The 142,748-nt window shown below is 45.8% G+C and overlaps 6 protein-coding genes, 1 long non-coding RNA gene and 2 other non-coding genes across 17 annotated transcripts; 7 read left to right on the plus strand and 2 right to left on the minus strand.

The window, feature by feature from the left end:
- Positions 1–8,049: 8,049 nt before the first annotated feature.
- On the minus strand, positions 8,050–21,107 carry sap30bp (SAP30 binding protein). Of its 2 annotated transcripts, none has more exons than XM_056430027.1 (10): positions 20,998–21,107; positions 20,163–20,272; positions 19,082–19,126; positions 14,711–14,750; positions 11,905–11,993; positions 10,294–10,385; positions 10,057–10,169; positions 9,907–9,965; positions 9,298–9,388; positions 8,050–8,524 (listed from the first exon to the last, which is right to left on the minus strand). In XM_056430027.1, exons 1-10 carry the CDS (start codon positions 21,089–21,091, stop codon positions 8,346–8,348), a joined length of 912 nt encoding a protein of 303 aa, XP_056286002.1. In that variant the 5' UTR covers positions 21,092–21,107; the 3' UTR covers positions 8,050–8,345. The 2 variants fall into 2 exon arrangements, with proteins under 2 accessions (XP_056286002.1, XP_056286001.1); XM_056430026.1 differs by having other exon boundaries at positions 8,050–8,527; positions 20,998–21,106.
- Positions 21,108–25,588: 4,481 nt separating this feature from the next.
- Positions 25,589–27,779, plus strand: LOC130204128 (uncharacterized). Its single transcript, XR_008833556.1, has 2 exons — positions 25,589–27,083; positions 27,328–27,779. It is a non-coding gene; the product is annotated as an uncharacterized LOC130204128 (long non-coding RNA).
- A 5,589-nt stretch (positions 27,780–33,368) lies between these two features.
- LOC130203629 (cerebellar degeneration-related protein 2-like) lies at positions 33,369–41,238 on the plus strand. The gene is made up of 6 exons (XM_056429967.1): positions 33,369–33,625; positions 38,410–38,522; positions 39,449–39,597; positions 39,670–39,834; positions 39,937–40,144; positions 40,460–41,238. Exons 1-6 carry the CDS (start codon positions 33,547–33,549, stop codon positions 41,231–41,233), a joined length of 1,488 nt encoding a protein of 495 aa, XP_056285942.1. The 5' UTR covers positions 33,369–33,546; the 3' UTR covers positions 41,234–41,238.
- A 3,944-nt stretch (positions 41,239–45,182) lies between these two features.
- trnar-ucg (transfer RNA arginine (anticodon UCG)) lies at positions 45,183–45,255 on the plus strand. The gene has a single exon. It is a non-coding gene; the product is annotated as a tRNA-Arg (tRNA).
- Positions 45,256–45,576: 321 nt separating this feature from the next.
- On the plus strand, positions 45,577–45,648 carry trnam-cau (transfer RNA methionine (anticodon CAU)). The gene has a single exon. It is a non-coding gene; the product is annotated as a tRNA-Met (tRNA).
- A 1,002-nt stretch (positions 45,649–46,650) lies between these two features.
- On the minus strand, positions 46,651–48,848 carry mrpl58 (mitochondrial ribosomal protein L58). The gene is made up of 6 exons (XM_056430268.1): positions 48,597–48,848; positions 48,036–48,060; positions 47,884–47,943; positions 47,345–47,427; positions 47,088–47,257; positions 46,651–47,010 (listed from the first exon to the last, which is right to left on the minus strand). The coding sequence occupies exons 1-6, from the start codon at positions 48,756–48,758 to the stop codon at positions 46,926–46,928; spliced, it is 585 nt and encodes a 194-aa protein (XP_056286243.1). The 5' UTR covers positions 48,759–48,848; the 3' UTR covers positions 46,651–46,925.
- Positions 48,849–49,042: 194 nt separating this feature from the next.
- daglb (diacylglycerol lipase, beta) lies at positions 49,043–60,965 on the plus strand. Its single transcript, XM_056430267.1, has 15 exons — positions 49,043–49,601; positions 49,688–49,839; positions 50,266–50,440; positions 50,543–50,810; positions 50,927–51,049; positions 51,171–51,298; positions 57,351–57,477; positions 57,580–57,663; positions 58,019–58,096; positions 58,207–58,287; positions 58,505–58,632; positions 58,807–58,875; positions 59,306–59,378; positions 59,460–59,713; positions 60,011–60,965. The coding sequence occupies exons 1-15, from the start codon at positions 49,507–49,509 to the stop codon at positions 60,204–60,206; spliced, it is 2,031 nt and encodes a 676-aa protein (XP_056286242.1). The 5' UTR covers positions 49,043–49,506; the 3' UTR covers positions 60,207–60,965.
- A 627-nt stretch (positions 60,966–61,592) lies between these two features.
- spag9b (sperm associated antigen 9b) lies at positions 61,593–92,898 on the plus strand. Of its 8 annotated transcripts, none has more exons than XM_056429332.1 (31): positions 61,593–62,417; positions 67,767–67,887; positions 69,855–69,925; positions 70,412–70,509; positions 75,131–75,278; positions 77,242–77,304; positions 78,348–78,786; positions 78,887–78,980; positions 79,689–79,813; positions 79,929–79,940; positions 80,305–80,362; positions 81,590–81,742; positions 81,826–81,883; positions 82,779–82,909; positions 83,835–83,891; positions 84,864–85,043; positions 85,335–85,464; positions 85,558–85,647; positions 86,034–86,195; positions 86,316–86,487; positions 86,583–86,792; positions 87,487–87,652; positions 88,594–88,722; positions 88,808–88,888; positions 88,975–89,042; positions 89,134–89,282; positions 89,367–89,538; positions 89,629–89,742; positions 90,085–90,280; positions 90,390–90,506; positions 90,597–92,898. In XM_056429332.1, the coding sequence occupies exons 1-31, from the start codon at positions 62,118–62,120 to the stop codon at positions 90,661–90,663; spliced, it is 4,131 nt and encodes a 1,376-aa protein (XP_056285307.1). In that variant the 5' UTR covers positions 61,593–62,117; the 3' UTR covers positions 90,664–92,898. The 8 variants fall into 8 exon arrangements, with proteins under 8 accessions (XP_056285307.1, XP_056285310.1, XP_056285305.1 ...); XM_056429330.1 differs by having other exon boundaries at positions 61,594–62,417; positions 83,835–83,892; positions 84,868–85,043; positions 90,098–90,280; XM_056429329.1 differs by having other exon boundaries at positions 61,594–62,417; positions 90,098–90,280.
- A 39,890-nt stretch (positions 92,899–132,788) lies between these two features.
- tob1b (transducer of ERBB2, 1b) lies at positions 132,789–136,180 on the plus strand. Its single transcript, XM_056429581.1, has 2 exons — positions 132,789–133,015; positions 134,075–136,180. Exon 2 carries the CDS (start codon positions 134,231–134,233, stop codon positions 135,224–135,226), a length of 996 nt encoding a protein of 331 aa, XP_056285556.1. The 5' UTR covers positions 132,789–133,015; positions 134,075–134,230; the 3' UTR covers positions 135,227–136,180.
- Positions 136,181–142,748: the final 6,568 nt, after the last annotated feature.

Consider the following 142,748-nt stretch of genomic DNA (forward strand, 5'->3'; position numbering starts at 1 on the left):
CACAGCTCCACCTCTATGCAGACGACACACAGCTCCACCTCTATGCAGACGACACACAGCTCCACCTCTATGCAGACGACACACGGCTCCACCTCTATGCAGACGACACACGGCTCCTCCTCTCTGCAGACGACACACAGCTCCACCTCTATGCAGACGGCACACATCTCCACCTCTATGCAGATGACACACAGCTCCACCTCTATGCAGACGACACACGGCTCCACCTCTATGCAGACGACACACAGCTCCACCTCTATGCAGACGACACAGCTCCACCTCTATGCAACGTGTGGATGATGCAACATCATTATCCAGCTCACATTATCCCTTAATTAATTTGCATTTTATCAACTTAGCACAGGCTTCTTTACCCACTGAGCACATGTTTTATTTGTGGTCTTTATTCGGGGGTTATGGTAAGAATCCACATAAATGACCCAACCAACCTAAAACCCAAATTCTTGTTGTTTCCTTACGGTAATCGCCTACTTTTAAATCCATCCTTTTCCTGGAACCAACACCGTTATCTATTTTGGTTGTTGGATAATTTATTTGTGTTGCAACCTCGGGTTAGAAGCAGTAGGAGTTCCAGATACAGGGCAAGTGTGTTTCTCACGCATTGGGTATTAAAAGGTTGCTCTTACACCCCACCGCTCACACAGTGGTAAACATACATATGACATTAATCTGGGATTCGAGGAGTTAACGTGACCCGGAGGAGAAAACAACCTCTTTCCCTCTGCACTGTACATACCACACTGGGCAAGCTCCTAGCAACCAGATCTGGTTTGACACAATGGCTGACTTCTCTCTCGAAGAGGGGGGGGGGGGGGGGACAACCTCTAAAGAGGCAACTCCCCCTCCCTCTCCTCCTCCTGCTTTCTTGGCTGACACTTCGGCCGTGATGCCAGTCTAAACAGCCCTTTCACTTGTTGAAGGAGGAGCCGGCGGGAGCGGCCCACCTACTTTATTGTGTTTCTAGTCCAGAGGGGATCCTGCACTGTTCAGGCTGGATCGGAGCTTTCAGTAAACACAATGACTCCCAGGAGTTAGTACGAGCAACACGGGACACATATTCTAAATGTCTATAGTCTATTGTAAATGTGGAAAAAAAGAATGAAATACGTACCTGTAGCTTATAATAATACAAAATGCATCCTCACACCCCAGGTGTTTCTACCCCCAATGAGCAGTCTATTATAGTCAGGCCGAAATATTACAACCTGTCACTATTTTACACTTAAAAAGTTACGCTCTGTAATTCCGTCTATAAAGACGGTTCTTGGTGTCTCGTGTGAAAAGCAAAAGTCGGTGTTAACTTATTTCCCCCCTCTTGTGTAGCATAATAAACACACCTCTCTGTGAACCTCTGGACCTCTGTTGCCTAAACAACAGCTTCGCGCTGCGCGGCCTTCTGATGCACGTTCAAAACAAGGGAAATAACTTTTCGTGAAGATATTACTTGAACCGTTGTATGATGACGACGCCACGCTGTACGTTGACATCGATGCACGACCTTGACACCAAATTGAAAGAGCTTATGTTTAACCATGACACCGAATCAATACTAATGTCTGTTTCCCAGTCCTCAATTGACAATATTGATGACATGTTTCAATGGTGGATATTGCTTCAAGTAAAAAGTTAATTGTAATTGGTTATTGAGCACTTGACACTCAGCTGTGGGATTACTTCACTTACTGTGGACACGGTGCTGCTGTGGGGAACCGGACCTCTCAGCACTGATGAAGGCTGTTGGCAAACCATAAATATACAAATTAAAAAAGTTAAATCCCGAAAAGAAAGTCTCCCCTTCTCACTTTCAGCCACAGTCCAGTCCGTGTCCGACTCCTCGTCCATCTACATGACAAAAAGTGCACTCTTTTTTTGGATCAGGGAGTTCATTCACTGGAGTCTCCCCCTTTTTTTGGTGCCCTTTCCCCCCTCCAATAAAGCTGTCCCAGTGTAGAGACAAAGTACCAAGAAACACCAGCGACGTTCAGGCTGAAAAGATTTTTTTTTTTTAAATGGTGAGTTTGACAATAAAACAAAAAAATAAGTCGGTATTTTACACGGAAAAATAATAATGTGCCATCTGAAGCCTTATATGAAAGAAAAGTGTTGGTGGGGACTGTGTATGAGAATGCCAGAGTAGCATAATGTGGCTAATAAGGCCTAAATGATATGAATATGTAAAGAAATATGTTTTTTTAATTAACCCATAAGGACCTACAGTGACACAGGTGTCACACAGCCTTTAAATATTCTATAACAGCTTTATCCTTGATTTTAACTGAGGAAGTTCCTAAGTGACACCTGGTGGGTCATGTGACAGGTCATGTGATTTTGTATTTCCTATAACAGCATTTCCAAGATGTCTGTCGTGGCGGCAACCCAAGAGGGTGGACAGGGGGGGAGCCGTGGAGCTGAAGGAGGAGGCCTACCGGGCCAGGCTGGCTCAGGGGTCTCAGGCCAGAGGGGCTGCAGGGGGTCCCGGATGATACAACTCGGGCATGGGAGGAGTTCGGGAATGGAGAACGCCACTAGAAGGAGAAATGGGTGCAGGTTCTTATGTTAACTTGACTTACCGAGTTACCGTCAGTTAAAAAATACAACCCCACATTTTGGATAAGTCTTGTGTAACACTGAGTCATCTCTGACGTCAGCAGATGGATGAGGAGCTCAGAGGGGAAGGTTTCAACCTGTTCAGTACAAGTTGTACATTTGGGAGTGTCTCGTGGGCTCACCTGCACAGGTGCGCACGCACACAGGAACTTAAACTTAAACACACACACAACCTTGCAGATTTTATAACGGTGAATCATCCCGATGGCGTTCCTTTGTCGGACATCCTGTGTACCCGCGTTGCGTTTACGCTCCATGTCATGGGGTTTAATATATGTCTACTGGTTCTGATCCATCTGATATCGTTTGCTTTTCATTTATGTATCTGGTTGATGAACATGTGACACACAGGGTTACTTTTTTTGTATTTTTATGGTTTGTGAGAATTTAACACGTGTGCTTTGTGATTGACCTTCAATAACTGAGACGCTCTGACCCGCGTTGTATTTTCTCAAATCAATCCATCTTGGAGGGAAATCCTTAATCTCCCGATGCGGACGCCAGCCGAGCCTCTCGGAGAGGCGCTGCAGAAACATGTCAAGGAACAACAACACAGGCATTTTGTTCACCTGCTGCACCGAACCCACGGCGGCCTCGCGGCTCAGCGCCTCAGTACTCGGCGATGCCACAGTCTGTTCCATAACCCTCCGTCAACCCGGAGGGAGGCACCCCCCAGATCTCACAAGTCATCCTTGCGTATTTATTTCTGTGTTCAGTCAAAGGCTGCACCCACATTCCGATCAGACGATGTGAAAGGGCCATGAAAGAAATATTTGCGGCAACAGTAAAACAAGTGGGTCAAGCTCGGTTTGGAGAGAACACAGCGGGAACGTGGGACTCCTCCACTGTGGACCAGTGGCGCTCAGAAGAACACCGACTTCTTGCAGCCTCCTCCTCCTCCGATAGAAGTCAGATGTGGAGACTGGAGAGGTGAGGAAGAGACCTGAGCCAAAACTCCACCTGGTGCACACATGCATTCCTAAGATAAAAGACAAACCGTCTTCATTTACAGCTTCTCTAAACCAGCGCCAGCGTTGTTGGTCTCACCTGAAGAGGAACGCAGAAACAACAACCCGACTGAAAGACATCGGATCCATTTATTTCCTAAATCATCAATACATATGTACAAGTGTAAAAAACCTCCAATGATGGGAACAAATAAAACATGGAGCCTAGAATACATGAATACTCACTAAAACTATGGATGGAAAAATATATACAAGTTTTCAGATATCATCTACCAGCTCCGCGAGGGACTCTTGTTCCTTTATGCAAACATTGTTCTCTTCAACACTAACGGCTGTTGCCAACAAATATATATTTAAAAGAAAATAAAGTAATAGATGTTCTATAAACATGAGATCTGCAGGTACCACTTTCAGTTAAAAAAAAAGGATCCATTTAGTTTTTCACAAAACTGCAAATTTGGCTTCATGAGGCGATAATAGTGCAGATGTAATAATCCAAGAGATAAGAGCCGTGAAGTCTTTAGGCAGTCCAGCATGTATGAGGGGGGACTCTAGGCCAGTCCATGTGTGTGGAGAGTTCTTTAGGCCAGTCCATGTGTAGCAGAGGGGGTGGATTCTTTAGGCCAGTCCATGTGTAGCAGAGGGGGGATCTTCAGGCCAGTCCATGTGTAGCAGAGGGGGAGGGTATTCTTTAGGCCAGTCCATGTGTAGCAGAGGGGGTTTCTAAGTCAGTTCTAAGAGTCAGAGGTTAATGTGTGCTCCCTCTCTTGCTCTGCTTCCTTCAACACACATATATATATATATATAGCCAGTCTGAGGCCTGGGTGCAGGTGCAGTCAGTTCATGTGATAAATAGGATTTAAACCAAATTAGTGCCGTGCCTGAAATGCCAATCGACTGCTCCAGTCTCTGTAACAGGATGTCATGGTCAATGGTGTCGAATGCAGCACTAAGGTCTAACAAGACCAGGACAGAGAGGAGTCCTTTATCTGCTGCCATTAAGAGGTCATTTGTAATTTTCACCAGTGCCGCTCTGTGGGTGTTTTCTAAATCCTGATTGAAATTTCTCAAATAAACTATTATGATGTAGAAAGTCGTGCACAACTGATTTGACTCACTTTCTCAAGGATCTTGGAGAGGAAGGGAGGTTAGAGATCGGTCTGTAGTTAGCCAATACCTCTGGATCCAGAGTGGGCTTCTTCAGGAGAGGTTTAATAACAGCCACCTTGAAGGAGGTGGCACGTGGCCTGTTAGCAGAGACACATTGATAATATCTAATAGAGAGCCGCTTAATTAAAGGCAAAACGCCTTTAAGCAGCCTCCGGGATGGGGTCCAAGAGTCAGGTAGACGTGTTCGAATTAGAAACCGTTGATAATAATTGGTCACGGTTGATAGGAGAGAATCCTCCAAATATACACCAGGGCATACAGCGGTTTCCAAGGCCATTCCACTTGAGAACAGATTGGCACTGGTTATGGGCAAGAGATTATTAATCTTGTCCCTAATAGTTAAAATCTTTTCATTAAAGAAGTTCATAAAGTCATGACCACTAAGGTTTATAGAAATGCTCGTTCCACAGAGCTGTGACTCTGTCAGCCTGGCTACAGTGCTGAAGAGAAACCTGGGGTTGTTTTTATTTTTTTCTATTATTGATGAGTAATAGGCTGCTCTGGCATTGAGGGCCTTCTTATATGTTTTAAGACTATCTCGCCAAACTAAGCGGGATTCTTCGAGATTAGTTGAACGCCATATGCTGAAGCTGACGCTTGCTTCAGTTTGCGGGTCTGAGGGTTATACCAGGGAGCAAACCTCCTTCCTCACTGTCTTCTTCTTCAGAGGGCTATCGAGTCCAGTGTCATTCTCAGAGAGCCTATGGCACTGTCAACAAGATGATCAATCTGGGACGGACTAAACCAGGAGTCCTCTGTTATATTGAGACGTGGTATCGAATCAAATACAGAAGGAATCGCTTCTTTAAATTTAGCTACAGCACTATCAGTTAGACATCTAGTGTAAAACTTTTGACTAACGGAGTACACTGTAGTATAAATTCAAAAGTTATGAGGTTGTGGTCTGACAGAAGAGGATTCTGTGGGAAGACGTTCAAATGCTCAATGTCAACGCCATAAGTAAGAACAAGATCAAGCGTGGCCAAAGCTGTGAGTGGGTTTCTGTACTCTCTGACAGAAGCCAATCGAGTCCAACAAGGAGATGAATGCAGCACTAAGGCAATCATTATCAACATCCACATGGATATTAAAATCTCCAACAATAATAACTTTATCGGTTTTAAGAACCAAACTTGATATAAATTCTGAGAATTCAGATATAAACTCTGAATATGGACCTGAATATGGACAAATCGAATTGGCTGTAGTGTTTTCCAGGTTGGATGTGAAAGACTAAGAACAAGGCTTTCAAATGAGGTGTAGTGTAATTTTGGTTGAGGATTAATTAATAGGCTCGATTCAAAGATGGTTACTCCACCTCCTCGACCCGGTGCCCCGAGGAATGTGAGTATTAATATGACTTGGAGGAGTCGATTCATTCAGGCAGACATATTCTTCATGGCTCAGCCAGGTTTCAGTTAGGCAACATAAATCAATGTGATTATCTGATATTAAATCATTTAGTAACACAGCTTTAGATGACAGATCGAATATTTAGGAGACCACATTTAATAGACCTATTTTGTTGCACTGCTGAAATAATGGTGTTAACTTGTATAAGGTTATTGTGTACGACACCTCTTCTGCTTACTTTTGATTTATTTAATTGAAGTGGCCGTGGGACAGACACAGTCTCTACTCTAAAGTCATGGGTGGGTAACTGCTCGAATGGAAGAGCAGAGAAGGGTGTTAAACTACAACTCTGCTCCCGGTTCCTGATCTGAACCCTGGGTTGTCATAGATTAAGTCCGTGATCAACTTGGTCATATTCGCAGAAATGAGACGCGCCGTCCAACGGGATGGATGCCGCCTCCTCATCAGATCAGGTTTTCCCAGAAAGTCTTCCAGTTGTCTACGAGCCTACATTATTCGCTGGACACCACCACGACAGCCAGCGGTTGAAAGACGACATTCGGCTATACAATTCGTCTGTCTGCAAATTTGGGAGAGGGCCAGAGAAAATTACGGTGTCCGACAACTTCTTGGCATAAGCACACACCGATTCCACATTAATTTTAGTGATTTCCGACCGACGGGCTCGGGCGTCATTACCACCGGCGTGTATTACAATCTGACTGTATCTCCGCTTATCCTTAGCCAGCAGCTTCAAACAAGACTCCACATCTTGGAGGGAAATCCTTAATCTCCCGATGCGGACGCCAGCCGAGCCTCTCGGAGAGGCGCTGCAGAAACATGTCAAGGAACAACAACACAGGCATTTTGTTCACCTGCTGCACCGAACCCACGGCGGCCTCGCGGCTCAGTCAAGTACTCGAGGCGATGCCACAGTCTGTTCCCTTAACCCTCCGTCAACCCCGGAGGGGGCAGTGCCACCCCAGATCTCACAAGTCATCCTTGCGTATTTATTTCTGTGTTCAGTCAAAAGGCTGCACCCACATTCCCGATCAGACGATGTGAAAGGGCCATGAAAGAAATATTTGCGGCTTGCAACAGTAAAACAAGTGGGCCAAGCTCTCTGTTTGGAGAGAACACAGCGGGGAACGTGGGCCTCCTCCACTGTGGACCAGTGGCGCTCCAGAAGAACACCGACTTCTTACCGCCCTCCTCCTCCTCCGATAGAAGTCAGATGTGGAGACTGGAGAGGTGAGGAAGAGCACGAGCCAAAACTCCACCTGGTGCACACATGCATTCCCTAAGATAAAAGACAAACACGTCTTCATTTCGTGTACAGCTTCTCTAAACCAGCGCCCAGCAGCGTTGTTGGTCTCACCTGAAGAGGAACGCAGAAACAACAAGCCGACTGAAAAGACATCGGATCCATTTATTTCCCTCGTCATCAATACATATGTACAAGTGTAAAAAAAAACCTCCAATGATGGGAACAAATAAAACATGTCGACCTAGAATACATGAATACTCACTAAAACTATGGATGGAAAAATATATACAAGTTTTCAGATATCATCTACCAGCTCCGCGAGGGACTCTTGTTCCTTTATGCAAACATTGTTCTCTTCAACACTAACGGCTGTTGCCAACAAATATATATATTTAAAAGAAAATAAAGTAATGAATGTTCTATAAACATGAGATCTGCAGGTACCACACTTTCAGTTAAAAAAAAAAAGGATCCATTTAGTTTTTCACAAAACTGCAAATTTGGCTTCATGAGGCGATAATAGTGCAGATGTAATAATCCAAGAGATAAGAGGCCGTGAAGTCTTTAGGCCAGTCCATGTGTAGCAGAGGGGGGTGGGGGACTCTAGGCCAGTCCATGTGTAGCAGAGGGGGATTCTTTAGGCCAGTCCATGTGTAGCAGAGGGGGGGGGGGGTGGATTCTTTAGGCCAGTCCATGTGTAGCAGAGGGGGGGGGGATTCTTTAGGCCAGTCCATGTGTAGCAGAGGGGGGAGGGGGGTATTCTTTAGGCCAGTCCATGTGTAGCAGAGGGGGGGTTTCTAAGTCAGTTCTAAGAGTCCAGAGGTTAATGTGTGCTCTCCCTCTCTCGCTCTGCTTCCTTCAACACACACATATATATATATATATATATGTATAAATATATAAAATGAGCCGAGGACAGCACAGGCCTTCCAGCTGCGTCGGTCGCCAGCGCAGACGGGTCACTGCTTCGCCTTCTTCAGGATGGTGCCCACCGCGGAGATGACGGTGGTCTTGGTGCCGCTGGCGGTGGTCGTCACGGAGACGACGGCCGGCAAGGAGGCCGTGGTGGTGATGAGGGCGGGCTGGGCCAGGGTCACGGGGATGGCCGAGTCCCACTTGCTTTTCCTCTTCTGGGCCTCTGCTGAGGAGAGAAAACAGGGCGACATTGAGCCGCCGGTTAGAGGCCGACAGCAGAGGCGTGGCCACGTGAGACCACTGGGGGCGCTGCGGAGCATTTGTGCGTTTAGTTTTTGCCGCTGCCGCGCACATTAGCGCAGGCATGTGTTGAGCCAGCCTCGACGTCGGGCCTCCGCGCCGTTCCGCCGCAATTGATCCTTCGCTTAGTCCCGCCCCCTCGAACGCAGGTTGCCCAATCATAGCGTAGCATCAAGCAAGCTCAAAAACCAGCGTCCGACAACTACCCAGCTCCGCCCCACAGGCGCCACGCAACGGGTTTTTAGATCGTCTGCATCGGCGGGCGGATGTTGTGGAGCCGCTCGCGAGGGGAGACGTTGCGTAACGGCGTGTGAGCTGACGGAGAGTTTGGCTTAGCGAAGGGTCAACTGGGGTCAGAGGTCGCGGTGCACCAACAAGGCAACGTTCATAAAGAATGCTCACTAACAAATGTGCAATTATAATTATTCATTGTTAATGTGCGTTACGGTGAAATTAGTTCAAATGAATTCAAGTTTGAGGAATAAATCTGGTCCCTAAATGTTGCATAAAGACTATTTACTCATGCAATGAGCGAGAGATGTTTATCTAGACAACAACAAGAAGACCAGATAGCCTTCGCAATGAAGGGGAGTAGAATGTCTTTATGTATGAACTCATACTAAGAGGACTCCGCTCCGTCATCCTCGCTTGTGATCCACTAGAAGTGCCGGCCCCCCGCCCGGGGCGGACGTTTACCTGTGGCCGTGGTGCTGGCGGTGCTGCTGGTGGTGGCGGTGGCTGCGCTGGAGGGGATGGCGCCCTTCTTAGTCCCTGTGACAAACTCAATCTGTGAAAACGCACAGAACGTTAGACGGTTTTTACCGACGCCGCTGGATGTTCGACCGTCTTTAAAAACCCCAACAACCCCGAGGGGGGGGGGGGGCACATCGTCGGTGACAGTATTAGCAAACGAAGGGGTGGGTTGCGGGGGGGGGGGGGGGTGACTCGCTGCCTCCGTCTCCGTGGGAATAACCACGCAGCTCCTGTACGTGTTCATTCAAGTCCCGTTTCTGAACTAGGGCGCAGCTGCTGGAGCGCTGCTGCTGATGGAAGCAGCACGTCTCCCCCGGAGTGATTATTCAGCATAACCACCAGAAGCAAAAATAGCAAAGAAAGACACACTCGGGTGTTTTTTCTTCTCTTTTTTTAAAAAAGCGCACTCCTACGGAAAAACAGTGAGCAACACGGCTGCACACAGCTTGGTGTCTGCAGAGGACTTGGCAATGCAGTTGTTTTCGCCGCGTGTCAGGAGGAGGAGGAGGAGGAGGAGGAGAAGAGAAGCTGGTGTTGACGTGTCAGACTCACCTTGGTGCGCTCCCTCTTGGCCTTCTCCAGTTTGTCCATCTCCACTTTCTGGGATTTGGCTGGAAGGATAAAACACACACACACACACACGTTTGTCGAGTTGTATTCCTAACGAGCAGCGAGGGGGCGGTCAACGTGAGAGCAGCTTACCCAGAGCTTCGTAGTAGGAGTCCTCTGACCAGCCGTGAGGGTCGAACATATCCTTCGGGTAGTTGGTCCCCAGTTCATCGATGCTGCAGAACTGAATGAGCTTCTCGTAAATGCTATTAAAAAAAAGGAGGAAAAGAGGAAAGAAAAAGCTAATAAGACAGGCGGATATAATGAAGGAGCATGCGCAGCACTCTGTGTGTGTTGGATTGTGTGCGTACTTTCAGCTGAGCTGCGTACCTCGGATTTCTAAACTCTTTCTTTTTCTGGATGTGGTTGTTTGTGTCAAAGTCTCCTTGGAGCTTCCTCTCGAACAGCTTGTGGATCTTGTCCTGTTGCAATAAATAAATAAGTAAATGAATAAATAAGTCAGCGGAGAAACGGAGCGACACGCGATGCCAGGGTCAGCGTGAATGGCGCTATTGTGTCCGACGTTTGTTTTTTCTGATACCTTCGGGAAATATTTGACAAGCAGGTTCAGCTGAGCCACAAGGAGCTGGCCGCTGAGGGCCGCGAGCGACGGCCAACACGGAACCAGAGGGCAGACGGAATGTGGCTCGTAGGAGAGAACAACGCGGCTGTCGACCAGGTGACAACGTTAAAAGAAGCGCGACAGGGTGCTTGTTTTTAAACCGGACACCCCTGTGATTGTAATTGGGTTTAGGACATCTTCTTTGGGGGAAATAGTCCACCTCTTTTTCTTTACGAGTCAATAACAGAAACAGATCTCAAGTCTGGTGTAGAGAGAGAAACTGTTCTCTTTCCTCTCCTCTTGGAGCAGGTTGTGTCGGGAGGAGAGACGATGACTCGCGGCCGCCGTCTCCTCACGTCGTGCTTCCCCTCGCTGTGTAATGAGAGACGAGGCCTTCGAGGATTACAAGCTCATGGAAACAAAAAAACAGCGACAAAAAGGTTTTTGGTGGGTAGTGACCACGCTTTGTTGACGAGCTACCTAAACCCGAGCGTGTCACTTCTCCTGCGGTTTTCTGTTCGGGGCGCGGTGGTTTACGCTCGTGCAGGGAAATCAACCTGCGAGAAACCCATGCGAAGCACACGTGCAGCTCCTCCCAGCCCCGAGGGGCAGGATATCCAGGCTGCTCAGGTGAACCGTGAGCGGCTCAGGCCAGCTGTGTGTCCTGACCGGCCTCTGCCGTGAGAGGGGGCAGCGCCGCGTCACGCTTCATCGACAGAAGATGACAGTGTGCTGCTTTAATGACAGAGGAGACACTCAGAATGCAGGGATAACCCCTTGGCGGTCACACAGAGGGCGAGGGGGGGGGGGGTGATGCCGACTACAAAAAGGGAGAGAGAAAGGGAGAGAGAGAGCGAGCTTATGAAACCCTTTGGCTATAAAAGTGCACTAACTGGCAACTGTTTCACCAGCGCACAAAACACGCCTACAGACATGTTAAAACAACGCTGGGCACCCGGCGCCATTCCAGCAAGCTTGAAGAAAAACCCACTCCCCCTCTTCCCCCTCTGGTCTGATGAGCAGACCAGGACCAGACCAGACCAGGACCCCCACATAGACCCACACAACTGCCCCTCTTAGGCACACACACACACACACACACACACACACACACACACACACTTACTGTAAATATTGTGTTGTTTTTTATTTGTAAATAGTGTGTACTTGTTGCCCTTGCACATTCCTGCTGAGCATTGCCACTTTCATTTCACTGCACACCCTGTGTGTGTATGTGACAAATAAAACATCTTGAATCTTGAATCGCTGTGCCCTTTTAATGGCGACGTGAAAAGCGCCCGCATGAGACCGACGGTGTGACGTTTGAGATGATGTGGCAGGTGAAAGTGCGCGAGTACAGTGGGCGGAGGCGTGTTCACCTGCAGTTGGCTGGAGCAGCGTCCGGGGGGCTCGGGGGGGATCCTGATCTTGTCGGGCGACATGTTCCTCACCTTCTCCGAGAACAGAGCTGGCGGAGGGAGACAGCGACACAGAGTGAGCATGTGTGTGTTTCACCTCATTTTGAGCGTCTGAATCGACGGCGGGATGAGGCTATGCACTGGAGAGCTAAATCAGTTCATCAGACCAGGGGCTTCAACATTGCATGAGCATCCTTGTTGTTCATCACGATGCACCGTGTATGGCAGCGGTTTGAAGTTTGCAGAGCGGTAGAGGGCGTGCACGGTCGCAGGCCAGGGAGAGGCAGTTGTTTGGGCTTGTGAGGAGAAGGGAGGTTCCTCTCCTCCTCTCCTCCTCCCTTCAAACCCCATGTTTTCCTCTTCCTGCTTGACTAGACCCACTCTGCAGCCTCAGTGTTACCCAACATCCCAATCAGACAGTGTTTACAGTCATTCAGCAGCCGTCAATCACACTCTGAATAAGTGCTGCATGCTCGGTGTGTGCGTGTGTGTGTGTGTGTGTGTGTGTGTGTGTGGGAGCTCGGCCCTGCTGGTGAAGATTGTCGACAAGTCAAAACTTGACGGGCTGCGAGAAGATAATTTTCTGTCTTTTAGCCTTGATGAATTCCATCTTAGAAAACAAGAGGAACATTCCAGGCAGGTCCTCCTACCCTGTGCAGGATCTGTGTGTGTGTGTGTGTGTGTGTGTGTGTGTGTGTGTGTGTGTGTGTGGCCAGGAGGGGTTTTGGATGAAACAGTATTTTTTAAATTTTTTTACTGTAAAATGTGACCTTTTATAAGCGCTGGTTTAGTGGAGTGACAGCTCACAGCCGTACGCCGCGCGCCCTTTCGGTCGTGTCAGTCAACAGGGATCCTATTAAACTACACATTGTACACAAAGCTCACTATTAATAAGTTTACCCCGTATAGATCTCGCTCACGCTAACACGCGGATGCCCAGAAGTTAGCTGAGGCTGGCGGGAACGTTGTGAGTTCTGCAGCCACGGCTACAACAATAAACAGACTTCCTGAATGACCTCAAACCTATCTTATCAAATCTTTTGGTACTTATTAGGCAACACATATGCAGATATGACACATCTGTGCGGGTAACTCCCCCACCCATTTACTTCATGGCTGATGTGGCTACGGGCGTCGTCTTTGTTGGCGAGACTCATTAAGTCATGCCATGCATCCATGCATGGATGCAGGTTTGCACACATTTTTGGTCATTAAAAAATAAATGTCAAATGAGATGAATGGTTCCACGCATTCAAGTCGTCTAAACGACCCATATTTTAAAAACACAGCCTCCAACTATGAAAAGCTTGACAAGGCAAGTCGGGTGAGTCATCGGCGTGAGGTGTGAGCTTTTTATTTCAACAAACTCTTTCCCAGAACAGACAATTACCCGCTGTGGCTGCAACACGCCGGCTAATCTACGCCAGACATCGGGAGACTTAGATGATAATCTACGAGCCGCGTTGGACAAATTCTCACTTTAAAAACACCTAAATAAAGTCTGCAGCCTCCGCAGTAGCAGGAGGAAGTGCGATGAATCTCCCTGTGTCTAATTTCAGACCAGTGCTCTGGGAGCGATTAAACTGACAAGAGAAAAGATTATGTCCCCTCAACAGAATTAGCATCTGTGCTGGAGGGGAAACAGACAGTCACAGCCGGTGCCCCGCAGGGCGCTTCACGGACAGACGGGCAGTGTCTTCGGCGAGCGGACAAAGGGCCGTCTTCAGCCACTGTGACATTTACCGACGGGCGCCACAGAGGAGCCGAGCCCCGCTGGCGTGATGCCAAAGGGACCGGGCCGATGAGTCACAACCAATGGGGGATGATTTTTTTACAAAACTAGAAATATTGCTCTGGGGCATTTCCTACGAGACTTCTCTCTTTATTTTTCATGGCCGCAAGAGAGGAAGTGGTGATGGTCCGTGGGCCGAGGCTGCCAAGTGCACTCGGCTGCCGCTCTCCCTCCAAAAGGAAGGCTTCTTCCTTAAGGATACTTGTGGAACGCACGCGAGAAAACAAGAAGCCGAGACAGTTTTCCCCTTCATGCCGTTTTAGAACAAGCCGGAGTAGAGCAGCTGAAGCCGGTGGCAGCCAGTGTGTCGTCATTCCCTTTGAAAATAAAAACATTTCTCTGTGCAGATTATTCCCCCCCCCGCATCACTGCAATGTCTGCTCCCCCCTCCATCGCTCATATCCTGTCGGATGTGACGCCCGCTCACACACCTGTGCAGGTCGGGTCTTACTCACCAGCCGCTGGGTCATAACCCGCACGCCAGCCAGTGGACAAAGGCTTTTATAGCTCACCGTGGTCTAGTTCGTGAGTCATGTGTTCACCAACGCCCAACAGACACAATCAAATGCAAAGCGTCTGATACCCAAACTGTTCTTAATTTTGCTTTACTTTTTAACTAGTCAGCAGGAAATGTTTATGGTTAAAAACATTTATTTAAAAACACTGTAAATAATGTACTTTACATATCCATGTAGAGACTTTATTATTCATGTGTACGGATCCAGAAGCGCGTGTCATTCTGATATACCTCAACTGTACGATTAGCTGGTTGTGATGTAATATATATATACTTAATACCTTCTGAGGCTGTTTTAAAGGAGACCTGCCGATAGCAGTGAAACACATTTAGTGCTCTAGTGATTTATGTGGGACCGACTCAAAGTAATCTTCAGTGGCCATGTTCATTTTGATGATGTCTGCCAGTGTGTGTGTGTGTGTGTGTGTGTGTGTGTGTGTGTGTGTGTGTGAACTCACCAACTAACTCATTGGGGTCCTTTCTTTCTAATTCTGGGATCTGTATAAAGAAAAAAGGAGAAGAAGAGAGAAACAGAGACACAGGTGTGATCATTAAATCTTCGTTGGACAGGACAATGTGATCATGAACACCACCAGTGGACATCTTATCACACCACGCTCCCAGCTGGGACATAGTGGGTCACAAGTGGGTCGGTGGGGTGAACTGGCTGTTCTTGAGGAAGATGTGGAGCTGGAAACAAAAGCCCCATTCCACAAGTACATGAAGGCTACAAATCCCAGATGCTAAATGCAATAAACTGGAATGGACGCCAACGGGAGAATAGGAACCAGATCGTAGATCTAGGAGGCTTCCAGTGAATGCCTGAGCCCGGTGGGAGGAGTCTTCGACAGCCCCTGAAATATGCCCCTGTTGTGCCAGCTCTGTGGGCAAAACACAGGTTGACAAAGGAACAGCGCTGGTATTCACCCCTGTCGTCACTTAGCAACTGCACGGGCACATCAAAGAATCGTCCTGAAGTTGGAGGAAGAGGAGAAGGAGGGTAGAACAGAGAGAGAGCAGAGCCTTCTGTTTGAGAACCAGCCAATAAGATACACTCCAGCTCACTGATCCACAGCTGAAGCTTTCTTTCCCATTTGGCCGCCCTTCAGAGGGTCAGGCTATAAAAACTGCAGCACTGAACCCGAGATGATTCACTATTGTTTTCCTCTTCTGAATAAAGTATTTAAACTCAACCGCCAAGTTCAAACCAAAGCCTCAACCAACACCAATCCATGCCGGGAAGACGTTGAGAGCAGCGTTATTAGGGTCAACTTGCTTCCCTGTAAACGGCTCATTTTAAAAAGACGCAACATTGAGCTGTTCTGCAGTGCCGAATTGTTGCCATCGAAATTTCTAATTGTTTTATTAAATCCGAATCCTTCATTAGCGATTTGGTCATATTACTCCAACAAAAAAAAGTCTACACTGGAGATGAAACCACACCGCATAACCAACACTAATCACGGTTAAAATCCATTTTATTGTAATCACGATAAGCTTGACTCGCACAAACAGTATCCCGATAAACATGCTCTGACACCAAATGATCATTTACTTCCTAATTACTATAAGAGCATCCAAGTCTTAGTCAGCCATGCTACATGAAGGGTAGATCGACGTGGCCTCAGGACCTCATACATGTTTCCATTTATCTGGAGCAGATTTATCAGCAATCAATCTCCGAGTCGACAAGATATTTCACTCGAAATCACAAATGTAAAACTGCTCGAGGTGCCGGAGGAAAAGTCGGTCATCAGAATTAAACGTCTATGTTCAATTGAAACATCATGCCAATCCGCTCAGAAGATATTTCACTCTGGATTAAAGCTCTGGACCGAGGACTGACACCACCCTCCATGAAGGAGATTGCTTGGCAATTTGGACCCAGAACCCTGATACTCAGCTTAAAAGGAAGACATCCATAGTGCTCACTAGGATGCCGACTACAATACAACGGCAACTGTATAAACAGGACAACCCTTCACAAAGAGCCCTGAGAACAGACCACTATCCAGCAGAGAACTCCCTCAACATAAATGTTTTAACAAACAAAAACTCCTCCAAACACCCCCGTAAATAATAAATGAGCAACAAAGCTCTCTCTCGAAGCAGAAACACAGAAATATATCGAAGATTTCCGAAGAATCCATTCACTGCGGTCCAAGAAGAGCCAAGTATTGTGTGATGAACCTTTCCTCGATAACTTTTACGCTACTCATTGTACGATATATAGACATAATGACTGTGACCATTTTTACGTTATCTACTTATTGTACGATATATGGAGATAATGACCTGGATAATTTTTACATTAGCTACTAATCGTACGATATATAGACACGATTACCTCAATCATCCTTACGTTGGCTACTCATTGTATGATATATGGACATGATGACCATGATCGTCTTTACGTTATCTCATTGTACGATATATGGACATGACGACCTCGATACATTTTACGTTAGCTACTCATTGTGCGATATATGGACATGATGACCTCGATAATTTTTATGTTATCGTAAAATTAGATATATGAACATGATGACCTAGATTATTTGTACGTTAGCTACTCATTCTACGATATATGGACATGAAGACCATGATCATTTTTAAGTTATCTTATTGTACGATATATGGACATAATGACCTTGATACATTTGACGTTTGCTACTCATTGTACAATATATGGACATGATGACGTTGATTATTTTTACGATATCTACTTATTGTACGATATATGCATGATGACCGCGATAATTTTTACGTTGGCTACTCATTGGACGATATATGGACATGATGACCTCAATAATTTTTTTATATAATCTACTTATTGTTCAATAGGACCTTGAACATTGTGTTGACATAAGAATGTCACAAACACTTTTGCCTGATGCCAGAACAAACAGCAGGTTTCCTCCCCTCAAGACTGGGCAATGCAGACATTGGGCAACTGAATATTCTTACATATTCCACTGCTCTTTGGGTATTACACTTGCATTATTATGCTATTATATCACCAGTATCAGACAGGCCAGAACCGTGATCCACAATCATGTCTCAATTAAAATGACAAGCATCTGATTATTTCACACTAACGGTCTTTATTAAATGAGAAGACATGCTATATCAGGACTATGTCTAGATAGGGAGATGTTTGCCATATCAGCATGCCCTACAATAAGTAGGGATGGGTATCGTTTGGGTTTTTCCCGATACCGGTGCTAAACCGGTACTTTTAAAACGATACCGGCGCCTAAACGGTGCCTGAACCGATATTTTTTTTTTTTTAAACGCACAATGAGGACATTAAAAACCTCTTGGGCCATATTCCCTGTAGAAGCCGTTATCATGGAGCACTGACAAACAACGGATATCAGACTGTTAACATACACAATATATGTTCTCCATTATATGATGTGATATGTATTGTCATGTGCAGACTTTATAGGGTTAATCCTATCACTGTTTTGATGGGCAAAGAGAACAACCAATCAGAGGTACTGAAGATGACACGTGACAAATAAAGTTTTGCTTCTGACAGCGAGTTACACTGAAACAAAGTGACGCCCCACGGTCTTTATTCCTCCGTCATTATATTCCCGGTAACACCGGGTAAACAGCCGGGATCGCTGGACATCAACACATCTGCTAGCAGACTGTCACGCTCGTAGCTCGTAGCTAGCGCTAGCTACGAGCTAGCTTAAGCATGGTTATAATGGCTCATTTATTATTTCTTGACCTACTTTTATGAATGCAATACTTGCAATCAACGTTCCGGTACTAATCTGAGTTCAGGCTGCTCGTCATCATCGGTCTCGACGTGTTCAGGGGGACCGGTGACGGTCTCCCCATCGCGCCCAGCCTGACGCTGGTGTGCTCCACACGGCTCACGTCGTCACACACGGCGCAGCCTCCGCTGTCAGAGTTAAATATGAGAGGCTCGTAACCTGCTGACAGGGCGGAGTCACCAGAGAAGTTCACAACAATAGTTTTTTTCAATTTCAATCGGCTCAGGCACCGGAAAGAAGCACCGAAATGTGTGTTGCATTTCGGTCCGGGTAATACCGGTTGTATTGGAACCGGTTTCCGGTACCCAACCCTACTCACAAGTGTCAGTCAGTTAAATGACAATTTAGTAAACAGATTAATTGTTGAATATTATGTCTTCAAATTAAACCACATTGTTTCCATCACCTCTCTTGAAATGTTGTTTCTCTTTCATGAGAATAGAGCTCCACATGTGCGATCACGTATTATTGGGAAACCACATGACACACGCCGTCACGATTTCAATACCCATAAACCCATTCACTGCCTGCACTGTTACCTCTGCTTCACACCACGGCATATTGAGCAGACAAAACTCTCCCAAAACCACAGTTTATCAGATTATGATCAAAGACAGGTGGTACAGCGGAGCCTCAGACATCGTCAGATGTGTATTGTATTGGCTTGTTGGGTTTGTGACTCAGTCTCACTGACCTGTGAGGAACAGTGCTTGCAGGAAGCCGGCCTGTTGTCCAGCTCACGTGCACAAACAGGGTGTTCGTATGGTGTGCATGCTCAAGCCCTTCACTTCAGAAGAGGTTTAACACTCAGATTAGGAACATGACCTGGTTTTACTTAATATGCGAGCTGGTTACACTTATTTGATATTGGAGCAGTTCATCTGCCTTACATAAACCCACAGCGCCACCTGGTGAGCATGCTGCTTCATAGCACGAGAGGACAGCGTTAAACGTGCCGTCCCTTTAAGGTTAGTCACAAAACAAATAGGACCCTTCCCCAAATCCAATCCATCCCACACAAGGTGGGCATTCAAATACCTCAACATCTTCTGCGTCCCTCAACTCGTCGGAGTCTTCCAGTTCCTGTAAAAAACAAAAATGCAGACGGTTAACAAAGTAAAGGATCAAAAGGAGATCAGAGGAAGGAGGTAGGGGGGACCAGTGGTGGTATTTAGGAGACTCGAAGGCCTAATAAAAGATGCAGGTGATGAGTTGCATTAAGGGGTACGGTAGGAGTCTGTGCTTTTGGAGCTTGACCCATACTTGGGACTAAAGGTTGGTTTTATAACACTTTATATATGTAAATGCCAAGGACTAAATCTAAAAACATCTAGCGATATAATACAGTAGAATACAAAAAAGTGAGAGTTACGATCAACAAGTATATATCATATGAAATGTAGGTCCTCGGCCAGAACAGTCACTGCCTGTGTAATTTCCAAGATGATATCCTTAAAGCCTGTATTGTTTTCACTGACCAACAATCCAGAAGATATACACATTACAATTATATAAACACAAAAAAAGCAGACAATCCTCACATGTGTTTTAGCCAGAACTAAATGATTGTACATGTCTTGGGATTAATGGAGTTCATAAAAAAAACAAGAATTAGACCTCTAGTTCGGTAACCCCTTTGTTTACATTTGGATCACTGATTATATAGGAAACTGTGGTTGCATTACAAAGTAGTAGTTAGAAAGGAATTGGTGTCCAAGATTAATTAAACTGTCGGGATATTTGTGTCTAGAGCTTAATCAAACAAAGTACAGCCCTTTGTAATTACAAATGATTACAATTATGACGTACAAACTCATTTATTTTCTAAATAATATATAGCACTACTACTTGCTATGTTTAACGTCAACGATGATCACACATTCTTTGTAAAAGCACACCCGATCTCAAAACAGGACGTAGCTAATAACAAAACCAAACGGGCATCGGTGCGGTCCTCTCAAGTATTTCATTCCTCCCAGAGTTCAGTGAAGACTCAAGTGTGTAGCATTAGATTCCCCTCATAATGAACATGTCAAAGGGCCTCGTAATCTCCACCACCACACACCCAGTGCTCCGCTTGTTCTTCAACAACAATAATATGTGAAACTCAAGTACTGACCGAGTGGCTCTCTCTGCTTTCTTCATCTCCAGACACTATTATTTCTGTATTCTCGGTCCGGTTTAGCTCATCGTCCCCGTAGCTGTACACCAGGCCACTTACATGCGCCCCTGGTGACGGATAGGGAGACAAAGGGTCACCACACACAAAATATGTCAAATAACTACAAAAAAGCATTAGGAAGATACCACGAAGGATACTCCGGTGATCTGGCAGTAAGATATATTCTGTACACATGACATATATTATTCTGTCCATCCTGGAGAGGGATCCTCCTCTGTTGCTCTCCTGAAGGATTCTTCCCCTTTCCTCCCTGAAAGGGTTGTCAATTTCTTGGGATTTTTCCTGATCCGATGTGAGGTCAAAGGTCACGGATGTCGTATGTGTAGATTGTAAAACCCAAATTCGTAATTTGTGATATTGGGCTATGTCAAATAAACTGATACATATAATATCAATAAATTCTGACATTAAACTCATTTTTGTGGAGAAAGTACTGTAACGGGGAAACAAAAATAACTCTGTTGTTCAGAGCTTTACGTTTTTTAAAGATATTATTATATGCCAGGTAGCTAGTATCAAAAATACCAAAACAAAACCAACAAGACCCAGATGAAACAACTTTGTATTGTTGGACTTCGTAAGTTAATATTTGTTTGTTTTTCACAAACACATCTTGAATGTATTGGACACTTGGTCGCCAAATTAGCTCAGTTAGCTCCAGGCTAACGTTAGCTCCCACATGAATATCCGGGGTACGTCTCGCGCAGCAACACAACACAGCGTTCCGTCGCCACATAGGACCAACGAGACTACTACAAATGTTATAACATACCCGTCTCCTCCGACTCGGACCCCGAGTCGGGCTCTGAATCGTCTCCATAATCTGCCAAAGAGGAAAGCAGAGCACTCTTTTTACCGCTCGCCATTGCTGCGTCGCCGTGTGCGTCGCAGAGTGAACGCGTCATAGATATCGCTCCGCGTAGGGGACGGCGCGGCGCTGGGAGATGTAGTCCTCTAGTGTATTTGGCGACGCTGTGTGTAAACCTACTCGTGGCTTCGCGAGGTGAAGTGTTAAGTTTGACACTTCAATATTTTTTAAATGTTAATATTGTTGATACATCTACAACATTTAAGTATTCAACCAAAGCACGACAGTTAGCTTCCACAAACAACATATTAAAATGCTTTGTGTGTGTTTATAAAACACACATGAAGCATTTTAATATGTTTTTTTATGCAGGTGTCAACAGTACATTTTGAAAGTAGTTGGCATGCTGTCCACCAGACATCCGCTTTTATGATAGCCATTCTTGAGCAATTAAAATGTTAAATTATGTCAGCTTAATAATGAAAATGTAATATACGTGTCATGTGGATGGAATCTAAATGATTTGCAGTATATCTCTCCACTCAGCTCAAAGCTGCCCGGGACTCATACTCATCCCAAGACTTCACACGTGACATGTCCTTCTTGTTTTTCTCTCAGGATGGCCTGGCTCTTTGTCAGTCGATCTTATTCCCGTATGTGTATATATATATAATATATATTAGATTACATTAGATTAGATATTCCTTTATTTATTTATATTTATTTATTATTTCTGAAGTGGAGTATATATTATGTAGGCAAATCAAAAGAAAATGAAACAATCACTGATATTTTACAAGTGTTTGACTGAGAATAAGTCAATTAATTTCAAGTCAAACAGTGAATTATATTTTAAAAGGCCCACAGTAAAAAGACATTTTACAATAATATTATTTCAAACTCAAATCTGGAGCTTGTTGATATATCATTTCTTCCCATCTTTGAGAGCTATTACATAATTCTTCAGTATATGGTGACTGAAGAACTCATGAATGTGAAATTAAATGATAACAAGGCTTCATCACAGTCTAGTCCCACTCTCTTTATAGTGTCACCCGGCACAAATACAGAAATGGAAAAAAAAAACAGCAAATAAATCGGTCCCATCACCTCATAGAAAATAAAATAAAAACGAAAAAAATGGACAAGGTACATTTGGGCCAAACGTCCATCAAAGCGTCTAGATCACCCCACCCTTCTTCTTATTCCTCCTCCTCTTCGTCTGTCTCTCGGGGCCGCAGCAGCATCCGTACAGCAGGGCGAAGACCACCAGAGACAGAGTCCCCAGCACGAATATCCCGATGACCACCACGCCGCCCAGGGCCCACGGCTCCTGCTGCACCCGGTGCAGGAACCACTCCGCCCAGGCCTCGGGCCACGCTGCGGGGCTCCGCTGCTCTGGAACACTGCGCGGAGGAGCCACAAATAAGAGCTCCAATGGAGAATAATGTGTTTAGAGAACCCTCATCACACGCTGTTGAATAAATGGCGGAGCTCCAAAGTTCTTTCATAAGCTGACATGTTTTTATTGGGGTTTTTTCTTTGCGGAAGTTAATCACCGTTTGTCACCCGACACGTTGCGGTCCGTGAACTCACCTCTCCGCGGCCATGTCCCGCTGAGTGGGCCTGTCACGGCTCGGTGGCCCCTAGCAGCGCCTGAGTGCACTGTGTGTGACAGCAGGTGGTTTCCGCCACAGTTTCTTCCTCTCAGAGCCCCGGAACCGTCCCGGACGTCACAGTTTACCACCGCGGAGGTCTTCCGTAAAAAACTCCAGTGGCTCCAGCTTTGTCGACACTTCAGAGCCGTTGTGTGGGCAGGGCCGAGTAAAGGCCCCGGTCAATGTTTACGGCAACACACTGATAAGGGATACGTGATAGTGCAGAGTTTTACTGCTGGGATCTAGATCAACGTTCGGCTTGCATCAAAGTTGATGCTTTGGCAGATAGTTTGATCGTGTAATAAGAAACAAGTCTGTCTTACATTTGTTTTATATATTTAAAAAAAATTACATTTAAATTACATCAAAAAATGCAAAAATGCAATGCATCAGGAACAAAACAACAACAAAGACAAATCAACAGTAATGATACAAGAATACATCTATAACGGTTGTATGTGAAATAATGAACAGCCCATACCCCTCCCCCCTCCCCTCCACCACCACAAAGAAAAAATAAGTTCTTCTTTTGGCCAGCAGAGGGCGCTCTGTCTTTTCTACACTGGCACGTTGCTATATATATATACACAAGTTGGAATGTCTGCACATGTTTCCATGTTTTCCTTCACGTTCCCTTTGAATATTACCAGGAGCGGTGCATTTGTAATAACTCAGCCATATTCAGACTCAATTGTTGTTGTGAAAAGGCCGCCACGCAGCATTTAATTGCCCTGCTCTGAGATGAACGTTGCTGACTTTTAAGGATGCCATGGCAAGGCTCTCTGGATGATGATCCAAGAGTCTGCTCTCTGTGTCATCCTCAGATGGGCTGTACTCTGGAGACCTGGTATTTTGTCTTTCCACAGCAGCAGCAGTGGACGCAGGTCAACACGATCAAGAACAGGAACATGGCTGAGAGGGGAGACAGGAGGGGGGTACAGGGGGGTCAACTGCTAAATTAATGTGAAACAAACCCACAGAGAAATATCAAATGATCCCGCAGTCCACCCTTTTAAAAATCGTGTAGCTTCTTTCATTGAACATTCGCAAAATGCATCTTCGGTAAACACTTTTTGCTGGTTAGACAAAAAACTCACCGACAAACAGGATGATCACCAAGAAGCCCCCCAGCTCCAGGGAATGGGCCTGTGGGAGGCCCTGCAGTTTGATCCACACCTTCTGAAGAATATTCAACACCTCTTCTTTCACCTCCATGCTGAATCCCCGGGGATATGACAAAGGGCCTCTGGTCTTTCACGGAACTCGCGCAGCCGGACCTGAAAGACACAGCGGGGCTCGCTTGCTTGAGAAAATACGTTCAGAATGTGGAAGCTAAGACTTATTTTCATTCTTCAGCTCCTCCCTTTCGCTCCTGCAATTTTATCCTTCCACCCAGCAATTACCCCTCAAGCCTGGCGAGCATATATGCCCTTCATCCCCAAATACACCATGTGCTATGTGAGTACTCATTATACAGCAGCACCCCTCATTAGCCTGCTGATTAAGCCAGGTTGTTCCGGATACACCGCGTGTCTACGTGTGATTCCTTGATCCGGCCCGCTGACATTTGTGTCCGGACACGGGGGAACCACCGTCCTGCATGTTCAGCATAATTATAAACAAGGTAGGCTATTTCAGGCCTGGCATTTCGAGATCCAGGCCTGTCACCATCACTGGAGCCAGCAGCTGTGTGTGGGTGAGAAGGGGCCGTGAAGTGGCAACGGGGACAGGAGGACATTGACGACCTCCAGCAACCAGATGATCAACGGGGTCAAGTGCACTGTGACTGATCCTGGATCAGTCCTCGTCTTACCAACTAAGTGGTACGCTGCTGGCCTAAAAGTGTGAGAGCAGCAATAAAGACGCAGTAAAGTTGGTAAAAGTTTTTTCAAGTTTGCACACAGAAAAATTCAGGTGCCATCTAGAACAATTTCTGGTTCCACAAAGAACCTTTCAAACCAGGGTTCTTCAATGAAACATTCCCTTAAGTAGTTCTTCAAAGAACCGATGAAGGTGTCTCAAATAAACTTCAAAAATAGTACTTCAAATTGGTCGAAAACCAGGAAAAGATTTGATTAAAATAAAAATAGTACTTTAAGACACTATTTCTGGTTCCACAAAGAACTTTTCAAACCAGGGTTCTTTCAAGAACCATTTCCTTAAAGAGTTCTTCAAAGAACCTATGAAGGTGCCTCAAACAAGAAAATGGTTCTTCAGTAGTTGGTGGTTCTTCGTAGAACCACACAGCTTTTTAAAGAACCTTTTAAGAACTATTACTTTTCTGTGGCCCGGAAAAAACAGCATAACATGCAAAGAGCAAACAATGCCCCAATTGTAGGCCTTTTATGCTGATTGTTTTACCAACAGCTGGTTTGACAATATAAACTATATCGCGATTATTCACAGTCCGTAGTTCATATTTCAGTTTATCTGTGTTTTACTCAGAGCATGTCGATCCACTCAATCAATACATAAAGTCAATACAATAGTGACCATGTATCTCAAAGGCATCCGAGACATAACCAGCCGCTGCCGCGGAGTCTGTTCCCGTGGTTTATGCTAACTAGCTGACGTCACTGCCTCGTTTCACCGGCGTTATGCCGTAGGAGTAGTTAAACTACCGAACACACGTTTTGAGTTACATAATGAGTCAATGCGGTGTGAGCGCGGGGGCTCGTCTCCCGTCTCACCTGTCAACTGATCTCACGTTAAAGTTAACGTTACGTGACGTGTCGCTCGCCCCGAAGTCGGACGGGGTCGTTAATAATATACCGCTGGACACATAACGTCATTAATTTATTTTTATTTTTTAAATAAAATAATATATATATATATAAATATATATATGTCAGTTGTTCGTTTAATTGCCCCCAAATAGCTCATTTAATGTTTTTAAATCTCAGGAAATAAAACTTAACGTTACTTACTGTCTTACTGTATACCTCAGAATTCCTGGCGTTGCTATAGCAACAGTTGAATAGGAAGGAGTGCAACAAGGCTTAGCTAGTTTAGCATCGGCTAATGTAGCCTGAATGTAGTAATGTTATACTATATAATATACTATAACGTACTATAGGCTACGTTTTTTGTTTGTTTCTTATTGTTATGTATTTTCTCTTGTGTACATTGTTATTGCTTATATTGATTCTATTTTTACAGTGTAACGTGCTTTTAAATAACAATAAATATAAAAGTTAAATGTGTTATTAATTTCTCACTAAATGAGCAGGACAGTAATAGTAGCCTCACATAAACCAATATACCAACTGTAGACATATACAACCTTGTTAATCTACATGGTTTACATCAGCCATTCCCACTGGTGGGCCGCGAAGGTACTGCAGGTGGGCCGCGAGAGGTCATTTACAATAAATAAATAAAATGTTTTTAATGTTGTCTGTATTTTACTTAAAACGATTGATAATTTATAAGATACAAAACGTACATATTTTTCTTAGTTTAAGTATTATTTGAACAATTCTAGCGGCACATTAGTTATGTGAAACATTAATTGATGAAGCACAAACAATTTAAATGAACAGATTAATAAAACAATAAGGCTCTCGCTCGAAACGGCTGCTCTTGTCCGCCTGTCGTTATTCAACAAAAGGCGCCGCCAAACAAAACAATGTCCAATGGGGCGCCCTCTTGTAGTATTAAAGTAAATATATATGAGCTCCGGAGAAAATGGTATACAAAACATACATTGTCGGTGAATACATTTTTAATCGGTTAAATTCTGAAGGTCATTTAATCATCCCTAGTTTATGTTTTGATCAGAGTTGTGATCAGCGCCGCCGCTCCCATAACGCGCACTACGCGCTGCGCGTAGGGCACCGAGTCCTGAGGGCAGGCCCGGGGTGGGTAATCGGGAGAATCGGGAGAGTTCCCGGTGGGCCGCTTCACTTCTGGGCCGGTCGAGAATTTTATTTGTTGACATTTGTCACGTTAGTCCATCTTCTTTTAAAGTGGGCTACACACGTTCCGCATTCTGACAGCGCAGCCTCTGCATGGGTTGTACCATGCGAGGAAGTTCACCCCTCCCAAATATTAGAGTTGGTTCAGTCCATTATGGAACCAACCAACTCATTTTGGGAGAGGTGAACTTCCACGCATGGTAGGCTACAGCCGGTGTACCATGCGAGGAAGTTCACCCCTCCAAAATAGAGTTGGTTCGGTCCTTAGCGGTCTTTTCCAAAAAGTTTTCTCAGCTACCTATAGCTGGGCCGGCCCGACCGCAACGATACGCGTCAGGGAGGATGGACGGGAGGAAGAGGGCAGGAGGGGCTGAAAAAGCCAGGTTGAAAAAAAGAAAGGCATTGGAGGAGGATGCTGCCAAATGTGCCAAGCTTCCCGATTTATTTTCAAGAAGACAAACACAAGTGGCAACAGGTAAAGAGAGACAAAGGCCTAATGATTAGCAACATAACTATTAGGCTAACGTTGTAGCCTTGGTTAATATCATTGTAGCGTTGTCAACCTATTCCCAAGCAAAATATTAAATTGAATTAAAATATTAGCCTTTTTATATCACCCAAAATATGGTGATCCATAGACTTTGCAAATAGTATGCAAATATTGATATATACTATTGATATTGAAGTATGCAGTAATATGACTTAATTTTTCTTTGTAGCTTCGGAGCAGCAGATAAGAGTCTCCTGCTGAAAATGATGAGCCCGACATTTGCAATGAGGAGGCCGTGACTACAGGGACATGTAGAGAGGATAACAGAGGAAACTATATGAATTAAAGTTATATATTCTAAGAAAGAGCAGTACAGTACTTGATGAACCAATATGCATTGTTTGCTCAGAAGTGGGTGTAGTAAAGGAGTAAATCACCACTATATAATACTCATGCAGAAAAATGATAATGACCATGACAATGACGGCCCCCATGAGGTCTCACTCCAACAAATCTGGCCTACTGCCTAATCTGAGTCTGACACCCCTGCTACGCCCTTCTGCCTTTTTTTATGTTGTGCATATTTGTTGTTAACTTCTCATCTTAAGTGGATTATTATTGTTGTATTTAACCGTTACATTATTTGTTGGACCATGGTATGAATAAAAGAACTACAGGATAGTAAGAGCTGAACTGTTGCTTCATTTATCCAATTTCCACGATACCATGAAAAAAGTGGGCTGGTCTTGAGCCTGAAATTCCCGGGCTGAACAGTGGCCCCACTCCGGCCCTGCCTGAGGGGGCACCACAAAATAGGCAACTAAAAAAATCCTCATAGTTATAATAATTATAATGCCGATATTATTTCAGTCAAGAAATATTAGGCACCTTTTAGGCATGTATATCACAAAACAGGCAGAACAAGAGTTATATTTAATCGCTCAGCACCCCCGTTAACACTTCTCGGGTCGCATCGCTCTGCGGTGATGCGCGCCGACACATCCGCGCGCGTAGGTGAGCACACTCTCACTAGCACCCCCGCCCCCCCCACCTCCTCGCCGACAATGCTCGCCGTGGGGGCCGCAGAAGATTTTCAGATTTCAAATTGGGCCGCAGCATTCTTGAGTTTGGGAACCGCTGGTGTACATGCTATGTACTTTGAATATATTTAAATATATATATATATATTTTTTAAAACACTGTTATTATACATTATTTTAATTAATTGAATAGAACCTCGATGTTATCAATTGGTTCAGGAAGTGTCGGCTGTGTGCGTTAGCAGACACAAGTCTGGTTTCCTCGTGTTGATTTCAGAGTTGTTGTTTTTGTCGTTGTTATTTCTTGTGGTTGGCATGCTGTCACAATTTCTGCCGATGAAAGACTCTGCAGCTCTTGCAGAAAGAACCCAAAATCATGACGGAGTGCAGAAATACTGAGTGCACTGAGTTTAATTTCCAGCCCACACAACCAAATGTTTCCTCAAAAGAGCATTAAAATAGCTCTATATGCATGTACGTAAGAATGTGTGTATTCTTGTTTTTCTGGACTCTCTGTTCAGAGTTGACCTCTGCTGCTGACCCTCACTGCTCGGTGACCTCCTCCCAGTCTTTGTACAAAACATGCTGAAGAACTCTCACTGTGATGAAGAAGGCAACGACTTCTTTGTGCAGTCTTGAACTTGAAAGTGGTGTAAATAAACGGGTAATAAGCTTCTTTAGATTGAAATACACCTTTTTATATGATTTATTCTACTTGCTGAAAATGACAATTGCCTTTGTATGCAAATAATAATAATAATTCAGACTCTTTATTGACAAGCAACATGTCAGTAAAATAAAACAGCCTCTTACCTCTGGAGTGAATGTGGTTCCTTTTAGAGCGTTACTGTTTCCACTGTTTGCCAACTCCTCCGTTCATGGTGAACCAAACTCAGCTCTATACATAAAACCGTCCCCACGATGTTTCAGACACTTCTTTTCTCTCACCCCCTCCCCCTCTTCTCACTTTTTTTTGTTTTTCTCTCTCTTCTGAAGTTTCTTTTGCCTGCCGGTCTCTTCCTCCTCCTCCTCATCTAATTAGCCCGGATCCAGTTCAGAATGAGAAGACCAGCGCTGGCTGCTCGGAGGTAACCTGACCCTCTCTGCAAAGCGGCTGGCGTTCATGTACGACTGAGAACTGCTGTGTTCACTTTCTCCCACTTCCTAACTCCTGTTCTCAGGGAGTTTGTGTACCTCCTCCTAACCTCTCCTCCTCTTTCTCCTCCTCCTTTCTTCCTCCCTCTCTCTCCTCCCAGCCTCCTTCCAAACAACTTCCCAAACACACCCGATCACTGCTGCATGTGCCGTCCCCCACTCCCCCCCTCTGTCCAGTCTGCACATCTGAACACTCACTCACTGTTTTCTCCTCCTCCTCCTCCCCTTTCTCTCTCTCTCTCTTGCTCTCTCTCTCTCTCTGGTTTGCTGAAGACCAGCTGTGCCAGCAGGGCCCCTTTTTTGTCTTCAGTCACCGGGGAGACGAGGCTCCTTCTAAAAGGAGTGTGTGTCTGGGGAGGGGGGGTGGGGGCATCCATCTGGTGTCCCGCCAGCTGACTATTTCTCGTTTGCATTTGCCCCCCCTCGCCTGTTGTTTCCCCCTCAGTTGTGCACACATTGGAGGTTGGACAACAGACACGTTCATTAATGGAGAGACTACTGTTAAAACCATAGGAGGCTAATCTCCCCCCCCCCCCCCCCCTCCGCAGCTCTCTTCATCTAAACCCAAGGTGGGGTCTCCTTCGCAACGGAAAGGGTCTCACAAAGAATGAGGGAAAGAACAATGAGGCGGTTCCTTTCTCTTCGGCGCTTGTTTTCTGGCTTTGATGAAAGTCAATTGTACGGGGGTCCACATGCACTGGAGGATATTTGGACTTTCCAAGCTGATCCCACGCATCCACAAATGGCTATTAGTCATTTCCCCTCAAATTCACAAAAACTCTACGAAGAGTTTCTGTAGGGGAAGTGAATTGAAGCGGAAGCCGTTGAAATGGGAAGTTAAGACGACAGGTGATGCGCCTCTTGTCTTGCAGAGTGTCGTCGATCAATTTAGTTCATGTGCGGCCTTTTTGGGTCTCAGGAGAAGAACCTATAATAACAAATAAAAAACACCTCAAAATGTCCCTTTTCACCCCTGAGTAGATCTATATTTACAGATAGGTATGTTAGCAGTCGATGGATTAACCACATCAGTGTTTATCATATCATCTTTTAGCTAGTTTTTTTTTTACTACTGAGGGAATTATGTGTCTCTCTGGCCTCTCAATGCGTCAGAGTTGGGTGATGGTTCTCGAGGTACTGCTCATTGACTTCACATCTCATCTCCATTGTAAATGCAGGAGAAGAACAGACTGACTTGTTGAGGGGATGTCGTTGCCATTGATGGAAAGGGTCAATGGTTTATGAGTAAGCGGGGAGTCCAGCGCATAACAATAGGATGATTTGCATCAGACGCCTGTGTGATGTGAGGGCAGAGCAGGCCAGTTGAGTCAGGCTTTGTTTTAGGCAGAATCAGAGGGTCACATGATAGCACTTTAACCCTGTGACCTTTACACCCTTCACAACCTCTTATCTGTAGCCTCATTGAGCCTTGTACACGTAACGTTGTCTTTGTTTCATCCCAACTCACACAACGTGCTGACATTGTATTTCCATGGTGATGACCATGGAGGGATGGCCTAACGGGCCCAGTGGTACAGGCCCAGGGGCCCCAAGCGTTCACTCATAGAAACTCAAAATGCAGGCCCGAAGACGTCCCGCTTCAGTCCTCACTACAACAGCTGGTATTGATAAGGAAACTATTTCAGTATTTCAAGTTATTCAGCCGCAATTCTGAGAGGGGCTCGGTCGGCTCACAGATAACAACTCCTGTGATGCAGCCATGTTTAAATAAAAAGAGAAAGAAAAGAGTAAAAACACCTCTTCTCTTCGAACTGGACTGGATCTCTTCCGACGGCCATCTGCAGCTCCATGGTCTCATGGTCTCAACGTCTCAACGTCTCATGGTCTCAACGTCTCAATGTCTCATTGTCTCATGGTCTCAACGTCTCATTGTCTCAACGTCTCATGGTCTCAACATCTCATTGTCTCATGGTCTCAACATCTCATGGTCTCATTGTCTCATGGTCTCAACATCTCATTGTCTCATGGTCTCATGGTCTCAACGTCTCATGGTCTCAACGTCTCATGGTCTCAACATCTCATGGTCTCAACGTCTCATGGTCTCATGGTCTCAACATCTCATGGTCTCATGGTCTCAACGTCTCATGGTCTCATGGTCTCAACATCTCATTGTCTCATGGTCTCAGCATCTCATGGTCTCAACGTCTCATGGTCTCAACATCTCATGGTCTCAACGTCTTATGGTCTCAACGTCTCATGGTCTCAACGTCTCATGGTCTCAACATCTCATGGTCTCAACATCTCATTGTCTCATGGTCTCAACATCTCATTGTCTCAACGTCTCATGGTCTCAGCATCTCATTGTCTCAACGTCTCATTGTCTCAACGTCTCATGGTCTCAACATCTCATTGTCTCATGGTCTCAACGTCTCATGGTCTCAGCATCTCATTGTCTCAACGTCTCATGGTCTCAACGTCTCATGGTCTCAATGTCTCATGGTCTCAACGTATCATGGTCTCAGCATCTCATTGTCTCAACGTCTCATGGTCTCAACATCTCATTGTCTCATGGTCTCAACATCTCATTGTCTCATGGTCTCAACGTCTCATGGTCTCATGGTCTCAACGTATCATGGTCTCAGCATCTCATTGTCTCAACGACTCACGGTCTCATGGCCTCATCATCTCACCACCTCATGTTCTCAAGGTGTAATGGTCTCATGGTCTCATCCTGTTTTTTTTATGAGTTGACTTGCTACAGAACATTTAATTACTCACCGTTCATAGAAAAGGGCACACACATGTCTTTCATTGGGGGATATAATCCAGTGTTTTGCCTCTGTGTCATTTACATGGATTTAAATGTCATGAAGACAGAGTTAAGTCCTGTGGTACGTCAAAGGAGAAATGCTTGAAGTATAACTTGTTCCTCCAGAGAGCCTCTCGTGTGTCGTGGCAGACTGGAGCGCGCCCTCTAGTGGAGTAAATGACGTACAGCAAGCAGCTTCCTGCTGGGCACGGCATGGTCACATCTGTACACGACTCACCTTGATTAAAAAGATTCTCTAGGCTGTAACACATCCACCCATCACCACCACCACCACCACCACCAGCACCACCATTATGGGCCTACCCATATACTAGGTATCTTGTAAACAACCTGTGCACATATATTTTATTAGACTGTGGACAGACACCAAAGTAAAAGTAATTGTATTTAATGGCGCAGGAACAAATTTGTTTTTGTTATAATTACAATTATATGGTTTCATGAACACATTTTTAAAGTTGTAATTCCTACTTTATGGCTTCATGATGGATTAAGCATATAGTTAGAGAACCCAAATTGTGTACATCCGTCACAATTGTGCAGGCCTTCCTCCATCCCGGCTGTAAGCAGTGGTAGTAAATGTATACATTTACTCTGGGACAATTATGAAAAAAGACAAAAGGACAATTTTGCATGATTTTTCTGGTACCATTTCATTCTTTATACTTCTTATGCACAACAGATTTAAATTACTGCGATCAACTAAAACATTGTGACATATTATAATGGATTAGGCCATCCAGCAGCAACGAGCTCCACCTTTATTAGCTGAGACACAGAAGTAAGGAACACATGAATGCATCAATAATTATAATCCAATAAAATGCATGAATCTGAAATTCTGCACAGTCCGTACTTTTACTTTTGGTCGTAGTATTATATTTTGAGAAATACTTTTGCACTTTTACTTGAGAAAGATGGTGTCATACTTCAGTCCTGCTAGTTTTACTTCATAAGAGTACTTGTTATGGCTCCAGGCAGTATGAGGTAATGTAACGTTTAAATGCAATACGATATTTCAGACTTTTTAATATAATATTGGGTTAGATGTGTGTGTGTGTTTATAATTAATATGTTTTAATTAATGACGTCATACCGCCTTTACGTGGACGACTCCAGCTCGCGCGCGTGACAGAACGCGAACAGAACGGCGAAACAACTCCAACTCGCGAGCGGCGCGTGAAGGCATCGCGAGCGCTGCTGATAACGCCGAGGAGAGGAAGTGCGGTTTCGACATCGCTGCCACGTCTTTATGGACCCTCTGCAGCTGCGACGGATGTGAGGACCAGGATGAGAGAGAGAGAGAGACAACACCACCCTCTTCTGACCGAGTGAATAGGCTCGTGTGCAGCTCGTGAAGGGAGCGACCCCTGGTAGGAGCCGGAGCTCTTTTGTTGCAGCCGGAGCGGCACGGTCCTGCGGGTTTCCCCGGGTCCAGGAGGAGGTGTGTGGGGGTCACCCGATGCTAAACTCAGGGGCAATGGAGGAATTCGTGATCGAAGAGGAAGAGCCGTGGTACGACCAGCATGACCTGGAGCAGGGTAAGACGGAGACACCTCCCTGTGCCCGGCAGCATCATCTGCGTCGGCTAGCCGGCATCCAGCTAACAGAGGCTCTCTGAGATGTCTTTTTACCAGTATCCCTACACGTAGAGTAGTCTATATGAGGAGACAACAATGCATTGACAGCATGCCAAACGAGGGCCTGCTCCAGTGTTGGACCCTCAATGACAACGTTATCAGGCTGCAGCTAATGGAGGGGCACACATTACTACATTATACCCACAAAAGGAGGGTTTTTTGTTGGTATATCATAAATTCATTGTTTATATAGTAACTGCAGCCTTTTATCTGTGTAATTGAATATGTTCTGTTCGGCTTGGGCTCATTTGCCCTGATATTTTCGTATGAAATGTCACAAAGCCATAATACACAGCCTATTTATTACTAAAAGACTCTGTCATGTATTCATTTTTCCATAATGTTTATGCTGACGTATAAATCCTGAATGGACAAGATGAGCAATAATAGTAAAGCGGTGTAAGATAAGGATTTGTTTTTGATGTTTTCTTTAAAAATAAAGAATAAACCTTTAGAAGCAGTTCTGTTGTGTAAAAAAACATTGATTTAGGGTCTAATTGGTGTCATGAGCCAATCAGCACAAAGACGCTGAATCAGCATCTTTTTATATCATTTGATAAAGTGCTGCAGCCAACTATTGTTTTCATTATTGATCAACCCGCCCTCCACTAGATTACTATTGAGGTCATTTCATGGATTTTATGTTACATTTACTCTAATGTTAAGAAAGAAGAACCCACTGAGAGTCTTTGTCTAATTAACCTAATTCAGATTCAGATAATTAACCGGCTGGATCTCTCCATCAGGCGCCCTGCTGTGTGGTCACAGAGAGATGACTGAATCCAAATCACATGTGATCATGTTTACGTTGCTGCAGGTGGACTGAGTGCCACATCCACAAGGACTGTTCACGCCCCACGTGGGGAACTAGTAACACGACTGGGAAGTACCTTTTGGATGAGGCCACAGTTAGTCTCTCGTATGTTGAGACATGCGTCAGCCAATTTAGCCCCCTCCCCCCCCCTCCCCACACACACACACATACAGGCATATAAGAACCTGCAATCATGACATAATGTATGTGTTAGACAAACTTCTTTGTTTGAAATCTACCCGAGGATTAAAAAAAAAAAAAAAGGATATTCGCTCGTCTTTATTTTACCGAGGAGGAACGAGTGAAAAGAGAGATGGCAGCAGACGGGAAAACACTTTCATAAAGGTTAAAATGGCCGGAATGAGAAAAAAGAAGAAAAAGAAAGACAAAAGAAAAGCATCCGTCCACACAGAGCGCTCTGTGTCCGACGGGTCAGAGTCAGAGCTGTCGGAGCAGAGCTCTTGTTTGGTTGTTGTGTGATGTTTCAGGATGCCTCGAGTCCTTCAGAGAGAGAGAGAGAGACAAACGGCTTCATGTATATGAAGGACATGTGGAAGAATCAAGACAGTTGCACCTTTTTTTAGATTTAAAATACTCCGGAGCAGAAAGTCGATGAATTGAAAGTCTTTTGAGGGCGTCCTCAACCAAAGAAAACTCAAGTCGACTAACACTCACACGGCTTTGTCGACCAATCGATTACTGGATCCGACCAACAGCTTCTCCACGAAGACCAAAGCACCACTTTGAGGCATGAATCTTACATATGTCTGAAAAAAACATAAAAAACAGTCGATTAGGACCAAAACAACCTCACATATTTCCTTTTTTTCTCCTACCATTTACAATTTGAATATCTCCAAGTTTGATGACACTTGAAGAGGCCATCTTGGACTCGTCTTGCATGTCGTGCGAGGCATTCCTTCTCAATTTACCAAAACCGAGGCATTTTAATTGGATTACTGAGGAGGTGGACCATGAGCCTGGCTCTGTCTGAAGGTAACGCCTCCAGAGCTCTCCTATCGAAGCCTCACATCTTCATAACGTTGTCACAGCTTCATGTCCCAACATGTTCCACTCTTGAAGTCATTTGGTAACGAAGGGCAGATGTCAAACTTGGAAAGCACGAGCCCTTCCAACAAAGAGAGCGGAAGATGTCGAAAAATGTATGTGTTCCTACACAGATGTGTGATTTCATCTGCTTTTGTGGTGGCGTCATCCCTGGATAATAAGTTTAAATCCACCGACTCATGTGTAGCCCGGATGAGACGACAGCTGAGATGCAGTCAGAAAACAGGAGATGTTTTTATGCGTCTCATGGTCTCATGGTCTTATAGTTTTATCATCTCATGGTCTCATGGTCTTATGGTTTTATCATCTCATGGTCTTATGGTCTCATGGTCTTATCGTCTCATGGTCTTATGGTCTCATGGTTTTATCATCTCATGGTCTCATGGTCTTATGGTTTTATCGTCTCATGGTCTTATGGTCTCATGGTTTTATCATCTCATGGTCTCATGGTTTTATCGTCTCATGGTCTCATGGTCTTATGGTTTTATTATCTCATGGTCTTATGGTCTCATGGTCTTATCGTCTCATGGTCTTATGGTTTTATCATCTCATGGTCTCATGGTCTTATCGTCTCATGGTCTCATGGTCTTATGGTCTCATGATGTGTGTGGATCTTAAGGGTGTTTCTCGAATCTGCTGCTTTGACAAACAACATGTTCCTCGAGAGAGAAGTAGTCCGCCATCGCACTGAATAATTCATTTCTTAGCCACTGGATGTTTCTGGCACCTCCTTTTTTTTAAAGCCGGGTCTGCAACACGAGAAAGAGAAGTCCTATTTTCCACATTCCGATACATCTCACGGCAGACCACTGCCTGTGGAAGAGATCGCCGTGGCAAAGCCCGTGGTGCTCAGGGGAGCTGGTTGCATCGGAAAAACATTTAAACAATGTTCTAGAAAATTGGCCGACGCGTTCAGGAGTGCAACCGATGCACAGACGCACTGCAATCCGGATCTGGGAAAACGTCTTGATGCGATTATGAGCGCCCGGCCTCTTGGTCTGTGTGGAGCAAGCAGACCGAGTGGCATCGATCGGCTCCACCACCTCCGTGTTCTCCGGTCATTCTCATGTCACTGAGCTTCCTCTCTGCCTGCTGGATGTGGGCGGGGACACGGGGGTCTGGGGGTCTGGGGGTCTGGTTGTCTTGCTTTTCTTTTGCTTTGAGTCAGACTTTGCCTCTCGGCTGGATCGTAATGGAAGAGCCTGTCTCTCTTTTCTCCTGCCAGACTGATGTTACACCCACCATGACGTCCACTGAGCTATTTTCAGAATACAGTAGTGTCCTTTATGTCAGATACCGGTCTATTGTCATGTAGGTTTTTTTTACATACAAGGAAATGCCGACATTCTTTCCCAGCGTATTGCAAAACAAATCACTCCCTGTTCCGGTAAAATGAATACCATCAAGTCCAAGTTGGAGGTTCAGCAGCTTGTGTCTTCCTCTATCTCGCTGGGTACGACAACCTCATCAATCTTTGGGGGAGGGGTCATCATAATGCTGTTAAAGATACTCGGGTTCACAGGGTGACATCGAGGCATGAACTCTCTCTGGGGAAGAAGACTGTGAGACTAGTTATTAGAAACAATCTCGCTTTAAGGCTCTACTTAAAAAGCTAGTCGCAAACCTGCATTCGCATGTATTTTTTGCCACTTTAAACACAATACTTGTTGCATTGTTACGCCCGGCCTAGGGGAGTCCCACCTCCCGAATTAGAACCAATGCTGCAGTTTACAATGAACAATGGTTGTTTATTGTGTCATACATCTTTAGGGTGAGTCAGGCCCAAAATAACAAACAAGTCACCAAACTTCCCTCGACCACAAAAAAAAGTACAGATGTCTTACCTCCCTATCAGAAAACAGGAGAAAACAGGGTTAAACTAAATGGCTCCTCACCCCGACCGACAACCTTTCTAATCCACCACCCACGAATCTGTGCTGTGCTGCATGGCCCGGTTGGAAGCTGGAGAGAGAGAGAGCCGGACCCACAGGTTCCCTCCTGAGTAGCCGTCCAATTACCTGCAACGAAAGAAGAAGTACAGGGCAAAAACATATCACAGCACCCCCTCAGGCAGGGAGGTGAACAACAGTAAAGTTGGTCTTTTTCCCCAGACGCTCTGGGTCAGAACCGCTTAGAGTTATTTAAACATCGGATGGTTAAAATAAGCTCGGGGAGGTTAGCAGTCGCTAAGGAGTCAGAATGAAGCAGTGCCTCATGGTACCTATAACGCTCTGCGAGCTCTAATACAAACTCTACAGGCTGGAGTTGAACATGTTTTTTAAAATTTTTGTTTTTTAGATCAAGCTCAACAGCGCATGATTATTACTATATATGTCAATTGGACGGACCTGCAGGCAAAGTCTCTTTTCAGGCTATTTCTGTCCCAGTCTCAGCGGAGAGGGGGTCGCTCTCTAATTAATCATGGCTGCGTCCTTCATAGTCCGTCAGCAGAGGACCTGCGCGGAGGCTCTCCGGATCTGAGACAATGTGATGGACCAGTTTAATCACTGTGTCCAGACCCGGTTATAACCTCGTCTGAAACGCACCGTCGCTCCATCTCAATCTGTGCGGCTGCAGGCGACCTTCTTCTGGGAGATTAGATTCCCCGTTCTTTTTCCTCTCAGTTCTCCGTTTGTTTCTTCTTCCTCTTTCACCATTTTCCTATCACACACTTGGAATTGACCCCGGTGTCCTTGTCCCCCCCTCCCCATCCCCCGGCTTTCTTTTCCCCAATCCTCAACTTTCACTCCTTGTCTCCGTCTTGCTCAGTCCTCGTCTCACTCTTATTTGATCACTCTTCTAGACCTCCACTTGGCGGCGGAGCTGGGAAAGACTCTTCTGGAGAGGAACAAGGAGCTGGAGGATTCCCTGCAGCAGATGTACATCACAAATGAAGAGCAGGTGCAAGAGATCGAGGTATGGAAGAAAGATTCAGGCGGGAACTCGTTCATCACTCGTTCATCACTCACTCATCAATCATTCATCACTCGTGAGCCATGAATTTAATTCATAAATATAGTTCAGTTAAAGGGTGGGTCCATTATTATTAATACATTTATTTTAATGCTGTAGTTTTCCAGTGATCTCCTTTACACATTTAAATTTTTAAAAATCAGTTATTAATGATGGCGTTCACATTATTCATAACCTTATTTTTGGGCTACTTTGGTAACATAACGTCACAAAGGCAGCGAGTGAGTTACCGTAGCGTCTTCCTCTCTTTACAATACATCCATCTTAATATTCTTCATAATAGTCCCTATTTATCATAACTTTCTGTATGTATTAATTTCAAACACAAGAGAATAAGAGTTTCTTATTTACATGTGCGAGTATCCATGAAATCCACTCTACAGTATCTATCGTCATATGTTTTATTTATTTTAATGACATTGCAAGACAAGCTGATTTAGGTTTAATTTTATTATATTAAGAGAAGTTACAACTTTGACGACATTGAGGTTATAAATTGTCCGACGAATGGAAAAAAAGTGTTAATAGTTCAATTTAATAACAATAAATAACCACGAAGAAATAAGAATACAATTGAATATAATTGTCTGATTTATGTTTTTTGTTCAAAAAATTAAAGAAAACACTTATAATCTGTAGACTACTGCTTAATAGTCTTATTATTCCCATTTCTATGACAATTGCTCATATGCTGTAAAGCCTAAATAAGTATAATTATTGTTGTTGAACAAAGGTTAAATGTTATTTCACAAATTTCATATGCCCCTGGAGTCAGTCAAATGCCCCTAAATAATATGTCGAGGGAGGCTTTCATACACATCTAGTCGATGAGTAGATGGAATGGTAAAGTCCACCTGTCCGTCCCGCAGTACCTGTCCAAGCAGCTCGAGGTCCTGCGGGACATGAACGAGCAGCACGCCAAGGTGTACGAGCAGCTGGACGGGACGGCCCGCGAGCTGGAGCGCACCAACCGCTCGCTGGTGACGGACAGCCGCGGCTCGCAGCGCAAGATAGAGACGTGAGTAGGACCCGGAGGAGGTGTTTCCCTTCGGCCGCCTCCGTTTTCTCACACCTCCTCCCATGGCAACAGGTTGACCGGCTCCATCGACATCCTGCAGAACCAGGTGGACTCTCTGTCGGGGCAGGTGGAGCAGCTCCGCTCCATGGAGCAGCTCCGAGTGAGGAGGGAGAAGAGGGAGCGGCGCAAAACCATCCACTCCTTCCCTTGCCTGAGGGAGCTGTGCACAGCACCCAGGTGCTTGTCAAACCCCCCCCCCCCACACACACACACACACGTGAGCAGGTAGCAAGTCATCTTTATAACGTTACACCGCCGCCTGTGATGTTTTGCTGTCAGGTATGAGGACGAGTTCGTGGTGGGCCGGGCCGAGAGCTTCGCGGTGGACGTGAAGCGCCCGCCGTTCGAGGAGGAGAACCAGCACCTGAGGGAGGCGGTGTCGGCGCTGCGAGCGGCCGCCCGCACCGAGAGGGGCCGCAGGGAGGGGGTGGAGCGCGAGTGCAACCTCCTCCTCGGAGACTTCTCCCGCCTGCAGACCAGGGTGCAGGTGGGCACGCCGCTTAGCAAACAATCTAAGAAAACACTTTGAATCTGTAGACTGCTGCCTAAAAGTCTTTATTATTCCTAATTTTTTTATGACAATTGCTCATATACTGTAAGCCTAAATAACTATATTTATTATGTTTGAATAAAGGTCAAATGTTATGTTATAAGTTTAAAAAAGTGCCCCCAATTTATTTTTAAATGATCCTGGGTTTCAGTCAGTGGGGTAAACATTGCCCCCTAAATAATATGTAGATTTCCTCCCCTGCGCCTGAAGAATATTCAGATTTGTCTTTGGTCTAACGGTCTCTGCTCGTAGGACGCTGAGAGCTGCCAGGCGAGGGTCCGGGAGCTGGAGGCGGAGCTCCAGGAGCTGCAGCAGCTGCGCCGGGCTCGGACCTACCTGCTGAGCAGCGAGGACGACGGCGCGGCGCTCGCCCAGACGGTGCTCAACAGCACGCCGGAGACCGACACCTTCCTGGAGGTCGAGGTCGGCGAGACGGGAGGCGGAGTGAGGGAGGCGGCCGAGGGCGGGGGGGCGGGCGTCGGAGGGGAGGCGCTTCCCGAGTCCAGCCCGGTGAGGAAGAGCTGCAGCGACACGGCGCTCAACGCCATCATGGCCTGCGACGCCTCCGGCCACCGGCGGGGCAGCTACGCCCTGCACGCCAACAGCGTGCGCAAGAGGGGCATGTCCATCCTGCGGGAGGTGGACGAGCAGTACCACGCGCTGCTGGAGAAGTACGAGGAGCTGCTGGGGAAGTGCCGGCGCCACGAGGAGAGCCTGTGCCACGACGCCGGCGTCCAGACGTCCAGGCCCGTGTCCCGAGACCCGTCCATGAAAGACTGCGCCGTGGGCCCCACGCCGGCGCCGCCGCCCACCCCGATACCGTCGCCCTCCACTCCCGAGGCCATCGAGTCCATCAGCAAGCAGGTGGAGGCGGTGGACAAGCGGCTGGGCCAGAACACGCCGGAGTACAAAGCGCTTTTCAAAGAGATCTTCTCCCGGATCCAGAAGACCAAGATGGACATCAAAGCTACCAAAGCCGCCAAGGCCGGCAAGCCGGGCAAATCCGGCAAGTCCAGTAAACAATAAACGGAAGGACGATATATTTATAAATATATAATATATATATATATAAATATATGTATATTTATTTATATATATATATATATAAATATATATATATTTATTTATATATATTTATGTATATATATATATATATATATATATATATTTATTTATTTATATATATATGTATATATATATTTATTTATATATATATTTATATATATACAGGACTGTCTCAGAAAATTAGAATATTGTGATGAAGTTCTTTATTTTCTGCAATGCAATTAAAAAAACAAAATGTCATGCATTCTGGATTCATTACAAATCAACTGAAATATTGCAAGCCTTTTATTCTTTTAATATTGCTGATTATGGCTTACAGCTTAAGAAAACTCTAAAATCCTATCTCATAAAATTTTAATATTTCCTCAGACCAAGTAAAAAAAAAGATTTATAACAGCTGAGTGTTTGTCAAGGCTCAGGAAACCCTTGCAGGTGTTTCGAGTTAATTAGACAATTCAAGTGATTTGTTTAATACCCTACTAGTATACTTTTTCATGATATTCTAATATTTAGAGATAGGATATTTGAGTTTTCTTAAGCTGTAAACCATAATCAGCAATATTAAAAGAATAAAAGGCTTGCAATATTTCAGTTGATTTGTAATGAATCCAGAATGCATGACATTTTTGTTTTTTTAATTGCATTGCAGAAAATAAAGAACTTCATCACAATATTCTAATTTTCTGAGACAGTCCTGTATGTATCGTGGCAAATTTCATATTACGAAACTTGAACAAATTTAGTTAAGCACTAGATTGAGTTCAGCCCTCGTATTCTCCTCAGTGTTCCTCCTACATAAACTGGCTTCACTGCTTGACCTCTAGGCATCTACCACGATAACACAATAACACAATAACACAATCAACGCTTCACACGATAACGCAAAAAAATTGCATCTGATGAAAACAAAGAGGGAAATCTAAATATGACACTAACATGAATCTGTATCTATTATAACGGGATCTACTAACTACAGTTAGAAAGACAATGATCTGAACAGAGGGGGGGGGGGGGGTCCTCAGGTCGGTCTCTATAGAGCTCCTCTCACGTCGTGCACAGCGCGTTAAGCAGACCTCGCTACCGGATATCCGCTGTGTGCCTCAGCCCGTTTATCTTGAGGTTTTTGGAGGCGGAGCTCTCTTTCTGTTGCCGCCATCTTGTCCGTACGGTAAATTAAATAATTACAACCTGGTTGTCCTAGCTTAGCATAAAGACTGGAAACAGGGCGGAGCTTACCGGCCTCTTTTGACCATGACCAGCAGCGGTTTTTGCTTAGCTACGGGCCAGACTATTTCCTGGTCTTACTGATATCAGGACTCTCTAGAGGCTAATGCTTTGAGCTTTGAGCGTAGCCAGGCTAGCTGTGTATCCCCGTTTCTCTGTCTTTCGCTAAGCTTCCTGATGCTAGCTTAGCTGAGGCTACCTGATGCTAGCTGAGGCTACCTGATTTTACCTGATGCTAGCTTATGCTATCTGATGCTAGCTGATGCTACCTGATGCAAGCTGATGTTTCATGTGGCGCAAAACAAAAAAAGAAAACATTAAAGGGCATTTCCCAAAGTGTTCAACTCAGTTGAGCTCGCGTTGAGGCCGGTCACGTAGGTCACGTAGGACAATATATTTTCAACGTAAGGATTACAATAAACGATATTATCGCATTTTTCCAGTGATATAAAATGCAAGTACACCATTTCAATCAATAATTAACTTTAAATTGGAATGTGAAAATAAATAAATGCATACTGGATAAAAAACCACACAACCAAAACAATTAAATAAAATGTACTTTCATCATTCACAAAAAATGTGCGATGCGTGCATATTGACCGAGTCTTAAGCACAACGGTCAATATCTGAAGCTTCGTCCACATGTCGGACAATAAGCTGATTGCGTGATAAATACTGGACGCTGTGTCCGTGCATCCTACGATAAGTCAATAATGTAATTCCTACTTTTAACACCTGTGCTCACATCTATACACAACATTTAAATATCTTCCCCATCTATGAAGTCACTGAAGCTTTGGACTGGACGTTGTCCGCCCACCGGGGCAACACCACCATAGCTCTATGAAATACACGTTATTAATAATAGTGAGGCATATGCAGTAGAGGCGATAGTTTAGAACCAATTGTACCGGTTATTCTCGGGTTCATGATTCCCCTAAAAACTAAAACGCTGCTGCTGTCTTGCAAAAGACAATCTGCAGATTGTTATTGTCATACAACATGTAAAAATACTCAAGTCGAGATGTTTAATAAGGTTTTTTGGATCATATGCAGTTTAAGCATTTTTCTTATTTGGGGGAGGGGCTTTTTAAAGAAACTGGTCCTGTGGTGCAAACTGATATTAGAATTCTAAGGAGCTTTTCTTATATTTCTATAGAAGTCTTTTCCCTTTAATTATAGACGGACTCACTGTAGAGCTGCAGCCAGTAGAGGCTTCAAACGAGGACGCTGGTACCTGCTGCACCTTTTCTCACGACATACAGTGCATATGCCTTTAATTCTGGGAAACCTCCCACGTGGAAACCTTTTTGTTTTATCGAATGTTATTACAGCTCGCTGAAATCGTTCACCCGAGGGTGTCAACGCCTATGTTTTTAAGAAGGATTCAATCTCACGGAAGGAGTACTGTGTGTTAGCGTAAACAAGGCCACACCAGAGGCCAGGCGTCCTCACTGTAAAGTCTTACCCATTGCACTTGAACATGTTTGACGCCTCTTCTTTTATATATTTAGGATGGCTATTATGAAATTGTACCTGTGTATTTATTTGCATTTGAATGATTTTTCTTAATTATTTTTACTTTTTTCAGTGCCTATACATGAATGTCACTAACAAATTGTCAGAATAAAACCTATTTAATATGTTCTACTTCTATTATCCAGTTCAAATTCTGTGTATTTATTATTTAAGTTATTGCCATTAAAGTTTAGCCTCCCCTGGTATGAGTTCAGGTCATTACTGAACTAAGACGTACCCTGATAATAAAGCATAAAGTGCATCCTGTGTTGTCGTATATATTGTTTATATATAATTATCCTGAGTGAGGGGAAGGAAGAAATACACCAGGGTGGTGGTGGTGATGGGGGGGGGGGGTCATCTTTAAAAACCATCGTCTTTTCCTTCAACATAGGTCTCCACTAAATCCACCTTCAGCTGTGACAGCATGCTCCTACACACACGTCGTCCATTCTGACTTTTACTGTAAATGATATTGGAATTGGCAAAAAAATCTAAATATAGCTACAAATTTACTGAATTGTTTTTTATGAAAATAAAAGTATTCAATACCATATGGTCACCAATCCTGATCCAGCTATTCGAGTCAGTATCTGATATCAGATGGGTCTTTACAGCCCTCAACTGTAATTTTAATTGTAATTAATGCATTTCCTTGCCATACATGTTTTGGGGTATTTAATTGAACTATTTTCTTTTGAAAGACCCACATGTATCTTCAGACAAAATATATTACATTAAGAACCGGCTAATTTACATTCCAGACAATTTATTTTTTGAGCCGGAAGAGCCCCAACATTTGGATGCATCTCATACATTCACAGTGCAGGTAATCTGTATTTGAGGACTTTATCAATAATATTTGTTTCCTTGAGAAATACTTAGAATACTGCAAACTACCAAACATGACACATGTAACACTGAACAGCTTCAGGTCAAATGTCTGAAGGTCCTGAGACCAAGTTATTGTTTCTACAGTCAACACGTAAGAAAACTGTTACCACGACTAATACACGGACGATATGTATATATATGTATGTATAAATATATATATATAAATATATACATACATATATTGGAATTTAACTCACAATATATCTTCCACAGTTACAGGTAGGCTGATTGTAAGACTTTCTACGGATCACGGAATGTTTGCTGTCATCCTGACCACGTGGCCTAATGGACAAGGCGTCTGACTTCGGATCAGAAGATTGAGGGTTCGAGTCCCTTCGTGGTCGTCTTTTACACTGTTCAGCAGAAACTTTTTGGTATTCCGGTTTTAGTCTATGGTTGTATGTCCTTTAAAACCCAGAGGGTAAACCACGTTTTGAGGCGTGTACATTGTATCCTGCACGCGCGGTATGTTTCATGTAGTTACCAATAACTCCGTGAGAACGTGCTGTTATTATTATTAACACAAACGTCATCGACGAGGTGTAAATACACTAACACTCCTTGTTATTTTACGTTATAGTCACATAAACTAATCTCGGGGCAGCAGCAGTGTATAGGCAGTCTATACGGTATGTAATGTTATCTGCGACGCAGCTTTGTCATCGAGCAGAGTGGCGCAGCGGAAGCGTGCTGGGCCCATAACCCAGAGGTCGATGGATCGAAACCATCCTCTGCTATCTGTTTTCCTCTGCGACTGAAACTCCCCACTTTCTACTTCAAGTCCTGTTAAATGATCTACTTAATATACTTTCATGTGCACTACCAAGATTTTTTTTTAGAATACCCCCATTATTCCAGTTTATATTGACATTTAAGCAGTTCAGGTCCAGTGAATAACCTGAACTGGTACAACAATGCCAGAGGTTAGACAACAAAGTTTAGGTTACAAATTATTTTAAATAATGTACATTTCAGAGTTATAGAAAAAGGCCTTTTTCAGGGAACAAGTAATGGGTTCCCAACTTGCAGCTGTTCTGCAAGTCCTAGAAGTAAATGAAGCCGTGAAAGTTGAGCTAACATGTCCTCCAGGTGTCTCAACTTTAGTTGATTACTGTCTGTATAAAGCAGTGTAGCCACAGACTGTTACTGTACCATCTGAACCTTTATTTGGACAGTATTGTACTGCAGGAAGTTGTATATTGCTCTTTAATGGAAAGAAAAAGGCGATTAACAAAAGAAGGCAGACAGGCCTTTTAGTGTAGGTCTTTCTTTTAGAGAAATTGAGGTGTTCTCAAACTTTTGACCCGTAGTATGTTAATGCATTCACTTTTAAATCCTATATTTATTTATTTATTCATGTATTTTCAGTAAATATTTTAGTATTTTTTTATTCATGTGTTCACATTCATTGAGCAATTATTTATTTATTCCTGTTTTATTATTATTATATATTTAAGTAATGTTTCTATCTTCCATAAAAAATTACCAAAAAACTAAATCCAAATATTATCCACAGACAGACCTATAGACTTTAAGTTTCTGCTATCGCGGCTATCTTTTCCCCTCCAATATCTAAATATAGAAGCTCACAATCTTTAGTTGAGAGATATTTAAAAAGGCGGCTCTAGAATATAAGCAAGTCAACAGTTAACAGTCAACACAGTATCTTATCAAAAACAATTATTACTGGTTTTGTATATTTCTGGTATTTAATAGGAGAGAAAAAAACACATTTCTACTTAATTTTTGTACGCTTAAACTTTTATTATTTTATTCAAGTCAATCCCATTGAGATTAAAAATCTATTTTCGAGGGTGACCTGGACTAAACAGGCAGCAACATAAGACGAGTTAAAAAAAACAAAAAGTTTACAGACAGTGACATAACAGACTTAAATTAAGAAACATTGACATTTATTCTATTGTACAGGAAATTAAAGACAAAATAATCAACGCGGGATGTACAGAGATATGTAAATGTGATAGTATGGGAGGTAGAAACGTGAACAGTCAAATCACTCAAATTCCACTCGTCTGCTCCTCTTGGTCGCTGCGTTGATCTTCTTCTGTTTGAGGCGCTCTGCGTTCCCCTTCTTTAACCTGCACAGAAATCACAGTTCACATCAAAAGACACACAGCTCACCGTCCAGGTGGCTCCACCGCCGCCCAGGGAATACCTGGCATCCCTGAGAGCCACGTCCTCTGCCGTGGGGTCGCGAGGCCTCTCGCTGGCCTCGGCCAGGATGGCAGCAATCTTCTGGACGCAGTCGGAAAGGTTCCTCTGCTGACTCCGGCTCAGCTCGGAGGTCACCAGCAGCTCCCCGGCCTTGTTGATGCGGTTTTTGTTCTGCAAGGTAGAAAAATGTGCACTTAACGGTCGCATAGAAGAACAATACATAATCACTTTTTATTTGGGAAGGACACTTAAAAAAACCTTTTCAAAGATAGCCTGTCGAACATCTTCTGGGATCCAGTCGGCGGTCTGCACGTGGAAACGAACCTCTGCTTTCGTGCTGACTGCGGATTACATAACATTACATTAAAGTCATTTAGCAGACGGTTTTATCCAAAGCGACTTACAATAAGTGCATCAACCAAGAGTACAAACTCAAAACAACAAGAATCAAGAAAGTAACATTTCTTCAAGAAAGTCAAACTACAAAAGTACCATAAGTAATACCATGAGTAAGACCATGAGTAATACCGTGAGTAATACCGTGAGTAATACCGTGAGTAATACCAAAAGTAAGTGCCATTTAAGTGCCAATGAAGTGCTAATCTGTTTTTTAAATCCAGAAATAGACGGAAGAGATGTGTTTTTAGTTTCCGGCAGAAGAAGTAGAGACTTTCTGCTGTCCTGATGTCAGTGGGGATTGAGTTGTTACTACAAAAATATGAAAAGGGCACTGAAACAGAATTAGGATTCAAAATTGGTGAATATGTGTGCGACAGTGAATTTCAACTTTCGAGCACCTTTATTGACATTCTGACCACCGGGCCCACTGCTTCTGCTGTACGATACCGTCAGGCGGTCTGAGAACCGAAAGAGAACAAATGTGTCATTGTTGAACAAATATTGAAAACAAAGTCTGTTATGATTGAAAAAAAATGTTGTGCATATTTACCCACTGGAATGTGCACTTGGGCATCCTGTAAAACGTAGGAAATAAGCACATTTATTGCAGTGCATTGTGACAGTAAGTCCATTGTGCTGTCAAAGACGTCATCACAGTACTGCACACTGTCATATCAGCTCAGGTTGGGGACATGGGTTGGTTTAAGTTCAGGTAGAGAGGAACACATATTGACTAGGATACAATTTTCGACGAAACACCTTCCGGTGTTACAGTTTAAGAAGCGACCGTGTTAACTGGCGACTTTGAACCTAACGCGTAAGTTGTTGTCGTAGTTAGACAGGTGTTGAAAATAGGAAGAAAACACGTAGCTATACCCCCGTGAATGCCGTATTGTTTAATTGGTATAGTATATATTATTATGTATAGGGCGTGACACAACATTAAACCAAGCGGCATTCACGAGGACAGCTATACGTGTTCTCTATGCTATTTTTCTAACGGCCGTCGTAACCACGACAACAACGGAGGTATTCGGCTGAAAAGTCGCCAGTTAACAGGGTCGCCTGTTAAACCGTAACACCGGTTTGAGCCATGAGCATGTGGACTTACCTGCGTGGTGTCTGTCCGTCGTGTCCCGTAACCAGTAGTCTGCTGCAAAGCGTTGTTAGCGCCTCTAATTACTACATCCCTCACGTGTTCGTGCGGTGAAATCACATGTTCTCCGGCACGACGGCATAGTAAATAACACCGCCGTGCTATGAGGGCCGCCATGTTGGACTGACGTCAGTGTGACTGTTTAGTTGACTAACGTGATCCGAAGCTTGACAGCTCAGCGACGGTTGCGGTTGACGAGTAACTTAACGTGCGCGCTGCTGGGATACAGACCATATCCTTGTGGAGGAGGGTAAACACACTTAAAAACACATAAAGACAGGTTCCACCGAGATTTGAACTCGGATCGCTGGATTCAGAGTCCAGAGTGCTAACCATTACACCATGGAACCTTGAAATGACGCTTTAAACCGATGTGAATATGGGATGGGGGGGGAGAAAAAAGCGGAACTGTTGTACGGTGGTCTGTGTTGCAACAGGACACCACTAGCGGACACACCCTGCTTGTTGTCCTTTTCAAAACAAAAAACAGCTTCCTAGACTTAGCTTCGTTTTATGTTTCCTACACGTTCGAGAGTAACTCTTGACATGAACTATAACGCGTTACGTTGATATATCGCCCGCTAAAGAGCGCGTAGCTATCTCTCACCCGTCAGACCCCCAGATCTCTTGGAGAACTAGCTTATTAAAGCAACGCGAGGAACACGAAGGTGACGTAAGAATGTGACCACAACTGGCACAAAGTCCGCCTCCAGCCGGTGTGAGAGATCAACCGCCGCTTTCCCCAGTGAGGGCATGCGTCCCTGGACGTGTCCATTGCGCGAGAGAATCCTCTCCGCTCCGCGGCGGTGAACCGGTGAGTCACAAACACCAGAGGGGACACCCGGGATACTCGTTCGCCTGCAAGATGCCCGGAATCGTGGTGTTTGGTCGGCGGTGGGGGATCGCCAGCGACGACCTGGTTTTCCCCGGCTTCTTTGAACTCTTCGTCCGTGTACTCTGGTATGTCGTCCACCCCCCACGGATGTCTGTGGTTCTCTCGAGGATGGCTTTGCCAACAACTGACGGTCTTCTTATCTCCTCCTCAGGTGGATCGGCACCATGATCCTGTTCAACTACCATAAGGGCCAGTTCGATTGCAATGGCAGAGGTTTCCTCCACAGCTACCTGGTCGGACTGCTGGTTGTTCTGGCGCTCATCATCCTGTCACTGTGTGCGATTGTCTACGTCAGTGCCCAAGGTAAAAGCAGCTCCTACCTTTTTTAATTAAATCGGCAGCGAAATATAAAAGGAACAGAACGACCATTTGTTGGGGGAGGAATCGACAGGATCACAATGCTTTCGCTTAACTGCCCTCTCCAACTACAACGTCAAAATCCAGGTTATTCTATACAACATTTGGAAGTGTAAATCTTTGTCCACAAGTGCCATGCTTCTGACCTAAAACGTGCGTAAAGGCAACCCAACTGGACAAAGGAAGGAAGGAGGGAGGGAGAAACCTCCCTGCCTCATGCACTCTGTAATAACAGTGATTTAAAAAAACATAAATTCCAACCATCACTTTTTTCCATCACCCGTTGCAACATCGCAATCTTCTTCTGTGTTGCATCTCATGGAGCATCCCCTTTAAACGGGTACATTTCCTATTTGCCGGTGTGTTTCTCAGGCACCATCACAAACCCCGGCCCGCGGCGCTCCGTTCCGGCGCTGGTGTACCTGCGAGCCCTCCTGTACGTCCCCGAGCTGGTGTGGGCCTGCATGGGAGCCGTCTGGGTGTCCGATGACAGCAAAGGGTGCGATCCCGCCATGGTGGGTGCCGTCATCGCCGCGGTGGTTGCCAGGTGGGTTTTCTTTGGGGTCTTCGAGTCCGCCACTTTCCTCTTGTCATAATATGTCAATTTGCTTTTTTGGATTCAGCATCTTTTTTTTCTTTCTCACAACAGCTGGATCATCCTGCTGTTCACTGGGTTGGGCGTGGTGTTTGTGTTCGACCCGCTTGGCGACCCCCGCGCGCCGCACGCCGCCGCGGAGCCGCTGGGAGTGCGAGACCTGCAGAGCAACGAGGGCGCCCAGTTCCTCTCCACGGCGCGCGCGCTCGCCGTCAAGGTGTGGGAGAGCCGGCTGCGCCTGCTGTGCTGCTGCCTGCCGCAGGACGAAGGCCACCGAGCGGCGTTCTCCAGCATCGCGCAGCTCGTCAGCGGGTTCTTCTCCGTAAGGGAAACATCTCGCCGTTGACTCCAGAACAATTTTGTCGAGTGAAATCTATACCAGCTGTCTGGTGGTAAACCAATTGTGAGATGCTCTCCGGTCTGGTGTGTGCGATGCAGGACACGGACCTGGTGGCCAGCGACATCGCAGCAGGCTTGGCGCTGCTGCACCAGGAGCAGGATAAGATGGCGCAAAGTAGGGACCCGGACCTCGTGGAGGATCACAGCCCTTCCTCCCCCATCGTAAGTGCAAAAGTCGCCCGTGTAGGGGGCAGTAGAGCTGGACCGCGGGTGTGAAAACGATTGACGTCTGGCGGGTCTGCAGAAACGTGCGTCTCACTCGTTCGTCGTTCACGGTTCGCAGGAAGAAGATTTGGAGGCGGAGCTGGAGAAGGCGGCGCACTGCATGCGGTTCGCCGCGGCGGCCTACGGCTGGCCGCTGTACATTTACTCCAACCTCCTCAGCGGGCCCTGCAAGCTCAGTGGAGACTGGTGAGATGCGCTCTGGACTGATCTGAGTCAATGTCACACTCCCCCTAAAAACATCAACAGTTTGTTTGTCTTTTGGCACGGAAAAAGGTTTTGTGATTTCCTCTACTCATACCTGAAAACTTGTCACCTTTCGGTGAAATTCACAGTTTTGAAATCAAAATAGGTCATCCAAGTGAATTGTGTAGATCTGAAGAGTTTTTGTTTTGGGGTGGGGTGGGGGGGGTCAACTGGCTGGCCGGCGTTTATGAGATTTGAGTGAGACACGGAGAAAATGTGAAGTGGTGCTCTTCGCAATAAAACTTCTTTGATGGGGCGTGTCGCGTCTTGGCCAATCAGCGTTCAGATGTCGACAGCATTTAGGGGGTTTAGGTTAGCTTGAATGTCAGCCCGCTACATCTGCTGCTGTCACGATGCACGGTGTAGCGATACTGACAAAGTACCCGTACGTTAAACACGATATGATTTAGCATATTTTTTATAATATAATAATAATAATCATTTATTTTATATAGCGCTTCTCTAGACACTCGAAGTCGCTTTACAGTTCAGAGTCCAGAGTCATACACACACACAGTCATCCCGGTGGTGGTAAGCTACATCAGTAGCCACAGCTGCCCTGGGGCAGACTGACGGTCTGTAATCAGCGCATCACGGCCCTCCGGACCACCACCAACATTCATCTGGTCACATCCATACGAACCGGGGTGAGGCTGCGGTGCATGTCTTTATGATGGTGGGGAAACCGAGTACCCGGAGGAAACCCAGCCCATTTCACGATCGGAGAACATGGATAAACTCCACACAGAAAGGACCTTACGATCCTGTAGTTCTTTTATTCATACCCAGGGCCTTCTTGCTGTGAGGCGACAGTGCTAACCACTGAGCCAAGTTATCAAATATACTTCATTAAAAGAGCGATCAGAAGCACACGCTGCCGTGTCAAGCTCAGATTAGGCATTGCCAAGTGAGACCTCATGGGGCCAAGTGGCATGGTCATTATCATTTTGCATGAGTATTATATAAGTCTTCAGCTTTAAACCCAAAAAAATGAAGTTCAAAAGATGATTCCAGAATATATAATGTTTCATATAGTTTCCTCTGTTGTCTCCAAGGCAGACAGTCAGTAAAGTTATGTAACTCTACAGCTGCTCATCATTTTCTGATGAACTCTGTATCATCTGGTCAGATACAGACTAAAGGCATCATAGTGTATAATCAATGCTATGATGGGACCATGTAGTTTCATTCATATCTTGCTTTATTAATACTAATAATACTGCCATTTGTTAAGTGTTGAAAAAGTTGGTATTTTAAAAGTGAATATATGCTTGGACTGTTCAGCTAAAATGATAGAATATTGGATAAAGTTCTAATAGTTTCTGTAATCATTAAAAACCTTTGTCATGCATTCTGTTTGTCTCTTGACAAATCAACTGAAATTTGGCAGCATCCTCCTCCAATGCCTTTTTTTTTATTGCTGATTATGGCTTTACAGCTTAAGAAAACTCTAAAATCCTATCTCATAAAATTTTAATATTTCCTCAGACCAAGTAAGCTGAAAAAAGATTTATAACAGCTGAGTGTTTGTCAAGGCTCAGGAAACTCTATTTTGCAGGTGAACTTCCTCATGGTAGACAATTCAAGTGATTTGTTTAATAATACTAGTATACTTTTCATGATATTCTAATATTTAGAGATAGGATATTTGAGTTTTCCATGCAGAGGCTGCGCTGTCAGAATCAGCAATAGCCCACTTTAAAGAAGAATAAAAGGTTGCACTATTTCAGTTGTTTTGTAATGGACCCAGAATGCGTGACATTTTTGTTTTTTTAATTGCATTACAGAAAATAAAGAACTTCATCACAATATTCTAATTTTCTGAGACAGTCCTGTAGATGTTTTATTTATTACTATTATAGATAAATATACCAGTATCGTATATATGGTATCCTGTTGTTTTTATGGTATTGTATCGAATTCTGGTATCATGATATTTATGGCAGGTATCGTATAGAAGTTATAATGTTAGTGACAGCCAGGTAGAGGCAGAACAGACTCAAGGAACAGAGTCATGGCTCAGCAGAGCTCACGGGTCCTTGTTGTTCAGGCCAAAGAAAGGGAAGTTGGTTTATGAATGACTATAACCATATGATATATAATGACAACGCATATTTTTTATTACTATCATTAATAATATTTCTACTTTATACATGTTGTTGTAAAACTACCAAAGTTCAGCTAAAAATATTATTATAGAGAAAGAAAAAAAAGAGAAAAATTGTTGATAATAATTTCACTTTAAATAATCAAAAAAAAATGTTTATGGTTCCAGCTTCTTAAATTTGAAGATGTGCTGCTTTTCCATTTTTCCTAATTTGAATGATTTTTAAATATTGTTATACTTGTGTTCGCCGGTAGGGGGCAGTAGTGGGTTTTGCCATGACTGGTGCCGTAATTATTGTCTTAAACAAACAAGTTAGACCAGCGTAACACAGACAGTGACGCAGCTGTTGATGCGAGTCTCTTGGTGTTTACTGGTGAGAAACATACACAAGTGCCATATATATATATATATATATAAATGTTATGTTCGCTCGCTTTTATATTTTGATAGTTATTAACTGTAGAAGTTAAAGTGAAGACAGTTAATTAAGGCTAGCGCCGTTTAGCTAGCGGATGCGAATCGCGCGCTAGCGTTTGCGCACCATTGTGCAATGTTCTGCTGGCCTGAGAATTACATTGTTCCATGAAAGATTAGATAGTTACATGTTGTGTCCCGTGACAGATATAAACAGTAGTATGCACACACATAAGTACATGCATATAAAGTTTAAACAGGTTTCCTGGTGGAACTTGTCAGTGCCTTCGATCTCCGTGACCTTGTCCGTCTCCATGGAAACATTGTCACATGACATGTACTGTTCTGTGCTGTGACGTCGCTAGTGACTAGTGACGTCACGGAGCACCGAACCAGAGTCTGTATATAGAGTGATTTCCAGCAGGAATTCAGTCTGTGAATCTCACAGAAACCCCCCCACCCCTTCTCCATTCAGCCACTTCCCGGGGTGGGGGCCTCTGATGAGATATCACACACAGGGTGGGTGGGCAGGTTTATTATATATTATATATTATTGGTTATTGGATAAAAGAGGAACAAAATGAATTAATTTCTTACATAATTTAGAAATTAAAGAAATTAAAAAAGTGTTCAAGTGCAGACAATTCAGGAAGTTACTTGATTTGTAAAATAGTGTAACGTGGGACTTGTTAACCTGTGTGATTGTTGCTCAAGTCGGCCGTAGAGATTTCTCTGAATGGGCCTCGCTCCTATTCACACCTGGGCCATGCAAAATATATATTACTGAATATTTCAAGGTGTGGCGGCCATCTTACTGGGTTAACCATCATCTTTCAAGGTGTTGTAACTATTCTATTAATATATATATATATATATATATTGATATATATATACATCTATAATATTCTTATTAGAAGGGTTTGTGGGCACTGACTTAGTCAGAGCAGAGGACCCCCACCTCCCACTCCGTTGTCACCTTTTTTCACCCCTCATGAGTAGGGTTGGGTACCGAAACCCGGTGCCAATATGGTTCCGGTTCCAATACAACCGGTATTACCCGGACCGAAACGCAACGCACATTTCGGTGCTTCTTTCCGGTGCCTGAGCCGATTAAAATTGAAAAAAACTATTGTTGTGAACTTCTCTGGTGACTCCGCCCTGTCAGCAGGTTACGATAGCCTATCATTTAACTTTGACAGCGGAGGCTGCGCCATGTGCAGTGTTGCCAGGTCCGCGGTTTTTCCGCGGAATTGGGCTATTTTTGAAGTGTTGCCGCTGGTTGAATTTTTTTGTCCGCTGGTTCGGGTTGACATATTTTGCTTGCAAATTACATGAATATCTTTAAATAAAAATCCATATTTTAAATGAAATAATTTATTTATACCCAAATCCTACCAAACTGACTCCAGATCAGCACGTACACGCCGACACATCCGCGCAGTGCCTTCGATCTCCGCGACCTTGTCCGTCACCATGGAAACATTGTCACGTGACATCTAACTTTGGTGCTAGTGACGTCACGGAGCCCCGAACCAGAGTCTGTAAGTAGAAGTGATTTCCAGCAAAGCAGCAGGGATTTGTGAATCTCACAGAAGAGGTGGGCGGTAGGCGATTCAGAATCGCCTACACGGGAGGAGCGATTCATAGGCGAGTCTGATTATGAATCGCGACCTCCCCAACGGGGTGGGACGGTTTGGCGAGAATCACCTCGTGTGATTACTCCTACACCCCATCCCGGGGTGGGTTTGGTTCTGTGGGATTCACAAATGGGGCCCTATTAACCCATTAGTTTAGTTTAGTTTATTTCGATCAGCAAAATATACAACAATCAGAATTCAACAAAAGAAGAAAGTGGCTGACTGGAAAGGTCAAGGCTGAAGCTATCTAGCTTATAAATGCCCTAACCTATGATTTCTCAAAAAAACTTTTTTCAAAGAACCATATATATATATATATTAGTGCTGTGAAAAATAACGCGTTATGATTAAATTACAGGATTAATTAGTTAATTTTTTTAACGCATTTAACGCATGTGCAGAATGAGCTTCCAATCCGTCTGTTGTTGGTCGTCTCTACAGCAACATGTCATTCTGTCTCTACGTGTCGCGTTAACACGACTCCGATCTCCGTCTCGCGCGCGCCGCAGAGCTCCGGTGCCGCGCCTGACGAAAAAAAGTCACTTGCGCCCCCCCTGCCCCCATCATGAAGGAGTTATGCTTAGGACACCAACATGGTTAGCAGCGGTACTGGACATGGACTTTAAAAGCAGTGTATATGGTTTGGCACGGGCATATTTTGAGTTCTGATATTGGGCTGGTTTTTGGGCTGGTTTTGTCACACAGACCTGGCAACCCTGGCCGTGTGTGACTACGTGAGCCCGTGTCGAGCACACCAGCGTCAGGCTGGGCGCGATGGGGAGACCGTCACCGGTCCCCCTGAACACGTGGAGACCGATTATGACGAGCAGCCTGAACTTAGATTAGTACCGTAACGTTGACTGCAAGTCTTGCATTCATAAAAGTAGGCCAAGAAATAATAAATGAGCCATTATAACCATGCTTAAGCTAGCTCGTAGCTAGCTACGAGCTACGAGCGTGACAGTCTGCTAGCAGATGTGTTGATGTCCAGCGATCCCGGCTGTATAGCCGGTGTTACCGGGAATATAATGACGGAGGAATAAAGACCGTGGGGCGTCACTTTGTTTCAGTGTAACTCTCGCTGTCAGAAGCAAAACTTTATTTGTCACGTGTCATCTTCAGTCCCTCTGATTGGTTGTTCTCTTTGCCCATCAAAACAGTGACAGGATTAACCCTATAAGGTCTGCACATGACGATACATATCACATCATATAATGGAGAACATATATTGTGTATGTTAACAGTCTGATATCCGTTGTTTGTCAGTGCTCCATGAGAACGGCTTCTACAGGGAATATGGCCAAAGAGGTTTTTAATGTCCTCATTGTGCGTTTAAAAAAAAAAAAGTATCGGTTCAGGCACCGTTTAGGCACCTGTATCGTTTTAAAAGTACTGGTTTAGCACCGGTATCGGGAAAAACCCAAACGATACCCATCACTACTCATGAGTTTGCAGGTATGTCTGCTAGTTAGGGGGAAACCGTGCTTTAAATACTCCCAAAGCAAAATATTTTTGTGACAACAGGTCATCTGCAAGTAGCCGTCAAGCCACAATTGCAAACGTGTGTGTGTGTGTGTGTGTGTGTGTGTGTGTGTGTGTGTGTGTGTGTGTGTGTGTGTGTGTGTGTGTGTGTGTGTGTGTGTGTGTGTGTGTGTGTGTGTGTGTGTGTGTGTGTGTGTGTGTGTGTGTGTGTGTGTGTGTGTGTGTGTGTGTGTGTCGGTCGGTCGGTCGGTCGGTCTCTCTCTCCCTCCCCCGGGTTAGTTAATTTCAAGAGTCTGGGAAAGAAACCTTTGATCACATCTGGATTCAAATCGAGACGTGTGCTTGTGTGCATCAGCTGCAGAAGTCGCGAAGCCGAGTACGAGATCGTCGGAGGCGACCACCTCGGCTGTCAGTTTTCATCCATCCTGCACAGCACCGGCTTGCAGTACAGAGACTTCATCTACGTCAGCTTCCACAACCAGGTAGGATTCCCCCACCCCCCTCCCCTTGTCAGGTGTACTCAGGTGTTTAAGGTGATTGATGTTGTTCGAGTCCAACAACTCTCGTATCTTCTTTGCCCGCAGATCTACGAGATCCCGTTCTACGTGGCTCTGGATCATAAGAGGGAGGCGGTTCTGGTGGCGGTCAGAGGAACGCTGTCACTGCGGGTGAGAGATTATTTGTTTTCTCAGTGTCCCTCTCTCTTCTGTGCATTTGCAATTCTGGCCATGATCCTCGCCCGGTTCCTCCTCGGGCTCAGAATCACTTCCATTTTTGTGCAGATGGCTTGAATAACTGATAGAAGAGCGTTAAGGAGGAGTCTCAACACACGTTATTGTAGAGAGAGAGTTGTTGAGGGGGATTCGGTTGAAGAATATTAGAATCTTTCTGCTCATATTCGTCCACCTTTGTCCCAACATTTCATTCAACAACCATAAAGGAAAGCACTCCGCATGTCGACTTAGTCTGACACGAAGCCCAATCAGTTCTCAGTTAATGTCAATGACCCTCTGCCTCCTGCAGGATGTCCTCACAGACCTGTCTGCTGAATGTGAGAACCTGCCCATAGAGGGAGTGTCTGGAGCCTGCTACGCCCACAAGGTGACTGCACATCACATCGAAACAAGTGGAGAGAAAAAAGCTTTTCCTGTGTAACGCCTTCAGTAGAGATTCATGCTGCTTTTTTATCTTCTTCTTTCTCTCTTCTGCAGGGCATGTGTCAAGCGGCGAGTTACATCTACAAGAAGCTGGTCAACGATGGCATCCTGAACCAGGCTTTCACCATTGCACCGGTAAGAGGTTTGAAAAAAAACCCCCTGCATTTCCCCACGGTACAGCCTGTGGTCGACGTTCAGTCGGCGCGAGAGGGAGACGGCGTGAAGTTCGCAGCACACTGCGAGCCCAAAATAGGGCGTGGAGGAGCGAGCTCATGAGCAACTGCTTCCGGCGCTCTTCCGTTACGCAAATCCACTCGTCCTCTAAACGTGCGACGTGTTTGCATGTTTGCAGGAGTATAAACTGGTCGTCACTGGTCACAGTCTGGGTGCCGGCACGGCGTCACTGCTGGCTATCCTCTTGCGCAATTCCTTCCCCAACCTGCAGTGCTACTCATTCTCTCCACCAGGGGGCCTCCTGAGGTAAAGAGACTGACTGTCTAGACCTCTTTTCTCTTGTTCATAGCCGCCTATTATCAAGATGTATAATGGTGACACGCTTATAAACTGTGTGTGTGTGTTTTAATCATTACGTTATCAGTACGTTTGCTTGTTTTTAAATGAATGTTTTCTGTTCTGTTTTTCCTCTAAATGCAGTAAAGCGTTGGCTGATTACTCCAAAGACTTTGTGGTCTCGGTTGTGCTGGGAAAGGATCTGGTTCCCAGGTAACACTAATGGCGTAAAAAAAAAAAAGATGCCTCGTGCTTTTGAGCCTTTGAACACATCGTTTCATCAAAGTGACGATGCATCGTTTTTACATATTTAGTGTTGGTGCTTGTTTACATCCTTGCAGCGGTTTGGTTTATCGTGGCGTTGTTTACTGCAGATCCCTGAAGGTTAAATATGTTTTTTCGTGTCAGCAGCACTGCAGACTCTTTTCTTTTTGGAAGGCCGACACCAATGTGCCGCGCTGCTCAGACTATTATAGACCGCTGCCCAATGGAGACTCTATATTTGGCTGTGCCCTGTTATTACAGGCACAGAGTCAAATGAGAGCAACTCACTTGCTCCTTTTTCCCCTCTGTGTTTTTTTAAATTTGCAGTATCCTCCCCGTCCTCCTTTTTTAATATGCCTTTTTTCCTTTTCTTATCCAGACTGAGCATTCCCAATATGGAGGACCTGAAGAGAAAGATTCTCAAAATAGTTTCAAACTGCAATAAGCCCAAGGTGAGAGCCACTCCATGACGCCAACGACCACCGGCTGTGTCCGCGCGTCTCTTTAAAGATCTTCCCCCGTCCGCGGTCCAGTACCGCATTCTGCTGCAGGGCTGCTGGTACGAGCTCTTCGGCGGAGACCCGGAGGACTTTCCCACCGAGATGGACAACAGGAGGGAGGAGGAGCTGAGCCAGCCGCTGCTGGGGGAGGAGTCGCTGATGATTCGCCAGTCCTCGTCTTATCAGAGCCTGGCGTCGGACGACTCTCCGGCCCGCACGGCGGCCCACCTGCCGCTCTTCCTGCCCGGACGCATTCTGCACATCACGGAGGACGGGCCGTCGCGGAGGTTTGTCCACACATGTATTATAATACAATAATACATTTTAAAAACATACCCATCTGGCATTTTACTGAAATGGCTTTCAGCGGCGAATATTTTAGCCGACGCTTCAAGTTCTTTAAAGTTTAGTTCAGGACTTCCACTTGACTTTACATCCCAGCTCATTTCCTCGCGTACGACTGACTTTTCTCCTGCTAAGTGACTTTTGGCTGAATCTCCAGCTCCTTTCCTCACATCTGACCGACTAGTATCGTGAGTTGTGTTTGCCACCAAACTTCGTCTTTTATCTTCAACCCCTCCTAGATCCTGTTTCTCCCAGGTGCGCTACCGGGCCGACTGGTCGACCGAGATGGCGTTCAGGAGTGTGATGATCAGTCCCAGGATGCTCGCGGACCACATGCCCGACGCCGTGCTGCAAGCGCTCAAGAGCCTGACCAGCGAGAAGCCCTTCTCCCTCTGCCCGTCGTCTCTCAACGGCAACCAGCACAACGTCGTCTGAGATCATCGCTCCACGCCGAACACTTCACGCTCTTCATTTGCATCCTGCGTGCAGACCTGAGACCGAAGCCCCCTTTGTCCCGTAAAGACACTTGGGAACTAGACCGAACGTGGTCGTGTCACATTTTTAGGGGGCTCAAGAACTTTTATCGAATTGCACTTTTTAGTAATTATTTAAACCATTCTTGTTAAGTTACTCTGCGAGCAACTTCATGCTATGATCTTTGAATGTGCATTGTGCATAATATATACATTTTATGTAGAGGTTCGTCACTTAAACGTGTCCGATGATGACCTCCTTACCCGTGGGGACGACTGGGGGGCAGTCGCATCCAGGACACCGGGGGTATAAGATGAGGACTGGAGCGCTGCATCTTCATCGTATCGTAACTGTGGATCGTCTGTCTCGTGTTGTATTGTCTTGAAACATCAGGTGAACAGTGCCTATGCATTTCAGAGAACAACTAAGAAGACAGAATTGCTCTACAACTGTAAAGGGATGAGTGCAGTGTGTTTACAGTTGTTGTTCTGCACTCCCTGAGTAGTGCATGGTGTAAAAAGAAAAGATAGATGGACGTTAAGGGTATGAAAGATTGTACGTTGTCTCTGGGATCATGTTTACTTGCCATGGATATCGCTGTTTTTCAGATAATGTATGATATTGGAGTTTAAATCGAATGATACCTGCATAACTATTCCACATTCTCAAAAATATGCATTGGACGCCTTGATGCAAATAAAAAGCTCTTGTGAAGCACAATCCCTATGCTATGATTTATTTGTATTCGTTTCACTAATAGGAGGAAATACAAGTGGTTTCTCAGCCACCTGTTGAACTTATCCCAAGGCTTAATATCGGGCCTAAAGCCACGTGAGTCAACGGGAGGGTTTGTAGTATATCAATAAATACATAACTACGGATCAGCTGCAGTTGTTTCCCCTCTATCCTTCATCGGCCCTGTTTAGCATGTGACGTAATCGCGACGTCCCGTCAGCAGCACATGACCTCTTCAAGGATCCTCGTTCACTCCGAACTCTAACCTCGGACCTGTCGGACTCCAGTGCAGACCGGCCGCTGCACATGAGCAAAGGTGGCTCAACTGTTCGCTCTATGCGTACGCATGTATCGGTACGGCATGCCAACATTACTACGTTGTTTGTGCCGTAAACTGTAAGAGTGAAGGAATAAATATGGAGTAAACCAGCGGCTGCAATTAATTTGCAAGGTAAATAAGCGGAACAGACCAATATTAGACTAGCTCCCCCCCCCATGAGAGCCATGACTATAAAATAAACCAGGATGTTTTGTGATTTGTTCTCCGCCCCCTAAACGTCACATAACAGCAACTATATAGCTTCATGAGGGGTCACATGAAATAAACGATATTCCCTCACGGGCTCACACTGACTCCCTTCCAGCAGTTGTGTAGCGCTTTTAATGTTGATTTTATTTACACGCGTAATTCAATTATTCTCCGGTAACTACTGAAACAAACTACAACTCCAACGGTCTAATTCTACGGTGTTTCCTACTCTGTAGTATCGTTTCGCTGCGTCCACCTCGATCTCTCCGACGGTACCTGAAGGCAGCAGCAGGAGCTCATCTGTTGGACACGGGGAAACTAATCAGGAGCCGAAGTAAAGACTTTTCCGTCCTGTTCGCTACGAGGCTGGCGAACCCCATAAAGTCATCCGCCCGAGGAATACACACTTTAATGCTTTTTATGAAGTACGCCGTCTCTTCTGTACAGTTCACACCACTCGAGACCATGTTTTAGGACCGTTGGGGCTGAAAGTAGCGAGGCGGACCGGGGACCGCCAGTTGGCCAGCCAACCGCCAGTTGGGCAGCCGAGGCTCGCGCGCTAGCTCACTGACGTTAGCCTGGGGAGCGGAGCGCGAGCAGCAGCAACAATGGAGCTGGGCGACGCGGTCCTGTACCAGGACGACTGCGGCAGCGCCAGCGTCATGTCCGAGCGGGTCTCCGGGCTGGCCGGCTCCATCTACCGAGAGTTCGAGCGGCTCATCGAGCGCTACGGCGAGGACGTGGTGAAGGCGCTGATGCCGCTGGTGGTCGCCGTGCTGGAGAACCTGGACTCGGTGTTCGCCGTCAACCAGGAGCACGAAGTGGAGCTCGAGCTGCTGCGCGAGGACAACGAGCAGCTCGTGACCCAGTACGCGCGCGAGAAGGCGCTGAGGAAGCACACGGAGGAGGTGGGTTTCCCCAAAAGTCACTCAGAACCCCGGATTACGGTTTACAGTCGTATTAAATTCCTTCTGGAGATTAAATGACGAACCCAGTCTGGCAACTGGTGGTGCTTGTCAACTAATGTCACGTATTATCTCATTAAGCACTAATTAGCGGTGGAATGCTCGAAGACACCCTACAAGTACATTAACAACACACAGTTTATAAAGTGGTTGGCACACTAAGTTATAGCAACTTTTAAACCTTGTTTTTTAAGACACAGCTTGATGGGTCTCGATCAACTGGGGAAAACTCCCCCACAACATATCTTTCGCACGCGCATGCAAAACCAAATCGCAGATTTTGTTTGATTTCTGCCGCCTTCAATTCAAATTAAAAATCCAAACGATGCCCCCCACGCATCGTTTGGATTCCACTCTGAATGACACTCACCTTTTGCAGACGTGACGTCACCACTAACAAGCGTAGTCTGTGTTTTGGACACAAACACACCCACACCACACACACTTACTTGTAGTGGTGGTCACATGTACTTCCCAGGAAAAACCAACTTACAATTGCTATAATGATGTTGCTCTGACCCCTTTTTTTGTTTTGTTACTACATGTTTTGTTGTTGTGTGCTTTTGTTTTAAGGAGTACTCCTCTTACACACACACACTCGGCTCCGAAAAACAATGTGGTTACAGCTGTAGCCGTGGTTACACACACATCTAGACTGTGACTGAGGAAAACAGGCTGTTATGTCACACTAATGCAGTAATGTCCCGAATGTTTTCTTCTTTTCAGCGAAAGAGATCTCAACTGATTGTTTCCAGATAACACAAACTGGCCCTTGAAAACCAACTAGAACTAAACAGAAGGTCAAACCTATAATTTATAATTGCCCTGTTAAATCAGAGCAGATTGCAGATTAGCCTCAAGATATTTGGGTGTGTTTTTGGCACTAATCCTCCATACTGTTAAGCATTTGTGTTTGTATAGCCCTGAACTGCTGCAGGGCTTTACACATATATTCTGCTCAGTTATTTTACAAGCCTCCCGCGCATTTAATCCTAGCAACGACAAAAAAAAGAAAGAGGTGGGCGTCATGATTTAGATTGGAAAGTATGATGGAACTATTACAGTAAATTATTATTGGGAATTAAACCCCAAATGAATTTCTTCCGGAAAAAAAATGTGCCGCTTTTCCGACTTGACATTCGAGTTGACGGTTCAATGTTGACTGACGGGCCCAACGGGTCACAGTGCAGCGTGTGAATAATTCATGTTGTAACACGTCGCTGAGGCTTCGGGACGGACCAGCACACACAGGGTTTCCCATCGCTCCGCTGAGGGGCGACGTTCCACTTGTTCCCCTCTCGCCGCTCGGTGTCAAATACCCAATCCAGAGGAATTAGTTCCTCACTCTGCGGGGAACCTGTCACGTTGGTGTGATCCGTGATCCGCTTGAGCTGGGGCGATGTCCCGGGGCTTGACCTTTTGACCTTTTTGACAGTTTAGGAACTTGAGTGAAAACAGACACAGACAGGAAGTGGCCTTTTGTAGAGGCGGAGGTCACGGCTGTGCCCGGATGATGTTGGTCGTGCCTAGAGGGAAATATCTGATCAACGAATGAATCAAGCTTGAAAATCTAAACCGAGCATTTGACGATAAATGGATGTTTTTTTAAAATTATGTTTCATTCATAGAAAAAAAAGATGTATGGTGAGAAAAAGCTAAACTCAAACATTGTAAATCTTACAGGTGTTACGTATTTTAAACTGCTTGTTTCTGTGGGTACATCGAGCGACGCATGGGCTCTTTGATTTATGATGGAAGTTTGGTGAAAATAACAATTTAACTTGGCAAGATCTGCGTCTTCATTTAACTTGACAAGTCCCACTACGTCTGTTCCTGATTGGCAAACCTCTCCTCCGGTTACTGGCAGCGTGCGGCCTTCCGTAACGTTCCCGGTTCTTCCGGTTCTCTGCAAGAAGTCACTTCAGCCCCGTTCAAAAAACCTGCAGGCGGCAACCTCCGTTTGGGAAAGTGAAGCCAAAGCTGACGTTCCTTGAACTGGAATTATTTCTAATGGCTTTCCTGTGGCGACTCCTCTATTATATTAGAACATGACTTCTTTTTCATTCCCTCAGTAAACATTGTCGTTGAGTTTGTGTCTCAATCTCTAGTTTTAAGTGTTCTTCTATACAACATGATGTTCCTTTCCTAAATGATGGTCCATTTAGAGTCCAGTAGACCATAAAGGAGGATATGCTTTAGGGGCGGGGCTACAAGGTGATTGACAGGTCACTGCCACCGATGTCGGGTCCGGGAGTTTTACGTGTTTTTTCTCTTACGACGAACTCTTTCACATCGTGTTTTCACTTCTATAAAAGATAAATGTGTCCTAACAATGTCTTGTCAGCGACCGGTTGTACTCTGCGCCGCCGCCTCGTGTTGCAAAAAAATTAAACCAACGTCCAACTTCTTGTCACAATTTAGGAAAAGTTGAGCGCATGAGAGGATATTTGTCGGGAATGAATTACCAGATATTTGTATTTTACAGTGTTTGGTGAGTTCTCGAGAGCGGTGCAATTGTATTTGAGAGCGTGGATGATTTCCATTGATGGTGGACTGTAAGTCTTGTGTGCACAGCCTTCCCTCATCTCCCTCAGATCCTAATCTCCCCGCTGTGTTGGTACAGTTGCATTTCACACGGTTAACTTGTCGCACAATCCTCGGCACACTGGGACAGTTTAAATGCAAAGCGTCCCCCGGCAACACGAAGCAGCTGCTGGCTCGGCGGAGGCAGAGACGTGTTTGCTGAGCTCCGCTCTCTTTGGGGGGACAAGTCTCTCTTGAAGCACACAAACGCATTGTGCGAACCAAATGCCTCTTAAGTAGTTTGTCTCGGCAGACGAGAGGAAAAGGCAAGGCAGGAAATTCTTGGGGGGGAAACGGCACTTGCCTCCAGTTCTCTTGCCCTCTCGGGGTCGTCTGCTGACCTGAGATCAGCCACAGCTCATAAGACGCCAGCTGACTGAGCGTCGTGGACCTTTGACGTAACTTCTAGTAGCGTGGTAACACACATGAGTGAGACGCCGTGGCATAGGCCCATGTGACATGAGCAACATTGTGTTGGGGGGGGGGTTGAATGGCCAACATGTGACTGACATCTTAAGTGGCATCGCTCCAATGCTGGCTTTTTGGTCCTCTCCTTAATTAGTTCACAAGTGTGTGTGTGTGTGTGTGTGTGTGTGGGAGTATCATATGCGTCCACCATCTCCTGGATCACTGACTACCTCACAGGCCACAGTTTGTCAGAATGGGGCGTGTGCTGTCTGGAACGGTGGTCAGTGATGTTGGAGCCCCACAGGGAACTGTTCTGTCTCCCTTCCTCTTCACCCTGTACACCAGTGACTTCCAGTACAACACGGAGTCATGCCATCTGCAGAAGTACTCTGATGACTCTGCAGTGGTCGGGTGTATTAGGGATGGACGGGAGGAGGAGTACAGGGCAGTGGTGAGTGACTTTGTAAAGTGGGCCGATGAGAACCACCTGCGGCTGAACGTGGCCAAGAGCAGAGAGATGGTGGTGGACTTCAGGAGGAGCGACAGCTCCTCCCCCTCTGAGTGTCCTGGGAGTGGACGTGGACATGGTGGAGGAGTACAAGTACCTGGGCGTCTCCATCGACAGCCGACTGAACTGGAAGGCCAACATCAACGCTGTGTACAAGAAGGGGATGAGTCGACTTTTTCCTGAGAAAGCTTGATCCTTCAACGTGTGCAGCAAGATGCTGGAGTTATTCTAGCAGTCGGTTGTGGCCAGTGTGCTGCACTTTGCCATTGGGTGCTGGGGGAGCAGCATCGAGCCGGTGACACCAGCCGTCTCAACAAACTGGTTAGGAAGGCTGGCTCCATCATCGGCTGCCAGCTGGAGCACCTGGAACAGGTGGTGGAGAGGAGGACGTTGAAGAAACTGGTGTCCATATTGGACAACCCGGACCACCCTCTCCACCACCTCCTACAGGGACAGAGGAGGACTTTCTCCAGACGTCTCCTCACGCTCCGCTGCCACAAGGACAGATACAGGAGAACATTCCTGCCAGATCATAGTGCAATAACTACAACAATAACTGAATACTTACACTATGTTGATCTGCACTTCACACATCTCATTTGTTTGCACTACACACATACACACACATTTCATTTCATTTGCTCTGCACTCATACACACACTTTGCTTTTTGCACTCTGTCTATATTTAATATTTTTGTATTTGATTTGTCAGTGTTGTGTGTTGTGTATGCATGTGTGTTGTATATTTACATATATATTTTGTTTTGTATTTTACTTTTATTTTACTTGTATACTTGTATATCTTTCATCCCTGTTTCTTATATTTTGTGTTTTGTTTTTATTCTTGTGTGTTGCTGCTACTGTCACGACAAATTTCCCCTTGGGGATTAATAAAGTATATATCTATCTATCTATCTATACATGCAGCTCATTCTCTGGAGCGTTGTCATACACTCGAGCCTCCTTCCCCGGGTCACATGATGAGCAGCAGTGCGAGCGAGGAAGTCGTGAGTTCTCGTGTTGATGCCATCGGCACGCCAACATGTGCGCTCCTCTTCAACCGGATCGACTCGTGTCACATCCTGTTCTGTCTTTCATCAGGGAGTCTGCTTTGTGATGGGGGATTCAGTTTCTCCTGACACACACACACACGCACACACTCACACGCACACAGGCTGTTACCTTTTTTTGGTTTTGGCGATAGGGCTGCCGATGTGCACCTGTTGTGCTTGGAGCTTAAATTACCGTCTCAATGGGCAGATGCTCTATTTTGGGCAGACGTTAGTCCACTGGTATCCCTGTTGATACTGTTTTTTTTTTACATGAACAAGTCTTTATTTCTCTCTCACACACAGAAATGCAGAATTTAATCAAATACGGCACCACTTTATCCCCCAACTCGAAAGAAAAATAAACGTACACATTTATCCCTGTTGCGTTTGACCCATCCTTGGTTATTAAGGAGCAGTGGGCTGCAGTGAAGCATCAGTGCCTTGCTCAAGGACACTTTGACATTCAACTATGGGGAGAGCGGGGATCGAACCGGCTACCTTGCGGTTCAGACCGCTCTCCCCATGAGCCGCAGCCGACCGCAGAAGAAAGGGGCTCGGTGCCGTCGGTGCTGGTGACTGGCTCCTCAGAGCGTGAAGCAGGTGTCAGACGAAGAGGGACTGACCCGTCTCACATCTGGCCCTCATCCCGGGGGTTTCACACGTTTCACGGCGCCGGCGCGAATTCCAGAGGTTCGATTTTTACAAAGCTTCCCCCTCTGTTTCCCCGTCTCCATCCGCAGACGTACATCGCCTTGGAGGACGCCCAGGACGGCGAGAAGAAGGATCTCCAGTGTCGACTGACGGTGCTGGAGTCGCACACGCGTCAGCTGGAGCTGAAGACGAAGAACTATGCGTATCAGAGTGAGTCCACCGCCACTGGTTTTAGACTTAACCACCGATATACTTCAAAGTCTCAGGCATTCACACACACACACACACACACACACACACACAGACCTTGTGACCGTATGTTTGCCTCCTAATGACATAACATACGATGAGTGTTTGCTCGCCATGTCTGTAAGAGAAGAGAAGAGACATTCAGTGTGAAGTCCAAGACAAGTTTAGGGAGCTACGGCTCTGACGACCCTGTAATGTTCATCTTTCTTTATACATCTAAAAAGTGTCTTTTCCTGAGCTAGGAACGACTTGTAATGGTTCAGGACTTTAATCTGAAGGCAGTGTGGTAGTTTTACAGCCATCCAAAACAAAAGAACTCATGATTTGTGCGTGACTTGTGGACGGTGTGTGACGGCTTGTTCGTTTCACAAGCCTCATTCATGCTTCATGCTTCATGCTCAGTGGAAACTCAGAGCCTGTCTTATTTATGTATTTAGATTTGACATCCCGTCTGTAATGATGCTTGTGGCAGCAGCGTGAGTTAGTTCATGTATCATACGAGTGGAACACACACACACACACACACATACACTTACACACATCTTCATTTTCTTATTTCACTACGGTGTTTACTATTATTTTTTTTCACTTTCCTGACATGTTACAGACCGTACGATTAATTAATAAGTCGAGAAAATAAGATCAAAGCTAGGTTTGGTAATACTCTTCAAAAACATCTATTTTTGTCATATTTTTGAATTCCTCATTGCACCCCGACAGGAACGAGTACGTGAGATAAAACACGTCTGGTATCAACGGCTGTCACCATGAAGCCGGTCCAGTCATTTAATCCGGCCTGATCGTCGTGTTCGTTGTTTATGTTCACTTCGGTGTTTTGGGGGAGGGGCTTCAGGGAGAGGCCCGACGGGACGAGCTGTTGGTGTGGCTGACTTGACTCAAGTTCACAACCCTGTCTGCTGTCTTTAATCAATATTGAAAACAATCATTAGTTGCGACTCGACACCACAGCTGTGTGCTTTGTGCTTTGTGCAAGTCTTTGTCCAGGAGACAGGTCAGTGGAGTTCAGTGAAGCTAAAAGTGTTCGCAACACTTTTGGTGTGAACGCAGCTTAATTATTTGTGACATCCATCCAATAATTCCAAAACCAACCCTGACGGACGTAAATATTCCCCATAAAATGATATGTTGTGACCACAAATGATTCAACGCTAAACGTGTCTCCATCAGCAGGCGTTCCCCTCTGAAACATGGATGTGTTTCTTGTTGAACACTCGAGAGAAGAGGGAGAAAAATAAAAAGCTTATTTTTGACATTAAAAAAACTGAGTTTTAAAGTATGAAAAGCCCAGAAAACAATTCGTCACTCTCACTTTTACGTTGTTTTAAGTGCTGCTGTCTGTCTACAGAACATTTTTATTTTGGCTGCAGTCTGAAGACAGAGACTGAGTCTGTTGTTTAGGCTACACACTGATGTCAGCAGACATCCACAAACAACGTCACCTGAGACCGACGGTTGCGCGTAGAGACGGGGGGGATTCTTTCTTTCTTTTCCTTCTGAGGAGATGGTAACTCTACATCAATTTACATTCTTCACTCATAAGTCGCTTTTATCAGTACAAAGCACACATTCAAATTACACTTTTTTGTTGATTTGTTTTTCATGACTTTTAATTCCTCAGCTGATTCCTCTTGAGGCTCTGTGCTCCGCGTGTCTTTGGAGGGCTCTGCTGATGCACGGTGGCCCTCTTGTGGCGGTGACGTGGTACTGCAGCCAGCACCGAATGAAACGATACAAAATCAACAGTTTGAATAGTTTTGAGGCATTTTCTGAATTCATATCGGTGAATTCCTGTGGAACAACTGCAGTTTTGTGACGCCTGTCATTAAATCTTGTTCTCGATCCTTTCGCTTGTTTTATTGCATTCACTTTAAAATAATTGTCTCTCTTTCTTTTTTTCCTCCGTCCAGTTGGCAGATTGGACGAGAGGGAGGCGGAGCTCAAGAAGGAGTATCACGGCCTCCACCAGAGGCACACTGAGGTATGCCCATCATGTTTCACAACACAATAACCAATTATGTCTATGTTCATGTGTTGGATTCTATTCTGAAATAAAAATATTCAATAATAGTGGAACATATTAGACGCCACTCAACATAAATGATCTGCAGAAATATGAGAATGGGCTGATAGAACGAACATTTAAATCACACAGAGAGAGAGAGAGACTAGTTAAATGATTAAAACATTAATTATGTTTCTGCTCATCGGTCCGTCTCAGGTCTGAGCAGCCGAGTAATGTGTTAAAGACGCCGTCACCTCCACACGGCAACGTTTTTTATTGAGTCTAACTGTGACCAGCTACGTCACTGTTCAATGGCAGCAGTTACAGTCACACATACCGTAGTTTGGTAGCAACATATTATTATTTTTTTCTAAATCTCTTTAGAAGCACAGGCTTTTTGGAGATTCAATTAATGTTGTCAATAATTCCCCCGACTCTTCCCGTGTGCTCCACGCCTTCCAGATGATCCACAGCTACATGGAGCACCTGGAGCGGACCAAGCACCAACACGCCGCCACCGCAGCAGAGAACCCGGAGGCCGGGGTGCCGGTCAGAACGCGGTGAGACGCCGTGTGTGCGTGTGTGTTAGTTATATGAGTGAGTCTCAGCTCCACACCCACGGGCACATATCTTGCCTCCAGGCAAAGACGCAGAAATGTGTCGCAATGTGTTTCGGGAGCAAAACAAGTGAAGAATAAAAAAAAATGTAAAAGCTGAATTTGGAAGCGACCGCAGAAACGGTGCAGGGTGACTATATATAATATTGTATTTATATCGAGCGTTTGCATTTAAAGATTGATTTCGTGAGAGGATTCTGACATGACATGGTAATGAGAAGCAAAAGTGTGGGAAGGGAGAACTTCATTGCAAAGAGGAATGGAATTCAGTGGGACGCCGCGTCTCTCTCTCTCATCTCCCTCCCTCTCTCTCATCTCCCTCTCTCTCTCTCATCTCCCTCCCTCTCTCTCTCTCATCTCCCTCCCTCTCTCTCTCTCATCTCCCTCTCTCTCTCTCTCATCTCCCTCTCTCTCTCATATATATATATATATCTCTCTCTCTCATCTCCTTCCCTCTCTCTCTCTCTCATATATATATATATATATATATATATATATATCTCTCTCATATATATATATATATCTCTCTCTCATCTCCCTCCCTCTCTCTCTCTCATCTCCCTCCCTCTCTCTCATCTCCCACTCTCTCTCATATATATATATATATATCTCTCTCTCATATATATATATATATATATCTCTCTCTCCCTCCCTCTCTCTCTCATCTCCCTCTCTCTCATCTCCCTCTCTCTCTCATATATATATCTCCCTCTCTCTCTCATATATATATCTCTCTCTCTCTCATCTCACTCCCTCTCTCTCCCTCTCTCTCTCATATATATATATATATATATATATATCTCTCTCATATATATATATATATCTCTCTCTCATCTCCCTCCCTCTCTCTCATCTCCCTCTCTCTCATATATATATCTCTCTCTCATCTCCCTCTCTCTCTCATATATATATCTCTCTCTCTCTCATCTCCCTCCCTCTCTCTCTCATATATATATATATCTCTCTCTCATATATATATATATATATCTCTCTCTCTCTCTCTCATCTCCCTCCCTCTCTCTCCCTCTCATATATATATATATATCTCTCTCGCTCTCTCATCTCCCTCTCTCTCTCATATATATATATCTCTCTCTCTCTCATCTCCCTCCCTCTCCCTCTCTCTCTCTCTCTCTCTCTCATCTCCCTCCCTCTCTCCCTCTCTCTCATATACAGGACTGTCTCAGAAAATTAGAATATTGTGATGAAGTTCTTTATTTTCTGTAATGCAATTAAAAGAACAAAAATGTCATGCATTCTGGATTCATTACAAATCAACTGAAATATTGCAAGCCTTTTATTCTGATTTATTGCTGATTATGGCTTACAGCTTAAGAAAACTCAAATATCCTATCTCTAAATATTAGAATATCATGAAAAAGTATACTAGTAGGGTATTAAACAAATCACTTGAATTGTCTAATTAACTCGAAACACCTGCAAGGGTTTCCTGAGCCTTGACAAACACTCAGCTGTTATAAATCTTTTTTTTACTTGGTCTGAGGAAATATTAAAATTTTATGAGATAGGATTTTAGAGTTTTCTTAAGCTGTAAGCCATAATCAGCAATATTAAAAGAATAAAAGGCTTGCAATATTTCAGTTGATTTGTAATGAATCCAGAATGCATGACATTTTTGTTTTTTTAATTGCATTACAGAAAATAAAGAACTTTATCACAATATTCTAATTTTCTGAGACAGTCCTGTATATATCTCTCTCATATCTCTCTCTCTTTCTCTCTCTCATATATATCTCTCTCTCATATCTCTCTCTCTCTCTCATATATATATATATATATATATATCTCCCTCCACGGCACGATGAGCTCACTTTGCAGATTATTTCCGCCGTGGGAGGGCAGACGTTTCCTCACACGGTCGTATTGTAGACCGATGGATGAATGAAATGCTGCTAACACTCTTTGCCCTCTCACACTTTGGGTTTTTAAACATCTGTTAATTTAAAGATATTTTCCCATCACCCTCCGCTGTTTAGTGCTAAATTATGTATTATACTAAATTCAAAAAGTCCTAGCATGCTAAACGGCTGCCTAAAGGCATCGGGCGTTAGCATTCAGCTCGAGCACAGCCTCACAGAGCCGCGATTTAACACATAAATAAGTGACCATCCATCAGCTGTTATTATGCAACCAACTGCACCAGTTGGCTGCACCTTCTGCTGACCAGGTGAATGCCCTCAATCTGTAGGGGTGTTTTGGAACGTTGATACCACCAAAGCTTTTTAAGCGGAGGGGGATTTAATTCAACTTGAATTTTGACTAACGGCATTCAGAGTCTACATTTCCATCAATTGATTTTTAAAGCGTTCAGAAAATGAAAAGGAGACCAGACAAAGTAACTCAAAGTTGCTTATTTGAACTTTCTGAATAATGGCAACTTAAAAACAATTACATTTCACTGTGTGACAATTATATCAGAGCTCCTCCCCCCCTCTGTGTGTTTCCCAGCCCTTCACTGTTGATGCAGACGACACTGCCAACCTCCCTCCCCTTTATACACACACACACACACACACACTTTTTGACCAGCACCCCTGTTTCACAGCCAATCAGCTGCGAGCAAGAGAAGAGGCACACGAAACAAGCTGCCTCAGCACCCAAAAGAGAGAGAGATGGAGAGTGAGAGGGAGGGTTGCCATCGGGAGTTTTCTAGACTGACCGGCAGCATCTCGGCAGAGGAAAGGAAGCGTGAAGGAGGAAGGGAAGAGTTGAAGGAGTAAGGGAAGCTGGAGGGAGAGGAGCTGCAGCCCCCCCCCCCCTTCTCTCTGTGTGCTGCCACTCTGTTTTCCATCAGTCTGTGGGCTGCGGAAAGCCACCGGGATTACCACCGTTGTTCTGACCCGCTCCCTCCCTCCGGCTGCCTCTCGGTTGAGCCGCAGAACTCAGAACTCGGTGCCTGCTCGACCGGATCGTTGACCCCCGCTGCAGATGAACTTTACGAGTGGTTATTTCTGTCCGATCGGAGGTCTGCCGAGCTGAACGTGGTGCTTCACGACTCCCCCCTAGCCCCCTCCAACCCCACCGGTCCCGCATTGAAGGCACTGGGCCATGATCCGGGGGGGCCATGAGCCCCGGGTGCATGCTGCTGTTTGTTTTCGGCTTCGTCGGGGGAGCGGTGGTCGTCAACTCCGCCGTGCTGGTGTCTCTGTCGGTGCTGCTGCTGGTTCACTACTCTGTCGCCAGCGGCGGCTTACCCGCCCTGCCCGCCTTGCCCTGCCTAGCCAGAGCCAGCAGGTACAACTTGTATGTGTGGATGTTTCTCTTTCATGTGTGACGAATCGATCCCAATCCCCCCCTGGTAGCTGGTAGCCATGTGGTTGCTGCGTTGCGGCCATGTGGGTGTGATGTAGTATGAGACTGCACTCTAAAGTAGGTCAAGAGACAGAGATGGAGGGGGGGGGGGGATGGCAGAGTCATATCTGGAAGACTACCGCCTTTCAGATGTGTCTTCACAGTGTATAGTGGTTTATGATTATTCTTATTTAATTATGCTTTCCAAGAGTAAATTGGTAGCATGCGTCGTTTTTTATTTCTATTTGTTGTCCCTTTCCTCGCCCCCTCAGTTGAAAGAGTGAAAGGCAGCGTTGGCGACCCTCCGTGGCCTGCATGTGACCCGTTCCTCTCCGCATGGTGTCCATTGTTTCTGGGCTGCTGCCTGTTCGTCGCTACACGCCTGCTGCTGCTGCTCTTTTCAGTGGCAGCCATTGTTCTGCTGGACTGTCCAGGGTTTTAGTCGTTTTTCACCATCCCTCGCCACCATAGTGAGCGTGACTAGTCGTGTACCCAGTCTGGAGGGTGATGGGTATCATTAGACGTTCGGTGCTTTGGAGTCGTTGTGAAATGGGAGAATAATCCACACCTCCCATGCCAGAGTGAGCTGCTGTTATTTATGAGAGCCGGAGATGGTGACAGATATTTGTTCAAAGTCAGGTTTTGGCTGACCTCCTGATGACCTCCACGCGGTGGGATACGTCTCATCTGCCTCGGAGTGTGAGGGGATGTGTAATAAGTGGGAGGGGATGGAGTTCACAAGCCAGCTTTATTCCTCGTCCCATCACTTCAGGGTCGCGCTGTCCCGTAACGTCCCAACTCCAACCCGTCATGCAATGCGTTGTATGTTTCACATCCGATTAGATTGTTCTGCTCATCTCTTTCCACCTGAAGGCCTAAAAGGTTGAACTACCTGTCCATTTATTTTACTGCAGGCAAATTGTCTGTAATTATCCGTCTGACTTCAGGATTTTGTAGAGTACAGCAGCTGTTGCACCAAACTTTATTCATCCCTTAACACTCCAGCCACCTAGTGCCTCTGTCTCCATAGGAACCTCCTCAAAACATGGAATGGTATAAATCACATGTTCTTGCAGAACGCTCTCCTTGCTTAAAGTCTCTTTTACTCCCAGATTATCGGTTTATGTTTACAGGCCCACCTGTCGGCCGTAGCTCAACATTTGGTTCCCAGACGATGAATCTCACCGACCGTGTTTTCCTACTTTTTTTTCACCTTTTTTGAATCATCCCTCCTTTTTGTCTCCGCCTCCAGAAAGGAGCGTCCCATCTCCATGGGCGTCTTCCAGCTTCCCGGGACTGATGGCGTGACCTCTGATCTCCTGAAGGAACCTGTGGACGCCTCTTCTGAGCCGTGGCGATTCAACAACGTCGGCCACCCGCGGTCCAACGCCAGCCTCAAGGTGCGAGGCGCAGCTTTTCTTTTCTCTGGCTATAAAGGGTCTGAAGTTTGGCTTGTTGTGCTTCCCACGGATCTGGACCGGTGACATCATCCCCGGTTCACTCTAAAAAAAAAGAGATTGTGGAAAAAACCAAATGCAAACACTCGGTGCCAGGAAAACGCCAAAGGAAACGGTGCATTTGTTTTCAGAGAGAAGGACTTGTTCAGCGTGCTCAGCATCTTGAGCAGCTTGTGTGTGTGGCGGGTGGCACGGAGCCCAGCGAGCGGTGGGAGTGGTGCCATCCGGGGGCCGCCTTGAACCTCCCGGGAGGGTGGGAAGGACAGAGCGTCTTCACATTGTTGCGGTTGGAAACCAAACTGCAAGCGAGGCTCCGGTGTGAATATTAATGGCCGCCGAATAAGTAATTATTTTGCCGTTGTTACACTTTTAGAGGGTCGGATGGACACTTGAGGGGTTCAGGGTCATGGAAAACCTGGAAAAGTCATGGAATTTTAAAATAGTTTTTTTTTTTTAAGTCCTTGAAAAGTAAATCCCAAAAGTTTTGGAAGAGTCATGGACATTTGTTATATTCACATGTTCATTAACGCTGAGTTTGAAATAATGAATATGTTTTTAAAAGAAAGACGCTCAAGTATAAGCAGGCATATGCTCGCATACTCACGGGGTAATTCTTTTTTCTGAGGTGTTCGGTAGCTCAGGGATAATCCACTGTCATGTACACACTAAGATTTCACAAAATGTTTGCTCATGGAAGTTTGTTTTGAAGTCCTGAAGATCCACTGGTCCACATGTGTCTGAACCCTGGGGGTTTGAGTTTTGATAACTTCGACTGACGTCGTCAGGACCCGTGTTGAATTTGCTTCTCAGCTGGCAGCCGATGCTTCTCCCCCAGAGTCCCGGAGCACAATATATCCGTGTTGCAGTATCTCTTCCCTTGCTCTTGTTCTCTGGGCCCCTCGCTGCAGATCTACAGCGCCACCTTTTGTGTTTAGGTCCTCTCAACTTGACATTTTCCAAAGAGCTACAGTTAACGATCCCTCTCTCTCTCTCACCATGTGAGGTGGCATGTGTGTGTGAGTGAGAATGTTTTCGGGAAGTTTGGGAGAGAGCCAGCCGTCATCGGCAGAGAAGCAGTGGAGGGAGGCGTCCTATTGGCTGCTCGGTGCTACTGTAGCAACGGCCCTCAGACACCAGGTCGCCTTTCCATGATCGCTTCCATTTCACGGCCTTTCGAAGCCCATAGATGTTTTTAAAAACTGTTTTTTGGTGAGATGTCAGGCTACAGAATTCAGATTTCAGAATTCAGGCTTTAGAATTAAGGCTTCAGAATTCAGAATCCAGGCTTCAGAATCCAGTAAGTGGTGTTAATTTGAGAAGGTTATTATAGAGAGCTTATTTTATACAATGATTCCAAAGCCATCGGATGAGAAAAGGGAATATAATGTAAATTTAAGGAAAAAAAACAGTCGAAAGTTTGACCCTGGATGTTATCCGGCTCAATGTCTGACGGTCTGTTTTCAAGGTGACCGACGGATCCTTCCGGGCCGATGCTTTGTTGATGTTCCGATTGATCCCTTTCCCCCAGGCCCCTGCTATTTATAGGACTGAATCCACCGGCATTAACGGATCAGAACTCTACAGGATTAGACCGTTCTACTTGGAACTAATGAAACCTGGGGAGTGTTTGATTAATTCTGGATAGCCTGTTAATTTTCATTCTCACATTCTCACAGTCTTCCAGCCGGCCACCTTTGTGTGGTGGAAGAAGCCGGGAGTGATCTGTGTTGTAGATCACTCCCTTTGTCTCATGCTCTTGAACACGTTCAAGTAACTAAAGCAAAGTAGTTTTTCCCTGTTCTTGTGAGGGCGTAGATTCATTTTTGTCTGTATATTACTGCACATCAGCTTGTTTTGTTGTTGCTTGAAATATTTAATGATGGAGGTCTTTATTATGCACCCTCAGTTTGAGGAACACTCCTCCCCAGTCAGGGTGGAAGGTTCGGATCGAGAGGCTGATGGGGACCAGGTAGACACGCCTGTCTCTCACAGAGAAGCTCTAACCGAACTTGTCTAGTTTAGCAGACGTTTCTGTGATGCTAACATAATGGCTAAACCTGAAAGCTAATAGAAACGTGCATGAGCCGTCCTCGAAATGTGTGTTGTTGTTTTTGGTGCGTCTGCATGAAAATGCTTGTGTGTAATCAATAGTATTAATAAGGATGCCTGCCATCTCGAGCTCGTGGCTTTACAAACCAAACCAGAGATGAAGTCCTGCTCTCCCTGCAACGGTTATTTGGGACGGACCCGTGGCGTCTTACACTGTCAGGATTTGCATATCTTTTGAAGAGAAAGTGTGTAGGATTTAGGGGGAAATGCAATATAATATATTCATGACCTGTTTCGTCTTCATCTAATCAACTGAAACTCAGAATTTTTTAGAATGTCTTAGAATGAGCCACAGGGAGCGGGGCTCTTCACAGAGAGCGCCGTGTTTCTACGGAAGCCCACAACGGACAAATCAAAGCGGCTCAACCGAGAGCCTCTGACCGAGTCCTGCGACGCGCGAATGAAACTGATGACGTGAGCCGCAGAAGTGCCTCAGCCTCCGTTATTGCAGTCTTTAAAAGGAAGGAGTTGGCTGAGGGTGATTCAGTCGGCTGCCACCTGCCACCTCACCACTAGATGCCACTAAATCCCACACTGGCCCTTCTTTTAAGGCCGTTAACTTAATCTCAGGTTTTGATTGTGATTGTGCAATCGGCAGAATAGATCTGACCTGTGGTCCGGCTGCATGGAGTGGTTTGTGTTTGTTAGTGTGAGCTGCACACTGTTTGACACAGTTGGTCTTTAAACATGTTTTTGACTTGATATTTAAAGAGAAAGGATTTGTGTGTTGCTTTGTTTCCTGAAAGATTCCTTAATGTTTGAAGTCTATTTCCACTTTCCACAAGCTTATTTTACATCTTTAAAATCTGCCCGGTTAATAAGCGTGTGTATTGTTGACCTGTTGAAGATCATAATTGTATCTTTTGTTTTTACCCTGGCTCTCTTCTTCTCCTTTTTTTTTAGGATGAAATGTCCAGTTTCAGCCGCGCAGGCTCCAAGTCCAGGACTCCAACCAAACAGGGAAACGTCTCCAAAGCGGGTACCCCTCAGGGTGGATGGTCCAGATCCAACAGGGCCACGCCCTCCCAGGGGGCCACCTCGCAATCCAACACCCAACCTTCTGCACACGGCGCGAACTCTCAGGCCACCGAGCCGCTATCGCCCTGTGGTGGAGCGTCCGCGGGAATGAGTCCGCCGTCCGTCCTGGGCGGAGGAGGGCCTGCCTCCGTCACCGCCTCTGTGACCGCCCCGTCCACCGCGGCCGGCGACGTTGCCGCAGGGTCTACGGAACAGGAAGTTTCCGGGCTCAACAGGAAGCTGGACCAGAGCGGAGGGAAGCAGGAGAGAAGTCAAAACATAGCGGCGGCGCAGGAGGGACAGCAGAGTCAGCTCGGACCCGACGGTCAGGACCTTCACCACAGATGTCTGTCATGTTCACACATCTTAACACCATCAACTTGCTCATTCTTTTCTTTAAAACAAATCTCTGCTGGTTGTATTAGATGAAGCGGAGAACCGGGAGAAGTCTGAGGTGCAGGCCATCATCGAGTCCACCCCTGAGCTGGATATGGACCTCGATGGTTTCAGAGGAGCAAGGTACACGACTCGTGATCATCAGGAATCTTTTCCTGTGTCCTCGCATGTCTTAAAGGATAAGGAAGTTATAGCTCAGGATTCATACGGTCATGGAAAACCTGGAGAAGTCATGGAATTTTAAAATGGATATTTCCAGGCCTGGAAAAGTCCTTGGAAAAAATGAAATCCCTAAAGTTTTGGAAAAGTCCTGGAATGTGTTATATGCATATTTTCATTTATGCAGTTTGATTAAAAGAATAAACATTTATATACATTATTTTTTTAAATCAAACTATTGTCTCTCATTTAAGACCGAGATTTCACAAAATGTTTGGTCATGGAAATTTGGTTTGAAGTCATGGAAAGGTCCTGGAGCTCCATTGGTCAACATGTGTATGAACCCTGTAGCTCTATATGTTTCTGTGTCCTCCTCATATGTAAACAACATGCCTCTCTGGCTCATTGTTGTGCTAGAAGAGGGAGGACCTGTCTGGAGAATCGATTCGTTCTTGTTTTTGGTCTTTTCATGAAAAACACATTCACAACGACAGCCCAGACAAATGTCACACATACCAAGAGTGTTAAACTGTTTTAAAAGTGGTTCTCACAATTATTAAAAAGGCATTATTTTGGGCTAATCAGGAATATCTCTTCATCCTGACGATCCTCCTTTTCCCCTCCTCTTCTTCCTCACATCTCCTCCCCCTGACCTCCTCTCTCCTCACTCAGCACGCCAACAAAAGGCGGCATAGAGAACCTCGCGTTCGACCGCAACACCGACTCTCTGTTCGCCGAGCTGTCCTCCGCGGGCGACGACCTGATCGGAGACGTGGACGACGGAGCCGACATGCTGGGTAAGCAGGAGCCTCCTCGACTCCTCCCACGTCTCCACTGTTGTGCAAAACCACTTAAAATCACTGAATTGTCTTTTTTCCTTCTGGCTGTCGCGGCTTTATCTTCATATTCCAGAGGAGTTTTCTGGTGTGTATCAATAGATGTATTATTCTGTGTCCTTGATGCCGTGTCCTGTTTCAGTTCCCTCTGACTCCCTGATGTGCAGAATAGTGCAGAGCGCTTCTGTGTTGTGAAGGGCAGTTGTGCCATAGAATAGACATTCAGTTCAGAGGAGACTATTTAACTCTTACACCTCTTCCTCATTTGTTGCATGACCCTCAGACTACAGCTTTCTAGGTAAGCCGTGAGAACAACACGTCATAGAGTAGGATAGACGTAAGAAACACGTCTTTATTCATGTGACTTTTCAATAATGTGCTTTATTTTTCCCTTTTTTACGCACATGCGAGATAAAAAAGTCTGTATTCACATACATGGTCATCATTTTCAGGTATGGGTCGGGAGGTGGAACACCTCATCCATGAGAACGCCCAGCTGCTGGAGACCAAGTGAGTGCTCAGTGTCACTTGTTTCTTGTTCTTTTAAAGCCATCTGTGTCCCTTTATAAAAAGAAAAGACAAATGCTTCACGAAAAAGGACTTTCAACACTGAAGCAACTGCCTTACCTTTGCAGACATTGCTGCATCAGTGGGTCATGTTCCCCTCCCAGTTTATTCTGTATGCTTGTTGTCATCGTTTATTTTCTGGCGTAAGCGTTCACCGGACATTTTTATTTAGCCTTTATTCAACCAGGCTAGTCCTCTTTTTACATGGGAGACCTGGTCCAGAATAACAGCAGCACAGGCAAACGCATACATTATAATAAAATAATACATTTGCATACACTTAAGTCTAATATCTAATACGCCAATTGGGCTTCAGCAACTTGAAGCAGTTATCTGCTAAAGTGTAAACCAACTATCAGGTTGAGGAAGACCTGGATAACTTTGAAAGTAGCATGGCTGTTGGTCCCGGACCAGAAGCCGCTGATCGTCTGGGATTTGAATGCACAACTCTCGGGTTCATGGATGATGGACCCAAAAAGAGAAAAATCCCCGGCGAGCAGCAGTCCTGCAGAGAAGGGCCTGAGTAATCTGAGCTGATAGAAAAGGCAACAGACTAAGTTTTCAGTGCTTTTCCTTTTCAATTCATGCGCTGACACATTTGCCATGCGCAGTGAGTAAGTAAAGTTCATTTATATCAGTGTCACAAAGTGCAGTACAGAAGTCGATTAAAACTTGTTGGCAATAACAGGGGCCAAAACATTTAACAGTTAAAAGAGCAAAGTACAATACACAGTAAGAGATGGTGCAATAAAATAACTAAACATAAGATATAGTGCTGACCCGGGAGCAGCTCGGGTCAGTGTGGCTCCCCAAGAACACTGGGGGAGGAGCTGGAGGTCAAACTGGGAGTCTTCTGGTCACGAGATGAGCGCTCTACCTCCTGACACTTGTGATTGGAAGTCGATGCGCCATCAAACCGCCGATTGAATGTTTAACGGTAACACGTGCTGCCCGCTTGCCTCCACACTAACGTGGCCCCCCCCCCTGTCGCAGTGTTTGACTGGGATTCACTTTCTGCATGTGAGATTCCTTTACAAGGAAGCACCGTCTTGCTACGCTTAAGATTGATGTTTTGCATCACGTTCATAAATGTGGTGATGCTGCCACCCTGTGGTCAATGATGGCGTTGCGTCTCGACGCGTTGAGGATGCGTGTGCCCTCCGTTTGCAGAAATGCTCTGAACGTGGTGAAAAACGACCTGATCGCCCAGATGGACGAGCTGGCGTGTGAGCAGGAGGTGCTGCGCAGCGAGCTGGAGGCCGTCACGCTGGCCAAGTCCAGACTGGAGGACAAGAACAGAGAACTGGAGGACGACCTCAAGAAGTGAGTTTGGTTTAGCCTCAAACGCATCTGGACGCGTGTCGTGTTCAAGCGCGGTTCCATAAAGAGCGTGTGCTCGCTTGCAGGATGCGAGCGGAGTTGGAGGACGCCACACACAAGGTCAAGAACGACAATGAGGACGACGTGAGTCCTTTTGCTTTTCATCCCAGAGTGATGCACCTGTAGGGATGCTTTTAAGAATCGGAACCTTTTATTGACATTTTATGTTTTCACATGCAAGGAATGTGTCATGGCGGGGGGTGAGACAATAGACGATAACATTAACAACAATCAACCACAATCAACACAGTGCGAGAATTAAGAATATAAATATATAAGATAAAGTGCGCAGGCAGGTTTTTGATCTGTATCCAGTGTCAGTCAGTTTAAAGTGACAAGTGTATTTAAAGTGAAGAGGTACGTGTATGTAAGGATCTCTAAATATGAATATTTCAGTGCCAATGAAGTTGTTAGTGGTCCCTTATTATTACTTTCACTTTTAACAATTTATTTGTGTCTTTTCACCACAGATAGAAGACATATATACAGAAATGAGAAACAAATAATAACAGCACGAGAAATAAAAAGTAAACAAATAAAAAGGGGTCTGGTTTGCTCTGTCCTCTCAAAAGTTAAATATAAAGATAAATCCTGAGAAACAATCGCGTGTTCTTATCTTGTTATCTTGTTTACGTGTAAACATCGTCCATCTCTCCCACTTCTCACGACATTGCTCCTCCTGAGCTCTTATTCTGTGAGTTAACACTTTCATATCGTATAAATCAATCACGATGTTCAACCATCCATCTCGTGATGGCGGTTCCATCGTGTCTCTTCGCAAAAGCCTTTTTACAAGCTGCTAGCATAATTCTCAGCAGATACCCGTCCTCCCCTAACACCGTATCTGTTGTCATATTACCAAAGTAGAGACACATGCTTTCTGTTTTAATAGCTACTTAGCCATCACATTGATCATTGACGTGTCGTATGCACTGCACACAGTGGTTGTTGTGTTCTCACGCCGGTGTTGTGCCTGCAGAGCGACGTGCCGACGGCCCAGAGGAAGCGCTTCACCAGGGTGGAGATGGCCAGGGTCCTGATGGAGAGGAACCAGTACAAGGAGAGGCTGATGGAGCTGCAGGAGGCCGTCAGGTGGACGGAGATGATCCGGTAAGACGAGTGGTGTTCCGTATGAAATGAAGTACTGGAGGGTTTGTTTTCTTCAAATTTGTGGCATTAAAGAAGATTTGATTTCATAATATCTCTGAATTTACCTGGTGATGTAGAAACGACAGAGAAAAGTAAATGTAAGAAGTTCTCCAAAGAAATAATTATGAATTTAGCTCATTTATTAAAATGAGTGGGATGCTGGACATTCATCAATTAATGGTATTCTCATATGATAAGTGGAAGTATACAGTGGTGGTGGTAGAAGTCTAATCCCTTTACTAGAAATACAGTAGTCTAAAAGTACTCTATTACAAATACAACGCTTTAATTCAAATTGTCGCTAAAGTATTAGCATCAACAAAGTATCACAAATAAAAGTACTCACAATGCAGAATATCTCCTTTTGTCTTCTTTTATTGGAGAATATTATATTCTGTTTTTATCTGTGACAAATGCAAATACGAGCATTTTAATGTCATGTTGGAGCCAATGTTGTGTGTGTGTGTATATATATATATATATATATACTAACTACTGGGTAGACTTCATCATATTAGATACACATATTTATTTTATTGTAAAAAGCAACCAGTAACTAAAGCTTTCAGATGAATACAGTCGAATAAAAAGTACAATATTTTCCTCTGAAATGCAATGGAGTAAAAGTTAAAAAATTCTACTTAAAATAAATCTGCTTAGTTACTTTAGGACGACATCTAAATGAGTTACGGTAGTATTGAGCCCATGGTAGTCGAGGCCTAAACGAGGCGGTCCGACTGTAATTGGATGGTTCTGATGACTCGCTATGATTTTACTTGAACGCTTCGCCCACCGAGCAGTCAGAATGTGTTGTGAGGCTTCATGACCACCGAGGAGCTCCTCCCAGCGTTCAGTTGAGTCAAAGTGAATCGTGTGTCTCCCTCAGGGCGTCGAAGGAGAACCCGGCTCTTCCAGAGAAGAAGAAGTCCAGCATGTGGCAGTTGTAAGCTCCTCTCCTCTCACCTCTTCATCTCCCAGATGCCGGCCGCAGTGCGACACGCTGTGTGACTGTTTATGAGTTTTATATTGTTTCTTCTTTTCTTTGTATCCCATGTGTGCGGTTGTTCTCCTCAGGATGTAGGTAAATCTTCGATATGATTACGGTGTCTTTTTTGATTGTTTTCATCTTGAAAACAAACTCTGAACAGAGGAGAGCCAGCGGGGGGACGGCTCTGATCTCAGATCTGAGATGCTTCACTGTCGTGTTTGTCTTTGTTGGGGAAAATCCCACCTGGGTTCAAACGTAACCGTTTTCTAAAGAAACGACGAGCACGACAGAAGCCTTTGAGAACATCTCTGATCTGACCCCGGCTCTCTCGTTGAGTTACGTGAAGTTTGAGTTTAGACGTTATTCGGGTGTTTGGCGACGGGGTTTTGGGAGCGTTGTGTTTACAAGACGAGCATAATCTGATTTATCCACCATCTCTCCCATCTTTTCTGTGTCCCTCTATATCCCTCCTGATGTTGTGGCGTCTGTGTGCAGGAGGTGTGTTGGGGGAGCGGTGGGACTGACATCTAAGTTATAAGCTAAATATATCTGCTTTAAACGTATTAATTTTAATATAACATGTGCACTAGAGTGTAATGAACGCCGTGTGCTGTTGCTGTGGAGTTGGGGGGGGGGGTGTCATTGTCCAGTTTATCCCCTGTGTGTCGTTGACTAACGTCCTCGTTGGTGCATTAACCTGGAGGGCAGTTGCTCTGGTGCTTTGCTGTGTTGGAGGTCACCGGGGTCGTGCATCGTCACGTCTGCATGGCGGGTGCGGGCGAGGGGAACCTGTGTTGTGTTGTTTTGACCCTTAAATGTTGAGCGTCACTGCCGCCGCCGCTGCTTGTGTCCACCCCCCTCTATACGTTTGTCTGTGTGCTTTTCTTTTGTCTCCCTCTTCCCACTTCCCCACCCTTACACATCCAGTTTCAGCCGTTTGTTCAGCTCGTCGGGCGCGGCGCCCAAGAAGCCGTCGTTGGAGGCGCCGGTGAACGTCAAGTACAACGTGCCCACCGCTCACCTCCAGCCGTCCGTGAAGAAGAGGAGCGGCACGCTGCAGCAGCTGCCAAGCGACAAGAGCAAAGCCTTCGATTTCCTCAATGAGGAGTAAGTCAGTCGGGGGGGAAACGGACCGGGCGGTTTGGGTGTTGAGGAAGCGTATGAGGTACTCATCCATAGAAACCGCTGAATCATCCCTTTTTTAAATGAAAACGTGTGATCCCGTTACCCGTGTATGACGAGGCACCGTTGATCACTTCTGGTGCAACGATCCAAAACACTTTGAGGAGTGTGTATGTGTGTGTGTGGGGGGGGGGCATCTTGCGCATGGCCTTCTTAAAAGGGATGTCGAGGCGTCTGATGTCTTTTGTTCCTGAGCCTTCGGTGTCCGCCCCACAGAGTGGCCGCCGACAACGTGGTGTCCAGGCGGGAGCAGAAGCGGGCCCAGTACCAGCAGGTCAAGGCCCACGTCCAGAAGGAGGACGGCAGGGTGCAGGCGTACGGCTGGAGTCTGCCCAAGAAATACAAAGTAAGGAGATGAGCCCAAAACACGGCGGCAGAAGCCTTCTGGTCTCCGGTGACCACGACTACAGCCCGCCTGTTCTTGTTTGTGCTCCTCCAGTCCAACGGAGGTCAGACGGAGAGTAAGGTGAAGAACCTGCCTGTTCCCATCTTCCTCAGGCCTCTGGATGAGAAAGATGCTTCCATGAAGGTATTCCCCTCCGGCTTGTTGGTGCATAATTAATAACTGGGAATCAAAATGTCTCGTCAGCTTTTGTCCTCAGGGTGGAGCATTCGGGGGATCTATGCATACGATATAAACGTTGTTTTATTTTACTGTATAATCACCTGAAACTGAGAATCTACCCGCTAGAATAACAACATAAAAATAGGCAAAATCAAATCCAGTTACCTGTAGGGCTGTTTTCTCAGTCCTGGTGGTCTTGGTGTATATGTTGGGAGATGTCGGCCATCTTTACAGTACAACGCAGCGAGATGGCACTCGACTTGTGGGGCTCAAAGCGTCACACACATCGATTCAAAGAAGTCGGCAGCAACGTCTCATTGTACCCGACTGTAACCGTGCGTGTGCTCCAGCTGTGGTGCGCTGCCGGCGTGAACCTCTCCGGAGGGAAGACCAGAGACGGAGGCTCCATCGTCGGGGCCAGCGTGTTCTACAACGACGTGCCGGGACCAGAGAGCCCCAAGAAGAAAACAGGATCTCAGAGCAGCCTGGACAAACTGGATCAAGACCTCAAGGTACACACACACACACACACACACACACACACACACACACAGCCTGTTACCTGGTAAAGATAACCCGCTGGTGAAATGCCTGACGATCCACATCCAGGCTTCTGCGCTTCGTCGTTTCAGGAGCAGCAGAAGGAGCTGCGGCAGCACGACGAGATGTCGTCGCTGGTCTGGATCTGCACCAGCACCGAGTCCACCACCAAGGCCGTGGTCGTCGACGCCAACCAGGCCGGAAACATCCTGGAGGGCTTCTTTGTGTGCGACTCCCACGTCCTCTGCATCGCCAGTGTTCCAGGCGAGAGAGAGCGAGCCGTTTGTTCCTGACCACCACGAGGAGGGAGCGCACCGCGTGGTCTTACTCACGGTTTCTACGCGCGTGTTCTTCTTCAGGCGCGAGAGAGACGGACTACCCGGCCGGCGAGGAAGTGGCTCCGAGCGCCGAGGCGGGACCGGCCGAGGACGGCAGCTCGCCGTCGGCCGAGAGCATCGTGGTGTGCGGCGGCGGCGTGCTCGGGGGCATCACCGTCGTGGGCTGCGACGCCGAGGGAGCGGCGGCCGTTCCTCAGACGGCAGTCGGTCTGGGAGAAGACGGAGAACGTGGTCAGGGACGCTTACTGTCGCACAAACGATATCACTTCAACACGACATCGTTAACTTTAAATGTATTCAGTAACAACCCCACAACGTGCGTGGCTGCGTCTCGGTTCTCACAAGATGCTAATTAATTAATGAATTATCTGAGAAGCGGCACAATGCAAAAACTGCCGACTGTGAACGACGCCAGTCCACGCTGCTTTTCACTGAGATTGAGACGACTCAAAGCTCTTCAACACTACATGACATCATTCACTCATTCACACACTGATGGGAGGAGCTACGGTTCCACCTGCACATCACTAACATTCCCACGCCGTAGCCGCGGTCTCCCTCAGAGCGCGTGGCCACACGTCCGGATCTCTCCTCAGAAAGCTGCTGCAACTTCTCGGCCTATGAGTCGCACCAGAAGTGCAAACATCTGAGGATTTTAGGCGGTTTGGAGCCATGCTTCCCCCCTTCTGATAGGCTTGATAAAGGCCAGGGCGAGAAATTCCTTTAATCATGTGGTCAAATGTACGAGGCAAACTAAGATGATGTGCGTCGGCTCTATAGAGCTTAAAAAGAAGGCAACGTGCTCCACAATCTGCAGTTCAGAGAGGGAGGTTATACATCAATACAGGCTATATGATAATGAGGCTAAAATGACACCATGAATGTTACTAGTCCTCCCAGTTCACTCAGACGATCCTCTCCACAGCATCCCGACCAGCGGAGGAAGCCACGGAGGCGACGGAGGCGACGGAGGCCAGCGCGGGGCCCGCTGACCAGCGAGAGAGCCTGAGGGGCGTCTACACCGAACACGTGTTCACCGACCCGCTGAGGGCCCAGCCGACGGCAGAGGCTCCGGCCAACTACTCTCAGAGGTAACACCCGCGAGGCCCGATGGTACCGCTGAAACGGACCATTTCATCGGTACAGACGCAAACAAAAACCCCACTGAGCAACAACGGCAAATCACACTGGAAACCCCATCGCTGTTCGGTGAACGTGTCCATGTGGATGTGGCGGCAAATTGTTATTGCAGAGCGTTAAAGCTCGTGAGTGTAAATGCCTCTGCCGCGTGCAACACATCTGTGACACGTTAACGGGCAGAGATGGTGAGAAACACCAACAAGCATCCAGTGTGTCCACTGTGGATCAAACAGACTTTTTACATTTTATTTTGTAATTTAAAAAAGAAATTATTATTTGGGTTTATTTTTAATCTTTTTTTATTGATTTTGCAAACACAGGAATGAAGAATAACACCACCTCCATGAAGTTGGGGTGCACAGAGCTTTACCTTCAGTCGTTTGGAGGTTGTGTAACTGTCACTATATACAAAGATTTCAAATACAGTGAACATACAACCACGATAACAGCAACTTAAGGTACATTTAAATATAGTGCGAATTGAGACGTGGAAACATGCACACATAATTACATAAACAAAATTAGAGGGGGGGTGGGGGTCTCCTAGTGAACTAGTTCTCCTGTTGGATTGCAGCGTTGTTCAAATAGTTCAAACTGAATTTTTATCACTTGTTCATTTATTATCTGGGAGGGAAGTTATGACATTATATTCTGTCAAAAGGGATCTGAATAATTTTCTTTCCTGTGACGTAGCGACAGGGGAACAAAAGGTTTTGACAATTAGTTTGGTCATAAACAGACGAGGAAACCATTCAGATGAGACGAGTCCTCGCCAGAATAATCACTCTGCGCTTCCACATCTGTGCACATCTGATCTGGTCGCTCAGCAGATTACATGCTCCTAATAATGCTACTAATGCTAATAACGCCAGTGCTGCGTGGCGTCCGTCAGGGAGAGCGACCTGTTGAAAGACGGCGTGAGCTCCGACCCCGACGCGGAGCAGCAGGACCTGATGCGGGAGGAGGCTCAGAAGATGAGCAGCGTGCTGCCCACCATGTGGCTCGGGGCGCAGAACGGATGGTGAGCGACGCGCGCCGGGCGGCACCGGCCCGGCTGGCCGCTCTCGAGCGGAAAGAAACTGAATCGATTTTCTTCCCGATTCCAGCGTGTACGTCCACTCCTCCGTGGCCCAGTGGAAGAAGTGTCTGCATTCCATAAAGCTGAAGGACTCGGTGCTCGGCATCGTGTGAGTACGACGGGCCGCGTCCTCCTTCCTCTCGTTGCTCGTCTTCTTTTTCGTTGGTTTTTGGAGCTTCTGTTTCTCTCCGTCAGGCACGTGAAAGGTCGCGTCCTGGTGGGTCTCGCCGACGGCACTTTGGCCATTTTCCACCGAGGAGTGGGTGAGGCATCACGAGTCCTCTTTAAAAACAAGTCGCCTCCCCCTGATGCGTCTGGGAGTATAACTGTGTGTCCTCCTTCGGCTCGTGGCAGACGGCCAGTGGGATCTGACCAACTACCACCTCTTGGACCTGGGCCGGCCCCACCACGCCGTCCGCTGCATGACGATAGTGCACGACAAGGTGTGGTGCGGCTACCGGAACAAGATCCACGTGGTGCAGCCCAAAGCCATGAAGATAGAGGTTTGAAACATCTGCCAGTTATTTTGTATTAAATATGATATTATTCAGCGTGACAGTCCGCGTGCATCTTGTTCCCCTTTGCAGAAGTCGTTTGACGCCCACCCTCGTAAGGACAGCCAGGTGCGTCAGCTGGCCTGGGACGGCGACGGCATCTGGGTGTCCATCCGGCTGGACTCCACTCTCCGGCTGTTCCACGCTCACACCTTCCAGCACCTCCAGGACGTGGACATCGAGCCCTACGTCAGCAAGATGCTCGGTGCGTTCACCAGACGCTCGTCAGGCCACGACTGGCTTCGGTGGATCGGCTGTGATTTAGTTTTTTGTGTTGTTGTTTTTCCCCACGCAGGTACGGGGAAACTCGGCTTCTCATTTGTGAGGATCACAGCGCTCATGGTGTCGAGTAACCGCCTGTGGATCGGCACCGGAAACGGAGTCATCCTCTCCATCCCTTTAACGGAGAGTGAGTTGTTTTCCTTGCTGCTGTGTGTGTGTGTGTGTGCCCTCATTTCCACTATCACTCCACATTGTTCACACTTCATACAGTATGAATATCGAGTTCTATGAGGTAAAGCGACTTGTAGCCGGTGGCGTCTTGTGGCTTCTTAATGGAGCGTAGCGGCTTCACTTCCCCTTCAGAACGTACTGATAGTCAGTAAAACGCTGACTGTGTCGATAATGGCCTCGTACAACTATCCCTTCAACCTGTAGTTGTGATCAGAGGCTTCTCAGATATTCAAGAGTACAGAGAAAGAGCTCGTTGAGCATTTTCCTGGAGGAGGATTTCACAGACTGAGCGTTTCAGTCTCTCTCTCTAGCGGCGAACAAGGTCACCAAGGCGGCGGCGAGCGACCTTCCAGGAGGCGTGGTGCGCGTCTACGGCGACGACCGCAGCGACAAAGTGACGGCCGGGACGTTCGTGCCGTACTGCTCCATGGCTCACGCCCAGCTCTGCTTCCACGGTCACAGGGACGCCGTCAAGTTCTTCACCGCCGTGCCAGGTAAACCGGCGACTCTCAGTCACGACACAGCCAGCGTACGGAGAAGATGTTCTGACCCGGATTTTAAAAAACACACAATCCTGACTCGTTTGCGACTCTGTGCTCTCAGGTCACGCAGTTCCACCCGCGTCCTGCGGGGGCGAGGCGCCGGGCGACAAGGCGCCGGACGGAGCCAAGTCCGTGCTGGTGATGAGCGGCGGCGAGGGCTACATCGACTTCAGGATGGGTGAGTCGGCGGACGGCGCCGCCCTCGTGGTTTACCGCTGGCGTGCGTAACACACGCGTGACGCCTCTCTGCATGTTTTTTTTTTTTTAGGCGACGAGGACGGCGAGGCGGAGGAGGGCGAGCAGCCGCCCGTGAAGCTGCAGCCCTCGCCGGGTAAAGCCGAGCGCAGCCACCTCATCGTCTGGCAGGTCCTCGGCAGCGAGGACTGAACTCTGGACTTCGGGACCTCGAGGCCCGATTTGCCTTCTCAAACCGGCGGTTCCCGTGACGACGGCGCTCTGCAGATGAGACTTGAATCAGCACTTTTTTTCTCTCTCGTCATCCTGAACAATACGAGTGAAATGAGCACAAACTGCTGCCACCGCGTCCTCGTGGTGGAGCAGACGCACTCAAACTGCACGCCATTTGTTTTATTGGTTTGGGTTTTCGTTTATTCTTTCCTTTTTAAATATATATAGATAGATATATGAGGTATAATATTATTTGAGGTAAAGCTGTTCTTGGAAACAGAACCCGTTGTTATATATTCAGCAGATTTAATGAGTTTTCATCCCCTAACTCAAGCAGAATAATCAGATGTGAGCTCCTGTTGCCTCTGAGGAGACGATCACGTGGACTTCTGGATGAATCGTGTCTCCTGTTGGTTTTTTGGGGGTTCTCTCATCCTTTTGATGACTTGGCTTTTGATTGTATGCAAGACAAAGTGAATAGATTGCCGGTCGTCTCCTGGTCGGGACTTCAAGTCAAATGCTTCATCGGCTTCATCAGCGTCATCCGGTTGGCGCGTGTGTTCAGCAGGAGTTGGCTCCGCCTCCAGCTCAATATTCAAGCTGCTCGTGCCTCTCATGCGCGCTTCACTGTTTGCATTCCAGTCACAGAGCAAATCATCCAGTATTCTGAAACGTGTTCTGGTTTTAAAACCCGGCAGCCCACTAACTCTTCGTACGATGACGGTCCCAGAACCGAAAGCACACGCTAGCAGCACGGCGCCATGTTGAGAGCCATTTAGAGGCAATCAAAATGCCGCCGGTCTCGTTTCGTCGCACCTTTTTCACCCTCTTTGACTTCTCATCATCGGGTCAACATTGTTACGTGTGTCAAATACTTTTGTTTACGACCAAATAGCTGCACGAGTATAATTCCCGTCGGCCTCAGCTCAACACTTTGCGCTTAGCACGTTGGCTAACACGCTAACCCGAGACGGTGACCTCATCACTCAGCTGTAATTATCCTTCTGAGACTCTGTGACTGGAATGTAGTGACAAAACATTAGAGGTTCAACTGGAGCCGCAGTCACTCCGCTGCATCTCCCAGCATGCCGCGCTGTAACGCCGCCTTCCTTGACGTTAGTTTTGGCCGCAATGCCGATTTAAATACGGACTTGTATTTAATCCAAGAGGTCACGAGGTCGCTCAGCTCGGAGACGCTTTGATCACAAGTATCAGGGCCGGAGAAGACGAAGTCCTCCGTGACTGAAGTATTTATTGTTCCTTGAAAGAATGTCGCTGCGCGACCAAAGTGTGAAGAAGTAAAGGCGGCTGGTTTTCCCACGTGCTGCAACGATAACCAGCGCCCCGCCCCGTATGGAGCAGCGTGCTCGTGGTTCTGTCTCCGGGCGGATGAAACGCTTTTGTATCCCGAAATATAGATGAGATATATTTTTAGACTTTCATATTTTGGAATTGACGCACTTGCAGGGATCGTGAGAGAAGAGCTGGACCCGTTACGAGAGGAGAGGACAAGCCCCCCCCACACACACACACACACACACACACACACACACACACCCTATTGATCCTTATCTCGACATTTAGTCAGATTGTAACTTTGAACTTTTTGGTTTGGCGGCGTCGCCCCTTCATGTTAATCTGAAGTTTTCCTGTTTTATAAGTTTATAAGTTCATCCTGATGGAAAACCCATGTTTTAATTCTATTTTTATGAACTTTTCAATTGTTTTATGTTCGTCTGTTAGACTGGTGTGTGAAATATGTGATTGCATTTTAGCCATTTCAGTATTTATTTACAATGATTGAGCCTTTGCAATTCAGCATGAATCTTTGTACATTGAAAATTAATATATATACATATATATATATGTGTATATATATATATGGGTCATGATGGCTTGGGTTTATTGTTTTGAATCGTATGTATTTCTCTCGTGGGGTGTCTCACTCGGCTATGCACTGTTTGTGGTTTTGCTTCAGGATGTTTTTGTGTATTTAAAGCAGCCGCCGTCCACAGACCTGCCTCTCTCTCCTCCTCAGCCCCTCTGCATGTGTGTGTTTGAGGTCCACACACACACACACACACACATCACGTTGTACTTCTTCGGCATCGCCGGCCTTACGTATTTCTAATGGTCACAATAAAGCAACTTTTGTGGCAAAGCTTGGTCTGCTGTGACGTTTCATTAGTCAGCGATACTCAGGCTGGAGCTCTACAGACGTCCAGAGAAACCAAACCAGGGTTATCAGTCCCATAAATGAGTTGCATCACCTTTCTAAGTAACGCATTAAAGTAAATTAAACTTGTATCCGTGGCTCAGCCTCCTAATACGCAGCATTTAGTTTCAAATGTCTTCAAGAAGGAAACACCCAGTAATCTATTCAACTAAAGAGGGTCACACGGCCCACATGGATGCATCCCACATCATCACTTCAAATAAATTAAACCAGAAGTATTAAAATCCAACAGAGGGTGAGAACTTCACGCCTGCCTTTTATTCTTCCCTCCTTCCTGGCCACGCCCCCTCAGAGAACCTCCTCACCTTTACCAGCACTAGGTGGCGTGCTTGAGCTGCCCTTCAACAGACGATTAGACTGGAAGGACACGAGCGCCCCTCCCCGGCCTGCGATTGGTCGAGCCGCGGTTCTATTCGAGGCCCTGAAGGAGGCTGAACCGGTGCTTAGATGGAGGCTTTAATCCCTCAAGCTGAGGAGGACACCTGGCCGCCGGGGATCACCTGGAGCAGCAGGTTACGTCAACAATAAACATCCCCGCTCTCCCCATAGTGCCATGTCAAAGTGTCCTTGAGCAAGACACTGAACCCCCAGTTTTCATGTTTAGGGAGCTACACACTGTCAAACCAGTTAAGCGAGAGTGTAAATGAAGCCGTTTGTTCCTCATACATGCTCACTCATCGTTTACCTGATGTCGTGGTTCAGCTGTCAATCATGACATCATCTGTTTAGACCAGCTGGGGGGGGGGTCTATCGATGCTGATCGTGGCCCTCAATTACAAATCCCCCCCGTTGAGTCCACGCGCCAAAGACTCTGAGACTTTATCATTTCATATAATCTATTAACTATAAACATTACCCTCCTGGTTGAACTGCAAACGGGTTCCTAATTGGCTCTTTTTCCAAATTCTCCATAATCCAAGCGCCTGCCCTTCTGAGACTCGGCTGCCAAAAACTTTAGAGAATGCAGGACTAGAGCTGAGAGGCGTGACGTAATAATAACTTAATAACTTGCATCCATTAAAACGATACACACCAGGGTGTGAATTAAAGGTCTCAAAATGTTGTCTTCCACCATGGTGCAGCCGCTCCTCGGTTATGAAAGAGAGCCAGATGGTGGCTGGGGGGGGAACCTCAACCTCTTGTTCCCGTCGTGGTAACTGCTGCCCAGGATGCTCCGGTGAACTCTCCTCCTATCCCCACTGCAGCGGTGTCCAGTAACGTGGAGGGGCGGTCCGGTGCTGTGACCTGGAGGTCTGACAAAAGGTCACGCGGCTGCGATTAAGTGGACGCCGACTTTGCTGCCGTCTCCCCCCCCCCCACACACACACACACAGACACATTTTTTGCAAAAACGCATTACAGTAGAAGAAACTGCGGGGCAGGAAGTTCACCCTTCTCCTCCAGACAGATCTGCTGCGGTGCATCCGTTCAGCGTTGCATTGTGGGTAACGCTCGAGCTTCTCTTGAGCGCGTGTGCTGACGCAGCTCGTCGTCTGCGCCGTCATCTCAGCTGCACACAGTCTGCCCTGGTGCAGGATGAACACACAGCTGGAGTCCACACACACACACACAGCATCTATTTATGTCTTCGTCTCAACTCTCTTTTCACATTCTGCTCTTCCCTCTTTGTCATGTTGTTTTCTTCTTTATATGATGGAAGGAATCCCTTTGAAAATCATCTCCGTCACACACACCACACACACACACACACACACACACACTGAATGTGTACACACAGGGCCTGAGACAAAGGAGATAATCAACTGCTTTGTGGTCATATTTCAGATCTATAACGTCCATCCTTTCCATTTGTTCGTTGTCATTGCTCCTACTGGTTAATTTGGATAACCAAGTACTCTCGCAGGTTGTGCTCATTTTGTTTATTATTCTACGATAATTAATGTTGAAATATCTAGTGTGACCAATATTTCTTTCAGCAGTTTAGAAACAAAACAGGAATCTCCTCCTCTGACTGCTGCTGTCTAAAATGGAATTTTCTTCTCTTGCTGATATTGACACTTGTCTTTAAACGTATTTACAAATATGTGAAAGGACCTTTTTTTACACTTCTTGCTCAAAAATATGTAAAACTAAAATGAGCATCATCCAAAAATCTGCACATGTAATGTCAACCGTCTGAAAGACGTGTAAATGTCAAGTCGATGCCTACTTTCATTAAAAAAAGAAGAAGAAAGGAATAGTGTTGTGTGCAAAGAAAGTTTTATCTTTGACTTTATTAGCCGAACATTAGCACAGAGCTACCAACTCTCACGGTTTCGCCGTGTGACACACGCTTTTGCATGTTTTCACACGCTCTCACGCCACACAACCAATTTCTCACGGCAAAAGAAATTCTGATTTTGGGCCGAGGCGCGTTGGTTTCTTTTCAAACTCCGCGACGATAGATGGCGCTAAGGAGCGCATCTATAAACCTATTCGCTGCATAGACATCCTATTTACCCCAGAGTCCGGAGTTAGCAACAGAAGAAGATTTTCAAACAGACAAAACGAGCAGAGACTACGGTGTGTTAATGCAGGGCTCTCGTGTCACGCATTGAGCGTGACAGTCACGCATTTCGGTCTTACGTCACGCACTCCCGCCACACATCGTATTTCTCACGCTGAAAAAACTCTCGGCTATTTCATGTTTTAATGTGCCGCAGCGCGCAAACATGAGCTGGCCGCGCTGCCCTCACCATGGAGGAACAAGCGCTCCCCTGGAGTTCTGCTGTGAGGAGCCACTTATCAGCCAATCAAAAAGAAGAAATGGGCTACACAATAGCCAATCAGAGAAAAACGTATCTGTTGTATCTGGGTAAGATTTCATCCAGCAACCAATGAAAATAAAGCATCCCGGATAGATATGTCACTCTTGCCTGTCTTCAAAACTTAAGAGCCCTGTTAATGACATGTGGTTCAATTAAGTTCTCACTCTCTTAAACTTTAAATCTTGAAATAATTCGTTGTTTGTGCGTGTGATTTTGTGTGGTGATGTAAACTCAGCTGTCATAAGGAGCAGCAGGAGAGCACCTTGTTAACCTCTTGGTATCCTGCATGCTCAAAACATCAGAGCATTGTTTGTTAAGGCCGCCCACATAGCATTTATCACTTTATTTACAGGCCTAGGAAAAGGACCCTCTCAACAATTTTCCAAACAGCTCTTTGAACAAGTAAGATGTATTATAAAGAATTTAACATAAAGACAGGACATTTGTGCAATAGAATTAGGCATGTTTTTGTAAATGAGTGTAGAGTTATTAAAAACATTTTAATTCTTTAAGGTAGCAAAGATGCCTCGTAAAAGACCTTTGCCAGGCCAGAATGCAGGGTACAACATGGGTACAACCAGTGGCGTCCCTAGGCTAAAGCCCCGGATGTTTTTTAATTAGCCCCGAATGTTAATAAAAAATAAATGTAAAAAAAATTTGGCACACAAGTGGTTAACACCTCCAGGTCGCACGTGACGTCATTCACCCATAACGCGCATCGCTCTGCTGTGATACGCGCCGACACATCCGCGCACATTCTCACTAGAAAAACTCACTAGCTAGCTTCATATTTATCATAGAGTTAAACCAATTGTGTTGTCTTAAACTGAGCAGGAAACCATATTAAAGCACATAAATGTATCTACAATGTTGTACAACGGCTACGAGGCCATGTGTTCTGGTGTTGTCCTTTAAGTTTGAGAAAATGAATGAATAACCTGTATCGGCAAATGCATATTGTGTTTAATCTCCCAAGGTCCTTCAGCTGCTGAGTGTAAGTCTGGAGCAGTAAATGTTGATAAGTTGTCAATAAATGGATGTTGGTCTGGATGACGTGCAGCTCTGGTAACGAGGTGATGCTGCATTGGACGAGTTAAAGGAGACGAAGGAGGACCAGCAGGAGGAAGATCACACGTGACACAGAGCGACGAGTCAATACAGCCACATGTCTGAACCTCTAATGAGTTACATCTCACTTTGAGTATTTGATGTATTTAGAAGGTCATTATCTATAAATACACTGTGCAGTTAACTGACTGAGAAGGTTCTCTTCATATGGTGACTACTTCCCGCAAGCCTTTATTTTGTAAGAGCCTTTTAATGTTTTAGATCCTTTTATTTTGACATTCTTCCGGAGAGACAGGAAGTAGATGTAGATATCGTAACATGACGTCGCAAAAAGTACATTAGCTAACGGTGTACCGAAGGAAAAGGTGTTCTTAAGTATTTTTCTTACTGCTGAGCACCGAACTGGAACTGGATCAAGATACTTTGTGTTTATTTGGGCTCTGACTTCATGTTTATTTACTTTATTTTTTCATTAACTTGTAAAATGTATCGTGATAAGATGCTAATGCTATATTTGAGCTATATCTGTTCTTTAAGAAAGAGAAACTGTTGTGATTAATGTCCACATGTTTACATGATGTCATCTAATGAATGTTTACATCATAAGAGCTCATTTCTGATTTATTTGTTCCATTTGCTCTTACAGTGATTTCTGGAAATTAAATCACACAGTGCCCCCTAGTGGACTGGTGGACTCGCATTCAATAAACTCCATTTGTACGTTTACAGCAGCGAGCTAACTCATCTCTACCGACTACACACACTAAAATACTCTGTTTTAAATTATTACATTACATTTGCTCTTGTTACTGTAGCGACTGAACAACAATGCACTCAGATGAAGGCTTCCATCCTTCTGGGTTATCTTACGTATTATTGTATTACGTATTATTGTACTGCTTACTGGCGTGTTTGCCAATATGTTTAAATTTAATAATTTAAGATGAAGATTCATTTTGGGAATGATCTTTTCTCTTCATGCGATGCCGTCACTTAATCAAACTTTTACTCAATTTCATGGTTTGTTTTCACTATGGTGCGACGAAAACACAATAAAAACAAACTGAAAACGTTATCCTGGCAGACATCCAATGAAAACAGTAATAATTCCACATTTATTGGTATTTTTTTTGTCTTCTACCTGGAACACAGTTAATTGAACGACAGGTTCAGCATCTTGTTTTTTGTCACACTGGTGTATCTACATCTCTCACCAGTACCCTAGATGGGACATATCTATGTCTGTTGCCCTCGCAGTCGGTATGGAAAACCATTAAAGCCACTGTGAGGAACAAATTAAGATCTCTTAAGTCATATATTATGAGCTACTATGTCATAATTTTGTCTTACTTCCTCATAATTATGATTCACATGGGGTTCTTAAACATGCCGGTGGGCTATCAGGGGGCGTGGCTTGAATAAATGAACCGTTAAGCTTTTTATGTGGAGCGTTTAAAGTGAGGCTATTATCTTTATCACAATGTAACTTGTGGTTATTAATAACTTACAGAACGGTTCCTTCCCTCTTTCTGTCGCTCTCCAAGAGGAGGACTGGAGGAGAGGAGGACTGGAGAGGAGGACTGGAGAGGAGGACTGGAGGAGAGGAGGACTGGAGAGGAGGACTGGAGGAGAGGAGGACTGGAGGAGAGGAGGACTGGAGGAGAGGACTGGAGGAGAGGAGGACTGGAGGGGAGGACTGGAGAGGAGGACTGGAGGGGAGGACTGGAGGAGAGGACTGGAGGAGAGGAGGACTGGAGAGGTGGACTGGAGGAGAGGAGGACTGGAGGAGAGGAGGACTGGAGAGGAGGACTGGAGGAGAGGAGGACTGGAGGAGAGGAGGACTGGAGGAGAGGAGGACTGGAGAGGAGGACTGGAGGAGAGGAGGACTGGAGGAGAGGAGGACTGGAGAGGAGGACTGGAGGAGAGGAGGACTGGAGAGGTGGACTGGAGGAGAGGAGGACTGGAGGAGAGGAGGACTGGAGAGGTGGACTGGAGGAGAGGAGGACTGGAGAGGAGGACTGGAGAGGAGGACTGGAGGAGAGGAGGACTGGAGGAGAGGAGGACTGGAGAGGTGGACTGTAGGAGAGGAGGACTGGAGGAGAGGAGGACTGGAGAGGTGGACTGGAGGAGAGGAGGACTGGAGGAGAGGAGGACTGGAGGAGAGGACTGGAGGAGAGGACTGGAGGAGAGGAGGACTGGAGGAGAGGACTGGAGGAGAGGAGGACTGGAGAGGAGGACTGGAGAGGAGGACTGGAGGAGAGGAGGACTGGAGGAGAGGTGGACTGGAGGAGAGGAGGACTGGAGGAGAGGAGGACTGGAGGAGAGGAGGACTGGAGAGGTGGACTGTAGGAGGAGAGGACTGGAGAGGAGGACTGGAGGAGAGGAGGACTGGAGGAGAGGAGGACTGGAGAGGAGGACTGGAGGAGAGGAGGACTGGAGGGGAGGAGGAGAGGAGGTCTGGAGGAGGAGATCTGGAGGAGGAGGTCTGCAGAGAGGAGGACTGGAGGGAGGAGGGCTGGAGGGAGGACTGGAGGGAGGAGGGGAGGACTGGAGGAGAGGACTGGAGGAGAGGAGGACTGGAGAGGTGGACTGTAGGAGAGGAGGACTGGAGGAGAGGACTGGAGGAGAGGAGGACTGGAGGGGAGGACTGGAGAGGAGGACTGGAGGGGAGGACTGGAGGAGAGGAGGACTGGAGAGGAGGACTGGAGGAGAGGACTGGAGGAGAGGAGGACTGGAGAGGAGGACTGGAGGAGAGGACTGGAGGAGAGGAGGACTGGAGGAGAGGACTGGAGGAGAGGAGGACTGGAGAGGAGGACTGGAGAGGAGGACTGGAGGAGAGGACTGGAGGAGAGGAGGACTGGAGAGGAGGACTGGAGGAGAGGACTGGAGAGGAGGACTGTAGAGGAGGACTGGAGGAGAGGACTGGAGGAGAGGAGGACTGGAGAGGAGGACTGGAGAGGAGGAGGACTGGAGGAGAGGAGGACTGGAGAGGAGGACTGGAGGAGAGGAGGACTGGAGGAGAGGAGGACTGGAGGACACATAAATGTCATGCATAAATAAATGAAGAAATATGTGTGGACACATAGAGACATTAATAAATGAAGAAATACAGAAATGTAGAAATAGATTTATTTATGATGTCCTGTTTAGGTATAACTTATATGTATTTATTCCTGTATTTATTTATTCCTGTATTTATTCATGCATTTATTTATTTATACTTAATTCATTTTCTGTCCTCCATAGGTGGTTGCCAAGCAATAAAAATAAAAAAGAGCTGTCGGTTTTAACACTTTTAAGATGATATATATACAATCACGGAAATTAAATTCATGGATCAAAAGTGTAAAAGACGTTCCTGCCGCCTTATTCATAAAAAACTAAATGTACAAGTGTCGATGATGTCGTTGGATTTAAAGGTATTTAATGTAAATAACCGACTTCATGCGGCCACTCGTCTGAAAGATGAGCTGCAGCTCTGTGTGAGTATCTCATCCTGAAGGAATCACACACAAGTATATGACTCATACGTGTGCACCGCGAGGCAGCTGGTCGCTGAATGGAGCGAGGGAGGGAGAGGGAGAGAGAGAGAGAGAGAGAGAGAGAGAGAGAGATCACGATGGTCCTGAGATTGTTGCTGTGACGACGCAGTGAAGACATATGGCTCTTACAGAGAATCCTGAGGGCGTCGGACAGGTGGGAGCTCTCGCTGAGTGAGTGTGTTTGTGTGTGTGTGTGAGTGTGTGTGTGTGTGTGTGTGTGTGTGTGTGTGAAAGCGTGTGTGTGCGCATGCCCCTGTGTTTGTGTAAGTGTGTGTTTGTGTGTGTGCATGACTGAGTGTGTGTGAGAGGGTGTGTGTGTGTGTGCAATGTTGGGAAGAAATGAGAGTCGTCTGAGAGACGTCTTTTGGTCTTTTCATATTGTGTGTGTGTGTGTGTGTGTGTGTGTGCATGTCAACCTCTTCTCCTCCTCAACCTTTCTCCGCTTCATCAAACAGCCGCCCAGGAGTCTCTCTGCAAACACTCAGGCAGAAGAAGAAGATGAAGAAGAAGAAGAAGAAGACGAAGAAGACGAAGACTAAGAAGAAGAAGAAGAAGAAAATAAAACACTTATTATGAAACCATTATTTTTATCTTTATTTAATTTAATTATTTCTCCGTCATACAAACACATGCGTGATGCTGCTGTTTTCCTCCCATGGCAAAAACCACTAGGAGAGGCCTGAGAGCAGCTTCACCTAAGAGAGAGAGAGAGAGAGATGGAAAGACTGAAGGACAGTGTAGAGAGAGAGAGAGAGAGAGAGAGAGAGAGCTCATAAAGGTTAATGGGTCTTATCTGCATTAACTCTGAGCTGCTGTTGTTTTTAGGGGCCGTCCTCTCAGTTCAATATGAAGATGGAGAGACACGGCCGCTGGTTTTATTTTATTTGATGTCATCCTCTCTCCACCTGTCTGTCGTCACTGAGTCGTCGTGGCAGCTTCCACTCCAGTGACAACATGAACCATCACAACGCCGCAGCTCCGTCTCATACAGGTGGAGCGTTGAGGAATCAGACTTCACATCAGCCGAACACTCACGGAGAATCATCTGAAGACATGTGAAGGATAGTAATACCCTCTCTCTCTCTCTCTCTCTCTCTCTCTCTCTCTCTCTCCCTTGATCAAGGCCAGACATAACAAGTAGAGATGAACCTGCTGGCAAAGAACTCAGAGGCGTTTTTTTCTTTTTTTTAAGGCAGGAATATGTAGTTTTGAGGCTTTTGGTGTTAGTTTTTTATTGTTGTTGCCAGGATGTGAAGGCCACCACAAAAGTATAAAAGGGCAGGTTGACCTTTGACCTCTTTAGTTGAACAAAATACCTTATTTAAGGTGGGAAAATAATATGCCGCAAACAAAGTCAACCTGCCTGTTTAAAGTATCTTGAAGCCACGTTATGCTCCCCACACGGACCTGAGGCCTGAGGCCTGAGGCTTTTAATATTTGCGAGTTTCTCCTCGCGGAAATAAAGCGCAACAAGAAGAAAAGTCCCTCAAACGTCAGAATCAAACGTTCATGGAAAGTTCCCAGAGTTTAGTTATTCATCGGCAAACCTCTCTTTTTTCCGTCAAACATTTCCTGACAGTTTTTCCCTTTTAGAGTTCTGATGACGTCGTAGATATTCAGCATTTAGACCGAGACGAATCAGAGGAGGAAACCTTTGAGAGCGTCTCTCGCTGCTCTGTTCAACATTTCTCTCTCACCTGCCGCCTCTCCTCCGTTAATCTGCTTCTTTTTATCTATAAACTCATTTTATTTATGGCCGCTCTGATCAAGAGCATCTTGAAATACAACCTGTGCTCTTGGATCCGAAAGGGGCCAGAGAAGGGGGATTGAGGTCAGCTTGTGTGTGTGTGTGCGTGCGTGTGTGTGTGTGTGTGTGTGTGTGTGTGTGTGTGTGTGTGTGTGCTAGTCCACACAGCAGGGAGAAGAACATCTTAGAAAGTTAGGGGTGATTAGATAGATAGATAGATAAATACTTTATTAATCCCCAAGGGGAAATTTGTCATAGCAGTAGCAGCACCAATAAACTAAACACACGAGAATAAAAAAATAAAATATAAAATATAAAAAACAGGGATGAAAGATATAGATGAATACAAGAAGTATACAAAGTAAAATATAAAATAAAATATATATGTATATATACAACATATTAGCCGCGTTAGCGTCTGTGCTAATACCGGCCCGTATCCGCCATTGATCCTCCTCGGCCCATATGTTCCCAAAGCGGTTCCGCACCCTGACCGGGTCAGAGCTGCGTGTAGTTACAGTAATGCACCGCTATTTACGGCGTGGACCCGGCCGGCCATGTACGGCACCGTCCAGTGACAGGCCCGACGCTAATGCTGACCCGTGTGTGGTCGAGCGTGCATACGCGCTGCTGGCTCTGTGACCGCAGCGTCTGTTCTGGAGGTGTTCTGGACTCATGATGATGATGATGAGGATGATGAGGATGAAAAATGATCCGACAAATAAGCTGTGACTGGGGAACGCGGCCCATGTCGTTACGACACGTACAGCGTGCGTGTGTGTCTGTGCGTGTGTGTGTGTGTGTGTGTGCGAGTCGTGCTTTGCATATGAGTCCAGATGGTCAAGAGAGGCCCAGTTGAGCCCGCTCTGTTCTGGCGGCTCCGCCTCCATCTGCTCGGCGTCCAGACCGCTGCAGCAGAGGGTTATTAGCCGGCCCGGTTCTCGGGGACGTCAGTAATTAGGAGATGAGACGGAGTCGCGACGTCCTCCAGTCGTCGGCAGAAGACCCCCCCTGAATTATTATTGTTGTACCTTTTCCTCTCCATGTAAAGTTGTTGGCCTTAGCCTGCGGTTGTTTATGCAATCAGCTGACAGCAATACACATCAACCAATAACCAGCTGACAGTCACATGACCCAACGCCACCCTTTTGATTTGCCGTGGCGTGAACCGAGCAGCACGATCAGCTGAAACTTGACTTAGAAGACATGCATGAAAAAAAGTCTGATTTAACTCCAACATCATCGACGTTGCAAAAAGGAGGTCAAAGGTCAAGGCTGCGATGCCCTGACATGCCGCCACCGCGAGAGCGATCGCAAAAAAGAAGAAAGATGAAGATGAAGGATAACTGGAGCTTGAGAGAAGAGAAGAGTCTTCAAAAACAACCAATCAGCTACCAGCTCAGACGGCTACGCTTATTCACACATTTGAAGCCCGTGAGTACAGAACCAAAGTGCCCCCCCCCCCCCCCCCACCCTCGTCTTTGGATTTGACCCTGGCGGGAGGGTCAGATGCTTGTTTACGATGCACAGCTGCTCCCCGCGTGGGGGGGGCGGCACTTCAGCGAGGGCTTCTCTCGTGTCTTTGACCTTTCGGCCGCCGCCCCGCCGCCTGACTTCCCTTCTCTCCTTTCCTTTCCTGGACGAAAGGAAACCCCGTCCACATTCCAGCAGCCGTGTTGCTGTGACGACACCTTATCCCTGTGTGTGTGTGTGTGTGTGAGAGAGCAGGCTCGCTGGTGGACTTGTGTAACAGGCTCAGACCCCTCCCCCCCCCTCTCCAAACGCATGTATTTGCAGAGAGAGAAAGCAGCGGAGCACAACGAGTGATGCCATCAAGCTGATGGTGATTAGTCCGCGAGAGGCAGGCGGGAGATGTTGAGGGCGGATCAGAACGACAGAACTTTGACCCAGGAGGCCGCACGTGGAGCCGGAAGTGAACGTGGACGTTGATCTCCCGAGGCAGCGCTGGAACACTTTGAGCCCAGCGGTGGAAAGTCAAGTTAGCTTAGTTGCTAACGTTTGCTAACCAGCCCTAAACCAAAGCTTTGAGTTCGACCTGACGATGGCGATAAAGGAGACGTCCTCAAATTCATCCCGATGGAACGGGAGCGCCTATAAGCCACATTTCTACGGGAATCTTTTTTCCGACAGTTGTCGGAACATTTGAAGGTGGCACGAGATGAAAAGTCAGAGGGTGAACCAACAGATTCATCCTCTGGACGCTCATGACATGTTGGTGACGGTCCAGTGAAGACCAACAAGGAGAGCGCCGATCCATCGAAGATCAACTCATTTGGAACAAGTTTCACAATTAAAATGCAAGATTGTACTTTATGTCTTTAAATATCGTTACTGTTCTTTATTCGATGTTGTTGTTGTTGTCAATCAAACTGGCCGGTCCCCGTGGTCAGAGACTTCAACCGAGTGAAGCGTACTGATGTTTACAGGATTTCTTTTATTCACGTTCAGCCATGAGTCGTGTTGATGAACGTACATTTTAGAGTTTCTCCTTTTCCATTTAATTTCCAGAAATCACTGTAAGATCAAATGGAACAAATAAAACATAAATGAGCGCTAATGATAAAAACATTAACTAGATGACATTCATGTATACATGTGGACATTAATCACAACAGTTTCTCTTTCTTACAGGGCACATAAAGTTAAATCTAGCATTAGCATCTTATCACAATACATTTTACAAGTTAATACAAAATAAAGTCACTCAACATGAAGTCTAAGCCCAAATAAAACACAAACTACCATGTTCCTGTTGCAGCTCGGTGGTCAGCAGTTCATAGAGTAAGAAAAATACTCGGTAACATCTTTTCCTTCGGTACACCGTTAGCTAACGTACTTTTTTGCAACGTCATGTTAGGATATTTACATCTACTTCCTGTCTCGCTGGAAGAACTTCAAAATAAAAGGACTTAAAACATAAAAAAAGGCACTTACAAAATAAAGGCTTGTGGGAAATAGTCCCCATATGAACAGAACCTTCTCAGTCAGTTAACCGATTAACAAGATTTGCAAAGTGGCAAATCCTAAATCTGTTGAACATCTGTGCCGTGTTCTCTCGCCACACGCTGACATCTCGGCCCCGCGGGGCCCGCCTGGCTGTGATTGGTGGAGCATTCGCACGCCAGAAGTCTATTTGAGGCGAGCGTGTCGGTTGGAATGACGGTCGCTCGCAATGCATTAACCTCTCACTGCGCTTCAGGTCCTGCACACACGTGTGTGTGTGTGTGTGTGTGTGTGTGTGTCTGTGTGTGTGTTTATGTGTGTGTGTGTGTGTGTGTCTGTGTGTGTGTGTGTGTGTGTGTGTGTGTGTGTGTGTGTGTCTGTGTGTGTGTGTGTGTGTGTGAGAGAGAGACAGGGGGAAAGATGGTGATAGAGAGATGCTGTGCACTTCCACATATCTCTTACATAACCTCCGACTAATACGATCTCCTCTATACCCGCTCATCGGTGTGTATCCACCGGGCTTTAAATACAGATTCCAGCTGGATTACCAGAACACCCAGATCACCGACGCCACACACACACACACACACACACACACACTAACACAAACCCTCCTCCCACCCATCACACAGTACCCCCCCCCCCCCCACACACACACACATACACACACTTTAATCCCAAATCCCCCTCTGAGGTGGGGGGGGGGGGATCCGTTCACAACGTTATGACGGCCTGGTCTCCTGCTCTTCCTCCTGGCTGAGGATGACGATGGCCGACAGGGAGGAGAGCCGTCTCTGCTAGGGTCAGGTGCCAAGGGTCAGACGTGGTTGAACTACCCTTTCATACGCACACACGCACACACACACGCACGCACATACACACACACACACACACACACACACACACCGATTCTTCAGACTTTTTCTCCCTGTAAAGGATCATTAAGTAGTTTTTTCACCTGTAATGTTGTAACAATCTCAAACGGCACACACAGAGTGTGTGTGGGGAGGTTGGAACCAGGATGTGAACTGAGATCGGCGTTTAGTTTTTGACCCATCAATCCCCTTTGGCTTTTCTTCTTAGATACATTTGGCTCACCTCAGTCAAGCTGCTTTGACCTTTGACCTTTGGAACAATTGTTTCTGCTTTGTCTCTTTGCTCTCGGAACTCAGCAAAAAACAGCAACGTGAATCATCCTTAAACTTTGTGTCGCTGTCATAATAATTCTGCTTCTCGAGTGTCTCAGCTGACGGGTGGTGTTCTCATCCAGCGCGCTCCCTCTCTCCTCCCCCCTTCCCCTTTTTTAGCTCTCCCTCTCGTTGTTATTGTTCTCCCCCTCCCTGTTTCCCTGGTCTCACACATGCTGTCATCGATGGGAGCAGAACACATCCGGTCCTTGCGCGGCTCCGGAGGAGCGTCACGAACACCTGTGACGCACACTCATGATGGCTCGCCGCCCTCTTCTCTTCCCTTTCATCCCTTCATCGCACAAAAACATACAACCAACAGGAGAGGAGGGAGAGCTCCGGCCCGAGCTCACGGAGAAGAGACACTCAGAGAGAACGCGGCGTCGGTCGCCATTCATGTGCTCATGTGATCTTTAATGGATACAAGGCCACCGCTGATGAGACGTGCGGTGTTGGTTTGCGTGCTCGAGGGTCCTCCTCGCCGCGGAGGGGGTCAGCTGGAATGCGTTGCATTCTGGGAGCTCACAGGCAAATGAGACAGGGTCACATGTCAGTGTTCACCAAACGAACAAGTCAGTGGTTTTTTTGGGGGGGGGGGGGGGTTATAACGTCATGTGACTTATGGCTCGTTAGAGATCAGAGTGTCTGAGACGTGCAACCCCCGAGGTCAGAGGTCAGAGGTCAGGAGGACATCTGGGCTCCAGTGACAGTTTTACCGCTGGCGACGTCATTTATCACATATTTTTGCAAAAGATTGCAATATTATTCGCCTTGAAGTATTGGTCAGACTGAATTATCTTCACAACTATCAGATTTAAATTTCTACACACGTTGGTGCCTTCGTGTTGTCCACAGGGTGAATTATAACAACTTATAACCTGACTTTTCATTTAGCTTGATTATCAAATCCAAAGTAAAAGTGTTCCTGTACTTTGGTTTGTGACTAAATGCCGACAACCCTCATGAGCTTCCTCTCCTCTCTTCCGCTGCTTGAGGCTAGAGACTACACAACACACCGGACTCTCGGATGAAGCTGTTGGAAGGGAGAGGTGTATTGTGGGTAGTGTAGTTGCCAGGTTTTCACCAGGCGGCAACCTCCGGCTCTGAAGAGTGAAGTGGATGTGGACGTGCCTTAAGCGTACGTCCTTTCCACTGGCCAGCAGAGGGCGACTCCTCTGGTTACGCAAATAAAAGAGTTTGTGACCATGATTACTAGTTTCAAGTGTTATTCCACTCAGCGGGATTATTTAGAGTCCCAATTAGAGTAAAATAGACCATGAAGCAGGCAGACTGTAGGGTGTGATTGACAGGTCACTACCATGGCGATGTCCTTGTTTTACGTGTTACACTACGTGTTTTAGTTCATGAGGTTATTGTAATAATTTGATCGGCTAAAAATATCTTATACAGCGTTCGGTTGTACTTAACTCTTCCCTCTCCTGTCACTTCTGGTTGCAAACTAAAACCAAGATGGCGATGGCCAAAATTCAAGATGGCGATGGCCAAAAACCAAGATGGCGATGGCCGAAAACCAAGATGGCGATGGCTACTGCTAGTCAAAATCCCAGTCCACAAACCAATAAGTGACATCACGATTAAAATGAGTTGTTTGTCAGTGTGAAGTTATTAGGAGAGTAAAGACAAGCAATGTGTGAGAATACCCAGTCATGGACACACAACACTCTTCTTTGAGACTTTATTCATGGTCAATATTCTTTGTCCATCAACACTATAAAGCAGGAAAGAAACTCTCAGAGAAGCCGGCTTCATTACTTTTGACAAGTGCAAAGACACAAACATGTCAAAGGCTTAAATAATCAGCCTTTGTTTCATGTCTGTTAAAGTTTAAATGAGCCGACATCTCTTTGAAGTCACCCTCCACATTTCTATCAGGAGAGTTTTCTTAGAATGCGTTGTGCTCATCCAATTACAGCGTTGCCTTCACAGACCGTCTGGAAGAACAGGGGAATATTGACTTTTCCTTATTTGCTCATCCCTAACGGAGCCTCGTCACATGTGTGGTTCACCAAGTCACTAGAGACGACCTCGACCCTATCGGTCCGAACCTCTCGACCACAACACAAAACTAAAGTACTGAATAAGTATTTAACTGTGGAGATTGAAGATACATGTCTGTGATGTTGATGTTCATCGTTACTCATCGCTGCACACTGCGTGCTAGAGCAGCATTTACATCTCAGTAAGGCCAGCACTGCGGCTCCAGGAATAGCAAGGTTGGTGGGTTAGGTGGTTGGTTAGTTGGTTAGACGGTTAGTTGGTTAGTTAGTTGGTTGGTGGATTAGTTGGTTGGTTGATGGGTGGGTGGGTAAGTTGGTTGGTTAGTTAGTTTGTGGGTGGGTTATGTAATTAGTTGGTTAGTTGGTTTGTTAGTTAGTTAGGTTAATTGGCTTGTTAGTTAATTGGTTAGTTGGTTTGTTAGTTGGTTAGTTGGCTGGTTGGTTAGTTGGTCCACCTCTTTGTCCAGACGGAACAGTCCAACTATTGCTTGTAAATGTTACCAACAGTTTGAATGAACATGGCAACATGAACGGTCTTAAACTGCAAAAACACGTTGAGCCCCGGACCGGCCAGCAGCGTGGTGCTGCTCTCTCTCTCTCTCTCTCTCTCTCTCTCTCTCTCTCTCTCTCGCCGCTCGCCATCACTTCTGATTCTTCAAGCTTCGAGAAACTCGTGGTGAAGTAACACTTATTAACATTTTTTTTTAATGCATGTTTTTTAAAGTAACTTCTATTCCCCTGTTACACATGTGATCCATTTCAGCTCCAGCTGTTCTTATTACACATTATATACAGCTGGACATCTTTTTTAATTTATTTGAGAACAAAATAAGAATAAAACTTGTATCTGATACATTTTTCGTTGCAGCATTTTGTGGCAAATTTGCATGCTGTGAATTTATCATGATGAGTCTGCGACTGGAGAGTGACCCGGAGGTTTGGGGGCTGGAACGCAGCAGAAGAGACGACATTAATGTGGGAGGGAAGGAATCCTTTTTTGAAGGAACCTGCTGTCGAGAAATGAGAAAGACCAAATGTCACTGTGACTTACGAGAGGAAGTTACGGAGGAGTGGAGCCCCATTGTGTTTGTGCAAAGATAAACAGGAACACACGGCTGAGTGTTTTGGGATTTGAGTCTCATGGCATATGGCAGTCCCTGTTATTGGAAACTATCCAATGCACACTTTACATTTCATCTTTCTTTACATGTCAAGCTTGTTCGACCTAGCAACAGTAACTAAGTGGGGGTTACATTGCCCTCGTCATAGTGCAACTCAAGTGCTCCAGCACAAAGTTGCAAGACCTCCCTCAGCCTGATTTCATATATCAATTTAAATGACTCAGGAAATGTAATTTCAAAAGCTGTAACTGAGCCAACACACAGTGATACGAGGTATTTTTCTTGTTTCTGGAAACATTAGAAAAAGTGACTTTTTAACTGCAGTGTGTCCTGGTATTGTAATGTATGTTATATATTGTTGATGTATTTGTATTCATAGCTTTATGGACTCATGAGTCTGAAATAAAAGAAATATATATGCATCCTCAAACAATCCGAGCTATTACAGCCTGCAGGTAGCACAAGGCCACACGATGTCCCCGTATTGACCCGGGTCAATACGGGGACATGGTGGCCGGCCTGTCTGCTCCGGGTCTGACCCGGTTCTGCTCCGGGTCTGACCCGGCACACACGCTGGTGCAGCCCGTCAGCTCTGTGTCCGCTCATAAACCCCATACCTCCTGGAGACCGGTCGAGATTAAGTTCCAGCTCTCAAATGATTAATCAATTTCAATCCCCCCACATGCGATCAATCATATTCTCATTACCGTCCGCCGCTGTGCGGAGCCGATTACCACTCGGCTTCTTTTATGGCTCGGCTCCTTGTAAAACACCTTTTACAGTCTTGTGAGAGGCTGGAGCGGCTGCTCGAGAGCCGTGCTGTGTCAGCGGTCCGCCGGGCCGGGGGCATCTCGTGCTGTAACCCAAGACATCCGCTACAGGAATACTCTTCTGCTGACCCCCCCCCCCCCTCCCTCGCCGCCCCATCTCCACCCGGCGCCGTTCAAACGCAGAAATCTGTCCGTGCTTGAGGAACAGAGGTTACAATTAGTAACTGCATAATAATAAACAATGCAAAACACACCAGCGTATCACATCACACGCTAAGGTTTCACTCCAGTGTTTATTAGCGGGTCACGTTTTCCATGTCGCTCACTTCCTGTGATCTGCTTGATCACTTCCTGTGATCTGATTGATCACTTCCTGTGATGAAGAGCAGCGCGGCAGAAATACTGTCAAGGGTCAATACCAGAGACGGACATAGAGCTCTCTCTCTCTCTCTCTCTCTCTCTCTTACTCTCACTCTTAGTCTCACCCACTCTCATACTCACTCTCTCCCTCTCACTCACACTCTCTCTCTCTTTTACTCACTCTCTCTCTCTTACTCACACTCTTACTTAATTTCTCTCTCTCTCTCTCTCTCTCTCCCTCTCTCTCTCTCTGGGGTTTTGACTTATTTCCCTTCTGCTCTCCTGTATATATGTATATATATATATTTGGCTCATTTCAGAGCCACATAAAAACGTAGATGAAGGAGAGCCGTGGGCGTGAATACAGTCGTGAAGAGTCATGTGTGTCAGGGGTCAAAGGTCAGCTGATTTTGCAAGGGAAAAATTCCCAGGGATAATTTTTTCCAACTCACAATGACAGCAATGATTTGTCATATTTATATGATAATTCCCGTTTTTTACAACTTAGTTTATGTAGTTTTACAACTTAGATCTTATGTTGATAACATGACCAGGAAGTTGGTCTATAAACTGCTGACGATGAAAAGTTACAGTAATCATGTTATCGTCAGTGTTCTTTTTCTCTTTCAAATACAGTTGGCTAACCGGAGGTGTAGTTACTCTCATATCGCTGCTGTTGTTTAAATATTTAGATACTGAAACGATACCGCAGCAAAAACCTAAAGAAATCAGGAAAAGTGAAAGAATAATAGATGACATATAACATTTAACATTTAACTTTAAATTCATTAAAAATCTATTAATTACAAAATGTCCATGGAATGTACTTTTCAAATCATCTGATCTCTATACTTGAGTCTTTGACAGTCGACTTCATATTTGCAACCACATACCACATCAAACAGCGATACATTATATTTGTAAAACTCTCCCATTGATGTATGAGTAACCCCTCAGGCTGAGCGTGGTACTGCAGCACGGGGACACAGGCGAAAACCCACAACATCTTTGAGACAGAGAAGACGTAACTTTCATCAACTAGAGACTGTTTCAACTAAACTGCATGGCAACATCATGGGTGCCTGTTTGCTTCCTGTCATTCACAGAGTGTTGCTCTGTTCACCAACAGGGCCGTGCATGGGTCTCAGTCAGTACTCTACGGGAGGCCTGAGGCCGGCCACACGGCCAGCCAATCAGTGCCAGACGTCTCCGGTACGCTCCACGCCGTATTCAAACTAATTTGCCACAAAACTAGAAGATGCTCGTCCTCCTCAGGACTCACAGTGTCCCAGTTCAATCAATACCGTTCCAGATATGCGTGTCATGTGCACCGCTCGAGAGACGAGTGATCTCCGAGGCGTCCCGCTAATCAATCCTTCCTCACATTTGATTAGTATTCCAAAAATGTTGTCTGATTGCAGAGAGGTGCTGCTCAACGTGTGTGTGTGTGTGTGTGTGTGTTGTTTCTCGGAGCACTCTGATTAAACCCTTGAAGCAAGAGGCCTCGTCTCGGTGAGATACCTGTGTGTGCTTTCGTGTGAGTGCATGTGTGTGTGTGTGTGTGTGTACGCCCTATGGTATCTACAGGGTGGGGGGGGGGGGGGCTGATATGAAAGAGCAGGTGACCTGCAGCCAACTAGATAAAAGCGTCTAACCAGCGTCCCTCTGGAAGGCCGGGGATAAATTCTGTCCTCGTTCACCGCAACCGATTAATATTGTACGACCTCGAGCACGATGTGTGTGAATAGGGAGCAGGAACAAAAGTGGTGGCTGCTAAATCTGAATGTGAGTATTTTTTGGGGAACTTGCCTTCAAACAGACAGGGGGGAAACAAAAGGCACTCAAAGCTGCTTTCTGCCTGACCTTGAGCGCTCCCCTTACACACACACACACACACACACACACCTACACACACACACACACACACACACACACGTCATGAAGACCTGGTTCTGTATTGTGCTGGCCCTGCAGTGAAGTACACTCCCTGGTTCTGACTCAATAATGCATGATTAATTAGCCGACTCTGAAATGGAGTGAAACTGAGCACAGGGTGGAAACTAAAGAGGGACTCAGTCGTTAGCCCTGGTCTCATACAGAGACCTGCACACACACACACACACACACACACGCACACACACACACACACACATATATATGTATTGGGAAGAGCAAGGTCCGACAAGGCCGGGTACTAGTCTTATTACATTCTTCTTCTTCTTCTTCTTCGTCTTCTTCTCCTTCTTTTTCTTCTTCTTATTCTTCTTTTTCTTCATCATCATCTTTGTCTTCTTCTTCATTTTGTCTTCTTCATCTTCTTCTTCTTCTTCTTCGTCTTCTTCTTCTTCATCATCATCTTTGTCTTCTTCTTCTTCTTCTTCTTCTTCTTCTTGGTTTTCTTCTTCTTCTTCTGCCAAACCTTCACCAAAACCCTCAGACTTCCCTTCACATGTGTGTGATGGTGCAGAAATGCTCAAGTTTGGTCAACAAATGTCAACAAATGTCCAGCTGGGAACTTTTTCCTCCGACAACGGCCACAACCGCACCAGCAGCACGGCCCCCACGGCAACAGACAGTTAACAGAGAAAGAAAGAAGAGAGAGAGAGAGAGAGAAAGGTCGCCGTCCATGAATGGGAAGCATTCACCGTCATTCCCCACAGAGTCTGGGCCCGGGCTGGAGTTTCACCCAGCCTGGCCGGTGAAACACAACCTCTCTCATCACAGAGCCTGATTCCCACTAGAAACACATTATTGATTCCTCTGCGCGACCCCCTCCATATTTTATTATTGCCAAAGGAGAAGATGGATAACAGGGAGGCTCATATCAGCACGTCGCCCAACAGTACGCATTGTGGCGATCCTCGAGACGGATCCTCCTCCGAGATCACTCGCAGCGCCAGTGGCTGCACACAACTATGATCCTGTGCTCGGCCTTGCGCCATCACTGAATACACGGGCACACGAACACAAGGCGGGATTGTGAGTGAGCGTTGGATGGCGGCCGCCGTGGAAAGGCGTAGGCAAGCGGAGCTCCGGCTTTAGCTTAAGAGACAGATATTTATTTCAGTTGTAGTTGTTGGAGACCAAAACAGAGCTGAAGAATTTCAAATGAATGTGTTCACGGCTCTGTGTCCCCATATCGGCGTCACGAGGTCATAACATGTCAATGATGTGTTTACAGCCTGTTACACTGACCCCGAAAAGCCAAAAGAAGAACAATAATTCCTGGAGCATTAAATTAAGCCACGGTCCATTTCTTTAGAGGCCGGACCACCAGGAGGTCTCAGACCCACCAGGTCCGATGGACCCTATGAGACGTGACGTCACAAAGACTCCGGGAGGAAGCAGAGTTAATCATGTGTGCTGGAGAGATGAAAATTCATCCTTAAGTAGAGAGAGGAGAGGAGATAGGTGCTCAGTGTATCCTAAAACGAGGAGATAGGTGCTCAGTGTGTCCTAAAACAAGGAGATAGGAGCTCAGTGTATCCTAAAACAAGGAGATAGGTGCTCAGTGTATCCTAAAACTAGTAGATAGGTGCTCAGTGTATCCTAAAATGAGGAGATAGGAGCTCAGTGTATCCTAAAACGAGGAGATAGGTGCTCAGTGTATCCTAAAATGAGGAGATAGGTGCTCAGTGTATCCTAAAACAAGGAGATAGGAGCTCAGTGTATCCTAAAACGAGGAGATAGGTGCTCAGTGTATCCTAAAATGAGGAGATAGGTGCTCAGTGTATCCTAACACAAGGAGATAGGAGCTCAGTGTATCCTAACACAAGGAGATAGGAGCTCAGTGTATCCTAAAACGAGGAGATAGGTGCTCAGTGTATCCTAAAATGAGGAGATAGGTGCTCAGTGTATCCTAAAACGAGGAGATAGGTGCTCAGTGTATCCTAAAATGAGGAGATAGGTGCTCAGTGTATCCTAAACCGAGGAGATAGGTGCTCAGTGTATCCTAAAATGAGGAGATAGGAGCTCAGTGTATCCTAAAATGAGGTTGGTGAGTTGTTGAAGGCCAATATCTCCGTAGCTTTCGGTCGGCATAAGAGGCACTTCATCCGGTAGGAAGAAACTTTCACTCTGACCAAAGAAAAGAGTTCGCCCAAATATGGCCACGGACGTTGATCTTGGTCCCCGTGGTTGTTCGAGTAGCTTCCATTGCTGCTTCCACATGAAACGAGTCGTATCTGTAGCCGCTCGCTAGCATCCTGGGCATCACTGGGAAGAGAAAACACGCGGCAAGGACCACTGAGCCCCAACCTGGTGTTCGTGCTGCGTTCAGGTGCGCTGCGGTGTGTTCCACAACAGTCCCCGATGTTTGTCTTATGATTATTTTTTTTCCGTAGTAACGAGTAACGATACTGTTTCAGGGGAAATGTATCGGAGTAAAAGTACAAGTTTTCATTGCAAAATGTAGTGAAGTAAAAGTAAAAGTAAACAGAAATATAAGTAGTAAAATAAAGTACAGATACCCAAAAAAACTACTTAAGTAAAGTAACGAAGTATTTCTACTTCGTTACTATACACCACTGGGTACTGCAGCACGGGGACACAGGCGAAAACCCACAACATCTTTGAGACAGAGAAGACGTAACTTTCATCAACTAGAGACTGTTTCAACTAAACTGCATGGCAACATCATGGGTGCCTGTTTGCTTCCTGTCATTCAAGATTCAAGATTCAAGATTCAAGATTCAAGATTCAAGATTCAAGATGTTTTATTTGTCACATACACACACAGGGTGTGCAGTGAAATGAAAGTGGCAATGCTCAGCAGGAATGTGCAAGGGCAACAAGTACACACTATTTACAAATAAAAAACAACACAATATTTACAGTAAGTGTGTGTGTGTGTGTGTGTGTGTGTGTGTGTGTGCCTAAGAGGGGCAGTTGTGTGGGTCTATGTGGGGGTCCTGGTGAGGTCGGAGTTCACAATCCTGATGGCCTGAGGAAAGAAACTCCGTCTCAGTCTCTCTGTTCTTGCAGCGTGACTACGGAGGCGCCTGCCTGACCGCAGCAGCTGAAACAGTCTGTTGTTGGGGTGGTGAGGATCCTTCATGATCCTGCCGGCTCTGGTTCTGCACCTCCTGGTGTACAAGTCCTGCAGGGTGGGAGTGTAGTTCCAATAGTGCGCTCAGCCGAACGCACTACTCTCTGCAGAGCCTTCCTGTCCTAAGCGGAGCAGTTGCCAAACCAGGCTGTGATGCTTCCTGTCAGGACGCTCTCTACAGCTCAAGAGTAGAAGGACTGAAGGATCCTCTGGGAAACTTTAAATTTCCTCAGCTGCCTGAGGTGGTAGAGGCGCTGCCTTGCCTTTCTCACCAGAGTGTCTGTGTTTGTTGACCATGTCAGATCCTCGGTGATGTGGACTCCCAGGTATTTATACCCGCTCACCCTCTCCACAGTAGTCCCGTTAATCCCCAGTGGTGAGTACGTCCTCTGTTGTTGTACCTTCCTAAAGTCCACAATCAGCTCCTTAGTTTTGGTGACATTCATGATGAGGCTGTTGTCCTGGCACCAGAGTGACAGATCAGCAACTTCCTCCAGGTAGGCCTTCTCGTGGTTGTCGGAGATCAGGCCCACCACCACTGTGTCATCCGCAAACTTGATGATGGTATTGAGTTGAACCTGGCCACACAGTCATGTGTGTACAGGGAGTACAGTAGGGGCTGAGGGCGCAACCCTGGGGGATCCTGTGTTCAGGGTGAGGGATTTGAGGTGTGTCTGCCCACCCTGACCACCTGTGGCCTGGCGGTCAGGAAGTCCAGGATCCAAGCACACAGGGGTGTTCAGTCCCAGCTCAATCAGCTTGCCGCCAGTCTGGAGGGACTATGGTGTTGAAAGCTGAACTATAATCAATGAACAGCAGTCTCACATAGCCCCCCCTCTGGCTGTCCAGATGAGAGAGTGGTGTGCAGTACCTGGGAGACAGCATCATCCGTGGATCTGTTTGGGCGATAAGCAAACTGCAGCGGGTCCATGGAGGAAGGGAGGAAGGCGCAGATGTAGTCCTTTATCAGCCTCTCAAAGCATTTCATGACCACCGAGGTGAGGGCCACCGGTCGGTAGTCATTCATACATGCTGGAGAAGCATTCTTGGGCACAGGGACAATAGTGGATCTCTTGAAGCAGGCGGGGACCACGGACTCAGCCAGGGAGAGGTTGAATATTGTGGTGAACACTGGAGCTAGCTGGTTAGCACAGGTCTTCAGTACTCGCCCAGATATGCCATCTGGACCTGCAGCTTTCCTGGTGTTCACCCTCAACAGAGCCCTCCTCACACTGTGCTCGGTCACAGAGAGTGTGTGTTCATCCCCAGCGGTAGAACTCACCTCGGCTACGCTAACGGTGTTGCTCTGTTCACCAACAGGGCCGTGCATGGGTCTCAGTCAGTACTCTACGGGAGGCCTGAGGCCGGCCACACGGCCAGCCAATCAGTGCCAGACGTCTCCGGTACGCTCCACGCCGTATTCAAACTAATTTGCCACAAAACTAGAAGATGCTCGTCCTCCTCAGGACTCACAGTGTCCCAGTTCAATCAATACCGTTCCAGATATGCGTGTCATGTGCACCGCTCGAGAGACGAGTGATCTCCGAGGCGTCCCGCTAATCAATCCTTCCTCACATTTGATTAGTATTCCAAAAATGTTGTCTGATTGCAGAGAGGTGCTGCTCAACGTGTGTGTATGTGTGTGTGTGTTGTTTCTCGGAGCACTCTGATTAAGCCCTTGAAGCAAGAGGCCTCGTCTCGGTGAGATACCTGTGTGTGCTTTCGTGTGAGTGCGTGTGTGTGTGTGTGTGTGTGTGTGTGTACGCCCTACGGTATCTACGGGGGGGGGGGGGGGGGGGCTGATATGAAAGGGCAGGTGACCTGCAGCCAACTAGATAAAAGCGTCTAACCAGCGTCCCTCTGGAAGGCCGGGGATACATTCTGTCCTCGTTCACCGCAACCGATTAATATTGTACGACCTCGAGCACGATGTGTGTGAATAGGGAGCAGGAACAAAAGTGGTGGCTGCTAAATCTGAATGTGAGTATTTTTTGGGGAACTTGCCTTCAAACAGACAGGGGGGAAACAAAAGGCACTCAAAGCTACTTTCTGCCTGACCTTGAGCGCTCCCCTTACACACACACACACACACACACACCTACACACACACACACACACACACACGTCATGAAGACCTGGTTCTGTATTGTGCTGGCCCTGCAGTGAAGTACACTCCCTGGTTCTGACTCAATAATGCATGATTAATTAGCCGACTCTGAAATGGAGTGAAACTGAGCACAGGGTGGAAACTAAAGAGGGACTCAGTCGTTAGCCCTGGTCTCATACAGAGACCTGCACACACACACACACACACACACACGCACACACACACACACACACATATATATGTATTGGGAAGAGCAAGGTCCGACAAGGCCGGGTACTAGTCTTATTACATTCTTCTTCTTCTTCTTCGTCTTCTTCTCCTTCTTTTTCTTCTTCTTTTTCTTCTTCTTCTTCATCATCATCTTTGTCTTCTTCTTCATTTTTGTCTTCTTCATCTTCTTCTTCTTTTTCTTCTTCTTCGTCTTCTTCTTCTTCATCATCATCTTTGTCTTCTTCTTCTTCTTCTTCTTCTTCTTCTTCTTCTTCTTCTTCTTCTTGGTTTTCTTCTTCTTCTTCTGCCAAACCTTCACCAAAACCCTCAGACTTCCCTTCACATGTGTGTGATGGTGCAGAAATGCTCAAGTTTGGTCAACAAATGTCAACAAATGTCCAGCTGGGAACTTTTTTCTCCGACAACGGCCACAACCGCTCCAGCAGGTCGGCCTCCGCGGCAACAGACAGTTAACAGAGAAAGAAAGAAAGAGAGAGAGAGAGAGAGAGAAAGGTCGCCGTCCATGAATGGGAAGCATTCACCGTCATTCCCCACAGAGTCTGGGCCCGGGCTGGAGTTTCACCCGGCCTGGCCCGGTGAAACACAACCCTCTCTCATCACAGAGCCTGATTCCCACTAGAAACACATTATTGATTCCTCTGCGCGACCCCCTCCATATTTTATTATTGCCAAAGGAGAAGATGGATAACAGGGAGGCTCATATCAGCACGTCGCCCAACAGTACCGCATTGTGGCGATCCCCTCGAGGACGGATCCCTCCTCCCGAGATCACTCGCAGCGCCAGTGGCTGCACACAACTATGATCCTGTGCTCGGCCCCTTGCGCCAACACTGAATACACGGGCACACGAACACAAGGCGGGATTGTGAGTGAGCGTTGGATGGCGGCCGCCGTGGAAAGGCGTAGGCAAGCGGAGCTCCGGCTTTAGCTTAAGAGACAGATATTTATTTCAGTTGTAGTTGTTGGAGACCAAAACAGAGCTGAAGAATTTCAAATGAATGTGTTCACGGCTCTGTGTCCCCATATCGGCGTCACGAGGTCATAACATGTCAATGATGTGTTTACAGCCTGTTACACTGACCCCGAAAAGCCAAAAGAAGAACAATAATTCCTGGAGCATTAAATTTAGCCACGGTCCATTTCTTTAGAGGCCGGACCACCAGGAGGTCTCAGACCCACCAGGTCCAATGGACCCTATGAGACGTGACATCACAAAGACTCCGGGAGGAAGCAGAGTTAATCATGTGTGATGGAGAGATGAAAATTCATCCTTAAGTAGAGAGAGGAGAGGAGATAGGTGCTCAGTGTATCCTAAAACTAGGAGATAGGTGCTCAGTGTATCCTAAAACGAGGAGATAGGTGCTCAGTGTATCCTAAAACGAGGAGATAGGTGCTCAGTGTATCCTAAAACTAGGAGATAGGTGCTCAGTGTATCCTAAAACAAGGAGATAGGTGCTCAGTGTATCCTAAAACAAGGAGATAGGTGCTCAGTGTATCCTAAAATGAGGAGATAGGTGCTCAGTGTATCCTAAAATGAGGAGATAGGTGCTCAGTGTATCCTAAAACAAGGAGATAGGTGCTCAGTGTATCCTAAAACAAGGAGATAGGTGCTCAGTGTATCCTAAAATGAGGAGATAGGTGCTCAGTGTATCCTAAAATGAGGAGATAGGTGCTCAGTGTATCCTAAAACGAGGAGATAGGTGCTCAGTGTATCCTAAACCGAGGAGATAGGTGCTCAGTGTATCCTAAAACAGGGAGATAGGAGCTCAGTGTATCCTAAAACGAGGAGATAGGTGCTCAGTGTATCCTAAACCGAGGAGATAGGTGCTCAGTGTATCCTAAAACAAGGAGATAGGAGCTCAGTGTATCCTAAAATGAGGAGATAGGTGCTCAGTGTATCCTAAACCGAGGAGATAGGTGCTCAGTGTGTCCTAAAACGAGGAGATAGGTGCTCAGTGTATCCTAAAACGAGGAGATAGGTGCTCAGTGTGTCCTAAAACGAGGAGATAGGTGCTCAGTGTATCCTAAAATGAGGAGATAGGTGCTCAGTGTATCCTAAAACGAGGAGATAGGTGCTCAGTGTATCCTAAAATGAGGAGATAGGTGCTCAGTGTATCCTAAAACGAGGAGATAGGTGCTCAGTGTGTCCTAAAACGAGGAGATAGGTGCTCAGTGTATCCTAAAACGAGGAGATAGGTGCTCAGTGTGTCATAAAACGAGGAGATAGGAGCTCAGTGTATCCTAAAACGAGGAGATAGGTGCTCAGTGTATCCTAAAATGAGGAGATAGGTGCTCAGTGTATCCTAAACCAAGGAGATAGGTGCTCAGTGTGTCCTAAAACGAGGAGATAGGTGCTCAGTGTATCCTAAAACAAGGAGATAGGAGCTCAGTGTATCCTAAAACGTGGAGATAGGTGCTCAGTGTATCCTAAAACGAGGAGATAGGTGCTCAGTGTATCCTAAAACGAGGAGATAGGTGGTCAGTGTATCCTAAAACGAGGAGATAGGTGCTCAGTGTATCCTAAACCAAGGAGATAGGTGCTCAGTGTGTCCTAAAACGAGGAGATAGGTGCTCAGTGTGTCCTAAAACGAGGAGATAGGTGCTCAGTGTATCCTAAAACAAAAAGATAGGAGCTCAGTGTATCCTAAAATGAGGAGATAGGTGCTCAGTGTATCCTAAACCAAGGAGATAGGTGCTCAGTGTGTCCTAAAACGAGGAGATAGGTGCTCAGTGTATCCTAAAACAAAAAGATAGGAGCTCAGTGTATCCTAATCGTCCCCCAGCAGCCTATAAGCCTATAACAGCGAATGAAAGCCGGAGCTCCGCTTGCATAAGCCTCCCACCGTCCTGCTGAGGAAGCGGCTGGAGTCGGCCGGTTTCCCCCAAAATGAATGTTGATATAAACTATGGCGGGAACTAAAATAAAGATCCAGAATTCTGCGTATTGTTACAAATGCTCGTAAAAAATCTGGTGGTGTCGGTCTTTGAGGATGGGCATGACGATCCCTCTTCTCTTTGCTCGTCTCAGTTTCACGCCATGACTCACAGTTTCTTTTTGGCACCTGGCATTAACGGCAGCAATCTGTCTCGATGGGGAGCTCAGATGCAGGTTGGGAGGCGAGCGGCAGATTGCTCCGCGTGATGAAGGAGCCGCACTCGTGGACTCCTGTCATTCATCCACCAGAAGACGGAGCAGCTTGATCGAGAGGCTGGATGATCTCCGAGCTTCTGAGTAACCGTGCACAACTCCCACAATCAACATGTCGTGTAGTCGCGTTTGCTATTTTATATTAAGAAATCTGCCAGTGAGAAAGCTTGAGCTTCAAAAATAACCACTGAAGTTTTCAGAAACATCGAGCCTCTATAAAAATACCGAATTACATTGTCTTTAAACTTTAAAATATGTTCATGTCATCACCTCTAGATGCCACTATTGGCTCCAAGCCGACACGGCATGAGTAAGAACTCCGATCCCTCACAAGCTTCCCACCTTCAAACACAATTTGTTGAGCTAAGTAGAATTTTAAAGTCTGAATTTATATCTTAAGAATAGAAAACATGGTCAATAATGAAGCTGCAGCTCATGGGGCGAACCCACAGAGAACAGACCCTACGTGTTATAGCAGCTGAAGAGACAGATATTTATATTAGTTTTTTCTTTCTGGGAAGAAGCAGAGTTAGTAATGTGCAATGGAGAGATGAAAATGCATCCATAAGTAGAGAGAGAAGAGGAGGTAGGTGCTCAGTGTGTCCTAAAACAAGGAGATAGGTGCTCAGTGTGTCCTAAACATCCCCCAGCAGCCTATAGCAGCATCTCTAGGGGCTGGACCAGGTGAACCTGATTCAGCCATAACTATAAGCATAGGTTGATTTGTCTGAAATAATCATAAAGAAACCAGTAGATCTGACTCATTAACATCTTGACTTATTTAGACGTATCCGCAGCGTTGATGTGGGTCCTTATGTTTGAAATATCTCAGATCAATTTAAAGCCATATGACATTTGGATGAACTAAGTCAAGTCTGCCCTTTTTTTGAACAAACAAAGCAATTCTTTCAAATGTAAATCTGAGGTCATTACCCCGTCCTTCTTCCTATTGATTCAGCACATCAGCTCATCTTGGGAAATGTTCTCCCTTTTGGATAAATGAGTTATTGTGCGCTGCTGGTACTGCATGTCTTCTCGCCACGCTGCTTTATTGGTAGGTAATGAGCATGCCTCAGAGCAATTATCAATAACAGAGCTGATTAATGCAGCATGTGTGTGTGTGTGTGTGTGTGTGTGCAGTGGGCCCTCTGGGGTTAGAGTAAGCAGACGCCATGCCGGCGCAAAGGGAAAGCATACACATCGGTTTGGTCGGTTCATCGTGCCTTATTCAAACCAAAATGAGGATGTACATATTGACCTTGTAGACACATGGCACCGTGTCCTGGTGGAGTCACACACACACACACGCACACGCACACACACACACACACACACACACACACACACACACACACACACACACACACACACACACACACACACACACACACACACACTTCCCTGTGCTCTTATGGACTCTGTTCTGGAAGCTGTTTGTCCTGGCGTCGCTCCAGACTTCAGCCACTCACACTGTGACTGAGTGCAGAGAGGGGTAAAAAAATAGAGAAATTTTTTGGGAAAAAAAAGAACAGATAAGAAGAGCAATCTGTCTCAGGGGGGGGGGGGGATACTGGAGAGCTGGTGTAAAGAAGGACGCGCTTACACAACAGAGTGAAGAAAATTGGAAAAGTAATGTAGAGAGAAGTGGTCGAGGGAGGGAGGGAGGGAGGGAGCACATGTCTGGGTTTATTCTTTTAACCTCTCGTTTCAATTGGGGGGGCGGCATATTTGTGATTAATGGATTTTCACACGGACTCAGAGCACTTCCCTGTGACATTCTTCCCCATCTGTCCGCTCTCGCCAGGCCTGATCCCGGATCAGGGCCGTGGGTGTCATGGCTGACGGTAAACACCAGGCTGAGTAAATGCCTGACGGTCCGCCACGCCGCGCTGTACATACAGCAGCTTATTTATTTGCGCCCTCAGTAAACCGACCGCTTATTAACTCGCTGTGCAGGTTGGACCGCAGACAAATCTACAGGGCCAAGTAGTTGTTTTGGGTTATTGTCCCCAAAAACAGACTAAAGGCCTTTTCACACCTGGAAGTCTGAGCCAGCGCCAACGACCTGTACGTGTTCCCAAGTGAAGCCAACATTTTATTTGATTTTCATTTATTTATTTGAACAGGGCCCCTGACTGCTTGAAAGACATACGATCACCTTTTCTTCAAGACATTTAAGAACGATATCCTGTGCTTTTATTTTGAAGGTTTCACATTCAAATGGATTTCTGTTATATTATTAAAGAAATTCTCTTATGTACAATATTTCTCCAGTCAAATAAACAATAACCAAATGCATAGAGAGGTATTTAACAATATGTTTGAGTAGTTTATACGTTTATATGTTTCAGTTACAACCTTTTGAGGGCGGCCATGGTGCTGCGTGGCCCACGGTAAACACTCAGTAACTTTACAAAGAACGAAAGGACTCAAATGTTCAGTTATGCCACAAATTCTGTGTGAACAATATCCGTGAATGAAAGGAGATCAACCTCCGTGTTGTGTGAGTAATATTTAATACAAGTCGTATGACATCAGCAACCAGGATGTTGGTATTCTCCGCTCAGCTGTTGACGTGGGGACACTCCCACCAGCAGCAGCGCTGTGGGCTTCACACAGCTCAGCTTTATTGTGGCGAGCACTGGAGTGGCCTTGTGTGGCCTTGTGTGTTCCACTTCTAGGAGGTGGTGTAACAGAGGGACACAGGACGCTGGTGTTGGACAGTGAGAGATGGGAGGGGAGCTCCACAGTGACTTCACATCATGGAGGGGTTTATATCCATCGACCCAGAAGAGTCCTGATGGCTCCTAGACGTTTGTAAATGCTGTTTTTAGGTGTAAATCTAAAAACTATAACGAAAAGAGAAGTGGAGTCACACATTTTTCCTTTTTAACAATGACAATGATAACCACTATTGTTTATTTTTCTGTTTATGTGCCATTGTAGGTAAAAACTAAGTAATAATTACACAGCCGTCTGAGGGGAGGCTGTTAATATTCCCAAATAAAACTCAAACTGGGTATTTTCCTAGATAATAAACTCCTGAGACCAGTAATACATTTATGAGAAGACATTTTGTGTTTATTTATTTGTCAAGGAGCCACATCGCTCCCCTGTGTACGGATGGATCAAAGTTTAACTGCCGTTAAAGTCTAATACAGGTCTAACATAACATTCAAGTACAATCTAAACTTAAGTCAGCATCATGTTGATAAAATGACACAAAAAGAGACAGTGCATGGGCGTGTATGAGTCAGAGGCCATTGTTACCATAACAACACGACTTGAGGCGCAAAAGAAATTCAGACAAATGCAATCATTTTTGTTTTTTTAACCTACATTTACAAATGTAATCTTTTGGACAAACCTTCCTCCAGTCTCCTCTCAACCAGGCTCAGGGTGAGGTCAAAGGTCAGGGATGTCGTGTGTGTACAGATTGTAAAGCCCTCTGAGGATAATTTGTGATATTGGGCTTTACAACATAAACTGAATTGAAAATAAACTGAATTAAGCGCCACATGGCTCTAGATCCATTAGCTTGTGATGTTATGGTATTTTTTGTGTGTTTTCCTTTTATTTACTTTAAGTTTAAAGTAAGCAATTTACTTACCAATAAAAAAACTTTACAAATAAATATTGGATATATATATATATAATATTTGGATAAGGGTTAGTTAATAATATATTGGATATATATATATATATAATATTGTTAACTTATTGTCAATATTTGGCCACTTTTGCTAAATACTATAGCATGGAAATACTTAACTATATTAAGTTTGACTTATGCTTATGCTTAAGTTGGACATTATGCTTACTTATACACAAAATAGTTCCATTTAATAAAAAGAATATGAGTTAAAAATACGCAAAAGGAAGAAACATGTTACACCAACTTGACATTATTAAGTTAGTAGAATTTTTGCTAAAACTTTGAGTATACACTATTTAATCTATTTCATTACTTTGGACGTTGGTGTTTGGAGGTGTGGAGGTGTACCTGTCGCATCACTGTGCGTCTACCCCGGTAAACGAGGGCAATACTCACGACATTTACAAACAACGTAATGCGCTGTCAACGTTTTTTTTTCGGGACTATTTCTTCAGCAAAAAGTAGTTCCAAAAAAAACTGCGCAAATAATCCCAAACCGCCGCCTCACAAAGAGCACGAGACACGTTTCACAATATGAACTTGTAAGTAGTCTGTTCCTAGGATATATAAACACCTGTATGGCTCAGGGCCGAGCGTCCAGGCCGAGCTGTGAGAGTACGGGTTCTCTCCACAGGATTTGTTTCCCTTCATCCTTCTCGTGGATTCCAGTTACCGTTTTGCCATTTTTAATCCGAAAGTGCCTGAATTGACTGGATTGATCGTGTAGAGTGTTCACCCCAATGCTTTCTGATTACTGGGCTGAATTGTACTGAGTAGCAACACCCAGCCAAAGAGCAATGTCACAATTACCCCCCCCCCCTCCCGCAGAGGGCCCTGAAAAACACTTTTATTTTGGGGTTTTTTCTGCACCAAAGCTCATTTTTGTGTTCTCACACTCGTTTCTTTGCCCGGCCTATTACCTTCCTCCATTTCAATCAAAGGACATCCATCAGCGGAATATGGCTCCACCTTCTCTCGTTACCCCGACGGCACTGTGTCAGCTCTCCGAACCAGAGAGCAGCGACTGCGGCTGCTGCAGGAGGTGGAGGAGGAGGCGCAGGAGGAGGCGGGGTTACAGACAGCGGCGCACACTCGTCTCCATCGCAAATCACGAGTAACCTTTCCTGAAGGGAGTCACTGAATATTCAGCATGTGAAGATTCAAGATTCAAGATTCAAGATGTTTTATTTGTCACATACACACACAGGGTGTGCAGTGAAATGAAAGTGGCAATGCTCAGCAGGAATGTGCAAGGGCAACAAGTACACACTATTTACAATAAAAAACAACACAATATTGACAGTAAGTGTGTGTGTGTGCCTAAGAGGGGCAGTTGTGTGGGTCTATGTGGGGGTCCTGGTGAGGTCGGAGTTCACAGTCCTGATGGCCTGAGGAAAGAAACTCCGTCTCAGTCTCTCTGTTCTTGCAGCGTGACTACGGAGGCGCCTGCCTGACCGCAGCAGCTGAAACAGTCTGTTGTTGGGGTGGTGAGGATCCTTCATGATCCTGCCGGCTCTGGTTCTGCACCTCCTGGTGTACAAGTCCTGCAGGGTGGGGAGTGTAGTTCCAATAGTGCGTTCAGCCGAACGCACTACTCTCTGCAGAGCCTTCCTGTCCTGAGCGAAGCAAGGGGCCTCTTCCTATTAGGGTGTTGACAACACATGGAGGGGACTAGTGAGCCATCACCCCATTTTTTTCTCCATTGTTTCCGTTCATCGCAGGTCACTTCCTGCATCATTTACTTTGAGCTCGCCTCATTGGCTGTCTTCGATGAGAGGCGTTACTTGGCAGAGGGTATGAAAGCCAGCGCAGCAGCCTCCCCCAGGTCCTAGTGCCCCGGGGATTATATTGTTAAATATAATGATAGGCTATTGGATTGTAATTTGAAGGGGGAGAAAACATACAAACCAGAACGCACACATCCAGCATGCTGGGGAACTTGCTACAGGCGGACCTGGTGGGATTCAAGCTTTCACTGTATGTGCAACATGCATTTCTTTATATGCTTACGCACCCCTAAAATAGTCCTAACGACGCTCTGTGACTCCTCCTCCTTTTGCATTTCAAACTACCAAAACTGGGAAAGAAAAGAAGAAAAATCCTCATTGCCATTTAAGAGATGACATTTGACATAATCCAGAAAAATAACACTTGAGTGCTATACCCTTGACTGTGGAACGGCACAGGGAAATGTGTAAGAATAGTTGGCATGACTACATTGACAATGTTTCTGGGAAAACAGCATTGAGGGCTTCTCAATGGAGGGTCTGTGCAAATTCTGGCTGTGCGTAACGCTCTGACGGCAGTTCACGGGCATGGGGGGCATGGGGGGCTGCATTGCCACTCGCACATGCTAATGTCTCTGTTAATGACCTGCCGTCCTCCTCCATGGAGGCGCCCGCTGCCCAGTGATGGATCTCGCCCACACAGACGAGGTGGAGATGACAGAAATCTGGTTTAAAGGAGCGTGCAGCCGGGGCGGGAGGGGGAGGGGGGGGGGAGGTTACAGCTAAAAATACAAATCACAATGACAGGGACAGCCGGGCCCCGCTGTAGCATACTCCATTCACTATGCATGGAAATGCGACACGTTCCCACCGCGATGGATGTCTCTAAAACCCATTCCGTCCACGAGCACTGGCGGTTCATCTCGGAGCGTAATTGAATTTCTCAAAAAATGACAATCGGACTTTGCAAGGGCACCGCTCAGCCACGGTCTGAGGCGGGACGGGAGGAGAAAAGAAGAAAAAAGAAAAGAAAACCCACAGGGCGATGTCGTATCCGTGTTATTAGGCTCGAGGCGACTGCTCTGCCCCGTCGGCCCGATTCATGACCCAGCACCCGGCATGCTGAACACAATCCCCCACAACATGAAACCAACGAGTACAGCAGAATAGTATTTAAGTAGGAGGAGCATAGCTGATCCTCTCTTGTGTAACCATCCATCTCCTCCAGATGGCTGGGTAGGAATCGGCCCCGGGGGGTCACGGCACTGTCACCGGACTGTAGACCTGCTGGGTGCTACGCTCATGGCGGGGGAGCGCTCATTACTCCACATAAACACCACCTCACCCCTCGGGTGACCTCCCGAAGCAAAGGGTTCCCGCTGCTTATATTAATGTCATTCCTGGCACCGGTGTGGAGACAGAAAAAAAGAAAAATGGCCGCTCTCTCTGCCCGGCCATTTGTTAACAAACTCAAAGAGGAGGAAGCACCCGGACCCCACAGGACCCCACAGGACCCCAGAGGACCCCAGTGGACCTCACAGGACCCCCTTGTCATTCCTTTTGAGTCGAAGGGAGAATAAAGCAGGTGCTTGTGCGTGACCAACGCATCGCCGTTATACATTCCAGCGAGACGCGTAATCTTAGATTGCCGTGGCCACGGAGCCGCTGCGAATACTAATTCGATCCACCACATGCGTTTCAATAACGGAGCGGTACAACTTGTGTTCCCACGCGGGACCACACTGGTACATGATATGCATGAGCGGAGAGAACTTCTCTAAATAACAAAAGAAACCTGCGGAAGAGAACCGTGTGTTTGAAGGTCTGCAGGAAACGGAGTCGGTACAGGAAACTGATCCGATGTGACTCATGTCAAAACCCTGACGTGGTCTCACTGCCTTACCTCTGCATCCTTAACATCTCAGTTCATCTTCTTACATCCCCACACAATGCTAGAGTTTATTTGGAGCAGTGTTTCTGGACTCCTGTAAGTACAATATTTTACTTTCTTGTAGTTTTAAGTAGCTACCAACTCTTAAATGTTCTGTGTCAGCTGGTTGCTAACTCTGATTGTCTGCCGCACAGTGCTGGGCTAGTACAGAGCTGAAAATGGCGGATGAGAGCTGAGGGAGTCAACCAAAACAGTAAATGTCCATAAGAATCAGCTGACATCCGCTGAAGTGCTGTGTGGAGCTGAGAGGGACTGCAGCTGCAGAGTGGGGGAGCATACATCTCTAGGTACATCCCTACTAGTGATCTCTTTCCCATTACACAGACTTGTGATGAATTGTTTCTATAGAAATATGAATGATAGCAGCTTTAAAAAGGAGAAAATCCAACATTGTTTTATTTGCCCCTACTGTCAAGACGCATGTCGGTTTATGTATTATTGGATGTTTAACTCTTTTTTTGGGGGGTTTACTAATGTAGAAAGTTAAATTGTGTATTTTGATAGCCCTGTTGTTTTTTGGTTGGACGCCACGTATAACCACGAATCAAAAAATAATAATCTGAGTTCAAGATATGAAAAATCCTGCGTGAACGGCCCAGTGTGATGGCAGGTTGTGGAATAGCCACGAAATGCAATTTCTTTAATTTTCAAACCTATTGCCTGTGGACGCACAGATTAAACACAGAGCCAATGGCGTAGCTTTAAATATTGATATTAAAAAGATCACTCCTTGTGAAGCATCGTGAAGGTTCTCCTCAACCGAGTGGCGTCGCTTCCTCAGACACGACTCCTCGCCCTGGAGCGTAGCGTCGTGGGATGAAAGAAGTCGTGCCGAGCGACACGAAAGAGACACAAACTGGAGTGAGGGAAGTCACCTTTCCTTCACACCTCAGGGCGACTTCATTTTGAACTCCAATGGAAAGAACCAGATTTCATGAATCTACTCGAATTCTCTCGGCGTTAGTCAAACAGCCACAAGAAAAGCCACAAGGAGAGCCACAAGGAGAGCATGCTGTGTCTGTGACAGCTTTCATTACCCAGCATGCTCACAGGAGCAGTTCAAAAAACTAATGTTGCCACTTCTTTCAGTTCAGTAGGCGAGAACCTAATTTATTTTCTTATAAAACGTTGGTTTCTTGTCCTTTCTTGGTGGTGAGCAAACAAAGAGTGGCACATATTCTTTTTTCATACTCTTACCTGTAATCACCTCCAAGTATTGAACATGTGATGTTACGCATATCAAATTAGTATCCAACACATCTGGGATTTGAACAGAGCTTTGTGAGCAGCCACGAAGCCAGAGAGAAGGAAACAAAAAAGGGGCCTCGCAGCTTTGTGAAGAGAAGGCCGACAATATCTGGACTGACTTTACTTAAAAATGATCATGAGTCACGCTGAAACATCTCACTTGGTTTGCCACGTTCACATCCAGGTCCCCAGCCAGACAGACTCACAACAGGAGGAAACCGTCGCCGCTCACCAGGTCCGTACTCAAATAGGTCACACGCAGTGGGAGGAGGAGCAGGAGGACTCTGGACCTGCTCCTGGGGAGAACAGCGATGCAGCCTATCGCTTGAATGTTTTGAACAAAACAAGCCTGCTCCGGTGGCCTTGGTGTGAATCCTAGGCCCCCCAAGGTGTGTTAAGTTTGTGCCCGGGTTATGCATCACACGAGACCCCCGATGGTGGAGGGACTCATCTCTCACACCTGCTGAGACTCAATCTGGAAGGCTGGAAGAATTCTCCGTTGTGCCCTGCAGCGTGGCTCTGGGGCGTGGTACTGAGCTACACACCGACCGCAGCGCGGCGATGAACCACGATGAACCTCCGTATAGACGTAAGGGGTTCAGTTGAGCCTCTTACATTTGAAAAAATGCACACAAAAAACAGCGCCGCCACCTGAAGCCGATGCTGAAGTGTTTTAGGAGCTGCATTTTCTCTACTGACCAACAGGGGGCGACTCTCTCTTGATTTAATCCCTCAGTAAACATTATAAACGTGAGTTTATGGTCTCAATATCTAGTTTCAAGTCTTCTTCAGTAGAGCATGATGTTCATTTTAGTAAATGATGGTAAATTTGGAGTCAAACAGACCCTAATGCAGAGTATGTTTCAGGGCGGGATTAATGTGATTGACAGCTCACTGAGACTTTCAGAGATGTAAACCACATGGCAGTTGCCGGAATCCAAGATGGCGACAGGGCGAAATCGCCGAACTTCCGGTCCACAAACCAATGGGTGAGGTCACCACGGCTGCGTTCACTTCTTGTACTCAAACATCTACAGTAGCTTGGAAAATAGCAAATACGGGGCACTGAATTTGATGAATTGACTGTTTATCAGATCACTAACATTAGCTCGCCAACTAGCTCGCCGCTAAATGAGAAAACTGAGTGAATCGTTAGGACTCAGTGATTCATCTAAACACACGTTGCTATCGTCGTCACCACCGATTAAACCAAAACGTTCTGTCGTGCGCCGAGAGCTTAGTGTAACGGGCTTGGGCCGGGCTGTGATTGTGATGCTACTCAGTGGTTACTGATAATTACACGATGGGGGGGGGAGGCGTTAGCGCTCCTTCACTTTGTGACGTGGATACATTCTCAACTCAGAGTCGGCCATCAAGATTAGGGTTGATTTTCAAACAGCGGGTGGCTTTCTGAGCCATTTTGCACCATTTAATTATTAAATTAAATTAATGTTTTTTAATTAGTTTGTGTAGAAGATGTCCACACCAACACCAGCATGTATGTATTTCAACTTCAGTTTATAGCTTGGTCCAAAATGTGCAGTGGCTTTTAAATCTATGGATTAACTCTCTTTTCAGAGCTCTGCAGACGGGAGAAAGTGGAGTATTGCTGTGAATAAAAAATAAAGAAAACGCACTTAAAGAGACAAGAATGGCGGTGAAGGACTTCCTCTCCTCTTTGCGCTCCATGCGTTCTCCTAAAGCCAATGCTCTCACGGGGATAGAGCCGGCTGTCTGAGGCCACTCGGATGTTTGCCTGTGATGTAAGATGCACTTTGAAGCATACATGCGTTCCCTTTAGCTCAGCGGAGAAGGGGATTGTGTCCCGATTTTTCTTCATTTCTGCGATACTCTATTAAGTGCAGAACATGACCAGGACAACGGACTAGCTAATTCAATTGATATTGATTCAGATCAATCATACACGCCTCTGAAATGATATCGAACTCCTCGGCTGTTCCCTCTGGAGAGCTGGCAGATCGACTACAAATCAGCCCTCAAATGTAGCGTTTACTTTACTGATATGACATGCAGGGTTTTGAGTCCCACCCACTGCCTGACTCCTCTCCACATCACCCCCCCCCCAGCCCTGCTGTACGATTCATGTGGCATTGTACAAACACACAGTGCGGGAGCCCATGTTAGGTAAGAGCAGGCCGTGGTGTCGAACACCTCGGGCCTGTCAGGGGAGAGCCGAGGCCTTGCACTGTACAGCTGCTGGAAAAACACAAGAAGCCAGCCCTCAGGCACCGGAGAGCTGCAGGAATCCATTTTGTATTTATATATATATATCAATGAGTTTCCACAGTCCAAGAGACCCCTTATGATGAAGAGAAGTGTATGACAGGTACACAGTGGGAAGGAAATAATGCCAATGTTTACATTAATGGCAATTATGAGATTCCGTCCTTTTGTTTTATACAATGGTTCTCCTGTCAGAGAAACAGAAACAACACGTTCAATAAGCAAATACGGTTTAGATACACAGCTGCAGCCGGCTTGAGGAGCATTACAATGTTATTGGAGAGAAGCCGGAACACCACCAGTGACAGGTGTGTCCCTCCGCCACGGTGGCCATCGAGCACTTTTTTTTTTAACCCTGTAATGGGAAGAGCAGAGCCGGACATGGTTTAATTTCAGTGTAGACTCTGGTCCGGTAATTATACAGACTGATGAGCATATTTGTCTCAATAGACTCCTTGTTCAGCCAAAGGTTTCATGCACGACTGAGCAAAGACCTCGAGCACAGAGGATCTTTAAGAAGGCTTCACTTGAACCAAGACCGGTGTAGACCTGTCAGTAGTTTACCCTTCATCCATGATGGTGTTAGGTTTTATTTAATGCTGTAACATGAATCGTAGTTTGCCCCAAACGAGGCCATCAAACGATATCTTTGCTAAAAAACCTGCTCGGATAAAATAGTCCCAGAGCACATGAAAAGCCAACCACTACCGTAAATAGAACCCTGCTGTTGATTGAGCATAAAACCATCCAATCACAGCTGTATCCGGGGCGGTAATCGATGACGACGCCGACGCTCGGCCAATAGAAACGCGTTACTGGGTGTTGACCTCTGTGAAGCCGCATCACCACCTCCTCCATGTCCGTGGCGGAGGACTACTATAAAATCAAATCAGCCCTAGTTTTAAAGGGCAGAGTTGTAAAAAACTCCCAGGCTGCGGGAGTTAGCTTGCAAGCCTTAAAATTGGAATTTAGACTGTAACCCCACGGAAGCATTTACTGGAGCTTTATAAAGACACGAAGACGACGGCAACGCAATTTTGTATCTCCTATAGAAAGTAACGCCTGAAGCTGGACACGAGTAACGCCTACTGGAGCGGACCCTGGCTATTGAAAGAAAACAAAACTGCTGTAAATTTCCATGTAAGTAAATATCCACTTGACATCAGCATTAACATTCATTTATCCGTACAATGAAACGGTCGTATGTGCGTGTTTTGTCTGTCGAGATCCTTTTGCTTCTCAAACTGCCACCCGAGGGTGTTATTGAGCGGTCTCACGGTCCAACATTCAGTCTGTCAAAGCAGCTTTTCGCTCAATTGGATGCTAGCTAAGTGTCTTGTTGTCCATCGCCGCGGCCCAAACAGAAGCGAATTTTCCTATTTTCTCGCCGTCACCATGACGTGACCGTTTTTTTACCCTCGAGCTGACGCCGATAAACGGCCGGTCGCGCGACTGTCTGCCAGATCGAGCTAGCTGCATGTTCTGTTCACACCCTCCATTCAGTCGGCCAGCTAGTGCTAATCCGACAGTTATAGCACAGCCGCGCGTGACGAGAAAGCCACCCGGTATACGGTTTTGAAACTTTCCTCTTTTTTTGTCTGCATTTGTTGCCTCCGTCGTCGTGTAAAGTGTCTTTTTGCGATGTCGTAGGGGGAAAAAGGGACTTTACAGCCGTGGCTCGACTTTGAATGGTGATTACGTAACAGCAATGTTCGTGTCGAGCTTGTACGTGCTCCCCTGCCCACCGCGGGGCTCAAGTCGGTGCACGGGAAAACAACTAGAATAGCTTGTTTAGGTTTTAATAAATAAATCAAAAAGAAATAATGCATTATACACGTGTATATTATCATCCTACGCACGAGTGATGTCCGTGCGCCAAAATGAGGCAATCGAAAACAAATCAGTGTGACTTGACAGCAGGCATCGGATCCACCGCCCTGCGTAGAGGTCACGCGTGCTCGCATATTTGTGTCACAGCAGCCCGCTGGGGAACACACGCTGCTGACACCGAGTCAGTGGCCGCTGTTTATTTATAGCCGTTTGTGTTGTACAGCTGAGATGCAGCACTGCTCAGGAGGAGAGTTATCATAAGCTAATACAGAGGAGACGTCAATGAGTCTAATGAGCTGTTAGTGTTATATTCCTTTATTTGTTTCACTTACTAAATACATGCCTTCCCCTTGTTTTTGCTCCTTTCAGGATCTTAAACCCCGTTTCAGGAAGGATATTTGTTTTGGCATGGAGCACTAAAGAGCTTTTTTTATTTTTTTCTGCGACGCTCTGAAAAAGCAACTCTGTTGTGACGGTAGAAGAGAGGAAGAAAAAAAAAAAAATCTCCTCTCCTTTGAAGCAGCTATGCAGCTTGAAATTCAAGTAGCACTCAACTTTATTATTTCCTATTTGTACAACAAACTCCCTCGGCGTCGTGTGAATATCTTCGGCGAGGAACTCGAGAGGCAGCTGAAGAAGAAATATGAAGGCCACTGGTATCCGGATAAGCCATACAAAGGTTCAGGGTTCAGGTGCATCCACGTAGGGGAGAAGGTGGACCCCGTGGTGGAGCAGGCAGCCAAAGAGAGCGGGCTGGACATTGAAGATGTCCGGAATAATCTCCCTCAGGACCTTAGTGTGTGGATTGACCCGTTTGAGGTGTCCTACCAGATTGGGGAGAAGGGACCGCTCAAGGTGCTTTACGTGGACGATAACAATGAGAACGCGTCGGAGCTGGACAAGGAGATCAAGAACAGCTTTAACCCCGAGGCCCAGGTCTTCATGCCGATCAGTGACCCCGTCGGGGCCTCGTCAGAGTCCAGCTCCCCGTCGCCTCCTTCCGGGCAGTCGGCTGCCGTGAGCCCCTCGTTCATGCCCCGCTCCACGCAGCCCCTAACCTTCACCACCGCCACCTTCGCTGCCACCAAATTCGGCTCCACAAAGATGAAGAGCAGTGGCCGCAACAACACCAACAACAACCCCGCAACCACCACCAACAACAACGGCGGCGGCAGTAGCAGTAAGGTGGCCCGCACCTCCCCCATCAGTAACCTGGGACTGAATGTCAACACCCTCCTGAAGCAGAAAGCCATCTCCACCTCCATGCACTCGCTGTACGGGCAGCAGAAGGCCTCCGCGCTCTCCCCCAACGCCAAGGAGTTTGTGTTCCCCAGCCTCCAGGATCCGGCCAGCCCGGGCGCCGTGTTCCCCGGAGAGGGCTCCCTGCAGTACAACAATGCCTTTGACATGTTCGCGGCCTACGGAAGCCTCAACGACAAGTCCCTCATGGACGGCCTCAACTTCAGTCTGAGCAACATGCAGTATTCTAACCAGCAATTCCAGCCGGTCATGGCGAACTAAACTCGTCACAACGACGTTATTTATGAATGATGGTGGCTCAAAGAGAAGGAAAAACAAAACGCACACTTTGGAGGGAAAGACAGAAACCTGGACTCAAGGATCTAGTGTGTAGTCAGTCAAGCGCATGTGCCCAAGGGAGTTTTACTGTACCCCTTGAGATTGTTTCTACTAAAAGCTTGTACAAACACATCCAAGCTTGGTTACTTCAATTCAACATGCATCGTTGTTTTTCTTTCCTTTTTGCCAACCAAGCACAAATTTTTTTACCATGTTGAGAAAATGCTCAAAGTTTCAACGAAAAAATATAAAAATACAAGCTTCAAGTTTTGGCCTCTTACAGTATTTTACAGGTGGTAAGACGAGGCTAATTTTTATGAATTGGCACTACTAAGTGGGGTTACTTGGTCTTTTTCTAATTGTATAATTTAATTTAGTACAGAGTTTGTAAGATATCAGAGTATATATTGTTTCTATGACATGGTGTTGCATTTATATCTTTTTACTACTCAGTGATCTGTGATGGCTGCAGCAGCTTTTTCCTTTTTCTTTAAAAAAAAAAGATAATTGTTAAAGAAAAAAGTACATGAAATATTCTCAAGATTATGTACAGAGTATTCCTTTAGTGGTGGGATTCAAATGTAGGAATAGTTGCTTTTTTCTGAAAGATGAATTGTATTTTCTGTTAAGAGGTTAAAGAATTTTGCTATACAATGGACAAAATGTAATCGTATGAATATTAATTTTGTACCTACCTTGTGCAATACTTGATAAAAAAGAAGAAAATACGGTATAACAAAGTATTTTGAGTCAGTGTCTTACCATGTCAAGAGGGACTGAAATAGTTTATATTAAGTTTGTATTAAATGCTTAAAAATGATATGCTCGTCTTTATTTTTTTTAATTTCATATTTGCACCCTGGTCTCTTTAATAAAATAAACTCCAGTTGAACATGATCTATGGAGAGCCGGACTTGTTTATTGCTTGTGCAAACATATTAGTTGCTTCTATTCTTTTACCTGAACCTGTAGCACACTTGTGCTGTTGCGCAATCCCCCTTTTTTTTAGCGCCGTATTGACGTCACACGGCGACGCCCCGCTCTGTCATGAGGCCGACTTGAGGTTAACGAACTGTCTCGTGGCCACGTGACATCACAGCTGAGCCGTTGAGCCGGGAGTCTTTGTTTATTTGTGTGGGTACGGTTTACGAGGAAACATCAATTACTGTCGTGGGAGAGCGTGTTGTAATGTGGCCTTAGGGTGTCACGAGGCGGAAAGAATCGCAGAAAACGCTTCCCGATGTTTGGATCTCTGTAATACTCAAAGGTCTGAGGAAATGTGGCTTTGTGTTCATCGCCGCCTCCTCGGTCAAAGACTTGCTATGTACACACGGGCGTCATTGCGGCTGAGCAAATGCACCCGACGCCTTTTTAATATGCTCATAAATTGCTTTATAAGAGTGTTGCTAAGTACCTGACCCAATCCCAAATATACTGAAGTGCCCTTTATAGCGCCATTATGTCATTCGGATGTTTAGTTCACATGAAAGGCTTTAAGTACCGGCACTTGTGTCGTGGTGGACCGGTCGCTCAACCCGGGCTTGACTAACGGTGCCAGAACGATGTAAACAATCTCTATTTGAAAATTATTCTAAAATCTAAATAAGGACTAAAATAACGATCTGCCCTTGAACTTTAATTCTGACGTATACATGAGAAGCGTCATTCTGACTGGTTGTTTTGAATGTTTAACAGTTCGCTAGAGTAGATCTTCGGGTTTGTGAGATCATACATTTGAGATTATTAAATCTGAAGTAAATATAGTGTTTAATTGTGAAGTTGAAATGCAATGTAGCCGTTTCATTGGAGTAGTTCACCATTTTTTTGAATATATGCTCTTCACTTTCTTGCCTAGAAATTGACGAGAAGAACGCCTGCACAGTAAATGAAAGCTGCCGTCGTAGCCGGTTAGCTTAGCATAAAGACGGGACACTCGCGACTACCAGTGCCACGAATCTTGTTTTATAATCTGCACAAAAAGTTGTTTTTTCACAGGGGTTACGGGCAGTTTCCACTTTGACTGAGTTGTTTTCACACGGTCTGGCCAAATGAGATATGAATACAAAATCCAAATGTTCAAATTTGTATTGATTTTGTGGTCGTTTCTGAAATTTGACAAGTCGGATAATTCAACTAAACCCTGCTGGCTTTGTAGAGGGCTCACAGGACAGTGAGGACCAAGAGTTAAAATGCTCTGCATGTTAGAAGCTTTTCATATATTTGTTATGCAAACTACTCTTAATCTAAAAATTCTGGCTGTCAAGATAGATGTGGTGGCATAAAAGATGCATTACATGGAAATACTCACGTAAAGTACCTAAATGTGTATTTAAGTACAGCCCTGCTGTAAATGTACTTAGTGAATTACTGCTACTGCATTCCTGTATCGTCATGTAGGTGTTGGAAGTCGTGGCTCCCTATAACAGGCCTTAGAAGTGCTGCCACCTATACAAAGAATAAACATATGCAGTTTGAGATTGTTCTAAAATATAGAGACACTCCTCCCGGTGAAGTGGCTATGGATGTACAACTTTTTAGGAATCAATGATTAGTGTTTATACTGGGAATTTGGTTGACCTGAAAAGAAGAAAAAAATGCGAATTTATAGACGTCTCTTTCCCCAATTTAATAAATCTATCAGGAAACATAGCGGCATCTCGTGATGGTCCCAATCGTAATGACACGGTATGGCCTCAAAAGAAATTGGCTTCAATACCTAATGCTCTTTTTGGGGCCTTATGTCCCGTTAGCTAGCTAGTTCTGGTCTCACTTGGGGTACGACATACAGTCATAACATTGAGTGCCTGCTATTGCTATTTTACAAGCTACTAAAGCTGTCATGAAGACCCAAAATGAAGAAAAGAATCATGCAAAAGTACTTTTGTTGTTTTTCAACCTTGGATTATTTCTTTCTCTTTATTATTATAATTTTTAATTATTTCATTTATATTATTACAATGTATAATTATAATGTGTTATGCTACTTCTGGGGCTATGCATACTCATTAATTGGGTCAATTCTGAACCAGATAATCAATTTTAGTCCTTCGTAAGTTGTCATTTTTCGATAGGTCTGGCAGAGTCCTGCAGCCTGAGTGGTAAACATATTCAAAACACACAACCGCGCACACACAGAGACACACCGTTCCACATGACCGCCTCGGCTCTGTGGGATAAACAGGCCCACAGATGGTCTGGTGTCACACCAGCTGGGAGACTCCCATGGTTGTGGGGTGTTGCCTCGCTGAGACTCCATATTGTGTGTTTCAGAGCGTGCGTTCCCCTCTTTGCCTCTGACAGATACATTCCTGACACGAGCTTCACGTACGAAGATACACAGAAGACACATGGAGGCAAAGACAAACTCATTTTATTCGATGAATATCCAATATTGTGACATTTATTCCCGACATGTCGAAACACAAATGTGATATTATAGGACAACATTTGCAGAAAAGATTCTGGCAAACCATCCGACGGCTCAGGAAGGGAAAGCGGGGCGTACCCCAGGGGGGGCTGGTGACCCCTGACCCTTTTAGAGCTTCAAGGAAAGGCAGCGATAAGTAGAATTTCCTAAGAACCTGAACATTTAGTTGTGAACTTTAACCACAGTTTTGTCATATCAAGGAATATGTCCACATTTTTTTGGAAAGTATGCTTATTCCCTTATTCACTTCCTGGCAAGATACAGACAAAAAGATCGATGCCTCTCTCGTGTGTTTACTGTAAATATGAAGGTGGAGTCGACAGACGGTTAGCTTAGCCTAGCATGGAAACGGCTAGACTGAGCTTAAGAGGTGCCCAGCAGAACCTCTAACGTGTGTTTATTTTACACTTTGGTACAAATTAAACGAATGAAATATAAGATTTAGGGGTGATGGTAGGCGTTGTTAACATTGGACAAAAGCAGACTAGCTGTTTTCACATTCTTCCAGTCTTTGCTTCAAGCTAATCTGTAGCTTGTAGCTGTAGCCGTTTCTAGCTAGGTCACATACACAATGCATCAATCCTTCTCAGTAAGAAAGAGAACAAGGTCAAATATATATTTTGAAATATTGGCATTTTGTTTTTCTGTCTGTTGACATAAAGTTTTTGAAATAGCACAACTTGAAATTACCCACTTTAAATAGTCAGACAGGGGTAAATCTAAGAACACATATCAATCTCATGCACACTGAATATGAAGCTGCTTACAATCACTAAAGCGAACGGCAATGCAAAGAATCAGGCAGAATGGTGTCGCCACATTGGCAGACTTTCTCCTCTTGTTCAAACACTCATATTAAGCCTCTATTTGAGGATCCAAATAGGCTGTAAACACAATGTTTACGAGGCAGAGCGCAAGCCACAGTGAGTCATCCTAAAGTGCAGATGATACATCTCAGTTGGGCTTGAACAGCGCTAGTTATCAATTCCAGCAAAAACAGATGGGTCCAAGTATTTGAGCACGGTGCCAGGGAACAGAGAGAGCAGAACCACCCGGCGTGTTTTTGGATCGTAGTTGACAGCAGATGAGGATTTTTGGATCAGGAGGCCAGAGGTGAATCATAAAGAAAAATTAACCATTTTCCATTCGGTCATTGACAGGTGAACGTGAGGTAACGAAGGCAGCAGCTGTTCCTGGTTGTTGCGTTTGGCCTGTGAAGTGAGGCTGTGACCTTTCAGAGGCCCGGGGGCCAGAGATACCGGCGCCAGAGCAAAGAAGCACATCTGCAATTCAAGTAAGCTCAACATTTCACGTGATCGAAAGGGGAAGAATATGTATGTATATATATATATATATATTAGGGCTGTCAGCGTTAACGCGTTAATCTATGCGATTAATTTGCCCGCGTTAACGCACTAAAATATTTTAACCCAATTAACGCAACTTTGTTTACTTCCGGTGTTCGTTGAAGTTTTTTCACTCCTCTGAGTGTCAAACCGCGGCAGTCCGGTTTGACACTGTTTCCGTTTTTAAAGCAATTATTTCTCCGCGAAAATAAGGAGCAGAAATCAGTTTAACTCGTGGATGAATCAGTCGGGTTTCCTCCTCCGCTCCTTCCTCCCGTCTCCCCCTCTGATACACAGAGGAACGGAGGGGCGACGTGTCGGGTGACGCGGCGCGGAAAGAACTCGTCACACGAAACCTTCACCGTGATTGGTCAATCCGTTTGTCTGTCAACATTTAGCGAAAAAAACAACCAATGAACACTCAGTAAATCACAAGGACCTCCCACACAGGTGAGGCTCATTAGCAGCCTGTCAGTCAGAGAACCAGAGAACACTGCACAAGGACAACTGAGCCTCATTAAATAGAGCTGAGATTGTTCCGTAATGTTTGATGTAGAACACATGGGCATGTGTTACATGAAAACGCCTTTAAAAGGTGAATTTAAATATTTTTGTAAAATGGAGACATGTCCCCAGCCTCCAGAGGGTGAACGTGACATATTTGAATGTCAGTCAGTTACCAAGGCCACTGGTTCTGCTGCTGTTCAATGGTAAAGATGACAGGACCAATGGGGTCTCAATATACTTCTTTTTTTTTACTAATCTGGATGTTTCACTGAAGAAACAATTTATCATCCACAATATTAAATACCTCACTGGCACTTTATATGTAGGAGCCTCTTTGAAAACACAGCTCTGTGTGAAGTTTTGTCTTTAAAAAGAAGAAAAACAACTTTTAATCGCGATGAATGAATTTCAAAATGTGCGATTAATTAGTTAATTTTTTAAAATCGATTGACAGCCCTAATATATATATAACAATACATAAATATGTATATATATATATATATATTATGTATATATAAATATATATAACATCCATACATAAATATATATATATGTATATATATATATATTTATTATATATATATATCTAATAAAAAACAACAACAAAAATATATAGATATAAAATATATTTATTTAAAAAGCCCTATCCAGTGTGTTATTTGCTGATAAACCCTTTAACTGAGACTTTAATGAATACAAGCTGTGCTTGCTGTGCTCGGCCAGGATAAAACCTTCAGGGCTTTCAAGTGCTGCCAATTCATTTTTGTGGGGATCATCCATTTCAACCTTATTCTTATTCCAAGCCAGACGATCATCCGACTTAAAAGCACCACGTCTCAGCAGCATGGAGTCGTAATCCATATTTCATTGTGTTTCCCTGAGCTTCAGAGAAGAGAGAGAGCCGAGATGCATTGTTGCCGTTGCACTTCCATGCCTCCTCGGCGAGCCTCCTCCCCGCCTCTGTTTGTTTTGGTTTTCGAAGGCGCAGTTGACGGTTGCGGTGCTGAAAGGGTGTCGCACACTTTAGTAGGTTTATAAATAGCCCTTGCAAGGTGTCTGCGTCATCGCAGGAGAATCCTCCCCCCCTTCACAGCAGCCTGAGGCCTCACAGCGGTCACGACTTGGATGCTAACACGGCGTTGGAACACATTCTTTACCCTCGCACCTGCATCACAGCCTGCGCTGACGTCATCCCACTCGAGGGAGGCATCTCCGGAGCTGCTATGTAGGGTAGCCTGCCTCCTCTGGAGTCACGGAGAGGACCCGGAAGGAGGCAGGCGGGGTCCACAGAAAGAGACACGTGAATAGAAAAAGACAAAGGAGGGAGATACGCAGATGTCTTTTCCTCTTGAAACCATGTATCCATGACAACACATCTCCTTTACCTTTTCCATGATGATGATGATGATGATGGCCAGCTGAAGCAGAAAGGAAGCTGATGAATTAGGGCCCAGCAATTCACCAAAGGCAGATAAATGCAATGTGTTTCAATGGTTCCGGCAGCCATTAGGTTTGTTTTTATTTCTTCTGTTTCCAATAATCTGGGTAAAGAAGAAGGATTTTTTGCAGCCTTCTCTTATACACTGTTCATAGCGCTACTTACAAAAAGTAATGCGCTGTATTTCGTATTTTATTTCTATTCAATTTGGATGTACGAGCCAGGACAGGTGAGTCAACAGGGCGATAAAGTCAATTAATTAATTAATTAACTTCCACGCTAAGGTCCAGAGTTACTGAAGGGCTGTTAAGCAAGAAGTTTTGGGCAAGAAAAACGCACGAAAAATAGTACTTTTTCCCACGAGATATCCAACAAAACGCCGTGAGAGGATACGTTGAATACTGGGATGGTGGGAGAGCCCAAGTGAGGCCCAGGGGGTACAACAAGTTTTTAAAAATACAATAAAAAACACACTTTCATCATCAATTCAATCTTGAATGGAGAAAAACACATTCACAGCCTCCAAGGTGGAGATTCACCATTGGTTGGACTGAGAAAGCCATTCTTCACATTTCTATTGACCGATTCGGTCACGATCCAGAGTTTTTGTGTCTTATTTTGAAGTCATTCGGCGTTTCTCAATTCAAAGTACACGAGTACAGACTTGTGTTCTTTTGGAGTCTGGACTCCGGAGTCCAGACTCCGGAGGACGGGAGGACGGTCTTTCTGCGATTGGAACAGCAGCTG

The sequence above is a fragment of the Pseudoliparis swirei genome, chromosome 13, assembly GCF_029220125.1.
Source record: "Pseudoliparis swirei isolate HS2019 ecotype Mariana Trench chromosome 13, NWPU_hadal_v1, whole genome shotgun sequence".
NCBI classification, from domain to species: domain Eukaryota; kingdom Metazoa; phylum Chordata; class Actinopteri; order Perciformes; family Liparidae; genus Pseudoliparis; species Pseudoliparis swirei.

Excerpts from the sequence above, each read along its gene's own strand:
- tob1b (XM_056429581.1), top strand. The coding sequence starts at position 134,231 with ATGCAGCTTGAAATTCAAGTAGCACTCAACTTTATTATTTCCTATTTG.
- sap30bp (XM_056430026.1), bottom strand. The coding sequence starts at position 21,091 with ATGGCGAGCGGTAAAAAGAGTGCTCTGCTTTCCTCTTTGGCAGATTAT. Across the intron at positions 20,273-20,997 it reads GTCCGAGTCGGAGGAGACGG|GGGCGCATGTAAGTGGCCTG; the intron begins GTATGTTATAAC and ends ATCCGTCACCAG. Across the intron at positions 10,170-10,293 it reads AAAGAGTTTAGAAATCCGAG|CATTTACGAGAAGCTCATTC; the intron begins GTACGCAGCTCA and ends TTTTTTTAATAG.
- LOC130203629 (XM_056429967.1), top strand. The coding sequence starts at position 33,547 with ATGCTAAACTCAGGGGCAATGGAGGAATTCGTGATCGAAGAGGAAGAG. Across the intron at positions 38,523-39,448 it reads AGCAGGTGCAAGAGATCGAG|TACCTGTCCAAGCAGCTCGA; the intron begins GTATGGAAGAAA and ends TCCGTCCCGCAG. Across the intron at positions 39,598-39,669 it reads TCGCAGCGCAAGATAGAGAC|GTTGACCGGCTCCATCGACA; the intron begins GTGAGTAGGACC and ends CCATGGCAACAG.
- daglb (XM_056430267.1), top strand. The coding sequence starts at position 49,507 with ATGCCCGGAATCGTGGTGTTTGGTCGGCGGTGGGGGATCGCCAGCGAC. Across the intron at positions 57,664-58,018 it reads GAGGAACGCTGTCACTGCGG|GATGTCCTCACAGACCTGTC; the intron begins GTGAGAGATTAT and ends TGCCTCCTGCAG. Across the intron at positions 58,633-58,806 it reads CCACCAGGGGGCCTCCTGAG|TAAAGCGTTGGCTGATTACT; the intron begins GTAAAGAGACTG and ends CTCTAAATGCAG.
- mrpl58 (XM_056430268.1), bottom strand. The coding sequence starts at position 48,758 with ATGGCGGCCCTCATAGCACGGCGGTGTTATTTACTATGCCGTCGTGCC. Across the intron at positions 47,428-47,883 it reads TGGTCAGAATGTCAATAAAG|TCAGCACGAAAGCAGAGGTT; the intron begins GTGCTCGAAAGT and ends TGTAATCCGCAG. Across the intron at positions 47,258-47,344 it reads GACAGGCTATCTTTGAAAAG|AACAAAAACCGCATCAACAA; the intron begins GTTTTTTTAAGT and ends TCTACCTTGCAG.
- spag9b (XM_056429329.1), top strand. The coding sequence starts at position 62,118 with ATGGAGCTGGGCGACGCGGTCCTGTACCAGGACGACTGCGGCAGCGCC. Across the intron at positions 81,884-82,778 it reads AGAACGACAATGAGGACGAC|AGCGACGTGCCGACGGCCCA; the intron begins GTGAGTCCTTTT and ends TTGTGCCTGCAG. Across the intron at positions 90,281-90,389 it reads GTTCTTCACCGCCGTGCCAG|GTCACGCAGTTCCACCCGCG; the intron begins GTAAACCGGCGA and ends CTGTGCTCTCAG.